We start from the raw sequence: 144,179 nt of genomic DNA on the forward strand, positions 1-144,179 counted from the left end.
AGATGTCGGCGTTGGACTGGGGTGGACACAGTAAGAAGTCTCACAACACCAGGTTAAAGTCCTGTTGGAGTGGTGTTGTGAGACTTCTTACTGCACTCGTTGGACAGCCTGCAGCACCTTCATGGCCTTCCACTGGCGTCTGCCAGAGGAGGGGTTGGGCTCAGATGGACCTCTGGTTGTTGAGGTGGTGGAGGAAGGGAGGAGGATGGACTTGGGAGAATCTCCACCACTCCCCCAGCCAGAGAGCGATCTGAGCGCCACCCCCCCCCAAACCAGAGATCCATCTGAGCCCAAAAGCAGATGCCAGCGGAAGGCCATGAAGGTGCTGCAGGCTCTCAAACGAGTGCAGTAAGAAGTGTCACAACACCAGGTTAAACTCCAACAGGACTTTAACCTGGTGTTGTGAGACTTCTTACTGTGTTTACTGCAGTCCAACGCTGACATCTCCACATTCAATGAGTGCAGGTCAGAAGGATGGTGGAGGGACAGCAGCAATCCAGGTAGGTTGGGGGTGTGCTTTGCTGGGGGGGTGGTGGTCAGACCACGCCGGGGGGGCTGCCAGGGGGTGGATCGTGGGTGTGGTGTGCTCTGCCGAGGCAGGTCTGCCTCTCAAGGGGTTCGGATCGCTTGGGGGGGACGGGGGGGGGGGGGTCTGCCGAGGTGGTTACCAGGAGGTCTGCAAAGGGTGTTCGAAGAGGATGCACATAGATGCATGAAGATTATTGGACGTTTGTGTTGGTGATTTTGAGCAGCAGCATCTGTGACTGAACAGTCCTATTCATCATGTTATTCGCAATACAACAATCAGAATGTACTAATATTTCTCAGGATATTCCTTTGCTGTGTATTGAATTATTTTTATGTTGCAGGGAGAATGCAACAGCAACATTTTACTTCTCGTGTGGGGCTTCATGTCTTCCAAAAATAACTTAGGAAACTAATATTATTATTCTACAGCTTTCAAAATGATAATAGAGTTTCTGGGTAACAGACACCATAATGTCTACAGTATTTTGTAAATGCATCTTTTGTTGCTAGATATTGTACTGAAATCTGGCAATGATGGAATGATTCATCGGATCTGAAAAAAAGCTTCAGGACAGCAAGTGTATTGTTCTTTGTGTCCTTTGTCATCAGTGCAGAAAAGCTATTAGAATTTATATATTATTTTTCATAAAATTATAAATAGTTTTATTGAGCTTGAGGGCAGAGACCTGGTGTTTCAGGATCATCATCATCATTCCACTCTACCCTTCAGCCACTGCTCTCAGTTGTTTTACGCTAATTACTCAAGTCTCTGAGGATAGTCAGAAACATTAACTAGAAAGTACTGCTCAATAAATTGATCTCATCATTGTTTTCCAACAAAATATTTGATGTAGAAAGAATGCATTTGGTGGACATGTCCTCTTGTGCAGGAGTACAGACAATGTAAGTCACCATCATTGTGCCTGGAATGTCTAATTTGCACTGTTTAATGACTGGCAAGCTGGAGGCAGGTAGTGCTGCTTTCAAATATTGTTCAATAGCATAGGGATATTTGCTAATGTACTGTGACACTGCAATAATAACCCTTAAGAATTCAGAAAATGAATAGTGTCAAAATCTGCACACTTTAAACAATGAAAAGTGCTAATACCCCTCAAAGTTGAAATGGTTCATTGTGCTAATACACATTTCAAACAATTCACAGTTTTAAGAGACACCAAGAGTTTGTATAGTGAAGAGTGCTAATATTGGTGATGGAGATTAACATACGGGGTGGTAACATTGTGCTAATGCTAATTCACAGGCGGCCACAGAAATACATAACTAATCATCTGATTGGAACAGAATCATAGAGTGGGTTACAGCACAGCAGGCCTATTGGCCCACCCTGTCCTTACTTACTCTTCCGCCTTGTCCCTGCAATTTCTTTTCTCTTCAGGTGTTTAGCCAATGCTTTTTTGAAGGGCATACTTTAATCTGCCTTCACCACACTCTCAGCCAGTGCATTCCATAACATTCCTTCTGCGTGAAGAAATGTTTTTCTTCATATCACCATTGCTCCTTTTGCCAGTCACCTCAAATTGGTGGTATCTGGTGCTAATCCTTCTGCCAATGGGAACAGTTTCTCCCTGTTAACTCTGTCCAGACCCCTCGTGATTTTGAACACCTCCAACAAATCTCCTGTCAACTTTCTCTTCAAGGAGAGCAATCCCAGCTTTTCCAGTCTATCCACATGACTGAAATTCTTCAGACCTGGAAGCATTTTTTGGCATGGTTTCTCTTCTTTATGAGGAGGAAGATGAGTGCGGTTATGCTGAAGTGTGCTTGATCTATTCTGTCACTGGTACTATGAATGCACACCTGTATTCAAAATATTTACAACAGATGTGACATTTGCTGAAAGGTTATCATATCGTGGATCTGCCATCTTGTGCAGTCCGGGCACGATTATTCAATTAGTGGGCCCTGTCAGTTCAAAGGGTTGATATGTAATTTAGACTAACTGCAAAAGCATGGGTTCATTTCCCCTTGTGGTTGAGGTAGACTTGTGACCTGCCTCCACATTGGCCCCATGCTTGATACGAGGTGCTGCCCCTCAAGCTATAAAACCAATTGTTTCTCTCTAATCAAGAGATGTCTACAATATCTCATGGGCTGTACCTAATTTCCTACCCATTCAATGAGTCTTAAAATGACAGGCATAGAATTAAAGGAACATTCAGACTTAAGAAATGATTCCAGGTGGCTGTAAACATGCTACACTTTATCTGGCCCTGTGTAAAAGAAGAGGTGCAGACCTACAAATAGCACTTAGTGAGATATAAATAAGTCACACCCTTCACTTTTCTGTTGGGCATCTTGATGGAAAGGCTAATACATTAGCTGAGTGAATACTAGCTTAAAAAACCAGGGAATATCTTTGCTCTACTTTTTGTCAGTATAGGATTTTGTATAGCTTATTATCACCCTAATAACAGATGCTTCATATGATAAGTTACTCTTAGAATTCATAGTAGCCATTGTAGCAGTGATTAAGATTAGGAAAAGTTTTTCTGATGCCCTGAAATACATTGTTCTCTGACTGTAAAAACCTTTTCATGCTTTCTATGCAGGGCTGCCATATAATGGTTCTATATGTTATCACATGCTGTAGTCTTAACACAAGGAAGCCAGCCTTGGTCAACCAATCAGACTTGCTCACTATGCCCCCATCCCCCAACAAACTGGATTCAAGCTCTCGCCCCAGAGATTTGAGCTCCATAACTTGGTATCAGTGCTGAGGGATACTGTCTGATACACTGTCAGAGATGCCATCTTTTGAATGATACAATTGAACCTGAGGCCTTCAACTGGTCTCTTTGGTGGATATGGAGGATTCATCGTTGGAAGGGGAGCAGGATGGAGCGTTGTCCTGAAGCTGGTGTCTGCTTCTTGGCCAACATCCAAAATGTCTGGTCTGGTCACTTGTCAAAACACTGAGCTTACTGTGTGAATATTGGCGATCGTGTTTTCTGTATTGCAGCAGTGACTACACTTTGAAAAAGTTGTGTCATTGACTGTGAGATGCTTTGGGATATCTTGTGCTCATGAGAGGCGCATTAGAAATGCAAGTTATTTTTTGTTAGGCGGTGTCACATTATATTGGTATACCAGTGAACTTGCACCTCCCGAATAATTGGGTGTTATTTAAATCAAGTGAACCAGTGTTTAATGCCCCCTATATCTCTTCTGGGGGAGTTTCTGATGAAGCTTTATGCCAGTCTCAATGAATACTATTTTACTTGTCATTTTACACCAAAGCTGGGGACTTAAATTTGGGAATGTTGGTTGCTATATCTGCTCGCCACTGCATTTAGTTTATAACCCTTCCATCCTTTTCCTGCTGGGGCAGATGCTTAAGGAATTTGCATTGATAAAGTGCCTTTTACGATCACAAAATGAGCTAAAATGCGGTAGACACAACAAAGCTTGCATTCTGCATTTTTTTTTTGCCCACTTGCCCCCATGCCAGATACATTTAGCATTGGTAAATGTTTGTAGAGTTGTGTGCTGTAAAAGCTTTGTAAATCTAAGTAATGAGGATGTAAATTGAATCATAGAATCCCTACAGTACAGAAGGAGGCCATTCAACACATCGAGTCCACATCGACCATAATCCCACCCAGACCCTCTCCCTGTAAACACAAGTATTTATCTACTAATCTTGTTGACACTAAGAGGCAATTTAGCATAGCCAATCCACCTAACCTCACATCTTTGCACTGTGGGAGGAAACCCACGCAGACATAGAGAGAACGAGCAAACTCCACACAGTCACCTGAGGCCAGAGTTGAACCCAGGTCCTTGGCGCTGTGACGCAGCAGTGCTAACATAAGAACATAAGAAATAGGAGCAGGAGTAGGCCAACTAGCCCTTCGAGCCTGCCCCGCCATTCAATAAGATCATGGCTGATCTGCCGTGGCTCAGTTCCACATTCCCACCCTCTCCCCATAACCCTTAATCCCCTCTCTCATCAAAAACCCATCAACCGGCGTCTTAAAAATATTTAGCGAGGCAGCCTCCACCACTTCAACGGGCAGAGAATTCCAGAGATTCATCACCCTTTGAGTGAAGAAGTTCCTCCTCAACTCTGTTCTAAACCACCCCCCCTTTATCTTGAGGCTATGCCCCCTAGTCCTACTATCCTTTCTGAGCGGGAAGAGTCTCTCCACCTCTATACTGTGCCATCGTGCTGCCCAAGAAGACAATAATCTCACAACTTTAAGAAAATTATGCATCATTTCCAAACACACATTAGAAATGATTAACAGCAAAATAACTGTATTTCTGATTGGTTTGTTTATTGTAAGAACCTTCTCTTTGAGATTAAGATATAGAAAGAAGAGCTTCGTCTGGCACATCCAAGCACATTGCTTTTGCCTTTGTTCGACTCTCTTAGTCTTCATTAGACCGAGATTTGCTTTGTAGTTGGAAGAGAACTTTCTAATTTCTTAAATCCTCTTCTGTAGTTAGTCTGTAACCTTAGTCTGTAAGTGACACTACTGAACTGTCTTTACACCAGTGAGGGGCAATGTATGCTAGCCGCATGAGCGGTCCTCCTTCGTCGCAGTGGGCCACATGATTGCAATCAGGCTTGTTGAATAAGATTGAAAACATTTAATACGTTTGATACATACATAATTCGTAATGACTTATATATGAATAGAACTGTCATTAACTGTCAAGAAACAAAAAAAGTTTAGACTTTGGATGCAGAGAGAATGCGTGGCGCTTACAATGTTGTGTACAAGCAGCATCCACCTCATTTCATGTGCTCTTTCTCCATGTGCATATCACTTCAGTCATACCAGTAGGGAAAAAACTGTGAATGGAAATCAGCAGAATAAGGCAATCTTGCATGTGGGTTAACAAAATGTCTTGTGGGTCTCACTCAGAACCTAAATATGCCGCATGTGGCCCCCGAGCTGCAGGTTGCTCACCACTGCTTTATACCCTCTATTACTTATTTGTTATGTACCTTTGTCCTATAATGCTTTGCTATTCAAACTGCTAGATGATGCTGACTGTGTCTATTTGCATCAATCAACTGTTCGTTGCTTACTGTTTAAGTTGTGATCTGGTAGTCTTAGTGCATGACTTCTTCAGTAAAACATCTTGTTATCTTTCCCCTCACTCTAGTGATAATTTTAATTACAGAATTATTAGGCTGCAGAGATAAAATTTAATATAAAATTGTCAATATTGCACATCGGCAGGAAAACTAGACATAACTCGTGATCCATTAATAGTATTGAAATAAAATGCATTAAATTGAAAAGGGCCTAGAAAGACTGTGCTCAATGTGTCCAACCAGGGCTAAGCAGCAATCAGCAAAGCCTAAAGATTTTATTTTCTTTATTCTTCCATGGGACGTGGGAGATCTGGGAATGTGCATTTGTTGTCCATCCCTAAATTCCTTTGAAATGAGTGGCTTGCTGAGGATAGTTAAGAGTTAGTCACATTGCCGTAAAAACCGGAGAATCCTGCCTGAGGTCAGTGGACCTTTGTGTGGTCCACCCCCACCCACTATGATTCCCATGGTGGGCAGAATAGGAGAATTCCCCCCAAGGAGAGGCAAGTATTTAGAGATTGTGCAAAATAGCTTTAGGATGACCCCCTAGATTGTACATGGTAATGAAAAGGTAAACCTTGAAAATTGCTTTAAATTAAAATGCAACAATAGAACAAGGGGCCTCAATTTCAAGCCAGTACAAGAGTGAGCAATATATAAACTCACAAGTAAAGTAGTGGTGTTTCAAACTTTGGAATAATCTAAACCAGTTTGGATTCTGCAAAGACCATTCATCATTCTGGATGAGCCGAAAGACCTTTCTCACCAGTAATTATCTTGTGAATGCTGTGTCTGTGTTCCTTTTTACCAGCTGGAGGGGACCTGATGCTATGTCAAGCAATTCTTCCTTTGCATTCTTGTGAAATATTAACAGAAACACGCTGGTCCACAAAGATAAAAGTACCAATATTGCTTTGGGGTGATTACACAGAAAACAATGTCACACATCTGTGTAAGGTCAAGCTCCTTACTGTTCTCGAGAAATCTTAGCTGCTAGCCTCACACAAACACTTAAATGAGAAAAACTGGAATGTAAATATGTTTATATAGGGTAAAGTATGAAGTACAGATTGTAACAGGCAAGTTGACGGATTTCATTTCAACAATTCAGCTTTTGAATTTTCTTTGCATAACCAGACCAAATGCTAGGCAAAGCTTGGTAAGTCTAGCTGTATTCTTGTTTAATTGTACCTTGTGTTTGTCCACCCAAATATTGAAACAGATTGAAATGATATTAAAGTAAAAACATGTCAACTTAATAATGATAACATATTAAGTAAGCTAAGTGAAATATTAATTGCCAGTCACAAACAACCATCCTGTATTTCAGAAATTTCTCTTGAATGTGTCTACAAGAATAGACTTTTATTGGAGGAAGCTGTTGAGCACTAGATCTAAATATTGAAGGGTCTAAATCAGAATGTGCCCAAAATCAGGGTAGGATGTAATGTACAATTAATCTGTGCCCTTGGAAGTGACGCTAGTAGCACATAAACTGCCTCTCCTTATTTCCATGCTTGTGCTGAATGTGCTGCTGAGTGGCTGCATGCCTCAACAGGGGCCCAAGTTCCTGGTGAGACTAGCACCACTTAAAGCAAGCCTGCACAGCTTAAAATTCGATTCACTTTCTTAAAGGCAAGATGCGTTCTAGCAAAGCAGGGACTGAAATTGTGTGGCTATGGTTTAAAGATCTGGAGGAAAGAGCTGAAATGGTGCAACAGGTTACAGGGTGTCCCCTCAGGTTTTCGGATGCTGTGCTGGAATCGTTGGCAATAGAGGTTAACTGGAGGAAAGTGGTTCTCTTCCCTTGCAGGTCAACAGGCCTTCCAGTCAAGTGTTTAGCAGGCACTGAGAGCAGGTTGTCTTGCAGTATGCCATCAGTGCTTAGGACATGGATGCAGTGCCACAAAAGGTTTAATGACTACACAAGTGGTCAAGGTATGTGAATGTGCCTTTACATGCCAAATTCTACCACTAGCTTCACCTAATTCTCCAATCACCACACCCTTTCCACTTGGTTACCGACAGTATTTCAATCACAAATCATATCTCACATTTATATCCTTACCCCCACATACAACCATGTTGGAAGCTGTACCACCACATCTCAGAGCATCCAGCAATTTAACTGATAGGAAATGATCCAAACGTATTGCACCACACCCATTGACACACAGGAAAAGGTTCTCCATAAAAGGTGGTGACAGCAGAAAACTAGCAGGGTCAATCATGGCTGCATGTGCTCATCCCCATTGAGGAGGAAGTGCTGTGAATAAGGAGTGGCATCACTAAAGCCATGACCAGTGGTGCCACAGAAACCATTGAGGCGAACAATATGTTTCTAACGTTTTGTCAAATTGCACTTCACTCTCATTCCATTATGTTATGAAGTACCAACTGTAGGTGGTGTTGCCATGTTTCCCAGGCATCCCAACCCCTCCACCTCAAACTTCTCCTTGTGCATTTACAATCCGAGCACAGGTGGAGACCATCTGGCCCATCGTGTCTGCTGGCTCTCTGAAGGAGCAATTCACCTAGTGCCATTCTTCCACCATTTCCCCGTGGCCCCACACATTCTTCCTTTTCAGATAATAATGCAATTTTCTTTTGAATGCTTCAATTGAACCTGCCTCCATCATACTCTCAGGTAGTGCATTCCAGATAGCACTGAAAGCTAAGTGTTTTCAGTTAATCTTTCTAGCCGCAGTGGCACTGCCAAAGGAGGGGACCTGGAGAGGGGGGGTCAGGACACCCTCATGCCTTTGTGGTGTGGAGGGACTGACCAGTTCTCTTTGTGGTGGAGAGGAGGTGCTAGTCAGCAGTGGGGGGGTGGGGGGTGGGGGGCGGGATGGTGGAAAGGGGACAGTCTCTGAAAAGCCAAGTTGGCCATCGTGTTTTCCACGATGCATAAATTTTCACTGATGAGGTGGGTGTTTTCCACCTAACAGGTGCTGCTAACGCCAGCAAGAAACATTCTTTTTTCCTAGTGGCGTGAAACTTAAGAGTGCAAACAGGATCACTATTAATTTTTTCCAAATTAACAATCCTAGACACATTGAGGTAGACAAATCCCCAGGGCCAGGTGGCATCTATCCCACATAACTGAGGGAGACGAGAGGAAATTGCTGGGTCTGTAACAAAAGTCTTTGTTTCCTTGTTGGCTGCAGATGAGATGCCGGCATTGAACTAGGTAAACAGAGTAAGATGTCTCACAACACGAGGTCAAAGTCCAACAGGTTTATTTGGTAGCAAAAGCTACTAGCTTCTGGAGCACTGCCCCTTCAGGTAAGTGGGAGTTCTGTTCACAAACAGGGCAGATAAAGACACAAATTCAATTTACAAAATAATGGTTGGAATGCGAGTCTTTACAGGTAATCAAGTCTTAAAGGTACAGACAATGTGAGTGGAGAGAGCGTTAAGCACAGGTTAAAGAGATGTGTATTGTCTCCAGATGGGACAGTTAGTGAGATTTTGCAAGCCCAGGCAAGTCATGGGGGTTACAGATAGTGTGACATGAACCCAAGATCATGGTTGAGGCTGTCCTCATGTGCGGAACTTGACTATCAGTCTCTGCTCAGTGACTCTGCATTGTTGTGTGTCGTGAAGACCGCCTTGGAGAATGCTTACCCGATGATTAGAGGCTGAATGCCCGTGACCGCTGTTCCCCAACAGGAAGAGAACACTGTTGCCTGTTTGTTGAGTGGTGTTCATTCATCCGTTGTCGTAGTGTCTGCATGGTCTCCCTAACGTACCATGCCTCGGGACATCCTTTCCTGCAGTGTATCAGGTAGACAATGTTGGCTGAGTTGCAAGACTATGTACCATTATTTTGCACCATTATGTGCCAACCATTATTTTGTAAATTGATATGTCATTATGTGCCCTGTCTGTGAATAGAACTCCCACTTACCTGACGAAGGGGCAGTGCTCCGAAAGCTAGTGGCTTTTGCTACCAAATAAACCTGTTGGACTTTAACCTGGTGTTGTGAGACTTCTCACAGGTGAGACCCCAGAAGATTGTAGGATAGCCAATACTGTCCCGTTATTTAAGAAGATAGCCAGGATAACCTAAGTAACTATAGGTCAGTGAGCTTGACATCAGTGATAACATAAGAACATAAGAAATAGGAGCAGGAGTAGGCCATCTAGCCCTTCGAGCCTGCCCCGCCTTCAATAAGATCATGGCTGATCTGTCGTGGCTCAGTTCCACTTTCCCGCCCTCTCCCCATAACCCTTAATCCCCTCTCTTATCAAGAACCCATCAACCAGCTTCTTAAAAATATTTAGCAAGGCAGCCTCCACCACTTCAACGGGCAGAGAATTCCAGAGATTCACCACCCTTTGAGTGAAGAAGTTCCTCCTCAACTCCGTTCTAAACTGCCTCCCCTTTATCTTGAGGCTGTGCCCCTTAGTCCTACTGTCCTTTTTGAGCGGGAAGAGTCTCTCCATCTCTATCCTATCCATCCCATTCATCATCTTATACATCTCAGAGATCTCCCCTCATTCTTCTAAACTCTAACGAGTACAAGCCTAGTTTATTCAGCCTCTCCTCATAGCTCAACTCCGGTATCAGCCTAGTAAACCTCCTCTGCACTCCCTCCAAGACCAAAATATCCTTGCGCAGGTGCGGCGCCCAAAACTGCACACAGTACTCCAGCTGCGGCCTCACCAATGCCCTATACAGCTGCAGCAAGACCTCCCTACTTCTATATTCAATCCCCCTCGCTATGAAGGCCAGCATCCCATTCGCCTTCCTGACCACCTGCTGCACCTGCAAGCTGGGTTTTTGCGACTCATGCACAAGGACCCCGAGGTCCCTCTGCACCGTCGCCTGCTGCAGTTTTTCACCACGTAAGTAATAGTCCTTCCTTCCATTCTTCCTACCAAAGTGGACCACCTCACACTTGCCAACATTAAATTCCATTTGCCAGTTCCTGGCCCATTCGCCCAGCCTATCTAGATCCTTCTGCAGACTCTCCACACCCTCCGCACAATTTGCCATTCCCCCAATCTTGGTGTCATCAGCAAATTTCGACACCCTACACTCGGTTCCCTCCTCCAGATCGTCTATATAAATGGTAAATAGCTGAGGCCCCAGCACCGACCCCTGGGGCACCCCACTAGTCACCAACCGCCAATCCGAATAGCACCCATTGACCCCCACTCTCTGTCTCCTATTTGACAACCAATCCTCTATCCACGCTAACACCCTACCCCCAACTCCATGTCCCCTGACCTTCTGCAATAACCTCTTGTGAGGTACCTTGTCAAACGCCTTCTGAAAATCCAGAAAGACCACATCCACCGGCTCTCCTCTATCCACTGCCCTAGACACATCCTCATAGAACTCCAGTAAATTTGTCAGACACGACTTCCCTTTAATGAAACCGTGTTGCGTCTGCCCTATCAAGCAATTCCCTTCAAGATGCCTCGCAATTTCCTCCTTAATGACGGATTCTAACATTTTACCTACCACAGATGTTAAACTAACCGGCCTATAATTCCCCGCCTTTTGCCTGGCATAGATAGTGAAATTGTTGGAGAAGATTCTGTGGGATAGGATCTATACATATTTGAAACTGAATGGTCTTAGCGACCGATAGCATAGTTTTGTATGAGGGAGATCATGTCTCACTAATTGAATTTTGTGAGGAGGTGACAGAAATGATTGAAGCAGGCAGGGCTGTGGATGTTGTCTACATAGACTTCAGTAAAGCATTTGACAAGGTCCCTCAAGGCAGGCTAGTGCAGAAGGTTAAATCACATGGGATCAAGGGTGAACTAGTTAGATGGATTCAGAACTGGTTTGGCCATATAAGTGGAGATGCTGGCTGCCCTCGACGTAGCCGGAGAGGTTCCCGCACAGGGCCCCATTGCCAAATGCGATGGGACAGCCGGGTGTGTTTGCCTTGTGTATCTTCGGGAGGCAGTGGAGACCTCCAACTAACTATCCTGTCTGGAGGCAATACACATCTCTTTAACACTCTCTGTTCTTACTTGGCCATAGAAGACAGAGGGTAGCGGTGAAAGCGTGTTTTTCTGAATGAAGGCCTGTAACTAGTGGTGTTCCGCAGGGATCAGTTCTGGGACCTTTATTGTTTATAATATATATAAATGACTTGAAAGAAAACATAACTGGTCTGATTAGCAAATTTGCGGATGATACGAAGCTTGCTGGAGTTGCAAATAGTGATGAAGATTGTCAGGGAATACAGCAGGATATAGATAAACTGAAAAATTGGACAGAGAATGGCAGATAGAATTTAATCCAGGCAAATGCGAGGCGATAACATTTTGGTAGATCCAATTCAAGTGGGAACTATAACATAAATGGCAGAACCATCAGAAGCATAGACACACAAAGAGATCTGGAAGTACAGATCCTTAAAAGTGGCTGCACAGATGGAAACGGTGGTGAAGAAAGCATATGGCATGCTTGTCTTCATTGGCCGGGGCATCGATATAAAAGTTGGCAAATTACGTTACAGTTATATGAAATGTTGGTTAGACCATATTTGGAATACTGTGTGTAATTTTGGTTGTCATAATGTGGAGATGCTGGCGTTGGACTGTGGTAAACACAGTAAGAAGTCTCACAACACCAGGTTAAAGTCCAACAGGTTTATTTGATAGTAATCACCACTAGCTTTCAGAACACTGTTCCTTCATCTGGTGAGTGGGGAGTTCTCACCACTCCCCACTCACCTGACAAAGGAACAGTGTTCCAAAAGCTAGTGGCGTTTACTACCAGATAAACCTGTTGGACTTTAACCTGATGTTGTGAGGCTTCTTACTATAATTTTGGTTACCACATTACCAGAAGGACATGGAGGCTTTGGAGAGAATACAGAAAAGGTTTATCAGGATGTTGCCTGGTATGGAGGGTGTTAGCTATGAGGAGAGATTGAATAAACTGGGATTGTTCTCTCTGGAAAGACGGAGGCTGAGGGGTGACCTGATAGATATTTATAAAATGATGAGGGGCATAGACAAGGTGAACAGTTGGAAGCTTTTTCCCAGAGTGGAAGTGACAATTACAAGAGGGCACACATTCAAGGTAAGGGGGAAAGGCTCAGGAGAAATATGCAGAAGAAATTTTTTACACAGAGGTTGGTGGGGGCATAGAATGAACTGCCAAGTGGAATGGTTGAGACAGACACGTTAATGACATTTTAGACTTATCTGGATAGACACATGAATGAACATGCAGGAAATAGAGGGATACAGGCGGGTTGGTCTAGATAGAACGACGTGATCAGTGCAGGCTTGGTGTGCTGAAGGGCCTGTTCCTGTGCTGTACTGTTTGTTCTTTGCTTCCTCACCACCTAAGTTAAACAGGCCTGCTGGGCTTATCTTTACACCCTTTTTTGAAGAAGGGTAGCACATTTGAAAATTTCCAGTCCTCTGTTAGACTTAGGGTGGTGCCAAAGATTGGCAAGTTATGATCAGTGCGGCCTCAATTTCCACTCTCACTTCCCTCAGCATCCTTCAATGTATTTCATCTGGTCCTGATGCCATATCGACTTTAAGTACAGACAACCTATCCAATACTTCCTCCTGATTAATTTTAAGCCATTCAGATGCTTTCAGATGCCGAAGAACTGCTGTCTTTTGGTGTAGAGGCTGAAGGCCAAGAGAGATAGCAGACTGAGGAGGCAGAAGCACCATCACTTGATCTGTTCTTGCACCTACCAGCTCAGGTACTGGCACTGTGCACGCTGGAGTATATATAGTTGTGGAATGTGCAAGTGGTGAGTCATCTGGCATGAATGTGCTTCAGACAGGCAAGAGGATAGTGTGTGTACTAGTTCACTGGAGGGCAAGTTTGCTTCAGAGCACTCACCTGGGAACATCAATTGGGCTGCGTACAGCAAAAGGCTGTTGGACACGTTCACTGAAATGCTTGGTGTATTGACAGAGTTGTCAGAGAGGCTCATATCACTATCAAAGAACATGGAGAGGCCTGTCTCCAACTTGTCAGACTTTGCAAAAGAGTTTGGATCCCATCCTCTCCAGTGTGGAAGTGGTGACCAACTCCATGACAACACTTGCAGAGTTGATCATGCAACATTGTCTGCTGGCTTATGTCTTAGCTTCCATTGTAGCATGAGTGAAAGCCATCCAACCTGTGGGTTGCTGCACTGGAAGCTCTGATGGAGGTGATTAAAATTGCAACTCTACCATGTAGGTTCAGACTTCCACCATCATGGTTTCAGATACCAGTGCTTAAAGGGCCATATAGGCTCTCACTGTAGTCCAGCAGTTTGTATTCCAGCAGATTATTAGTGTTGCTGAGGTACCACTTGGGGAGTGGCTGTGAGTCCATAGAACTTGAAGCTGGGGTCCTCTTTCAGCCAAACTGAGATGGTGCAGTCCAAAGCATGGTCTTCTGAGCTGCTTGAGGTCATCCTGCAAGGTTATCTGCAGTCTCCCCCACTGAAATTCTTTCACCAGCCATGCTGAAGCCACTAGGGTGACACTATATGGGAGCATGAGGACAAGCAAAGGCGTTGGCAAGACAGGTACTAAGAGAACTCACAAAGTGATTGGTTAAGTATTAAAAGGAACATTGGATGTGTTCATGGATTGAGTTGGTCTGGAATGCTTTTTTTGTTTTTTTTCAGGATTGTGATGAAGAGAATGTTGTAATGCTCTGTTTACCAACCAGGATCTGAAGTTCTATTTAGGGGAACTGGGATGTGATGATATGCCTCTGGTCATCCCGTACAGGTGTCCCAGCTGCATCCTCCCTTTTTCCTGATCCTCCTCTGAACCCAAGGTGGCAAGTACTAAAGCAGCATTATGGCTGAGCCCTGGAGGATACAACAGATCACCACGATTGGGACACCTTTACTGGAAAGCTCCTCCTGAATGATTTATTGATATTGTTGCTTCAGATTTCCAATGATGATTCCTCACTGCAGCATGGCTCTCTTTGCATGAGAGCTGGTCATCTGTACTGGGTCTGCAGAGGAGATTCATCAGTCAGGTGTACGGTAGATCACCCTGGCCACCACCCGGCCACCCATGAGTATTGTGTGGTAGCTCAAAGATTGTTGGCATTACAGACTGACACAGAATGGGTGTATCATGATTATTGCCTGGATAGTGGAAATTCACCAGTGTTGTCTGGGCAAGGTCACACACCAACAGCACATTCGGTGAATGGTACCCCTTGTGGTTTAATATATCTCCCCATTGAGATGTGGCACCTCCGAAGTAATGTTTGCAGTCTATAATTCCCTGCAGCATGGGGAAGCCTGCTTACCTGGCAAAGTCATTTCCTGCTCCTGTTCTTATTTAGAGCAGCCTCTGAAATTCCAGAATGAATGGTGAACTGCAAGATGTTTGCTACACCACCTATTTCAGCTTGGAAAGATCCACTTGCAAAATAATTCATGGATACATTATCTTGATGGCCACTGGCACACCGTCCTTACCCTTGTAGATAAGACAGTTCTGTGATCACCTCCTTAGGTAAATGCAGCCACCGCGCGTACTTTTCATTGTTTCAGGTAGGAAACGTTCTTCCTGAATACCCTAAGGGCATCCTGCTGAGAGTCTGTCACCTCTTCCCTCTGCAAACAGAATTTTACCTCTGAACTTGTCTCTGAATATGGTGCACTCAATATGGTAAAACATCCCAAGGCACTTTAGAAGAACATTGTCAAAAGTAAATCCAATACCAAGTCTCACAAGGAATTATTAGGCCATTTGACAAAAGCTTTGTCAAAGAGAAAGGCTTGAAGGAGTGTTGAACAGAAAGGTTGCAAAGCAGAGAGATTCAGGCAGGGAATTTTATATTAGGCAACAGAAAATGTGGCTGCACATGGTAGAGTGTTTACAATTGCAAGGCCAGAGTAGTAGGCACTATCTGAAGGCTGGGGGAAATTACAGAGGTAAGGAGAGTTGAGGTTGTCAAGGGATTTGTAAATAAGGATGAATTTTAAAATGTTTTTGTTTTAACCAGGAGCCAATGAGAACAAGGCTAATGAGTTAAAGAGACTTAATGTGAGTTAGGACTTGGGCAGCAGAGATGGCCTCAAGTGCCTTGGGATGTAAGATGGGAGGCAAGCCAGGAGTGTATTTGAATAGTCAAGTGTACAGATAACAAAGGCATGAAGCAGGGGTTACATTTTTGAGAAACTGACAGTCTAAGAGACGTGGATGTATGGTTCGAAACTCATCTCGGGGTCAAGTGGGATACGAAGGTTGCAAAAATTCTGGTTCAGTCTCGGACAGGAGAGGGTTGCAGTCAGTAGTTACGGAAGTCAATTTCTAATGGACACTGAAGAAAATGGCTTTGGTCCTTCCAAAATTCGGTCTTACCAACATTTCTACTCATCCAGACGTCTGACAAGGTTTGTGATATTTTAGAGTCAGTGTTTTGTTTTCATTTCCAATTTCCACAATATTTTGCTTTAGTAATTTGCTGACCTAGAGTTTGCAGTATTTTCAGGATTATGTGGGAATATTTTAATTTTTTTGCAAATAAATGTTTTAACAATTTAGGTATTTTGGCAAATGATTGCATTCATTATAATGGGGAATGGTTTGCCTTGCCCATAGTCATCATTTATTGGAAAATTTTAACTACAAGACTGAGTTTGGGCCAATTGGGAGTTAAAGCTTTCATCCTGCTCATTTCTGGTTTAATAGAGATGGGAAGGTGGGCAAGTGACCACCCATGATAATGAGCCTGAGGGTCTCACTGTTACTAAACTTTTCAGATTTAACTATTTATTTTAACTATTCCAGTTTTGGGAAACCTGGCAGCTAACTCAGGTGAGAGTTTCTGGATCCAGGAGATGAGTACCTATGCACCTGTTTGCTCAATTCCATGTGTCTGCCTGGCTAAACTCCACATCTGTCCCCTCAACCTCCCCTAACAAGGTCATTGACTTTCATCCACCTTCAGGCTTTGGACCCCTGCCCAGGCTTCTGATCAGCCCCTGGGATTCCCATTCCTCCCCACTGACACACCGACTTCCCTTACTCCTTGATCGGTAGAACCCCTACCCTTCTGCTGATTTTCCTATCCTCCGCTCCCCTCCACCCCACCCCCATTCAACCTTCCTTCCCCAGATCAAAATCCACTTGCCCAGGCTGGACCCTTCCATGTCACAACAAGCAGAACTACCTTGTCCTGCGGCCTCCATTATTCTCCATTTGACTGGAAGCCAAGCCTATCAATCAGACTTACTGGCTTCTGGGCAGGTAACCAAGGACTGACATCACGTGTACGTCATATAGTTAAAGCTCTACGGCATTTGGACCAAACCCAACTCTCCCTCCCACCCCTGAAACAAGATCTGTGCCTTTCATGTCAGCACCCAGTATTTCCAGGTCAGGTGCAACATGGTCAGGTGTAGAGAAATAATCCATTTACCCTGCCATAACAATAGTCTTTAATCTCAGGCCAGTACCCCTTATTGCATTGGTGTTATTTTTCCATTTTTCACACCAGCCATCCCTAAATCCTTTGAGTAAAGCTGCCCATTTCTGCTGAACTGGGGTAGTTGTGTGTTCTTGGTCTGTTCCCACTATAAACTGAAATCACACCAGTCAGACACATTTCACTTAATACACTGTACGCTGTAAGTAAGCCTGAGTAGTAGGTCTTGGTGTAACTTGACCATTTTTTAGATTAATTTCATGTTATATTCATTGTGATAGGCTAACAAGGTCAAAATGTCATTTTGTGCTAAAGAAACCATCTTACGATTTTATAATCACTCACATGTATTAAGGGTTATTATGTTATTGGGATCCAGCCAGAAATAAATGATTGACCAAACAGTGAAACTTATTTCTTCAATTGCAACTGAATTAGTAATTAGTAAAGTAGTTTTGCCAAGGCTGGATTTTAAAACTTGGAAATTCAAACAGTATTAAAAAGCTTCTTTAAGATTCTGCTTTGGATGAGATTCAAACAAAATTTTTTGTTCTAAATTCAGCATAAGCCTCACCCAAAACAGACAATAGGGAATTGTGCAAAGTCAGATAAGGGAAGGACATTGCAAAAGAAACATTGTCCTTTTGAAAAGACAATATACGTGGCAGTGAAACTCCAATTAAAACAAACCAATAGTTAAATTACCAATCAGAAAGTTACATGGATTTGTTCCAACATTATAATTTAGGGAAGATTTTAATGATATCTTTGCTAGCTAGCACCATTCTAGCTGCTGTCAAGGCAGAATTTGAAAGCATTGCTGTCAATGAAGGAACTGGGGGACAACCTTAATATTTAGCAACCCGATCACATGTTGAAGCTGTAATGTTTAGCTTTGTGTTAAATATACTTTCTTTCCTTCAAGCCTGCTCCACCATTCTATATAATCATGGCTGATCTCCATCTCATTCTAACTCCACTTCCATCTTTGCGTGGTTGTGCTGCGGCCTCACCAATGCCCTATATAGCCGCAGCAAGACCTCCCTACTTTTATATTCAATCCCCCTCGCTATGAAGGCCAGCATCCCATTCGCCTTCCTGACCACCTGCTGCACCTGCAAGCTGGGTTTTTGCGACTCATGCACAAGGACCCCGAGGTCCCTCTGCACTGTCGCCTGCTGCAGTTTTTCTCCATGTAAGTAATAATCCTTCCTACCATTCTTCCTACCAAAGTGGACCACCTCGCACTTGCCAACATTAAATTCCATTTGCCAGTTCCTGGCCCATTCGCCCAGCCTATCTAGCTCCTTCTGTAGACTCTCCACACCCTCCGCACAATTTGCCGTTCCACCAATCTTGGTGTCATCAGCAAATTTCGACACCATACACTCGGTTCCCTCCTCCAGATCATCTATATAAATGGTAAATAGCTGAGGCCCCAGCACCAACCCCTGGGGCACTCCATTAGTCACCAACCGCCAATCCGAATAGCACCCATTGACTCCCACTCTCTGCCTCCTATTTGACAACCAGTCCTCTATCCACGCTAACACCCTACCCCCAACTCCGTGTCCCCTGACCTTCTGCAATAACTTCTTGTGAGGTACCTTGTCAAACGCCTTCTGAGTAGGACTAGGGGGCACAGCCTCAAGATAAAGGGGGGGGCGGTTTAGAATGGAGTTGAGGAAGAATTTCTTCACTCAAAGGGTGGTGAATCTCTGGAATTCTCTGCCCGTTGAAGCGGTGGAGGCTACCTCGCTAAATATTTTTAAGACGCGGGTTGATGGGTTTTTGATAAGAGAGGGGATTAAGGGTTATGGGGAGAGGGCGGGAATGTGGAACTGAGCCACGACAGATCAGCCATGATCTTATTGAATGGCGGGGCAGGCTTGAAGGGCCAGATGGCCTACTCCTGCTCCTATTTCTTATGTTCTTATTATGTTTGAATCAAATACATTTATTGGATATTTTTGGGTTAATTAGAAGTTAGGTAACTGCATAATTAAGAATTGAGTTAAATTAAAATACTCTCGATATTTAAAAAAAACCTACAACAGTCAACTACGACAAGAGATTTCCATGGAATGAATCTGAACTAGATATGAACCTGAGTGAAGGAACAATGGGTGGGATTTTCCAGCTGCGCTCGCCCCTAGACTGGAAAATCCCGCCCGAGGTCAACAGACTTTTACATAGTCCGTGTCCCACCCACTATGATTCCCATTGGCAGGTGAGACAGTAAAATATTGCCCGATGTGTTAATCCTGTGGAATTCAATCTCCTTTCTATTACCAAGTATTCTTAATCTTGTATTCTATTGTAGCATTATTGCATAACCATTACTGTGTGTTTATTATGGGGTGGCATGGTAGCACAGTGGTTAGCACTGCTGCTTCAGTGCCGGGGATCCGGGTTCGATTTCTGGCTTGGGTCACTGTCTGTGTGGAATTTGTACATTCTCCCCATGTCTGCATGGGTTTCCTCTGGGTGCTCTGGTTTCCTTTGACATTCCAAAAGAAGTGCTGGTTCGATGTTTCGACCTGAACAGGCGCTGGACTGTGGTGACTAGGGTAATTTCACAGTAATTTCACTGTAGTGTCAATGTAAGCCTTACTTGTGACTAATAAATAAAACGTACTTTAAGATACAACATAGATTTCCTCTGTCTTGAAGATATTTTTGACATTTATCATATTACTTTAATGTGCAAAATCAAACATTATTAAGACTGTAATTTAACAAAAAACACATTTCTAAATTCTGATGTCTTTTATTGTTGTTTAGGTTGTTCCAGCCACCTTATCATTCAATATTTACACAACTTTTCTTAAATAGGGGTCTAAACTAATTAAAAATTGAAAACAGCAGGCATGTCACAATACTTAACTGCAACAAAGAAAACAAATCTGCTTATATATTAATTTAAACACAATAAAGTGAATATAGTTTGAAACAAGTAATAAATGCATTCATTATGATTAATGTTCAGCACAAGATCATATTCCAAAAAGAGAGTGTATCTACAGTACAAGTAGGCTTTCCACTGGTGAGCATTAACTGTGGCTGTGAGCTAAAGCACAGATATTTAGAAGCCAAACGTGTTTTCACCACTATAAGCCACATACAAAAATCCATCTTCATCTTTTTCCTTCTCATACAGTTGGCCCATGGTCAAACTATAAAGAGAAACAAACAATGAGCATCATAATAAAGCACTGTACTTTTAACAGTTCTGATGGTGATAGAGCTGCAGAACTATAATGTGGTCAATTAATTAAGCAGGCTAGTCCAACCTTTTCATGCAAAGGTCCACATTTCAAATGTCTTTCATTTCAGGGCCAATGAGTGTACTTTGTACTGTTTCTCACACGCACATCCTTTGTTTCTCTCGCACGCGCACACACACACACACACCAGCCCTCAGTTTCTCTCTCCCCCACACCCATCAGCAGTCAGTATTCTCTTCTTGCCTGATTGTCACTCCCTTCCCCTGCCCCCCCATGATTGACTGGCTAATTGAATCAAACAGCATATTCCTTCAGTTATTTGAAATAGACAAAAGATTTGCTATTGAGCAAGCAACAGGGAACAATAGGCTCCCAAGCTCCTGGGTAATTCAGAAAAGGCACAACGCTTGAACATATTTCTATTGTTTGTAGACCTCGTTCAAAATATCAGTAAATGAATTTGAACATTTTTCAAAGAATTGTTTCACCAATCAAGCCATTTCTCTTCCACATTTGCTGTTGTTAGGATCACAATCAGCAAATGTGGGAGAGAACCAGGCTCTGACTGGTTCTATTGATTCTGCAATTGAGGAACACTTGCTGAACAATCCTATTCGCTACACTAACAACACTGTTAAGAGAATCAGTCGATCTCATAACATGGCTCATTCATGTTTGCTAAGTGGCATACATTGATAAGCAGGGACTAACTTTCTGCAAACAAAAGGAATATGTTCAAGTGTTTGCATTTTCTAAATTACCCAGGAGCTTGTGGGCCTATAGTTCCCTGTTGCTTTCTCCATGGCAATGCCTCATCCAGAGTGGACTTGCCAACCAATCAGCACCTTTTCTTGCTGCAGTATAAAAATTGTTGTAATCACTTGAAATTTAACATTCCTGCAATTGAGTGCAAGACAAAGAGCTTTTGCAACATGTCTCTTTTTTTCAGTAATGAATACTGGGCTCTCAAACTAGTAGATCAGTCCATCAAGCCTACTCAGTACAGAAAATATACTATGCTCTTGCAGAGATTTTCTAAACAAATCCATTTTACATTTGCAATGAAAATACAGATTGTATACACATCATACAAAAAGATACACAACTCAGAAAGGACATCACCAAATGTAGAGGATAAATGATGGATAAAAGTAGAATGCTGATTATATTAAATGGCTTGAGTGACAAATCCCAAAGAAGTTATGAGAATAATTGGGACTTCCTATGGTTGTTAAGTAGCCTTTTTATTCCATTAATTGTACTCATTACAGTGTTTAAATGCCATAATAATATTACAGATAAAATCACATTCAAGAGTCAGGTACATAACATCTAGTTCCATGAATTAAAAGGTAAATAAAAATTGAAGACATCTGCTTTACACAAAGAATAATCCCATTTTAAATATTCAACTTTTTATTTCAATGAATAGAAAAGTTATTTTAATATTTATTTCATTGCATATGGAGATTTTCATTTATAGCATTAATGCCGTTTGTCTCAAAATAAGCCAATTGCAAGTCATGAAACACTGACCTGGATTGAGGGACTGTTTTATCTACAAAAAGGAAGATGGCTTTCTCAGATGGCAGCTGGATCCGTTTCCTAATAATCCACATGAACTGCGCCACTGTGATATCAGAGGGCACCAGATACTTTCTTTTGTCTATATCCACGATTTGTGAGCCAGATACCTTCTCCACTATCACCTTTTGGGAAAACAAAACAATCATAAGTAAATTTAAAATATTTTGACATTATGAATAGATTTTCAATAAAACTTACAAATATTTAGCAGATACTTCCTATTTATGAATGTATTAAATAGGCAACAAATATGTCACTAACATGGACTACGTTGTGTGGTAGGTACACTACAAGGGACTGCACTTACCTTACTGTTTCTGATCTTGCAAAATGCCGACACTATAGTTAAGAAAGCCCACCAACGCCTCTACTTTCTCAGAAGACTAAGGAAATTTGGCATTTCAGCTACGACTTCTACCAACTTTTGCAGATGTATAGAAAGCATTCTTTCTGGTTGTATCACAGCCTGGTATGGCTCCTGCTCTGCCCAAGACTGCAAGGAACTACAAAAGGTCGTGAAGGTAGTGTAGCCCAATCCATCACACTAACCAGCCTCCCATCCACTGACTCTGTCTATACTTGCCGATGCCTTGGCAAAGCAGCCAGCATAATTAAGGACCCCATGCACCCTGGACATTCTCACTTCCACCTCCTTCCTTCTGGAAAAACATACAAAAGTCCGAGGTCACTTACCAACCAACTCAAGGACAGCTTCTTTCTGCTGCTGTCAGACTTTTGACTGAACTTATCTTGCATTAAGTTGATCTTCCTGTACACCCTAGCCATGCCTGTGACATTACAGTCTACAATCCCTCATATTTTGTCTGTATAGCACGCAAGAAACAATACTTTTCACTGTATGTTAACACAATGACAATAATAAATCAAATTGGTGATTTCAGGCACTTGGAGAAAAGCTTCATAAACATTGCTGTAACTATCTCATTTAAAGAACTATAATGCAAACTGGGACAAAACAGGGTTTTTTTTAGCCCTACCTTCCTCTCTTCACAGATGTTGCCTAAGCTGTTCAGTGTTTCCAGCTTTTTCTATTTTTATTTGGGGCAAATGTTGGGCAGGTACCTAATGATCACAAATGTACTTCAGAAACGTCTTTACTGTTAAAATGATGTACGCTTATAGAAAGTATCATAAAATATTAAAAAGATAAACTTGTTTGCTTAATAAAACAAAGTAATGTAATCATTCTGCCGAAGTGTACGTACATTCAAGTTTTGTGTCAATAACAAAGGTCCTGATGGATGGTCAGTATATGTCTGCATATAAATGCTGTTTTTTTTAATGTTTATATAATTTATTGATTTATGAAACCCAATATACAGAAGTAATCAGTACAGCAGAAGCCATGAGGCTAGAAGCAAATTTGCCCATCTGTACGCAACTGCTTGTTAACACTTGGTCTGTTCACCTAGTCTTCCCTCCAGTTTTGAGGGGTGATTTTGCCAATAGGAGACAAGTTCCATGTGAGCCCAATCTGTGTTGCAACATAACCGCATACTGAAACGGTGAATGCTAATCCCCCCCACAAGGATCGCATTTCCATACTTGTCATGGAAGTCAGGGCCAGGTTTATGGTGAACTCGCTTTGTTGCAATTTGGCGAATGCTCCGACCAGACAAAGACAACAAGCTCCTGGTGAGAGGCACCATCTCCACTGCGTGCCCCTTTACCCTTCAGCAAAACAACATGGCAGCTGGCCACGAGTGAACATGTGACTAGTACAGGGACATTGGTGTTATTACCACCTCTCTCTAACAACCTGAGCTAACCAGCCCATTGTTTATTAGTTACTGCATAATGGTCGAGAGCTTCATGTTTTTAGATGTCCAGATCACCAACAACCTGTTTTGCAGCAACCCCCACCACCCCCACTCCCTATAACTCTCACCAACTTTACAGATGTACCTTTGAAAGCATTATTTCTGGTTATAGCACAGCTTGGTATGGCACCTGCTCTGCCCAAGACTGCAAGAAATTACAAAGGGGCAATCTAAAGAAATGCCAGTTTAAATATTTTTGCTTCAATTTAGTGACTTTGGTAAAATTCAATAATTTTACATAGATTTAATTGAAGTAGGCCAATGAATCCACCATAACTGTACCATTCTGCTGTTCTATGTAACTTTAAATGTGTTCTTTTCAAATATTTATCTGCTTTCCTTTTAGAAACTATTATTGATTCTTGTCACTGTTTTGAAGTTGTTTGGAGCTTTGACCATGATCTTATCAAGTAGACAAAACCCAGGAGGACCTGTATCTTTGAATGTTAAGTTTGAAAGAGTTATTGTAAGAAGTTGAAGTAATTCCTCTTTTTTGTCAAAGCACAATACAAAAATAATTCTTAAACCATTTTACTGAAACGATACTCACCGGTACTCTGTCTGGATATTTAGCTCTGATTTTGGCAGATTCAACACACCTGTGTTCTGTAAAGTAAAGGTCATTATGAATAGTAAGAAATTTCTCATACACATTTACCTAACAATGTACATTTTTTCTCACATCTTCTTACCCCTGGCTTAATATTGCTGATTCTTTTGCACAGGTTAAGGTTCCGCGTACCACAGTTGACCTCCAGTGCCTTGCTCATGGGACAATTATTCATGTGTGACCTTCAGCATGCTCTCTTTCCATCAGTCACATCCAGTCCATGCCCTGTCCTCACCTTACACCCATGTAACCATGTGCAGGTTAGGTGAATTTGCCATGTTAAATTGCCCTTTAGTGCCTCAAGGTGTGTAGGTCAGCAGGTAAACGTGTGGGGTTACGGAGATAGATAAGATGCTCTGTTGGAGAGTTGATGGAGACTTGATGGGCCAAATGGCTTCCTTCTGCACCGTGGGGATTCTATGTTACTTAATATTGATCAATAGTGGGAAGCCAGACCAATATTCATTTCGCCTAATCGAAGAATCTAGAGGATGTCTATATCATAATGTAGGGATAAAGGCTTAGGGGAGACGTAAAGGGTTAAATCTAATACTATAATAACTACTGAGCATGTGCATTAGGAAAAATGTCATAATGATGCCATTCAAAGATGAGTAATAAGAACCTAAGAGAGGTGCAGTCACACTGTGGTGATATTCTGTATCTTGTATATTGTTAGTTATGTAAATAAAAGTAGTTTTAAGGAAAGATTTTTGCCTGCAGCAAGATCTCTTGTTAGCGAAAGACCAATGCCTTCCAAGACAGCCCAGCAGTAACTGAAAGAGTGCCGTAATCATTCCTACTTCTTTCCTAACAACTGTCAAGTCAACAGTTAAAGTTGGAATTTTCCTGTTCATGTGGCATAAATATACTGATTACAGTCATCATTGAAGGTCTTGTGATTATTTGTTTACTGGCTGTCTTAAGTGCACAGGGCAGAGAGGTGGGGGATATTTGTTCAAACTGTATGTAGACACAAGAAAATGTTTACACGATTTCTCTCTTTCATGAGGTCTTAAGTGAACATCGGTGAATAATAATATATTTTAGATAAAAACAAGTAATAGTGATAATTTTCTTGTTCTCCATAAAAACTCCAAATCAACAGAAAGGGAATTAATAGCAAGAGAAAATTTCGACACCCTGCACTCGGTTCCCTCTTATATGGCAAGCCTGCTCTGCCATTCAACACGATCATGGCCGACCTTGAGCCTCAACACCACTTCCCTGCCTGTTCTGCATTTCATAAGAACATAAGAACATAAGAAATAGGAGCAGGAGTAGGCCATCTAGCCCTTCGAGCCTGCCCCGCCATTCAATAAGATCATGGCTGATCTGTTGTGGCTCAGTTCCACTTTCCCGCCCTCTCCCCATAACCCTTAATCCCCTCTCTTATCAAGAACCCATCAACCCGCTTCTTAAAAATATTTAGCGAGGCAGCCTCCACCACTTCAACGGGCAGAGAATTCCAGAGATTCACCACCCTTTGAGTGAAGAAGTTCCTCCTCAACTCCGTTCTAAACCGCCTCCCCTTTATCTTGAGGCTGTGCCCCCTAGTCCTACTGTCTTTTTTGAGCGGGAAGAGTCTCTCCACCTCTATCCTATCCATCCCATTCATCATCTTATACGTCTCAATGAGATCTCCCCTCATTCTTCTAAACTCTAACGAGTACAAGCCTAGTTTATTCAGCCTCTCCTCATAGCTCAATCCCCTCAACTCCGGTATCAGCCTAGTAAACCTCCTCTGCACTCCCTCCAGGGCCAAAATATCCTTGCGCAGGTGCGGCGCCCAAAACTGCACACAGTACTCCAGCTGCGGCCTCACCAATGCCCTATACAGCTGCAGCAAGACCTCCCTACCTTTATATTCAATCCCCCTCGCTATGAAGGCCAGCATCCCATTAGCCTTCCTGACCACGTGCTGCACCTGCAAGCTGGGTTTTTGCGACTCATGCACAAGGACCCCGAGGTCCCTCTGCACCGTCGCCTGCTGCAGTTTTTCGCCACGTAAGTAATAGTCCTTCCTACCATTCTTCCTACCAAAGTGGACCACCTCACACTTGCCAACATTAAATTCCATTTGCCATTTCCTGGCCCATTCGCCCAGCCTATCTAGATCCTTCTGCAGACTCTCCACACCCTCCGCACAATTTGCCTTTCCCCCAATCTTGGTGTCATCAGCAAATTTCGACACCCTGCACTCGGCTCCCTCCTCCAGATCATCTATATAAATGGTAAATAGCTGAGGCCCCAGCACCGACCCCTGGGGCACCCCACTAGTCACCAACCGCCAATCCGAATAGCACCCATTGACCCCCACTCTCTGCCTCCTATTTGACAACCAATCCTCTATCCACGCTAACACCCTACCCCCAACTCCATGTCCCCTGACCTTCTGCAATAACCTCTTGTGAGGTACCTTGTCAAATGCCTTCTGAAAATCCAGAAAGACCACATCCACCGGCTCTCCTCTATCCACCGCCCTAGACACATCCTCATAGAACTCCAGTAAATTTGTCAGACACGACTTCCCTTTAATGAAACCGTGTTGCGTCCGCCCTATCAAGCAATTCCCTTCAAGATGCCTCGCAATTTCCTCCTTAATGATGGATTCTAACATTGTACCTACCACAGACGTTAAACTAACCGGCCTATAATTCCCCGCCTTTTGCCTGGCACCCTTCTTAAACAACGGCGTAACATTAGCCGTTTTCCAATCTTCCGGCACTTCCCCGGAATCCAGCGACGTCTGGAAAATAACCACCAAGGCATCCACTATAACCTCCGCCATTTCTTTCAGAACCCTCGGATGCATTCCATCCGGTCCTGGGGACTTGTCCACAATCAGCCCCTCCAGTCTGTCGAGCACCACCTCTCTAGTAACAGTAATGTCATTAAGACCCTCCATTCCTACCACCTTTCCATCGCTAACACCCGGCAAATTATTCACATCCTCCTCCGTGAAGACAGAAACAAAATTTCCCTCAATTCAATGATATACCAAATATTTCTCTATCCCAGCCTCAAATGTATTCAGTGATGAAGCATTCACAACCTTCTGAGGCAGAGAATTCCAAAATTCGCAACCCTTTGCGTGTAGTAATTTTCCCTTCATCTCAATCTTAAATGATCGGCCCCTTATCCTGAGACAGTGTTCCCTGACCAGTAGAAGCATCCAACTTATTAAGCCCCTTCAGAATCTTGTATGTTTCAATGAGATCAACTCTTACTCTTTTAAACACCAGAGAAAATAAACCTAATTTGCTCAGTGATTTACCCGGGGACTAATACTTCAATTTTTCTGTAAAACCCAAAAAACTGGAAATAACAAATAAATTCACAATTATACTATTACTTTGAATGAAAGAATAAATGCTGACATCTTGGAGTCACTGATATAGCTGCAACAATGTGTGCAAGCTGTTCTGATAACACGATGACTTTAAATTCTTGATAACCAGCTCCAAGTTGAAAGTCACTCAGCCTTAATCACATGTGTACTTATGTTTTAAGTGTCTAAGCATCAGAATATATTTAATTCTTACAAGTGTCTACATTATGATTTACTGTCAAGTATTATGAATATTTTGTGCAGGTGCTAATTTGAAAGAAAACAAAAATGCAACCTAGAGAAGATGGCCCATTTGGTTCCAAAGCAAGAGTTTAACAAATGAGTTGAGTAAGTAATGATACAAGGTTATTAAGCTGTTGCTATAATGAACACATTTTGGAATATACCTTGTGTATGTTAAACTTAGAATCATAGAATCATAGAACCCCACAATGCAGAAAGAGGCCCTTCGGCCCATCGAGTCTGCACCGAACACAATCCCACCCAGACCCTACCCCCATATCCCTACATATTATACCCACTAATCCCTCTTATCTACGCATCCCTGGACACTAAAGGACAATTTCTTAGCATGGCCAATCAACCTAACCTGCACATCTTTGGACTTTGGGAGGAAACTGGAGTACCCAGAAGAAACCCATAGAGGTTTACAGTATGGAAATAGACCCTTTGGTCCTACTTGTCCATGCTGCCCTGTTTTATAACTAAGCTAGTCCCAATTATTGACATTTGGCCCATATTCCTCTATATTTATCTTACCCAAGTAACTGTCTGAATGCTTTTTAAAAGACAAAATTGTACCTGCCTCCACTACTGTCTCTGGCAGCTCATTCCAGACACTCAACACCCTTGTACTGACTATGCAACTGGTTAAAAACAGTAGCCAGCTCTTGCAGAATCTTTATATATTTTATATTGCGAGTACTTTTGTTCACTTCGGCTGTTAATAAATTGGATTTAGTTGCTGAAACAATTGCAGTCAACACAGAATGACCCTCAAGTTAAGGATAAAAAAAGTTGTTTGATTTCATATTGAAAAGAATGAGTTTGGAATGAATGATAACCTTTCTTGTCCTAATAAATTTCATTTGTGAGGGATGCAAAAACTAATTATAATAAAATGTTTAGGGAAGAAGCCATTTGAAAAATATATGCAGAACTGGGTAGGTATGGCCAGGGGAGTTCAATAGAAAGGTTACTGGATTTCCACTTGCCTGAATGTGTGCAGTTCCAACAACACAGTAGTCTGTTTGACGAACACCCCATCTACTACTACCACCTTAACTTACACCACATGGATTACAGCCGTTCAAGACAGCTCACTATCACCTTTTCAAGGGCAATTGGCGATGGGCAACTCCTTGTTTCTTCAGAAATGTAACTAATTGTTAATGCAGGCTTATGAGAAACCACCAGTCAACTACTATTAATAAATATAGTTCACTATGAAAGATTTGAGTTCGCAGCTCATTGAAAGGCAAAGTCTGAATTCAGATGTTCTCACATTAATATTGCTGCTTTGATCTGCATGTTAATTATGAAGTTGAATAATTATAGTATGACAAAGGATAAAAAGAAATATCGCATCAAACAGTACTCCCAGTTCTCAAACACTAAATCTCTAGTTGCAAGCTTCAATGGAATATTTCTTCATTGGATGACAAGTACAGTCTCTAAGAGCAGGAGACAGCAAATGACACAAGGTAAGGGCAGCAAGGCAGCCATCTTCTGATGAGGCCCATAAGGCTTTGTGGCAGGCAGTGGAATAGAGAGCTATTTTTATGTTTTACACTTTTATGTTGTCTAGCTGAAAATTACAGTGGCATTATTAGCAGATGAGCATTTAACACATTATCATGCTATTCCTCTCCCTGCTATATCAACAACAGCACTCTCTCTAAAATTAAATACCATAATACCATGTTAAAATAAACAGCTAGAAAATATTACAGTTAGTTTTCCTTATGCTGATACTGACACAAGTAATTGCAATCAACAATTGATAGCTTGCAACTTGATGATATGACAACTTGTGCTTATATTGTGGCTCAAACATAGCACTCAATCCATAGCTTTAACGGAAGGAAAATGGACATCAAATTCTAGATGAAGAGTTAGGAAATGCGATTGAAGGCATAATCAAAATATGTTTTGGAGAATTTTGAATGTGGGGAGAAAAGAAAGTAGACAGGTTTAGGGAATGTGTGGTAAAGTCCAGACTCAAGATTTTGAAAACTCTGCCACTGAAGATGGAATGAGGAAGTGGGGATGCAAGGGAAATTAGAGTTGCACATATAGGTTCATACCAGTGGAGGAGATTGTTGCAATGGGGAAGGGTAGTAGGAGCAGAAGTGGGCCACTTGGCCCCTTGAGCTTGTTACGGAATTCAATAGGATCATCACTGATCATCTGCCTCAACTCCACTTTACTGCCCACTCCCCATATCAGTAGGGATTCAAAAGGCTATCTATCTTGTGACATTAGTGTACCTTGAAGAGTTTTGTAAAAATCACGTTCTCTTATTATTACCGGGCTGTCTGTAGGAGTCGTTTTATTGCTCCATCAGTGGTTTAAATGGGGTTTGTTTATTCTTACTCAGAGTTAAATTATGGCCCTGCATCATTAGGAGGAAGGTCATGGATTCTGGGCAGTTTTTTTTCCATCCTAGGGAATTCAAGCTTTCATTTTCTGTTTTTGCCTGTTTAGTTTAGAAGAAAGTGGATGTCAAACTGAAAGCAGTCTCTGTCTCCCCCTCCCTGGGTGTGGAAGTTCTGCTGGTTAGCTGAAAGCAAGGTTTCTTGCCTTCCTGCAGTAGAAAATCTGCTGTTGGTGGCTTGACCAGATTATCTCCCTGATATTCTGGGAAACTATTCTGACTTCAAGCTGTTTGGAGTGTGTCAAAAGAATTGGAGCATCCATCAAAAGGACTCAGTCCCAGTATCATGTGAGCATTAATCCTTGCTACTTTAAATCTGTGGAAAGATTTGTTTATGGGATTGGTTTGATTGAAACATCTTATATATATTTGTTGAGGGTTATACATTATTGTGTTGTTTTGTTTGTAATTGATAACAGTTATTGCTCATATTCTTACTATACATGTTAACTATATTCTTAAATAAACTTTGTTTGATAAAAGCTGGGTCATTTGAATCAGAAGTGATATCTAGGAAGTATTATGAAGTGAAAAAAGCTACCTTAGGCGCATATGAACTAGTACCAGAAGCCTCCAGACAACGGTTTAGAAATCTAAGAAAAGAACCTGGTCAAATGTACATAGAATTTGAAAGGATCAAACAGAGTAATTTTGATAGGTGAATGAGGGCTTTGAAAATAGACTAGATGTATTAAGCTCTTAGAGGAATGATTATTTTGGAGGACTTTAAAAATTAATTTCCTGATGCAGAGTGAACTCATTTGGAAGAGCAGAGGGTTAAAACTGTGAAGTTAACAGCAGAAATGGTAGATGATTGTGAATTAGTTCAAGTATCAAAGTTTGGTTTCTGACATCAGTTTGAGCCTATGAGGGATAGAAACTGGGGAAAAGAGAAATCTTCAGGTGTAAAGGTAAAGGAGACCTTGTGGGAGATAATAAAGACAGTGTACCTCAGATTATACAGAAAATACAGGAAGATGAAAGAGAAATTAAATACCTCAGATGTTTTCACTATAATAAATTAGGCCATGCAAAGTCGCAGTGTTGGTGGTTAAAGAAAAGCCCTGGGGAGACTGACGTGGTAAAACAGGATAAGCCAGTGGGGTTTGTTAAAGTGGTAAAGGAAAGCCCAATTGAAGCAAAAGAGGTGCAAAAGAATGTACAGCCTGGCGAGGAGTTAATTGATAAGAAAGAAATTACTTGTGTGGGCAAAGTTTACTCATGTGTACCAAGAGGAGCAGATAAAGAAGTTAAAATTTTGAGAGACACAGGAGCAAGTCAATTTTTGATGGTAAGAGATGAGGAGGTATGTAGTTTGGAAGGGGTGTTGCCAGAAAAAGGAGTAATATGTGAAATTCAGCACAAGAAGAGTAAATTGCAGCATTTTGCGATCATGGTCAGGGTAACTAGCCTGTAGTTCCCTGTTTTCGTCACCCTTGCTTCATTAGTGGTGGTGTTACATTGGCTGCTAGAAAAATTGTAAACCAATGTCAGAAGTTTGAATTCAACGTGTTGGGAGATGGGGAGTCAGTGGAAAGCGAGGACGGGAGCATACAATTTAATGTGGAGATGACAACAGCAAAATACTATCAATGTTGGAATCTGAAATAAAAATACAAAATGCTTTAAATATTCAGTAGATCAGGCAGCATCTGTGGAGAGAAAAACAAAGTTAACATTCAAGTCAATGACTTCTTATGAGAACAAAATGTGCACATGGTTCATGAAGTGGAGTAGAGTTAGGAATCAGCAAGGGAATTATTAGAAAATCAAGTCTGGAGTTGAAATGGATGGGAATTTCATTGGCAGTGGAATAGAGACAAGGATAGAGAAAGATGGTATTGCAGAAGGGGAAATATGAATTATAGTCAACAACTTACTATGATAAAAAGGCTAATAACCTAGACTTGTCTATTCCAACGTTTGGCCAATCTCCCACATTCTACACTCCTAAACTTGAGTTCATCTAAAACTCTGCTGCCCATGTCTTAATTTGCACCATGTCCTGTTCCTCTATTACCCTATGCTCATTGACTTACATTGGCACCTCTCATACAATGTCTAGATTTTAAAATTTTCATCTTTGCTTTCAAATTCTTCCATTTCCTGGATCCTCCCTACCTCTGTAATCACTTTTACCCCTAACATCCTCTAAGATAACTGTGCTCATCTAATTCCAATTTCTCGTATATCCCCTTTCTCAATTGCTCCACCATTGATGGCTGTACTACAAGCTGTCTCAGCCCCAAGCTCTCAAATACCCTTTCTACACCTCTTCACTTTTCTTTCCTCTAAGACACTCCTTAAAACCTACCTCACCTGGTGGCTGGGGGGACATGGGGGGCACAGGGAAGGCGGTGGACCTCCTTGTGGACCTCCATTTATATAGATGATCTGGAGGAGGGAACCGAGTGTATGGTGTTGAAATTTGCTGATGACACCAAGATTGGTGGAACGGCAAATTGTGCAGAGGGTGTGGAGAGTCTGCAGAAGGATCTAGATAGGCTGGGCGAATGGGCCAGGAGCTGGCAAATGGAATTTAATGTTGGCAAGTGTGAGGTGGTCCACTTTGGTAGGAATAATGGTAGGAAGGACTATTACTTACGTGGCGAAAAACTGCAGCAGGCGACGGTGCAGAGGGACCTCGGGGTCCTTGTGCATGAGTCGCAAAAACCCAGCCTGCAGGTGCAGCAGGTGGTCAGGAAGGCTAATGGGATGCTGGCCTTCATAGCGAGGGGGATTGAATATAAAAGTAGGGAGGTCTTGCTGCAGCTGTATAGGGCACTGGTGAGGCCGCAGCTGGAGTACTGTGTGCAGTTTTGGTCGCCGCACTTACGCAAGGATATTTTGGCCTTGGAGGGAGTGCAGAGGAGGTTTATTAGGCTGATGCTGGAGTTGAGGGGGTTGAGCTATGAGGAGAGGCTGAATAAACTAGGCTTGTACTCGTTAAGAGTTTAGAAGAATGAGGGGAGATCTCATTGAGACATATAAGATGATAAATGGGATGGATAGGATAGAGGTGGAGAGACTCTTCCCGCTCAGAAAGGACAGTAGGACTAGGGGGCACAGCCTCAAGATAAAGGGGGGGGCGGTTTAGAACGGAGTTGAGGAGGAACTTCTTCACTCAAAGGGTGGTGAATCTCTGGAATTCTCTGCCCGTTGAAGTGGTGGAGGCTGCCTCGCTAAATATTTTTAAGACGCAGGTTGATGGGTTTTTGATAAGCGAGGGGATTAAGGGTTATGGGGAGAGGGCGGGAAAGTGGAGCTGAGCCATGACAGATCAGCCATGATCTTATTGAATGGCGGGGCAGGCTCGAAGGGCTAGATGCCTACTCCTGCTTCTATTTCTTATGTTCTTGTGAACCTTTTCTTGAGCCTGGCCATAAACAGCTCTAGGCTGCGGACAACCAACAAGGTCATCTGATCTGACTGTCTGCCCCTCTACTGCGGTTACATTCATGGCCGGGTGTCCCTAGAGAGAGGGCATGCAGAGTCCACATGCAACATCAAGGCCTTCTGTGCCCGTTGGGCTCTGCAGGGGCTAGGGTGTATTATTCACCCTTTTAATCACATTTTGGTTTATAGATCATAGAACCCTACAGTGCAGAAAGAGGCCCTTTGTTCGGTGCAGACTCAATGGGCCACAATCCTATCCAGGCTCTACCCCCATAACCCTACATATTATACCCACTAAACACTCTAACCTCCGCTACCCTGGACACTAAGGGGCAATTTCTTCGCATGGCCAATCAACCTAACCCACACACCTTTGGACTGTGGGAGAAAATTGGAGCACCCGGACGAAAACCACATAAACACAAGGAGAACGTGCAAACTCCATACAGACAGTGACGTGAGCCGGAGCTGTGAAGCAGCAGTGCTAACCACTGTGCTACCTGTGCCACCCTCATACAATATGTGAACATTTGGCATCCCTGGGTGGGATTTGATGTTTTAATTTTCTTTTCACTTTGGTTTATTTTGTTTCGGGCAGTTCCCCCCCCCCCCCTCTCTTTTTAAGGGGCTGACCCTTTCACTTTGTCCCTCAGCTGATTTAATTTAGTTTATTTGGTTTGCCAAAAAGATGCCTTAAAACCTACCTTTTCGACCAAGTTTTTGTTCATCTGCTCTGATATCTCTTCATGTATCTCAGTGTCATATTTAGTTTTATAATAGTTCTGGGAGATTTTATGTTAAAAACTCTGTATATACATTGTTGTTCTAATTTTGGCATGGACAGGATTTGGATTTTCAGATTTGGAATCTGAAACTCTCAGGGTCCTCAAGGACCCTAACTTTGAATTGAGCTTAAACAAGGATCCAAGGTGATCCCATTTGCGACAGCAAGAAAATTATCCTGTGTAGATGCCAATACTTACCAAAACCAATTAATTAAAACCACCGAAAGCCAACTAATTTGTCATTTATGCTTTGAGGGACCCAACTGCTGTTTGCAAATATGTTCTCTATATGACAACGATTATTAATTTCAACAATGCTTCATAAGCTGTCTGCAACATTCTTAGGTGATGAAAGTCACTATAAAAATGATTCTTTGAAGTTGACGTGATACGTGATATCTGACCTGCTTCTTGGAGCTGTATGCTACTGAGAAGTGCGAGGAAACCAATGAGAATGAGGGGTGTCGATATTAAAAGGGAATGGTTAGGAAAGCTGGCCTAGGGAATTAATATCTCTAAATTCTGTACTGTGTTGTGATACCCAAATATAGAAATTACAGGACAAAACAGGTTTTCATGTGGGACTGGTCTACTGGAGCAGAGATAGGTATTCGAACGCTGGATTAATCATTGCTCGAATTGTTAAATAAAACTCAAATAGACGCAACAATTTCCACACCCTGAAGAAAAACAAACAGGAGGCCAGAGAGACAAACTGCGCAGGTCAGGACTAGGCCCTTAGACATCTCCAGCAGAATAGCTTCATTGCCGCTGCTATCCGTAACCGAGACGCCAACAGTGCTCTCACCTAATGAATGGTCTTCTTTAAACATCCATTTCATGTTGCCCGCTCTATAAAAGTATCTATTCACTAAAAAGAAACAAAACGCTGCTACAACGTAACTGTCTCAGAGCACTGCACTGTATCAAGCGCAGGGAAATGTCCTGTCCGACTCAACTATTTGTTACTGAAAGATAGGGGGGTGTGGCGGTGAGGAACAACACAACCTCAGACGACAATACCAAGAGATTTCTGACAGCCGCAACACACCCTGTCGATTGAAGTATCTTACACCGCAGTCTCTGGTTTGCATGACTGAATAACCGTTCCAAGTGCTCCATTTTTGTCTCACACGAATAATTTTTGAACTTCGAAGTATCCCTCATATTGCTATGGTTTGGTCCGAAAGATTAGTTCGGCCATCAAATTGCATCACTTGTGACTTTAAAGAAGAAATGTTTTGACACGTCCCCTGTTTCCTTTCTTTTAGGTTCCAGATTGACTGAGTGTGCAAGTACCACAGTTGGAAGGGTAAACATATTAGCAACTGCCCCATAGCTATAGAATCACTACAGTGCAGAAGGAGGCCACTCAGCCCATCGAATGTGCACCAACCTCAATCCCACCCAGGCCCTATCCCCACAATCACTTGCATTTAGCCCAGCTAGTCCCCCTGACACTAAGGAGCAATTTAGCATAGTCAATCCACCTAACGTGCACATCTTTGGACCATGGGAGGAAACCCATGCATTCATGGGGAGAACATGCAAACTCCACACAGACAGTGACCCAAGCTGGGTTCCTGGCACTGTGAGGCAGCAGTGCTAACCACTGTTCCACCTTGCCACCCATTTATTAGCCATCCCCATTCAGTTGACCTGAGAAGGTGGTCAGTTGCCACTTCCTTGAACTGCTGCAGTCCACGCTCTTTGTAGCGGCGTGATATACCTGAATGGCCCACTAGACCATTCCTCAGTGTAATTAGGAATGAATCACTTTTGTATAGTACTGGAGACTAAAGGCCAAGTGATTGACAACAAACTTGGGGGAAACAGTGGCATTGTGGTATTGTCACTGAACAAGTAACCCAGAGATCAAGAGTAATGCTCTGATGACTTGTGTTTGAATCCCACCATGGCAAATGGTGACATTTGAATTAAAAGTCTAATGATGACCATGAAACTACTGTTTATTGTCATTAAAAAAAGCATAAGATCTCATCTGGTTCACCGATGTCTTTCACTGAGGGAAATCTGGTAATTTTACCTGGTCTGGCTTACACGTGACTGCAGATCCACAGCAAATTCATCCTGAAATAGCATAGCAAACCACTCAGTTCAAGGGCAATTAGGGATGCCTACATCCCATGAACGATTAAAAACAACCTGACATTTATTTGGTGCATTTAATCTCCCAATGTATTTCACAGAGCCATAAAAGGAGATATTAGGAAAGATGGTCGAAGGTTTTAAAGTAGCTATGAAGTAGGAAAGCAAGGGAGAGAAGCAGAGAGGATTAGGCAAGGAAATCAAGGTAAGTCCCAGATAGCTAAAAGCATACTCACCATTGGTGGAAACGATTTTAAAATTTAAAATAATGATGAGCATTTTAAAATTGAGGCATTGTTTAACCAGGAACCAGTGCAGTGAGCACAGGGGATGGTGATTGAACTGTGTGAGCTAGGGCAATGACAGCAGAGTTTTGGAGGGCAGCACAAGGAGACCAGCCAAGAGTCTGTTAGAATAGTCAAGTCTGGAAGTAACAAAGGCATAGATGAGGGTTTCAGAAGCAGAATATCCAAGACAGGGAAAGAGATATTACAGAGATGGAAATAGATGGTCTTAATGACACTTTGATGTCATTGAAAGCTCATCTCTAGATAAAGTATGATGCCAAAATTGCAACTAGCCTCAGCCTCATATAGATAACAAGGAGAAGAATGGAATCTATCTATATACAATGAAGTTTGTGGCAGGGGCCAAAAAACTGACTTTGATTTTCCCAACATATATAAATGGAAGAGGATTTTGATTGTCCAGTATGGATTTTAGTTAAACATTCTGATAATTTAGGGACAGTGATGTGATTTCAAGAGGTGATGTTGAAACAGAATGAGGTGTCATCAGTGTACTTGTGGAAATTGATGTACTTTGGGTAATGTTGCCAAGGGTAAGAATTTAGTTGACAAATAGGAGGAGAACAAAGATAGGGCCTTTCAAGCTGCCAGAGATGACTGTAAGAGAGTGGTAGAGAGCTATTGACAGTTTTAGCTATGGTTAAACAGGTAAGAATAGTAGCAGGTGAGTGAAGTTCCCCCCAGTTGTTCAACAGTAGAAAGGCTTGGAGGAGGATGGTGCAGTGCAGTCATATAAAAGGCTGGCGACAGGTCAAGCAGAAAGAGGATGGATAGCTTACCTTTGTCACAGTCATATTGGATTGCTTTGATGGCACTGAATGTAAATAAACCACATTAAGGCCAATTCCCTCGGGCACCATAAATATACTAAACAAACACAATTATAATAAAATTGTAATTTATTGTAAACATCCAGGAAATAATGTATACCTCGTAGAGCCCAGCGTTTGCAGGAGGTATTAAGTGTACCAGTTGAAACACCATGTTCCTTCTTCAGGGCCACCTAGGCACAGATCATGGAAGACAGGCAGATAGCAACTCCCCAAGGAGCCTTGAGCTTGCAACTGGAATCAACAATTTAGGCACATCTTCAATGTAATGTATTACTAGCTAATTTAATAAACTATAGAGCTGACCCCAATGCTTTACAGTGTGAGGTTTATAAGATTATTACGTTTTTAAAAAATTATTATAGTTTGGAATTATAGTTTTAAATAAAGGATATATGAAAGGGGTCATATGACGTGTGCTGAAATCTGCCTGACAGTATGCCCAGATGGGTTTATTGTCAGAGATCTGAGGAAGACTCAGATTGTTTTATTGTGAGGAAGGTGCAAGGTATTTATACTTGGGGACAATGTCAGTGGGTACTGAGTATACCATGAATAGAACCTAAGGGCAGGATTCTTCAATCTCTTGCTGTCAGCAAGTACCAAGAAATTGGCTGTCAGCCAAAAGTCCATTCACTGCAGTAGCATAGGAAATCCTAACTGTGGATGAGGTCGGCGATTTCTGGCATAATCTCCCAAAGAAATGTGTTATAGTTATTAAGTTGTAATGAGTTGTTCTGTTAACAATCATTACTTCTAAGATGAAAGAAAGTTAGGGTCAAAAATAACTGATGAGCATTTCTGTTTTGATATAAAGCTAATGTGTTCCTGTTGTCATGAGGAAGAGGGTAGAGGATACCATTTTTAGGTCAGGTTACAGGCTTCCCTATAAACCCAGGTATATCACAGATAGACCACATTGTAGTTTTGTCCCATATGCCCTGCAGCCAACTGAGATGTAGAGAGCAAGAAATAAAGTGAGCTAGACCTGCACCTTAAGCAGAAAAAGTACTGACTCTATCAGTCACTGCACAGAAATGAATCAGAGCATGTACACATGTTGGAGACTTAGTTCTTGAGGAGCTAAAGGAAGCTGAAAGATTCACCTAGCTTGGAAGTAAAGGAAGGGATTTACAACATAACTCTCAGAGTGGGATTAGGCATTGTCCCACTGGGAAAATAAAAAGGAAGCAGCCCCTTGGAAGCCAGGAGCAACTGTAAATTGTGGGCGCGATCTTACCGGCTTTCCACGCTGGTTGATCAGCATGGTGAGCTGCTAAGATCATGCATGAGGATAAGAAACTGATTCACACTGGGCATGAATCGGTTTGCTATACTTGTTTTGCCAGCAAGATTGGCTTCTGGGTGCAAAGCTGATCAGTGAGAGTTAAAAGGACTCACCTTATATAGAAACAAAGATAATAGAAGCTGGAGTAGGCCATTCAGCCTTTTGAGCCTGCTCCACTATTCATTTAGATCATGGTCGATCATCAAATTCAATATCCTGATTCCACCTTTCCACATATCCTTGATCCCTTTAACCTTAAAAGCTATATCTAATTTCTCCTTGAAATCAAATAACGTTTTGGCCTCAACTATGTTCTGTAGTAGTGAATTCCACACATTCACCACACCCTGAGTGAAGAAATTTCTCCTCATCTCAGTCCTAAAAGGTTTACACATTTTGACTCCATTGTTCTGGACTCCCCAATCATCAGCACATTCTTTCTGACTCTACCCTGTCTAATCCTGTTAGAATTTTACTAATTTTTATGTGATCTTCTCTCAATCTTCTAAACTCCACTGAACATAATCCTAACCAATTCCCGCAGGGCATTTTCCAGCTTCTTGGAATGATCCCTCTCACTGGCATGATGTCACGCTGGTGAGAATCACTGCTGATTTCCATTAGCAGAGACCAGGTGCCATGGCCACACTAGACAGTTCAGAGACCATTGAAGCCTTTGGGTGGTCAGGGGCATGGGGTGGGCAGTGCCCATCAGGCACATTGGCAGTGCCCAATTGGGCACCATAAGCATGCCATGGCAGTGTCAAAGGGGTGGGGCCTGGAGTGTGTGTCCTGAATGGAGGTGGGGCTATGACCTGGCTGGGGTATGCACAATGAGGATGGGGCTTATGCAGGAGTGTGCTCTGCAAGGAGGGGTCTATGTGAGGTGGGGACCTCTGCGGGGGGCGGGGGGTGGTTGGGCGGGGCATAGAGGGTCCGTTAGGAGACTCATTTGGAGGAGGGGGTTTTTCATGCCCTGATGCGGATGACCCATGTTGATGTGGGGGGGAGAATATGCCACCAATGGTGGGGGAGAGGGGTCCAATAAGGAAGAGGTGGCAGGAGGTCTCCCGGTTCAGTAGGACATTGGGGCACCCTGAGCAATGGCACCCAAGTGTCCTGCAACCAGCTTCCCCGGCGCACTTAGATCCACCACAACACCCCGCCCCCCCACCCCCCCCCACCAACTGCCCGCCCCCCCAACCCAGCCCTTGCTACCAGTGCAAATCTCCCAGTTGTCAGAAAAACTGACAGTGTGGGAAGATTGCAGTGCCAAACTTACTCAAAAATTAATGTGGAACTCTCCCATTTTCAAACTTTTATGACACTTATAGGGTGCGATCTTACTGGCTCGTTGCACCAGTTGATCGGTGCAGGGAGCTGGTAAAATTGCATGTGGAACGAAAAATTGGGTTTGTGCCTTGTTTCTCACTGCATGCAATGTAACCGGCACTGTACTTCCAGCGGAATCAGCAAATAATATGCAAAGCCAATGCTTAGCATGTCACTAATGCATTCGGCACAGCATTGTCCAGCCTCACTTACCTCCTTGCTGGTCGGACCACATGCCAGAGAGAATCCCAGTGGTTTCCACCAGTGGAGACCAGATCTGGTGGACTCACCAGGAGACCGAAGGCTATTGAAGCCCCCAGGTGATTGGATGAATGGCCAGGCAGTGCCTATGAGGCAGTGCCAGCCTGGCAGTGCCCACCAGACACCCTGGCAATGCCCACCAGGCACTATAACAGTGCCAAAGGGGTGGGGCCTGAGTGAGGAGCAGAACCTGGGGGTGGGGCCCTTTGAGAAGTTTTTTGTAAAATTGCACTCTTAGAAATTTTTTGGGAAGCATCTCCACGGGGAGAGGGATAAATGACAAATAACAATTTATTTTTATAGTTTAAAGTATAAGTTGCCTACCGGGAAAAATGTGTTTAGTCATTTGATGCAATAAAAGTTTTAAAGTTGTGAAATCTTGTCTCATTATTTCAGCTAAAAACTAGAAGTTTGGAGTTCTCTTTAAAAGCGATAGGTTTCCATAGAGATCATAACAAACTTCAAAGACCATATAAGTGGTTATTTATCTAAATCTAAGGAGATGGGTTTCTCTTCAGCTCAAAGGATCTATTGCAGTCACGTTATTACCTGCAAACATAGAAGAGGTTTTTTTCATTCTATTTCCCATATTCCTATGCTGAGTTTAGCCTGCCCTTCTGGACTGTGATTTCATACACACATGAGATTTGTTTTCTTGGCTCAGTATTCACTTGTGAAATCAGCTGACATGACAAGTCATGGTCTGCTTGGAACAGGAAATTGTTATGACTACATCGATACAAAAAAAAGATTTGCATTCAATATGAAAATTGTTTAAAAATAAGAATAAACAGGATAGGATGCGATAATGACTTGACATATTTTATTTACACTTCTGAAATTAGAACATTGCGCAAAAGTCTCTAAAAGTGTCCTAAATGCGCCTGATAAATCTCAATACCAAGGAGTCATGTAAACTGCTGAGCTCCTGCGGTATGAGAGGATACCCCAGAGATATGCTGGGGAACTCCTTTCAGAAGCTCCCAGGTAAGGTTTGCACGGCAATTGTCTGGAAGCGCAAACTTCCCAGGCCCCAGCCCCACTTACACCCACCCTGTTGGTACTGTCTCTGGCATATTTGTGGAACATAGAACATTATACCGCAGTACAGGCCCTTCGATCCTCGATGTTGCGCCGACCTGTGAAACCAATCCAAAGCCCATCGAACCTACACTATTCCAATATCATCCATGTTTATCCAATGACCATTTAAATGGCCTTCATGTTGGCGAGTCCGCTAGTGTTGCAGGCAGGACATTCCACGCCATTCTTTGAGTAAAGAACCTACCTCTGACATCTGTCCTATATCTATCACCCCTCAATTTAAAGCTATAATAAGGAAGAGGTGGCAGGAGGTCTCCCGGTAGCACCCCTCGTGCTAGCCATCTCCGTCCGAGGAGAAAGGCTGTCACTGGCCACCCTATCTAATCCTCTGATCATCTTATATGCCTCTATTAAGTCACCTCTTAACCTTCTCTCTAGTCGCTCAGCCTTTCCTCATAAAACCTTCCCACCATACCAGGCAACATCCTGGTAAATCTCCTCTTCACCCTTTTCAATGCTTCCACATCAGCCTAAATTTAATTGCTGCCAAATAAACCTGTTGGATTTTAACCTGGTGTTGTGAGACCTCTTACTGTGCTTACCCCAATCCAACGCCAGCATACTTATGGTGCCCAACTGGGCACTGCCCTGGTGCCAGATGGCACTGTCCGATGGGTACTGTCCAGCCATGCCCCTGACCACTTGGTGGTTTTAGTGATGTCCAATCCCCTGGCATGGCCATATTGCCTGGTCCCTGCTGCTGCAGAGCAGTGATGATTCTCATCGCGTGACATTGCAATGGTGAGGTAGGAAGCATCCAGGAGGGCAGTATCAGCTGCGTCAAACTTGGTAAGTACATTTAAATGTAATCAATAAGATCATCCCCAGCATATTCTTAGGTCCAATAAATTGTGGATCGATCAAATTTCTAAAGATATTGACCTGAATTCTCCAGCTGTTCACATCCTGTCATTGCTGCAAACAAGGATGGAGAATTTGGCACTCAGCCAAATCTCCGTTCACTGCAGTGGGACCAGAAAATCCCACCAGTGTGAATGGCCGGAGAATCCTGTTCATTGTTTACCAGGAATCCAGCCAACAGCATGGTTGTTAGCTCTCATCTTAGTTCAGTGTATGGGGGTGTTTTAAGTTAGACTAAACATGTTTCATTTTGTTTTCTGCATCTCAAAATATTCTGACAATGTATCCTGTTTAGTAAAATCAGAGTGGACATTATACAAAATACATAATCCAGCTTGGCAAAAAAAAAAAATCCTGTGATTTTCCTTGTGTATGTGTAATTCAGTTTCTATTGTATGCTTTAACAGAACACTAATTCCTCAAATTTCATGTTTATTTATATTTTGTGTACCTGCTGGAAGTATGATTAGTACCACAAGACATGCATGGTGCAGAAATTTTGTACAAAAACAAAGGGGATTGCAGTGACTACAATCATTTTTCCCCACAGGATGTGTGTGTCACTGCCAAGGCCAGTGTTTATTTCCCATTCCTAAATGTCCTTGAGAAGATGGTGATGAGTCACCTTCTTGAACTGCTACAATTCGAGTGGTGTGGGAACAGCCACAATGCTATGAGGAAAGGAGTTCCAGGATTCTGGCTCAGCGACAATGAAGGAAATGGCAATATAGTTCCAACTTATTATAGTGTGTGGCTTGTTGGTGGTGGTGGTGATCCCATGCATCTGCTGCCTTGGTCCTTCTTGGTGGTAGAGGTGTGGGTTTGAAAGGTATTGTCAAAGAAACTTCGGTGAATTGTTGCAGTACATTTTGTAGGTGGTACAAATTGTTGTTACTTTTTGCATTTGTGCTGGAGGGAGTAAATGGTGGAAGAAAGTGGTGGATGGGACTGAATGTTGAAGGTGGATAAGGTGCCAGTCAAGTGAACTGCTTTGTCCTGGATGGTGTCCAACTTCTTGAGTGTTGTTGGACTGCACTCATCCTGGAAAATAGAGAATATTCCTCACGCTCCTGACTTGTGACTTAAAGGTGATGGACAGGCTATAGGAAGTTAGGAGATGAGTAATTCATTGCACAATTCCCAGCTCTGACCTGGTCTTGTAGCTACAGTATATGTATTGCTGTTTCAGTTCAATTTCTGGTCATTGGTAACCTCCAAATTGTTGATGGCAAAGGATTCAGCGATGGTAATGCCATTGAATGTCATGGAGATATGGAGTCTGTCTTGTTGGAGAATGTCATGGTCTGGCATTTGTGCAGTATGATTGCTGCTTAATTTGATTTGATTTGATTTATTACTGTCACATATGTTAGCATATAGTGAAAAATTTTGTTTCTTGCACACTATACAGATAAAGCATACTGTACATAGAGAAGGAAAGTAGAGGGTGCAGAAAGTAGTGTTACAATCATAGCTAGGGTATAAAGAAAGTTCAACTTAATATGAGGTTGGTTCATTTAAAAGTTTGATAGCAGCATGGAAGAAGCTGCCCTTGAGTTAGTTGGTGCTCGATTTCAGACTTTTGTATCTTTTTCCCAACAGAAGAAGGTGGAACAGAGTATACCTGGGGTGCATGGGTCCTTGATTCTGCTGGCTGCTTTTCCAAGGCAGCGGGAAATGTAGACAGTCAATGGATGGGAGGCTAGTTTGAGTGATGGCCTAGGCTTTGGTCATGACCCTTTGTAAGTTTCTTGCGGTCTTAGACAGAACAGGAGCCATACCAAGCTTTGATACAACCAGAAAGGATGCTTTCTATGATACAACTGTAACTTATCAGCCTGAATATTATCTGGGTGTTGTTGCAATTGGACATGGATCCCTCCAATATCAGAGAAGTTGTGAATGGTGCAGTCATCACCAAACATCCTAACTTCTGACTTCTGATGGAGGGAAGGTAATTGATGAAGCAGGTGAAGATGATTTGACCTATGAACTCTGGCAGTGACGTCCTGGGACTGAGATGATTTACTGTCAATAACCCAGCCATATTTGTGCTAGTTATGACTCTATAATGTACTACAAATTTCTTTCTGTGGCTTTCTGCATCTATGTATTTACCTTACTCATAAGTTTTAGCCTGAATTAATGAGTTGACAGTGATATTCATTAGGAAGACAGGACAGAAAATCATGATCGTGTCCATTAGTCTTTGGTGCAGCATACTTAATGATGGTAAACAGTAATTGTCAGATCTATGGCATGCTACCCCATTCATGTCATGTACAAAAAGCACAGGTTCCTCCTCATAGAAGGAAACTGCTTTTACTATGAAATTTAAAAGCAAAACTCTAAATGTTTATATGCAAATGTAAAGTGTTGTCAATCACATTTTCATGAAACAATTGTCTGTAATTTATTTGTTCTCGGGATGGAGTGGACACTGGCAAGACCCCATTTGTTTTCCACACTAGTTGCTGTAAAAAACTGGTTTGGAGTCTTCTTGAACAAATTCATTACCATTTTATTTTCTCATTGTAAGCAATTGTGTGGCATGATGGCTTTGCTGAAAACTTGACACCCACAAAGTGATAAATTGTCTAATAATAATTTTTCCTGTCTGTATTTCCCAATATTTCCCTTGTCTAAGCTCCCTTTATCATAAAATCAACACCTTGATCTATTTCTCTATTCCTCTAACATCTTCTTTGAACACCTGATTTGATTTACCTCACTCTCTTCCTCAACTCCCTTTTCTCTACCAGGACCTCACCCTTGATTTCTTGGCAGGATATCCTTCCTCAGCTTCTCCACTGACCTGCTTCTCATCCTGGGTGATTTTAGTTTCCATCTCAACTTGCTCTCTCATCTCTAATTTCACTGGCCTCCCTTAAGTGATGGAGCATGCTAACAATAGTGCCTTTTCAATATGTCCTTCTTTCCTGCTGCAGAACACTTAGTCCCATAGCAAAACCACAGACAAATTGAACTTTCTTAAGCTCTATCTATCTCAATGATGACATAGCCTTCCGGACCTCACTGAGTTTAACTACCAAAACAAAACAATTCTCTCGGCTGTATTTCTTTGCAAGCAGTGATGACACCTCATCTCCAATTCTTCAGCTAAGTAAGCTCACCTGCTGTTTAATGATCTTACCTTTCTTGCTGTTAACCCTTTAGGTCAACATAGTCCCAACCTTGTAGGTGTTGTAGTCTTCAAGCTGCTTTTGTTGTATTTATCCAATCTTCTACAGTTAAACTGTAATCTTCCTGGAACTAAAGTGACCTCTAACACATTCATATGAACCATGAACTTTATATTTATAAATTATAACAAGGAATTTTAATTATCAGAATATAGAGAGAGATGGTAGTATTGTAAAGAAGAGGACAAGAGTTATGAGAATGTGTTCAGGAGACCTTTTTACAGTTGGGTGACTGTGTCGAGTTTGCACGTTCTCCCTGTTTCTGCATGGGTTTCCCCACAGTGCTCCAGTGTACACCCATACTCCAAAGATATGCAGGTTAGGTTGATTGGCTATGCTAAATTGCCTATTAGTGTCAGGGGGATTAGCAGGGTAACTATGTGGGGCTATGGCGATAGGACCTGGGTGGGGTTGTTGTTGGTGCAGGCTTGATGGGACGAATGGCCTCTTTCTGCACTGGAGTAATTCTATGCTACACTTCTCGCTGCCTCGGCAAAGCAGCCAGCATAATTAAGGATCCCATGCACCCCGGACATTCTCTCTTCCACCTTCTTCTGTCGGGAAAAAGGTACAACAGTCTGAAGTCAAATTCCAACTGATTCAAGAACAGCTTCTTCCCTGCTGCTGTCAGACTTTTGAATGGACATCTTGCATTAAGTTGATCTTTCTCTATACCCTAGCTATTACTGTAACGCTACATTCTGCACTCTCTCGTTTCCTTCTCTATGAATGGTATGCTTTGTCTGTATAGTGTGCAAGAAACAATACTTTTCACTGTATGTTAATACATGTGACAATAATAAATCAAATCAAAATCTATGATTCTCTTCTATAATATTCGAAAAGTAAAAATATGAAGGGCTACAGGGAGAGGGCGGAGGAATGGCTCCAGGTAAATTGCTCTTTCAGAGAGCCAGCACAGATAAGACGAGCTGAATGGCCCTCCCGGTTGGGGTGGAACCACTCTGAAGTTGAAAGAAGATGCTCAACTCTGCAGGCTGGGGAGAAGGGCTAGTCCCGCCTCCCTTTCATTCTGATTGGATGGGACGAAGAGACGCGAGGGCAATTACGTCCTGTGGTTGGCCGATATTCCTGTCAGTCACAGCAGCTCCTCCCTTCCCAGCGTGCCTGCAGCCTAGCGTCGGTTGCTTGGGGGGAGCTATGGTAACCTGGCGCTCACCTTAAAGAAAGGCTTCGTTAAAGATGGCCATCTACGAAATTTATTCGCACCCGTCGCTAGTCCGCTACAAAACAAGCGTTTTCACCAAAGCCACGCTGTTCTTGCTGATAGTTTTGGCCCTCACTTACATCCCGCCGCTTTTGGTTGCTTACAGGAGTCATGGTGAGAGATTTATTTTAATCCAGGGATGGACCATTAGGCCTAGTTAGCTGGTAACTTTGGAGCACTTAAAATGACTCTATAAGTGAAAATAATTTCTCAGGAATGCTGGAATTCAGAATCAGGTCGATTTAATGTGTATTATTGCTGCTGCAATGGATGGGGAGAGGAAGGGGAAGGTTCATTAGGATTTATCGACATTGATAGATTGTGGATGGGCAGAATGGTCTTATCATCACTGAAGTTGAGGATGGAAAGCATGATTACAAACGCGGTTCTGGGTTAAAATCAACCAACACTGGTGTTATCTGTATTCTGGTCCACTTAGTAATTTCTTCATTTATTTATTTTCAGAAGTGTTCATGAAGCTATTGCAAGTTGTGATCATGTTATGTTTGTGAAGAAAATGCTTACTGCAATTGTATAGGACCACAGTGAGACCACATCTGGAGGACTCTATATTTTCGCATCCCTACTTAAGAAATGTTATAATTACCTGGACAGCAGAGGTTCAATCGACTGATTCCTGGGTTGAGGGGATTATGGCATGAGGAATGATTGATAGACTGGGCCAGTATTCTTTGGAATTTTAAAGAAGGAGAAGGGACCTCATTGAAATTCTTAAGAGATGTGGAAGGGTAGAAACTGGAAGGATGATTCCCTTGGCTGGTAAGTCTAGAACTATGGGGTCATAAACTCAGAGTAATGGGTTGACTATGTGGTTTTGTGTTGAGGAGAAATTATATTTCGCACAAAGGGTTTTGGACCTTTCGAATTCTCTACTCCAGAGAGCTGTGAATGCTCACAGTTGTTGACTATATTAGAAAAAAAAGGCTTTCATTTATATAGTGCTTTTTTTGGAAGTCTCAAAATGCTTTACAACTAATGAAGTACTTTTCTAATGTAGTCACTATTGTAGGAAATAAGATAGAGATGCTTAGATATTTGGATATTAAGGCATATGTGCAGCATGGTGGCACAATGGGCCCCTGGAGTGCCAGTGCCAGGAACCAGGGCTCGATGCCAGCTTTGGGTAATTGTGTGGTGTTGTTCTTTTCGTGTCTGTGTAGGTTTCCTCTGGTTGCTGTGGTTTTCTCCCAGAGTCCAAAGATGTGCAGTTTAGATGGATTGACCATGATAAATGTGCAGGGTTATGGGGATAGGGCAGGCGAAGGGGCCTGTAAGATGCTCTTTTGGGGAGTTGGTGCTGACTTGATGGGCTGAATGCCCCCTTTTTGCACCGTAGGTATTCTATATAGGGTGGTGTAGGAAGATAAAATTGAAAGGGAATATCAACCATGATCTCTTGCATGGCAGAGCAGGCTCAAAGAACAATGAGTAACTCCTGCTCCTAATTCTGATGTTGTGTTCTGCTGCTTCATATTTTCCAGGTCTGGGCGCAGAGTTGAGAGCAATTGTTTGAATTTGAATGCATTTCACAGCTGCATGTTGTGAGAGAGAATTTTACAGCTAGTGATAAAAACCGTCAGCACGCAATCAGTGAGTCAACCCAAATATGGGAGGAATGTTCCTCTGAAATTGGAAGGTCGTAATAGTTTTTAAAATTGACATTCAAAATGGCTAGATCTGGGGGTATAACTAGGCTGTATGTCAAGAATTTGAGATAGATATAGATAGGGACATTGTTTCACCTTTTCTCTCATGTCATGTCAGCAGCCTTTGATATGGTTGACCACAGCATCTTCCTCCAAGGACGCTCCACCGTCATACAGTTAGGTGGTTACATTGCATGGTTACATTTTTAACTATCTAATTGTAGCTAGAAAATTACTTGAAATGATTTCTCATCCTGCTGCCATACCTTCCTATTTTTCATCTACATACTGCCATTTGGTGACAGTATTTGTAAATTTGGTACCTGTTTCTGCAATTATGCTGACGAAGTGCGGTTGTACCTCAGGACCATCCTTTGATTCTTTCTAAATTGCCAGACTGCTTGTCTGACATTTAGTACTTGATGGGAAGAAATTTTGGAAAGACTGAAGCCATTGTTTTCAGTTCTCACTGGAAACTCTGTTCCCTAGCTACCAATTCCATACGCCTCTCTAGCAACTATCTGAGACTGAACCAAACTGTTCACATCCTTGGTCTCATATCTGATACCAAGATGTGCTTCTGATACATAACTGCACTATTACTAAGTTTGCCTATTTCTAGCTCCGAACATTGCTCGTCTCCACATCTGGCTCATCTTACCTGCTCTCCTTGCTCTTGTTACGTGTAGCTGTAACTATTGCAACACACAAATGACTAGCCTCAGAAAAGTCTGCTGTCTTTATCCCAACTGCACCATCACCCCTGTGCTCGCAGAATTACTTCGGCTTTTCCTAAGCAACGCTTCAATCTTAAATTCTCAACCCTGTGCTCAAGTCCCTCTATGGCCTTGCCCTTCCTATTGAACCTCCTCCAGCATCACGATCCTCCAAGGTATTTGCATTTCCTCAAATTCTGGCCTTTTCAGCATCCTTGATTTTAATTGGTCCACCATGTCTTTAGCTTAGCATTAACATCAAGGCGCTTGTCAAGTAAAAAGGAAATCTGATCATTTATGACTTGCTACTCAGTCTCTCCTCATAAGCCAACGTTCTCAACTCCGGAATCAACCTAGTGAATCTCCTCTGCACCCCCTCTCCAGTGCCAGTATATCTTTCTCCAGTAAGGAGACCAAAACTGTACACAGTACTCCAGCTGTGGCTTCACCAGCATCTTATACAGCTGCAACATAACCTCGCTGTTTTAAAACTCTAGCAATGAAGGACAAAATTCTATTTGCCTTCTTAATTACCTACTGCACCTGCAAACTAACATATTGCGATTCATGTACAAGGCCACCCAGGTCTCTCTGCCCACAGCAGCATGCTGCAATTTTTTACCATTTAAATAAAAGTCCATTTTGTTGTTATTCCTACTAAGATGGATTACTTCACATTTACTAACATTGTACTCCATCTGCAAGATCCTAGCCCACTCACTTAAACTATCTATATTCTGCTGCAGACTTTGTGTCCTCTGCTCACTTTGCTCCACCACTCATCTTAGTGTCATCTACAAACTTTGACACACTACACTTGGTCCCCAACTCCAAATCACCTATTTAAATTGTAAACAATTGTAATCTCAGCACTGATCCCTAAGGCACACCACTAATCACTGATCACCAACCAGAAAAATACTCATTTATCCCCACTCTTTGCTTTCTGTTAGTTAAACAATCCTTCATCCATGCTAATATCTTACCTGTAATGCCGTGCACCTTTATCTTATGCAGCAGCCTTTTGTGTGGCACTTTGCTGAATGTCTTCTGGAAATCCAGATACACCACATCCATTGGTTCTCCGTTATCCACTACGTTCCTAATGTCCTCAAAGAATTACAGTAAATTAGTCAAACATGACCTAGGACACACAGCTCTGACACAGACACTCTGAGCCACTTACCTTTGTCCGCAAGCTATCCATCACCACTGAAAAATGGACGAAGTATGAATGACGTTAATTTTTATGGACACTTCGCCAATTTCGGCAAAATAAATAAAGACTTGGGCTCGAAACGACCCTATACTGACAAAACTAAGTCACGTGATATTAAATGGAGGCATGCAGGAATATCTGACACAAGACTTGAAGCCATATTCAACAAAATACTCAGAATTAAACTTAGAAGATGGCATTATCCTGTGGGGAGCCTGGGTAGTTATCCCGCATCCCACTGAAAGGCCTATCCTTCAAGAACTGTATAATGGCCATCCAGATGTATCAAAAATGAAGATGTTAGCTTGGAACTGACAGGGATGTAGAGAAAATGGTAAAAACATGAAGAATGTGCCAGGAAAACCAGAAAGCACCACGAGTAGCCTTCCTACATCCTTGGGAATGGCCAGAAAAGCCATGGCTTAGGATACATGTAGATGTTGCAGGACCACTCATGGGCTCCATGTTTTTGGTGTTAATTGATACCCATTCTAAGTGGATGGAAGTGCACTGGATGACGATCACCACATCGCAAAACACAATCGAAAAACTATGATAATCTTTTAGTATCACTGGAGTCCCAGAAGTTTTAATGACAGACAATGGAACCCCATTTACCTGCAGGGAACTTGAGACGTTTACGGAAACAAATGGAATATGACATATCCGCACAGCCCCTTACCACCCACCATCGAACGGACTAATGGAATAAACTATCCAAATTTTTAAAAGAGGTATGGAAAAAACAGACCGGGGATCATTTTTTCTTCAGTTATAGAACAATGTTACATGTAACGACAGGTGTAGCCCCAGCCAACTTACTAATTGGCAGGTGCCTATGGACTAGGCTAAGCTTTGCATACTCGAACCTTAGTAGAAGAGTGGAAAAGAAGCAAGAAGCCCAAAAAAGGGACCGTGATAAAATAAAAGCAGATAGAACATTTTCAGAGAAAAACATGGTCTTAGTGTGAAATTTCGAAGGCAGCACACAATGGGCACCAAGAATAATTCTCTTCAAAGCAGGGCCAGTGTCCTACAAGGTAAAAGTTGGAGACACAGTACGAAGAAAACACGTGGACCACTTAAAAAATCGGGAGCTGTCAACAGAAGCAGCCAACTCAACGAGTATGTCATCAGACACCCCAAGTACATGGAGGGAGGACAAAACAGATCTACCAATGGGAGGCCCCAAAAAGCTTTATGAGATCTCCGACTCTGAAATGGAGACTGAAACAACAAAAGCTCAGCCAGAAGCTGTCGGTGAAGAAGAACCAATTCCAATAATATTTTGTCAGTCATCAAGAAAAAGGCACTTGCCAATACCCCAGACACTACACCACAGGTGGAAGGCGATATAGGGAAAAGGCCACGGGCCAAAAGGTGAAGATGCCCCAGGATTGAGGGAGAGCCCTTGGACTCGGAGGGGAAGGGGTGTGATAATCCCATGATCTGCATGGAGCATCACTGATTGACCTCCCAGTTGGGTTCATTGAATACGAGCTCCCTGGTAACTGGTAATTAGTCAACCAGGTGGAGCACGTATACCGAGCCCATATAAAGCAAGACCCTAAGAGGGCCCATTAACCTTTTAGTCCCAGTTGGGACCTATTGTGTTCACCACAAGCTTGTGGCTATTGTTTATTTTTATTCATAGAGTCATCGAACAATACAGCACGGAAACAGGCCCTTCGGCCCAACCAATCCATCCCATCCATAGCCTTCCCAACTAGTCCCAATTGCCTGCGTTTGGCATATATCTCTCTAACTCTTTCCCATCCATGTACTTATCCAAATGCTTTTTAAATGTTGCTATTGAATGTGCTTCAGTCACTTTCTCTGGCAGCTCATTCCATGGATGCGACACCCTCTTTGTCACAAAGTTTCCCCTTCAGTCCCATTTAAACCTTTCCCATCTTAACTTAAACCTATGTCCTCTAGTTTTCAATTCCCCTGCCCTGAGAAAAAGGCTGTGTTCACCCTAGTTATATCCCTCATGATTTTATACACCTCAATAAAATCACCCCCTCATTCTCCTGTGTTCTAAGGAATAAAGCCCTGGCCTGGCCAACTGTTCCCTGTAACTCAGGCCCACTAGTCTGGCAACATCCTGATAGATTTTCTTTGCACTCTTTCCAGTTTATCAATGTCTTTCCTACAGCACTGACTAACACTGTACACAATACTCCAAGTGCGGCCTCACCAATGAGTTATACAACAGTGATATAATGTCCTAGCTCCTATACTCAATGCCTGACTAATGAAGGCCAATGTGCTAAACGCCTTCTTCACCACCCTGTCTATTTGTGACGCTTTCAATGAATTATGTACTTGTACACCTCGGTCCCTCTGTTCCTTAACACTCCCCAGGGTCCTACCATTCACTGTACAAGTCCTAGCCTGGTTAACCTTTCCAAAATGAAACACCTCATACTTATCTATGTTGACATCTATTTGCTAATCCTTGGCCTACTTCCCTAACTGATCATGATCCCCATGATCAGGCGGCATGGTGGCATAATTGTTAGCATTGCTGTCTCAGTGCCAGAAATCCGGGTATACTTCAGTGCCCTGTGTGAAGTTTGCATGTTCCCTCCATGACTGCATGGATTTCCTGTGGGTGCTCTGTTCCAAAGATGTGCTGATTAGGTAGATTGGCCATGCTAACTTGTACCTTAGTATCCAAAGATCTGTAGGTTAGGTGCATTAGCCATGGTAAATATGTGGAGGTAGGGTGGGGATAAGGTACTCTGTCAGACAGAGTCAGTGCAGACTCAATGGGCCGAATGGTGGCCCTTTGCATTGGAGGGATTATATGATGATCCACAGTCAGGCGCCTTTCACAAATTCACACACACTTTCACACGAACTTCAAGTTCAGCGTCTCCGTAATTTTCTTTTTCTCAACATAGAATCTCTTTTAGCATTTACTATAAACCTTAGTGACTGCTTCAACTTTAGTTTCTTAAAGGATAGTAGGAGGAGAGGTAATAAGCCGTGGATAACAAAGGAGGTGAAGGAAAGTGTTAAACTAAAAGCGGAGGAATTTAGAGTAGCTAAGAGTAGTGGGCGAGAAGAGGATTGGGAGAGGTTTAAATGTCAACAAAGATTGACAAAGAAGTTGATAAGGAAGGGTAGGAGAAACTATGAAGCTGGGCTAGCGCTTAATATAAAAAAGGATAGCAAGAGTTTTTATAAATATATAAAAAGGAAGAGGCTGGCTAGGGTGAATGTTGGCCCTTTAGAGGATGAGAAAGGGGACCTAGTGGTAGGGGATGGGGATATGGCTAAGGTATTGAATAACTTTTTTGTTTCTGTCTTCACGGAGGAGGACGTGAATAATTTGCCGGGTGTTAGCGATAGAAAGGTGGTAGGACTGGAGGGTCTTAATGACATTACTGTTACTAGAAAGGCGGTGCTCGACAGACTGGAGGGGCTGATTGTGGACAAGTCGCCAGGACCGGATGGAATGCATCCGAGGGTTCTGAAAGAAATGGCGGAGGTGATAGTGGATGCCTTGGTGGTTATTTTCCAAACGTCGCTGGATTCCGGGGAAGTGCCGGATGATTGGAAAACGGCTAATGTTACGCCGTTGTTTAAGAAGGGTGCCAGGCAAAAGGCGGGGAATTATAGGCCGGTTAGTTTAACGTCTGTGGTAGGTAAAATGTTAGAATCCGTCATTAAGGAGGAAATTGCAAGGCATCTTGAAGGGAATTGCTTGATAGAGCAGACGCAGCACGGTTTCATGAAAGGGAAGTCGTGTCTGACAAATTTACTGGAGTTCTATGAGGATGTGTCTAGGGCGGTGGATAGAGGAGAGCCGGTGGATGTGGTCTTTCTAGATTTTCAGAAGGCGTTTGACAAAGTGCCTCACAAGAGGTTATTGCAGAAGGTCGAGGGACATGGAGTTGGGGGTAGGGTGTTAGCGTGGATAGAGGATTGGTTGTCAAATAGGAGACAGAGAGTGGGGGTCAACGGGTGCTATTCGGATTGGCGGATGGTGACTAGTGGAGTGCCCCAGGGGTTGGTGCTGGGGCCTCAGCTTTTTACCATTTATATAGATGATCTGGAGGAGGGAACCGAGTGTAGAGTGTCGAAATTTGCTGATGACACCAAGATTGGGGGAACGGCAAATTGTGCGGAGGGTGTAGAGAGTCTGCAGAAGGATCTAGATAGGCTGGGCGAATGGGCCAGGAGCTGGCAAATGGAATTTAATGTTGGCAAGTGTGAGGTGGTCCACTTTGGTAGGAAAAATGGTAGGAAGGACTATTACTTACGGGGCGAAAAACTGCAGCAGGCGACGGTGCAGAGGGACCTCGGGGTCCTTGTGCATGAGTCGCAAAAACCCAGCTTGCAGGTGCAGCAGGTGGTCAGGAAGGCGAATGGGATGCTGGCCTTCATAGTGAGGGGGATTGAATATAAAAGTAGGGAGGTCTTGCTGCAGCTGTATAGGGCATTGGTGAGGCCGAAACTGGAGTACTGTGTGCATTTTTGGGCGCCACACCTGCGCAAAGATATTTTGGCCTTGGAGGGAGTGCAGAGGAGGTTTACTAGGCTGATACCGGAGTTGAGGGGGTTGAGCTATGAGGAGAGGCTGAATAAACTGGGCTTGTACTCGTTAGAGTTTAGAAGAATGAGAGGAGATCTCATTGAGACGTATAAGATGATGAATGGGATGGATAGGATAGAGGTGGAAAGACTCTTCCCGCTCAAAAAAGACAATAGGACTAGGGGGCACAGCCTCAAGATAAAAGGGGGGCAGTTTAGAACGGAGTTGAGGAGGAACTTCTTCACTCAAAGGGTGGTGAATCTCTGGAATTCTCTGCCCGTTGAAGTGGTGGAGGCTGCCTCGCTAAATATTTTTAAGACGCGGGTTGATGGGTTTTTGGTAGGAGAGGGGATTAAGGGTTATGGGGAGAGGGCGGGAAAGTGGAACTGAGCAGCGACAGATCAGCCATGATCTTATTGAATGGCGGGGCAGGCTCGAAGGGCTAGATGGCCTACTCCTGCTCCTATTTCTTATGTTCTTATGTTCTTTTCTTTTGCCTTTGAACTGTTGTCTTAGCAGCTTGTTTTGATTCTCAACTCCCTGTTCTTTTCCTTCACTTGCTGAGCTTGTGTCGCTGTTACTGTAATTTGTGCTTGAAGTTGGGTTAGCATATACTTTATGTCACCAGTGCTGGTTTCTGCCTGTTGCTGTTCTTTTCCCCAATCAGCTTTTAGCCTCAGTATACATTTTTCTCTCCCCTCAATTCATTTTTTTCTTTAAAGTCATTCATTTTCTCTGCCTTAAAAGGACCTTCACTCTGAAGTTTCTTCACACAGTTCTCAGGAACAGAAACTCAAGAAATAGGAACAGGAGTAGATCAAATGACCCGTTGAGCCTGTTCCGCTACTCAGCATGATCTTGGCAGATCTGAGGTTCCAACTCCATTTTCCTGCTTGCCCCCAGTACCCCTTAATTACTTGAGAAACCAAAAGCCTGTGTATCCCGCCCTTAAATGTATTCAACAATGGACGCTCCGTAATCCTCTGGGCAGAGAATTCCAAAGGTTCACAACCCTTTGAGTGAAGAAATTTCTCATCATCTCAGTCCTAGATGATTGACCTCCTATCATGAGACTGTGTTTTAGATTCCCCAGCCAGTGCAAACGATCTCTCCGCATCCAGCCTATCCAACCCGTTCAGAATTTTGGAGGTTCTAATGAGATGCGCTCTTCCTTCTAAATTCCAGAGAAAATAAGCCCAATTTACTTCGCCTGTTATCATGGGATAACCCCTTCATCCCAGGGATTGATTTAGTGAACCTTTGCTGTACCGCCTCCAATGCAAGTAAGATCTTCTCCTAAATCTGGAGATCAAAACTGTAGACACTATTCCAGAACCCTGTACAATTGAAGCAACACTTCTATTTTTTTCATTGCCAATCTCCTTTGTGCAGTTTTCTTTCCTAATTATTCATTGCATCTGCATGCTAACTTTCTGTATTTCATGTGCAAGCACAAATCTCTATGGACATCAACACTTGCAAGATTCACACCTTTTAAAAAATATTCTGCTTTTCTATTTTTACAACCAAAGTGAATAACTGCACAGTTCCCTACATTATAATTGATCTGCATCTTGTTGTCTACCCACTAAACCTATATGTGTCTCTGCAGCCTTCCTGAGTCCTCTTTCCCACCTAACTTGGTGTCATCAGTAAACTGATATGTTATTCTGTCTTTTCATCTCCATCATTAACATAAATTTTAAATAGCTGAGGACCCAGCGCTGATCCTTGTGGCACTCCGCTATTCACTGCCTGCCAACTTGTAAAAGCTTAATTTATGTCCACTCTCTGCTTTTGAGCCACTAACCAATTCTTTATCCATGCTAAAACATTACCCCTAACTCCCTAAATCCTTATCTTGTCTATTAACCTTTTGTGTGACGCCTTATCAAACACCGTTTGGAAATCCAGATAGACTACACTACTTGTTCCTTTTTATCCATCCAATTTGTTACCTGCTGTCTAATAAATTTGTCAGACAGGATTTTCTCACAATAAACCTATGTTGACTTGTTCTTATGTTTTTCTAAGTGGATTGTTAAGACTTTCTTAACAATAGATTCCAGCATTTTCCCAACAACTGATGTTAGGCTCACTGGCCTATTCCTGCTTTCTCTCTTCCTCCTTACTTGAAAAGGGTGTAACGTTTTTCTAATGGGACTGCCTCTGCTACTCATTGTTTCTTCCTACACTATATATAAAAGAAAGAACTAACTTCCCAATGTTGGCTGAAATGTTGGGTGGTGAGGGATTGGAATGCCCTGCTGCAGTTGTAAATGCGTCTAGTTTGGGGGCGTTTAAGAGATCTCTGGATAGGTTTATGGACGAAAAGGGATTGGTATAGGCTAGTGGGTCATTGTTTTTGTAACTGGTCGGCGCAACATCGTGGGCCGAAGGGCCTGTTCTGCGCTGTAATGTTCTATGTTCTATGTTCTATGTTCTATGAAACAGTTGCCTTCATATTTGAATCAGCAACAAATCATAGGGAAAGTGTTGAACATTGTTATTTCAGTGGACCAATGATTACAGCAGAAAAATCAATGAGTTTTGAAACTTCCTTTACAGACTGTGAACAATACTAAATTTGCCATTCAAATCTTAGCTGTTGTGATAAATTTCGAAGAGTTGGCATTACTGTACACCCTCCAGGATGGAACGTCATTATCCTTGCCATTCACCACTGATTATTTCTTATTTTTTGTATCTTTTCTTAAAATGATCTCCTTCCTCCTCACCCTGAATAATACCAAAAGAAGTCTTTGACTTTAAAACAATTTTGCTGAATCATTGCGCTATGCAACTCTTCCTAATTTCAAGGTCTCTGTCATTCCTCAAGTAGCACCGGTAGAAGCCGAAGACCAAATGTCTGATATAAAAGCAAGATATTATGGAAGCTGGAATCTGAAATAAAAACAGAAAATGCTGGAAAATCTCAGCAGGGCTGACAGCATCTGTGGAAAGGGAATAGAGCCAACGTTTTGAGTCTGGATGACCCTTCGTCAGCAACCAAACAACTGATGTAGCGGATCCATTACTTATCCTAACACCATATAACTTCAGTGTACCCTTCAACTGAAATAGGAACTGCTTATGTTCCCATTTTGGTTCTTGAGTCTGGACAGGATGGTTGTCAAATTAGAATTGGGCTTAACACCTGTCCAGAGCTCCTATGCACTCATGTTTCTTGAAGGTACAGGATTCACGTTTGTCTAATATTGACCATCCTGGTTCACAAATGAAATACAGGATCAGACCATAACCACTCACCTTAAATTATCTTCTTGGTTGCTGGGTAAATGTACTGAGATGGGTGCATGTGCAATTATTTTATTTTCAGGCTAAAGTTTTTAATTCTTGATTGCAGAGCCTACATAGGTATACATAGAGGCTAAACAACTGCAGAATCATTCACACATTCACTCTTTTAGTCCTTTTTAAATCCTTATTGTGGAACAAAAAACAAATATTGGCTTGTAACCAAAATCTCATTATCTAATTATAATTCAACCGTAACCCTAACTCTGTACACTTAGTCTCAAATTGCTTATGTTCCAATCCTACGAATGATTTCTCCATCCCCTTGTGTCATGTATATTTGAATGTTCTGCCCACTTATCGGGACAGTTATGGCTGCAGACTGAAATATGTCTCTGTATCAAGGAAAAATACCATTCCTAACCTTTGAGAAGTGTCAAATAATCTGTTTCCCAGTAGATAACAACTCCTCTTTATGTGTTTACCACATTCCAATCAGAGGGCCAGACCTTGGAACTGTGCCTCAGCCTTTGTGTTCAGTACCTATCCTTACTGCCTGAGTTTTGTTAAATATCTAAGGCTACCTAACTATTTTGTATTGTAGTTTGTCCACCTCCCGTGTTCCAACATTTAGGAACTGTAGTGAGTTTGCTAGAATCTTAGGTCTTCTAAGTAAGAAGATACATTTATGTGAATCCAACATAAATTATTTCAAGATTTATTGTATGATCATATAACATAAAAGGGCTGTTCAACTCATTGGGTGGGATTTTCTGGCCGCGCTCTCCCCAAAGCCGGAAAATTGTGCCCGAGGCTAAAAACCTTTGCATGGTCTGTGTCCCACCCGCTACAATTCCCGAGGCGAGTGGGACAGGAAAATGTGGCTCATTGTGTCTGTGCTTGCTATTTGAAAGGGCAATAGATTAGTCTTATTCCTTGTTTTTCCAGTTGGTTAGTTGGTGGTGGGGTTGAAATAATTTGATTTGATTTGTTATTGTCATGTGTATTAGTATACAGTGAAAAGTATTGTTTCTTATGCATTATACAGACAAAGCATACCCTACATAGAGAAGGAAAGGAGAGAGTGCAGAATGTAGCCAGTTACAGTCATAGCTAGGGTGTAGAGAAAGATTAACATAATGCGAGGTAGGTCCATTCAAAAGTCTGATGGCAGAAGCTGTTTTTTAGTCAGTTGGTACAAAAGTCTGAGATTATGTATCTTTTTCCTGGTGGAAGAAGGTGAAAGAGAGTATGTCTGGGGTGTGTGGGGTCCTTGATTATGCTGGTTGCTTTTCCAAGGATGGGATTGTGCAATGGACTGGGCTTTGTTGTTTTGTAGTTTCTTGCAGTCTTGGACAGAGCAGTAGCCATACCAAGCTGTGATACAACCAGAAAGAATGCTTTCTATGATGCATCTGTAAAAGTTAGTGAGAGTTGTAGTGGACATGCCAAATTTCCTTAGCCTCCTAAGAAAGTAGAAGCATTGATGGACTTTCTTAACTATAGCATTGGCTTGGAGGGACCAGGACAGGTTGTTGTCATCAGAACACCTAAAAATTTGAAGTTCCCATGTAGGCAGAGGCATGTCCTCCACTACGCTTCCTGAAGTCGACTATCACCTTCATTTTGTAGACATTGAGGGAGTGATTTTTGTTGTTGCACCAGTTCACCAGATAGTGGGGATGTGGAGGTTGGGTGGTCAATGTGGCAATGCGGGTTGAATTGCCAATCGTAGGTTTTGACAGGTGGTGCAGTCTGGGACATTGCATGGGTGGGAGTGGTTCAATCGAGGGAAATGTGCAGTCAGGAGGGGATGCAATTGGGTGTGTGAAATGAGGGGGATTGGTTGCCATGGGGTTGTGTGCATAGTTTGTGGGAGGGGTGCAGTTGAGGTCTTTGCAGTCGGGTGGGGTTCAACTGGAGATTTATAATGGAGAAGAAAAGGTGTGTAGTTGGAAGGGATACAGTTGGGATGGGGAGGGCGTGTGTGTATGTGCGTGTGTGTGTGTGCGTGTGTGTGTGTGTAGTTGGTGGCAGTGTTGTTAGGGAGGTGCAGTCAGGGGATACTTGAGCGTATTGAGGAGGGGTAATCCCATGTGTGAGTCAGAGGGGGTAGTAATAGTTGGTTGGGGTAGAAGATGGATCATGTGCAGGGATCAAGGTGTAAGTGGGATCCTGTGGGGGATTTGTGGGGGAGGAACGGTTGTTGTAATGGGGGATGGAAAGTAGTTGAGGATTCTGTGGACAGTTGGGGAAGGTTGATGCAAGGTTGATTACTTAGAAATTGAAATGGTTTTAATTCTTCTAACTTTGCGTGACTACTACTGTAACACATTGGAAACATCTGAAGTTTGCAATTTAAATCACATTTTTGGCTGGTTCCTGGTTCAGGGTAATTACCCATCACGTGTGAAGTTTTCAGCAATTGTTGTAGAGTCCTTCCTTACCTGAGAACTTCAGTGGTGGTGTGTATGTGTGGGGAGGGGCAGGGGGGAGATGGTGGGAGGGTGGTGAGGGATGGAGGGGCATGGGGGGGAGGGGGAAGATGAGGGGGTTGGGTGGTGAGGGGGGAGGGAGAAGATGAAGGATGGTGAGGGGTGACGGTGGGGGGTCAGAGGGAAGCTCAACTTTGGGATACCCCACAGATATGCTGTCCTGGAGCTTGGAAGTTATAGCTCTATGATTTTATTTATTTAGAATCCCGTATGCCATGTTAACTGCTTTCTGAAACTGTTGAATTTCTTTTAATGACTTACACACATATATTCCAGATTTCTCAGTTGGTTCATCCTCTTTACAATGTAATCTTTATTTTATATTGCCTCCCTTTGTTCTTCCCACAAAAACGAATCACTGCACTTTTCTGCATCAAAGTTCATCTGCCAGTTATCTGCCAATTCCACCAGTCTGCCTGTGTCCTCTTAAACGTTATCCTCCTCCCTAATCATAATACTACCAAGTTTTGTGAAGTTGTGTCCAGTGCGCTCATATCATGTCATAACATGTATGAAGAAAAGCTGATATTCTAACATTGATCCCTGTGGAACCTCACTACATTGCCTTCCTTCTGTCCAAAAAAAAATATTTTTATCTTTAGTATTATAGACTTGTGGATTAGTAGAAAAAAATGGAAGTGCTAAATACATTTTCAAAAATTACTATGGGCATTTCCATTTGCTTCCCTTATTCTAACAAAATAGTTCACAGAAAACTGTTTGCTGATACCTTATTGACTGGAATTGTAACTAGTTACGACTGCTTCTTTGTAGACTGTCTAGTTGTTATAGTTTCATTTAATTGACAACAGTTTGCTCCTTTATTAATACAATGTTTGAGCTAATGCAGCAATTGTAATAAAGAAGATGACACAGATTAATATATGATACTTTGCAGTTTGAGGGAGATGTGTTGGATGCATGTGGTGTTTAGGAAAGGCCTTCAAGCAAAGATATTTCCAGAGATCACCAATGTGCTTGCTGCTATCCCACTTTGCATCAGCTCTTGTTCATCGCGTCTGTGTTACTACATGTTTTACTTATGCATAAAATAATACATGTTCTTTAGGTAACCTGACTTTCTTTTCCATAGGTTTTTGGTTAAAAACAAACACGTATGAAGAACAGCCAAATGTTAGATTCCAGTACCAAGTTTTGATGATTGTTGGAACCAACACAAATGGAGACTTTTTGGCTTGGAGCACATTTGAGAACTTTAATAATCTGCAAGGAAATAACCTTCGATTCCCATTAGTGACAGTAAGTCATTCAAATTGATAATGTGGAGGTACCGACGTTGGACTGGGTAGGCACAGTAAGAAGTTTCACAACACCAGGTTAAAGTCCAATAGGTTTATTTGATATTGTGAGCTTTCGGAGCACTGCTTCTTCATCAGGTGAGTCACTCACCTGAGGAAGGAAAGTAAAAGTTTTTAAAGTAAAGTTTATTTATTAGTCACAATGGGCTTACATTAATACTGCAGTGAAGTTACTTTGAAAATCTCCTAGTCGCCACACTCTGGTGCCTGTTCGGATATACTGAGGGAGAATTTAGCATGGCCAACGCACCTAACCTTTCAGACTGTGGGAGGAATCTGGAGGAAACCCACACAGACACAGGGAGAATGTGCAAACTCCACACAGCCAGTGACCCAAGCCGGGAATCGAACCTGGGTCCCTGGTGCTGTGAGGCAGCAGTGCTCCAAAAGTTCATGATAACAAATATTGGACTTTAACCTGGTGTTGTGAGACTTTGTACTATTCAAATTGATATAATATTTCAACATAACTGGCATCTGAATGTTAAATTTTAATATATTTTTTATACTACTGGATTAATTCATAAGTACCAATAAATTTAACTGGTCAGGTCGTACCGTAGATACAGTCACCCTGTAGTGATTTTCCCTGAATTAGCTAACTGGGTCAGAAATAGGCTTGTTGTCCAATTAAGGACAGTGAACAGGCTCTCAAAGCTGGAGGCCCCCTTGGAAGGAACTGCAGTCTGCCTTTTCAGGTGAAGAAGGGTGCCTCCATTTTGAGGCCCCATCCAGCAATTTAAAAACACTTCGGTTGAAAAATGGCTGGAGTGGCTGGACAATTATTATAAAGGGAAGCACCCTCCCCAGGGTGGTCGGTGGTCACAGCTGTGACCTTGCCTCCAAGCTGAGGACTCTTGGCCCAGCCAGCCTGCCATCAATGGGCTCCCTGCCCCCCAGACAACTGACCTATTTCCTACACTGTGTGGGGCCTAGGCTGACTGGAAACTTCTGGTTGGTCTCTTAACAATAGGCCATTATCTTTCCTTAAATGGTTGTCCATCGCTTGTGGGATGGTGCTAGTAAGCCGGCAGGCTGGCTGATGACTCAGATTTGAAGCTGTAAATTGAGCTGATTAATTACAACCCGGAAGGTCGAACATAGCTTGATCACAAACAGCCCCTTTAAGATACCCCATGAAAAGATTTAAAGATTTTGTGTATTGAAATCAACAAGTCACTTACCTGAGGAAGGAAAGTAAAAGTTTTTAAAGTAAAGTTTATTTATTAGTCACAATGGGCTTACATTAACACTGCAGTGAAGTTACTGTGAAAATCTTCTAGTTGCCACACTCTGGTGCCTGTTCGGGTACACTAAGGGAGAATTTAGCATGTCCAACGCACCTAACCTTTCAGAGTGTGAATTTGGAAGGAATTTTGATGGTACTGACTATTCTTTGAAAACAGCCTTCATATCAGGTATTTAAGGCTATAAGATATAGAAGCAGAAATAGGCCATTCAGCCCATTGAGTCTGCTTCACCATTCAATCATGGCTGATATGATTCTTATCCCCATTCTCCTGCCTTCTCCCCATATCCCTTGATCTCCTTATTGGTCAAGAACCTATTTATCTCTGTCTTAAAGACACTGAATGACTTGGCCTCCACAGCACGGTGTGGCAATGATGTATGGCAGCTATTGCAGAACGTTCTCATTGACTTTAGTTTTGTTGGGGCTCTGTCCCCATCTGAGGGCAAGTACAGAGGCAGGTGGGCACCACAAGTAGTGGGAAGCCAATTAACGGGAAATTTGATTAGGACACTACTCGCTCAGGCTGTCTTGACATCAGGGCTGATGATTCTCTTCCCTGCACTGGCATTGAGTTCATGCATTTTTGTCTGGACCAAAGCTGCGGTGAGTGCTGGAACCAAGGGATTCCCTTGGAACCCAAGCTGAAAATTAAAGTACAGGTTATTAGTGAATGGATATCACTTGGTGACACTACTAGTGACTCTCCATCATTACACTGATGGGTATGGAACTACCTAGCTCAGTTCATAGCATGTTGCTTTTGGTGTGTAGCATGCAGCTAGCCCTGGGTTTGTTGCTTGTTCTGCTGTATGCCACATCTTGCTTCCGACTCGCCCTTCTACACTCTCCATTAGAGTAGATTGGTCATCTGGCTTGATTGAGGAGTGAGGGATATACTCGACCACAAAGTTACAGATAGTGGTGGTATACCGTCCAAGTCCTGCTGATGGCTCACTGACCTGAACAATGTTATATTTTGGGCCACTAGGTTAGTTTGGTCAATGTAGCGCAGGAGTAGTGTGGAACTTCAGAACCTGGAAAGGGTTTAGATGAAGGTCACAAGATTAATGCCTAATTTAAAATGTCTCACCCTGATAGACAAAAGGAGATACTTCTGGAAAATATGAATAGAAGGTGAAGTTTGTTTTAAAAAAAGGACTTTATTAATGTGCTGGCAAGCTCATTTTTTATTGTTTTTGAGCCCAAAAGCCAGATTGACATTTGGTGGGGCTTAGTTGACTTTTCATGTGGCTTTTCTTTTATGGGATTATTTCATTTTTATTTAACTGCTAATATCCAACGTTAGCCTACTTTGTCAACAGAAAATTTGGCATGTCAGCTACAACTCCCATCAACTTTTACAGATGCACCATAGGACGCATTCTTTCTGATTGCATCACAGCTAGCTCTGTTCAAGACTGCAAGAAACTACAAAAGGTCGTGAATGTAGCCCAATCCATCATGCAAACCGGCCTCCCATCAACTGACACTGTTTACACTTCCCGCTGCCTCGGCAAAGCAGCCAGCATAGTTAAGGACCCCATGCTCCCGGATGCTCTCTCTTCTATCTTTTTCTGTAGGGAAAAAGATACAAAAGTCTGAGGTCACGCTCCAATCAACTCAAAAACAGCTTCTTCCCTGTTGCCATCAGAACTTTGAATGGATCTACCTTGCATTTAGTTGATCTTTCTCTACATCCTAGCTATGACTGTAATGTTACATTCTGCAGCTTTCGTTTCTTTCTCTACGTTTGGTATACTTTTATATAGTGCGCAAGAAGCAATACTTTTCACTGTATGCTAATACGTGTGACAATAAATCAAATCAAAACCTGTATTACAGTGGTACTTTGTGGTTAAAAAAATCTGTTGTAACATCTGCCATTTGATGTGCGTATGCCAATTATAAAAAGACAATGCTGATCTATCATTCATGTGTTAATTGAAAAATAGTTCGGACATTTGGTTTATGCTTGCTGTGGCTTTGCAGCTAGAAATCATTTAGCTATAGTGATTTAAGCACTAGAATTTATGCAATTTCAAAAGTATACATTTTAGACATTGTTCTACTATATAAAATAAGAGAGTGGCTAAAGTAAACATTGGCCCTTTAGAGGATGAGAAGGGAGATTTAATAAGGTGAAATGAGAAAATGGCCGAGGCATTGAACAGGTATTTTGTGTGAGTCTTCACACTGGAAGATACAAATCACATGCCAAAAATTGATGACAAGAAGGTTATGACAGGAAATGATCATTGTCACTAAAATAGTGATGTTGGGCAAGCTAATGGGGCTAAAGATAGACAAGTCTCCAGGTTCTGATGAAAGGCATCTCAGGGTACTAAAGGAGATGGTGGGGGAAATAGCAAACACACTCATGGTAATTTACCAAAATTCACTGGACTCTGGGGCTGTTCTGACAGATTGGTGTCACATTTGGTGTTTTCCAATGTTTAAGAAAGGAGGTAGACAAAAGGCAGGTAACTATAGGCTGGTTAGTTTAACATCTATAGTGGGGAAAATGCTTGAATCTATCATCAAGGAAGAAATAGCGAGACATCTGGATAGAAATTGTCCCACTGGGAAGACACAGCATGGGTGCATGAAAGGCAGGTCATGTCTAACTAATTTGTTGGAATTCTTTGAGGATGGTGGGTAATGGGGAACCGGTGGATGTGGTGTATCTGGATTTCTAGAAGGCATTCGACACAGTGCCGCACAAAAGACTGCTGCATAAGATAAAGGAGCACAGCGCTACAGCTAATGTGTTAGCATGGATAGAGGATTGGGTAACTAATACAAAGCAAAGAGTGGGGTAAATGGATGTTTTTCTGGTTGGCGATCAGTGACTAGTGGTGTGCCTCAGGGATCAGTGTTGAACTGCAATTGTTTGCAATTTACAGCGATGATTTGGAGTTGGGGACCAAGTGTAGTGTGTCAAAATTTGCAGATAACACTAATGTCCCTGCCAATGATGTAATGGTAGAGCAAAGTGCGCAGAGGACACTGAACACCTGCAAAAGGATATAGATAGCTTAAGAGAGTAGGCAAGGATCTGGCAGATGGAGTACAATGTTGGTAAATGTGAAGTCATCCATTTGGTAGGAATAACAGCAAATGGACTATTAGTTAAATGGTAAAAAGTTGCAGCATGCTGCTGTGTGCAGAGAGACCTGGGTGGCCTTGTACATGAATCACAATATGTTCGTTTGCAGGTGCAGTAGGTAATTAAGAGGGCAAATGGAATTTTGTCCTTCATTGCTAGAGGGATGGAGTTTAAAAACAGCAAGGTAATTAAGAAGGCAAATGGAATTTTGTCCTTCATTGCTAGAGGGGTGGAGTTTAAAAACAGCAAGGTTATGTTGCAGCTGTATAAGATGCTAGTGAGGCCACACCTGGATTACTGTATACAGTTTTGGACTCCTTATTTGAGAAAGGATGTACTGGCACTGGAGGGGGTGTAGAGGAGATTCACTAGGTTGATTCCGGAGTTGAGAAGGTTGGCTTATGAGGAGAGACTGAGTAGCATGTCATTAATGATCAGATTTCCTTTTTACTTGACAGGCACCTTGCTGTTAATGCTTGATCATGTACACCTTAAAATGATCAAAAGCAAAGCATGATTAGTGTCACAACTAGGCTAACATTAACAATGCAGTGAAGTTACTGTAGGAAGAAACCTTGATGTGGGTATGCCGGCGTTGGACTGGCGTAAACACAGTAAAAAGTCTGACAACACCAGGTTTTAGTCCAACCTATTTATTTGATAATATACTCACTAGCTTTCGGGGTTACCCCCTTCGTCAGGTGAATGGAGAGTTCTGGCCTCAGACAGAGCATATAAAGCACAGACAGTTTAGAGATTACTGATTAAAATGCGAATCCTTACACCTAACCTGCTGTTCAAGACCTGAAGTGGCTGATAATGTGAGTGGAAGGAGCACTGATCACAGTTTAAAGAGATGTGTATTGTCTCCAGACAGTACAGTAAGTGAGGTTTTGCAAACCCAGGCAAGTCATGGGGGTTACAGATAGTGCGACATGAACCCAAGATCCCTGTTGAGACCGTCCTCATGTGTGCGGAACTTGGCTATCAGTCTCTGCTCAGCGACTCTGCGCTGTCGTGTGTCGTGAAGGCCGCCTTGGAGAATGCTTACCCGAAGGTCAGAGGCTGAATGCCCGTGACCACTGAAGTGTTCGCCAACAGGAAGGGAACAGTCTTGCCTGGTGACTGTCGAGCGATGTTCATTCATCCGTTGTCGTAGCGTCTGCATGGTCTCCCCAATGTACCATGCTTCGGGACATCCTTTCTTGCAACGTATCAGGTAGACAATGTTGGCCGAGTTGCAAGAGTATTTACCATGTACCTGGTGGATGGTGTTCTCACGTGTGATGATGGTATCCATGTCGATGATCCGGCACGTCTTGCAGAGGTTGCTGTGACAGGGTTGTGTGGTATTGTGGTCACTGTTCTCCTGAAGGCTGGGTAGTTTGCTGCGAACAATGGTCTGTTTGAGGTTGTGTGGTTGTCTGAAAGCAAGAAGTGGGGGTGTGGGGATAGCCCTGGCGAGATGTTCGTCCTCATCAATGATATGTTGAAGACTCCGGAGAAGATGTCGTAGCTTCTCCGCTCCGGGGAAGTACTGGACGACGAAGGGTACTCTGTCCACTGTGTCCTGTGTTTGCCTTCTGAGGAGATCGGTGCGGTTTTTCGCTGTGGCGCATCGGAATTGCCGATCAATGAGTCGTTTCCAGTTTCCAGATGCAATTTTACAACTCATCCGCTTTATCCTGGACCACAATGTCTTCACCTTCAACAACCAGTTTTTCATCCAGACACATGGAACAGCCATGGGGACCAAATTTGCACCTCAATATGCCAACATCTTCATGCACAGGTTCGAACAAGACTTCTTCACTGCACAGAATCTTCAACCGATGCTATACACTAGATACATCGATGACATTTTCTTCCTTTGGCCTCATGGTGAACAATCACTGAAACAACTATATGATGATATCAACAAATTCCACCCCACCATCTGACTCACCATGGACTATTCCCCAGAATCAGTTGCATTCTTGGACACACGCATCTCCATTAAGGACAGTCACCTCAGCACCTCACTGTACCGCAAGCCCACAGACAATCTCACAATGCTCCACTTCTCCAGTTTCCACCCTAAACATGTTAAAGAAGCCATTCCCTATGGACAAGCCCTCCGTATACACAGGATTTGCTCAGATGAGGAGGATCGTGACAGACACCTCCAGACCCTGAAAGATGCCCTCATAAGAACAGGATATGGTGCTCGACTCATAGATCGGCAGTTCCGATGCGCCACAGCGAAAAACCGCACCGATCTCCTCAGAAGGCAAACACAGGACACAGTGGACAGAGTACCCTTCGTCGTCCAGTACTTCCCCGGAGCGGAGAAGCTACGACATCTTCTCCGGAGTCTTCAACATATCATTGATGAGGACGAACATCTCGCCAGGGCTATCCCCACACCCCCACTTCTTGCTTTCAGACAACCACACAACCTCAAACAGACCATTGTTCGCAGCAAACTACCCAGCCTTCAGGAGAACAGTGACCACAATACCACACAACCCTGTCACAGCAACCTCTGCAAGACATGCCGGATCATCGACATGGATACCATCATCACACGTGAGAATACCATCCACCAGGTACATGGTAAATACTCTTGCAACTCAGCCAACATTGTCTACCTGATACGTTGCAAGAAAGGATGTCCCGAAGCATGGTACATTGGGGAGACCATGCAGACGCTACGACAACGGATGAATGAACATCGCTCGACAGTCACCAGGCAAGACTGTTCCCTTCCTGTTGGCGAGCACTTCAGTGGTCACGGGCATTCAGCCTCTGACCTTCGGGTAAGCATTCTCCAAGGCGGCCTTCACGACACACGACAGCGCAGAGTCGCTGAGCAGAGACTGATAGCCAAGTTCCGCACACATGAGGACGGTCTCAACAGGGATCTTGGGTTCATGTCGCACTATCTGTAACCCCCATGACTTGCCTGGGTTTGCAAAACCTCACTTACTGTACTGTCTGGAGACAATACACATCTCTTTAAACTGTGATCAGTGCTCCTTCCACTCACATTATCAGCCACTTCAGGTCTTGAACAGCAGGTTAGGTGTAAGGATTCGCATTTTAATCAGTAATCTCTAAACTGTCTGTGCTTTATATGCTCTGTCTGAGGCCAGAACTCTCCATTCACCTGACGAAGGGGGTAACCCCGAAAGCTAGTGAGTATATTATCAAATAAATAGGTTGGACTAAAACCTGGTGTTGTCAGACTTTTTACGGAAGAAACCTATGCAGACACAAGGAGAATGTGCAAACTCCACACAGACAGTGACCCAAGTCAGAAACTGTACCTGGGTTCCTGGCACTGTGAAGCAGCAGTGCTAACCATTGTGCGACTGTGCTGCCCATGTATGCTCTCGATTTGATGGCAGAGATGGAAAGTTGGAGATTGGTGGATCTGTACAGAATCAAGATAGAGTGTTGCAATAATTTTAAACTTGTTGCCTGCAGCTCATTATCTACTTCCTCAGATGGTAGAGAATGTTTATCAGCGAGGTTGATTATTTTTGACTTGGACTTTTTTCAAAATATTTTTCAAAGAAAAGATGAAGAAAAAAGTCCAAGTCAAAAATAATGTGTTCAGTTGTAAGATTACAAGATGACTCGTTTTATTTACCTTGGGAGTTAATTTTTTTTCTGAAAATAAAATTGTTTAATGTGACACTTTCTTTTCCTAGGCTATGGAAGAAGACCAGAATCTGGATGGAAAGATGGATCGTCTGAATTTCCACCTGGAGCTTCCACTCCAACCATCAGAGCAAGTGTACAGTGTGCAATTTATTCTGACATTTTCATACGAGCTTTTTGTGAGTATTCAAAATGGCTGCTTTTACCTTCTTCCCAAATGGACTGCAGATGAAAAGGATGCTTCTAATTTATTGCATTTACAGCTGATGAATAGGGTTTATTTTGAACTCAGAAAAGATTACTTGTTTCTATATATGTCTGAATAGTATAGATCACAAGGCAAATTTAGATAGAAAATGATTTTCACTTATTTGATCTCATTCTTTCAGTATACCAAAGCTGTTGTCTTCACACTTACAGCTTCTGGTGCCTGGGGTTGGAGTGGGGTGGGGGGGAGGGAGAGATTTCTACTCATGCTTTTAGTGGCAGTCTCCAAACAGCTTTTATGGTGATGAGATTTTCCGTTCAAATGTCCCTGCCAACGATGCAATAGGGTATCTGCTGTGAAAGGTTGGGAACTCCTTTACCATATATTTAAATACCATGGTGGATTGTATTATTCCTCCCATATAAGGTGTGATGTCGCGTTGGTGGGGTTACAATAGGTTATGACCAACAGAGCTGACAAACAGTTGCCGCTGGAGTGCATAGGTATGTATAAGGAGAAGGTCGTGTCCAAGCAGTATCCTGACACTGCATCAAAAGTGCCAGGCGGGGCAGCTCTTTTGAGGAGGTTTGGGGTGGGGAGATGGATTTGTCTTTTGGGGAGGGTGGAGTTCTATTGGTGGTAGTTTGGGGGAGGGTGGATTATGTTCCTGCGGTGGGGAGAGGAGATCCTTTTAATTATTTTTAGGGCACCTTTCAGTGGCTAAAGTTGCTGGTGGGGCAACCTTGCCAGCATGATGTTTTAGGTCCTGCCCTTTCCATTTTTTGAGAATTTGAAAATTTGGCTGGAAAGGGCAGCTGGTGGGTTGCCCTCTGCTTTTCCTGCCCAAGACAACACTTTAAATGAAATCATAAAATTCTGTCCCTGCTCTCAGTTGTCCTTCTTGATAATCTGTTCTAACTATTAATCATACTATGGAAAGAAATATTTGCTGACGATTATTTTAACTTTGTCCTTGATGGCCTTAAATCAATGCATTTATGTTCTGCTGCTATGCCCTAACTTTTCTATAATTCTCTAATATCCAAAAGCAGTGTTCTTGTCTTACTTTGAAAGCTTTATAAAACAGTATTGACAATTAACTTTTTTCTGAGGTATCTCTTTCTGAAACTGAAGAACCTCGATTTGTCAAGCCTTGTAACATAGCTAATTCCACTAATACCGGAGACCATCCTTGTAGCTCACCTGTGGGCTGCCTGTAGGGCCTGCATGATGTCCATATGCCACATGAAATTATTTACTCATCTTTTTCAGGAGTGGGGTGATAATGAAACATTTTGAAAGTCAGCAGAGATTTATTTTTCTTTGTGTGGTTTGTTGTTGGGGGAGGTGCTTGATTTGGTGGTTTCTGATCTGTGTGACCTAGAAGCTGATATGTTGTCATGTCACTGCATGCCAGCTTTCAACTCAGTGCAGCTTTCAGCATACCAGCTTTCAACCCATACAAACTGAGTTGGAGTGTGTGAGTCAACTGAGCAAATTCTGTCCATTTATATTTGTTAATATATTTATTAATCTGTTTCTTTACTGGCTCAGAAACAGTTTCTTTCATCCAACCACTCTCTATTCCCTCAGGAAATCTGCTATGGTTTATCTTTAACTTTCGTGATAGCAGACCCAAGATTTGATGTCTAAGGCACCAAAATCCCCAGTATTCATTCTTAACTACTGAAAACATAGTCATTTTGCTTCTAGGCCCTATATCCTGACTGGCCAAACATAACCCTGAGCACCTCAAATCTCACATCCCTAAACTGCCCTTTATCCAAGAGCTGCTCTCTCCTCCATGCTGTTTGCCCAGATATCTTTATTTCAATGGCAGGGGACCTAATATTATCCATCCTTCAGTGTATGATGGGGAAGGAAAACATTTTATTTATTTTCCAAGAATCAGAAAGAAGTTTGCTTTTCTGCCCATCTTGTGCAAACTTATTTCCAAAATCTTACTTTGAAAATGTTCTGTACTTCCCCTGCCTCCCTGCCATCCCCTCAATCAGCAGTACTTCCAAAAGCATTACTTCCAATTTCCAAATAGTGGAAAATCTTTCATTAGCTTAACTATTGTTGTTGTTGTTTGCAGAGAATGTCTACATTCATAATGCAGAGTATGGCATTTGCCTACTTTTCATCCTCCATTCCTGGGTCTCAGTTTACTGTGAATGGTGACTTAAAGCTACATCAACGAGAGCCACTTCGACACAAAGGTCTTGACGCACGCTATAATGTAAGTTTATTCCCTTTTTAAAAAAGTTTATATTTTATTAGAATAAGGAATTTCTGCCTTGAAGCTTTTTGTGAACAGTAAAATCTTACCATGATAATTTAAATATTTTCCAAACTTACAACTAAACCTCAAAATTATCGGTTCTAATTAAAAGTGGTGACATCTGAAGCTGTTGACTTACTACGTTTGTTTGTCTCAAAAACAGTGCCATCGCAGCAGTTTAAAAAAGATTTTATTAAGTTGGTATTTATTTCACCACTAATTTCCATATCAAGAAGATTACATTAAGATTTGTACACATGTTACTTTGAACATTCAGTGAACATGATTTTAACCTAATGCATACAATGGGATACTGATGGATGAAGTTTGTCTGATGTTGTCACTGTTGTGAGGTCCAAGTGACTTTTGGCCTAGCCTTGATTTATATGTTACCAGCAGGCATCAGACTGATACTTTGACTTAGGTTGCCAATTGGGGAGAACCAAAATTGGCATAATTTTATGCAGAACCAGCTGATAGTTAGAACTGAGGTTTAAAGAGGAATTTGTGGGGGCTGGGAAAGGTGGGGTTAGTCTTAAAAGAGCAAGACTATGAAAAAAGAGTGGGGGATTGACACTAATGGATAGCTCTTTTAAATAGACAGCAAAGGCAAGGTGGACCAAATGGTCTTTCACAGATTGTTGATCAAGCCATTTAACACTGTTAAAATAGACAGAGCATTCATTGCACACGCTTCACTCATTAATATCACAGAACTGCATTTGGGGCCCTGCATTTCTAATAGCACACAGATTTATATATTACAAGTAGCCTCCCAGTACCCCTTAGGTGCCCATCTCTGGATCCTACTTAGGATGGTAGTTGAAGCATTGTAAATAAGGCAACAGAAGATCCAACCAGCATTTCTGACTGCTGATGCCCTTTTAACACCAGTTAAATTCTTTAAAAATATGCAGAAGCCTAAAAAAAATTGTTTTTCTAGAGGAAATTAGCTACTGGTGATTGGAGAGAATTATAGGATGTTGTTGACAGATTCAGATGGGCCAAGTGGCTTATTTTTCTGTAGCTTTTTGAGGTGGTGTGGAAAAGCACTACAAATCTGAACTCTAGTCTCCAAGGATACTGTAATGAAGAACATCTTAATAAAGAGGGAATTTCAGTCTTTGTAAAGAGTTATTGAGAAGGACTTCATACACACATATATATAGAAAAACCAGTTACAGAAAAAATAAATCTGAGTTACTTCAAACAATATGTTGTGTTCTGGGTTTTATTTAGTTGTGAAGTAATTCAGCTAAAGCCAGTTTCCCCTCACCAGAAACCTAAAAGTTCTTCCTTTTTGAACCAAAAAGGAAGAACTGCACCTGTAGCTCACAGCTAGTAGGTTTGTACGCCAGGTCCTACAACAGTGGGTCTGGGTTGAAGCAACAGGCTTTTAAGGTCTGGTGCGTGCTTCTCATTGAGCGAGCCTTCACTCATTCAATAAGAGAGTTTAAATTCCACTAAGCCCACAGGGAGATCTATCAACATTCCTACGTGTTCTTCGTGGCCATCATAATGGTGACTTAATTATGAGATCTTGCGATTTGTATGTCTAAACTTGAACTGAATAGTCTTCAACTATGTACAGATCCCAGATTATTATCAAGCATGGTGCTGCTCACCATGCAGGTATTTGCTTCCAATTGTCAATAATGGCTATCAGCAGTTTTTCTAATGTTTTCTCTTTTTTAATATCTGACTTTATACATCATACCATGGGCAAGCACCTTTACAACACAATGACTGCAGAATCCACCCCTTTTTTCTCAAAAGAAATGTTCCTTTCTTCCAACAGAGTATAACCATTTTTAATTCAATTTTTACTTGTTGCCTCTTCTCCCGTAGCTGATGTAAATGTATTAGAGGTAGTTCTGAGGAAGTTGATACCAGGAATGAATGGACTGTCTGATGAGAAGAGGTTAGACAGACTTGACTTGTCTCTATTGGAATTTGGAAGAGTGAGCAGTGACTTGATTCAATTATATAAAATCTTGAAACATCTTGACAAGGTGGATGGTGGAAAGGATGTTTCCTCTTGTGGGTCAGTCGAAAACAAGGGGGCATTGTTTTTAAATTAGGGTTGCCTTTATCGGACAGTAATGAGAAGAATTATTTTTTCTTGGCGGTTGTCCAATTTTGGGACTCCTTAACTCAAGAATCATTAAATATTTTTTAAGGTGGAGGTAGATAGATTTTTGTTAGGCAAAGGAGTCAAAGGTTATCATGGGTAAATGGGAACATGCAATATAAAACACAAACAGATCACCCATGATCTTAATGAATGGTGGAGCAGGTTAGAGCAGCTGAATAACTTACTCCTGCACCTGTCTCATACGTTTATATAATACCAGAATGGTAGGACATGGGCATATGATAAAATTATGAAAACTGTTATGAGGAAGTTCTTCTCAATAAAAGAGCAGGAAATTTGGAATGAACTTTGAAGATTGTCGAGTCAAAATCCCCTATCTAGTTGTCAGGAATGGTATTTTTGTAGGCTCCTTGTAGAAATAAAATGGGCCAAAGTACCTTCTTCATTAATATTTACCATGTGAGCTCACCCTGTGCGTAAGTAACTCAGTCTGGGGATGTGATTGGAGGGGTGGGGCGGGAGTTGTGTTGGATGGTTAAGGCAGCAATATTAGCGAACAATTAGAATGCGCAGCCTGCTGATCAAAGGAGGTTATAAAGTGTACACAGCTGGGGAAGTGGAAGACATAGAGTATGAAATAAAAATAACTGAACATACTCACTGCCAGAGTTTCAACCTTTTAGTTACATATTTATCAACACTTAAGACTGCATTTTACTGGGTAGAATGAAGGGGAGGTGGTGCTTGTCAGGTGATTAGATTTTGGGCCATAAAATCTGGTTCTTAGAGTATCATATAATCCCTACAGTGCAGAAAGAGGCCTTTCAGCCCATTGAGCCTGCACTGACGACAATCTCACCCAGGCCTATCTCTGTAACCCCATGTATTTATGTTGCTAATCATCTGGCACTAAGGGGTAATTTTAGCATGACTGATCCATCTAACCTGCACATCTTTGGACAGTGGGAGAAAACCAGAGCACCTGGAGGAAACCCATCCATTCACGGACAGAATGTGCAAATTCCACACAGACAGCCACCCAAGGCTGGAAGCAAACTCGACCCCTGATGCTGGGAGGCAGCAGTGCTAACTACTGTGCACTCATATTAAGTAACAGTATTGGACTGCTCGAAAACTAATAAACATTCAACAGGTTCAACAACCTTAAAAAAATTAAGAGAATTAAGTATATAATTGTCAGCTTTGTAGCCTGTAATGTTCTGGAATGAGGAAACAGGAAAGATTTGAGTTAATAATTGACCAGTGCACTATGGACCATTTGCATACTGCTATTTATTAATGATGGATTAATGCGATACCAATCAGATGAGTATTTGAAAGAGTTTTGTATATCATTTTTATTTTCCAGGTTTCAGTATTTAAGGAAGACAGTCCATTTGCAAGTGCCTTTGATGTGGCTGATGTTATTGCATCATACCAGGAAAGAAATGGTGAGATTTTAAGTGTTGTAATATTGTAACTTGGTGTAACAATATAAAAGAACAACTTTTTTCCCTTTTAATCTAATTTGGATATTATCTTTTTGGGTTTTAGTAACGACAATTTTTAGCAATCAGTATCCTGTGTGGACAGTAGGAAGAGCTGCTGGCGCCCCATTTGTGATTAATGCAATCATCAGATATCCTGTGGAAATTATCACATATCCTTTTTAAAATTCAAGATAATGTTAAAAGTTGCGACCTGTCATTCGGGATTCTGCCTCAGGCTGTGCCTTTTCCCATGTGCATATACCTAACTTTAATATTTTCCATGTAAAAAGAAAATTATTGATTTTAGTTTACTGCTTTTTGTTTCCTTGTTGGTGAGCTGTGAATGGCCTTTAATGTGATTAGCTGCTTAGATAGCCAATTCTATCATTGTTGTTCCAGGCTGTGAATACCTAGTAAAGAATGTTGCAGTCAATTTCAGTAACACTGCACGGTGAAGAGTTGAAAATCTCACCACTGAGATTTTTTTACTGGATTTTACTCATTGGGAGATGGCGAAATGGCCGAGGCCTTAAATAAGTTTTTTGCCTCAGTCTTCACGGAGGAGGACATGAATAGTTTGCCAGATATTAAAGATAGAAGGATGGTAGGAGTTGAGGGCCTGAATGTGATTACTGTCACTAGTGAGGTAGTGCTTGGTAGACTAATGGGACTGAAGGTGGACAAGTTCCCAGGACTGGATGAAATGCATCCCAGTGTTCTGAAGGAAATGGCAGAAGTGATAGCTGGATGCCTTAGTAATTATTTACTAATTTGCTGGATTCCGGGGAAGTGCCGGAAGATTGGAAAACGGCTAATGTTACGCCGCTGTTTAAAAAAGGTAGCAGACAAAAGGCAGGGAATTATAGGCCGGTTGGTTTAATGCCTGTAGTTGGAAAAATGCTTGAATCCGTCATCAAAGAAGAAATAGCGAGGCACCTAGACAGGAATGGTTTGATAGAGCAGACGCAGCACGGATTCGTTAAGGGGAAATCTTGTTTGACGAATTTATTGGATTTCTATGAGAATGTGACTAGTGCGGTAGACAGGGGAACCGGTGGATGTGGTGTTTTTAGATTTTCTAAAGGCATTTGATAAGGTGCCTCATAAAAGGTTGCTACAGAAGGTTAGGGTGCACGGAGTTGGGGGTAAGCGTGGATAGAGAATTGGTTGCCTAATAGGAAGCAGAGAGTTGGTATCAATGGGTGCTATTCCGATTGGCGACTAGTGGAGTGCCGCAGGGATCGGTGCTGGGGCCTCAGCTATTTACCATTTATATAGATGATCTGGAGTAGGGTGACGAAATTTGCTGATGACACGAAGATGAGTGGAAAAGCAAATTATGTGGAAAGTCTGCAGAGGGATCCGGATAGGGTGAGCGAGTGGGCAAGGACCTGGCAGATGGAGTATAATGTTAGCAAGTGTGAGGTTATCCACTTTGGCAGAAATAATAGTAGGAAGGATTACTATTTAAAGGGTGAAAAGCTGCAGCATGCTACGGTGCAGAGGGACCTGGGGGTCCTTGTGCATGAGTCGCAAAAACCCAGTCTGCAGGTGATCAAGAAGGTGAATGGGATGCTGGCCTTTATAGCGAGGGGGATAGAATATAAAAGCAGGAAGGTCTTGCTGCAACTGTACAGGGTACTGGTGAGGCCGCAGCTGGAGTACTGTGTGCAGTTTTGGTCGCTGCACTTGCGCAAGGATATATTGGCCTTGGAGGGAGTGCAGAGAGGTTCACTAGGCTGATACCAGAGATGAGGGGGTTGGACTATGAAGAGAGACTAAATAGACTGGGTCTGTACTCGTTGGAGTTTAGAAGGATGAGGGGGGATCTTATAGAGACGTATAAGCTAATGAAAGGGATGGTTGGGTAGAGGTAGGGAGATTTTTCCTGCTCAGAAAGGACAACAGGACTAGAGGGCACAGCCTCAAGATAAGGGGGGGGGGGCAGTTTAGATCAGAGTTGAGGAGGAACTTCTTCACTTAAAGGGTGGTGAATCTCTGGAATTCTCTGCCCGTTGAAGTGGTGGAGGTTACCTTGCTAGATATATTTAGGTTGCGGGTAGATAGGTTTTTGATAGACAAGGGAATTAAGGGTTATGGGGAGAAAGTGGGAAAGTGGAACTGATCCACTTCAGATCAGCCATGATCTTATTGAATGGTGGAGCAGGCTCGAAGGGCTAGATGGCCTACTCCTGCTCCTATTTCTTACATTCTTATGTTCTTTTACCTGTTTCGTAAGCAAACAAAGAGATTAGAAACATACAAAAACAATAGGCAGGAAAAGACCACCTGATCAATCAAGCCTGCCTCACCAGTGTGACTAGACCCACTCTGACTTTTCCACAAGCATGAAATCTCCTGAGGGAGCTAAAGAAATTTGTCATGTTATTTGTTGTAACACCCAACTGCAGTTCCTAGAGGTGATGACAGGTGGGCTGTTGTATGAAATCTTCGTCAGACCCCATTTGGAGTATTGCATTCAGACTTTTTGAGGAACATAGTAACGTTGGAGGAGGTGCAGTCCAGATTCGTCAAAATTACCTTGGGTTCAAGGGTTAAATTACGAAGGAACAATTGTAGATCATTGACTAAAACATAACAATGAGAAGAAATCTTTTCTTGGGTTTAGTCAGCAATGCTTCATTATAATGAATTAGGATGTTTTTAACATTCATGTAACCATGACAGTGATCATTCATGGATTTAGAATTTTTTTTGTCAGCTAGGCTGTGTGCTCATTGGAGTTACTGAGTCATTATTCAAAGTTATGGTCCATTTGGAACATCATTCTGAAGTCTAATGCCTTCTGGCTGCACCTCAGTAGTTCTGTGGGGGATTGTGATTCAGAATTCAGTATCTCCCTATCTATTGAAAGTGTTCTCACAGTTTTAATGTCATATTCCCTAATGCCCTATTGGTTAGGAAATGTAATTCACCCCTCAAACTTAAGTTGATAGCAAGATGTTATGTGCTCTGTGATTTGGTCAGCGTTTCTGCAGTCACAACCAGACAAGATTTTGAGGTGCCACTTGAATATCATCTGCCATGTTCAGTCTTTATTCTATTGAGGGCTTGAAAACTAATTTGAGAGGTTGTTTTCTGATTAAGCTTTCCTCCAGCTTTCATCAATATTTTGGAGTGGGAGATGTTCAGTTAATGTCCCGAAGGACTTTCGTATAGTCATAAGGTGAGTTGGGAGATCCTGAATTCCCTATGGATGGGATGGTCCAAGTTATTTCTCTGTATGTTGTTCCATCCCTCAAATTGAGGGAGGGGTGATAATTGAGAGAACTGGTAACCATTGTACTCAAATTGAACTTCGGAGTTCCAGAGATTATCCTCATTACTGAGTGAAGCTGTATGCCAGTGAGTTTGGTGCGATGGTTAGAGGCCCATACAGATGCACAATGCTCAGCTTTTGAGAAGGCCAGAGTTATGGCGGAAAAAAGAAGGGTGGCAGTCTTTGCACCAAGCTTGTGTCGATGAACATATGGATGACACTTTATAAGTATTTCTTTTTCCTTGTGTTTATATTTATTACTATTATAATCTACGTTACTTTCAAGACTACTGGGTGTTCTTGACTATGAGTTTCTAACAAAAGACCATTGATTCTGCTCAGTACTGGTGAATGACAAGTACAGGATGTGGATGCTGGAAGAATAAAAATGTGCTAGAGATAACAGTCAGGCAGGAATTGTTGGAGCACAAGTTTATTGCGATATTCATACATAGTTGTACACATGTATTTCACATTTACATTTTTTGCTTGTTTTCCTTAATTGTGGCTTTACCTATCGTCCTGGTTTCTGGGAAATTATAAAGGTCGCTTGGATTCAGTATGTCAGCATTCTTCTTATATTTTTGTGGGTCTTTGAGAAAATCAAACTCTTTGTCTTCCAAAATCACGTATTAACTGCTATAATGGTGCCACCATATAAGCAGCACCAGTTGTAACTAATACTAAAGAATAGTTTGTAAAATGTTACTGATCTCAAATTCACAGCAACTATCTGATACGTAACAAGTCAGGTTGTCATATCAGTATTTGATCCTAAGTGCAATTTATTTCTGTATACTGCAGGATGCTTTAAGGGCAAATTCTGATTTGTATTGCTTGCATACCTGTGTGAACTAAGGATTAAGTACAGTTATAGGAAAGATGCTAATCACAATCTTTTCCCCAGCAAAAATACATTATGCCTAAAACACCTTTCATAGAATTACAAGGAATTTTACAACAAACAGGTGATTCAGCCTGTCAGATCAAGGCAGGTGTTTAATCTCTGTACAAGTCTCTCTTAATTTTCATAATCACATACAGTCCGAGACTTTTCTCCCTCATGTACTTATCAGTCTTCTTAAAAGTATTTATGATCAGAAGTTGCACATGTCTTGCATAGAATAATGATGATGAACAGCATCAATTCATAATTGATTTACACTTTATGGTTCCACTTTGTTTCACTACTAAAGCACCATAATTATGAGGAATTCACTAGATAATACCTATATGATGTTGGTGGACCTCCAATAAGAAGTTAAGAAAAATTATAAAGTTTTTAATTATTCAATGTAAGAGCATCAAACTTCTATTAGAACCACTCAATACTTGCCATATAGCACTGCAGAAGCATAAACGTAAGATCCAGTAGTAGATTGGAATATTTAATTGGAAGTCTTTGAGAAATCCTTGCATTTAAATGGTCTCCATGCAAAATGTTTACAACTTTCATTGTGTAACTACCTGAATTAGAGTTTACAATGTTTGTGTATGTTACTGCTGGCACAGTTTCAGAAACATGCATATGTTATTTCTACGTGTATATATGTATACAAGGTTAGGGATGTAATATTTTATAAGCAGTAATGTACAATACCACTGATATACAAATTAAATTGTGCTTTTATTACACGATAATCTGACAGTGTTGTCAGTATGTAAGGGTTTGAATTGGATTAGATCCATATTTTGAAGAATTGTACATCGTTGGCCTTTATTAATAATAAATTGCAGTAATCAGTATGAAACTTAGCTATCTTATTGCTCATAGTCATTCTGTTGTTATGATCTTGGTCACATGTTCAATTCTTTTTAATCCAAAATTTAGTTGTTTACTGAAAAAATGAAACCATAAGGGTTTCTTAGTTTAAAACAAAAAAAGCTACACAAAAATCAAAGAACGAGAATAGTAATAACCTTAAATAGTTATGTTAAAGATATTATAAGTGCAATGAACACTGTAACTTATATAAAGGCAGAATATTGCAGATGCTGGAATCTGAAACAAACACAGAAAATACTGGAGAAACTCAGCATCTGTGGAGAGAGAATAGAGCCAATGTTTCAAGTCTGGATGACTTGTACTCTAAACTAAGCTTCTTAACTTCTATACCCATTTGGGGTGGGGAAGGAAAGAAAGTTAAAGAGCAGAATGGAAGAGTGAATGCCACGTATACATGATGCCTGGATGTTGGAGCCTATGAGGTAATGATGGGGCAGGTCACTGCTCACCCCAACTTAAGATTAAATGGTTTAATTTTCCCCCAAAATTTCTAAGTATCACAAAAGTCTGAAAACTGGAATGTTTCACTTGGTCTTTTTCAGGGAGCTACCCCACACAATTTTTTTCAGGGAGTACCCCACAAAATTTTCCCACACTCTGTTGTTCTATTTGCAGTAGAAAGTTTCATGCCGGTTGTGGGGGGGACAGATCCTAAGCTTGCCATGGAAGCTGGCTGCAGACTTTTAGGCATGTGCCCTGATCTAGTGTACATAGTATATGAGATATCTAGCAACTCCGGTCACACACAATGCACACCCCGCCCCCCCCCCATGCAGTTCCCCTTCTACCGATCTACACCCCTTTGAGTGGCTGTGAGCTGGCTAGCCGTACCCTTTGAGGCCTCACCATTTTGGCACAGCCAGGGTGCCTGATGGGCACTGCCAGGGTCCCAGGCTGCCCAATGGACATTGAACCCCGACCACCCGGAGAGTCTCAATGTCCTCTGGTCCCACCAGTAAGGCCAGCACGTCAGGTTCCCCATTTCTGGGGACCACTTGCGATTCTTGTTGGTAAGGATCTCCACTGGTGTGGATGGAGAGCTAAGTGAGCCCGGACAATTGCATCCTAGGGTCACTAGTAATATTTAAACGAGGTCATAAAAACATAGAAACTAGAAACAGGAATAGCCGATTTGGCCCTTCAAGCCTGCTCCTCCATTCTTTTTGATCACGGCTGATCATCAAATTCAATATTCTGATTTCCCCCCTTGTCACCCATATTCCTTTGATCCCTTTAGCCCAGAGAGCTAAATGTAATTTCTTCTTGAGATCAGGAAATGTTTTGGCTTCAAGTACATTCTGTGGTAGTGAATTCCATACATTCACCATCTTCTGGGTGAAGAAATTTCACCTCACCTCAGTTCTAAAAGACTTACTTCTGGATGCCCTCTCTCCCCGGGCTGGGTGCCCTCAAACTAAGACCCTGAGTTCTGGACTCCCCTACCACTGGAAACATTGATGTGAAGATCAGCGTTGGACTGGGGTGTGGACAGTAAGAAGTCCCACAGCACCAGGTTAAAGTCCAACAGGTCTATTTGGAATCATGAGTTTTTGTAGTGCTGCTCCTTCATCAGGTGAGTGGAGTGTGACTCCTGCCCAGTTAACCTCTGTTGTCCCCCATAAATCAATTCTTGGCCCCCCTATCCAATCTCCCTTCATAAGTAAAACTCTCCAGCCCAGGCAACAAGTGTTTTGACAAGTTCAAATTGGATTTCTGCCAAGCTTCAAGACTTCAATCTTATCTCCATATTTTGAGAACAAATTTTTGAGCCTTTTCATAGTATTAAGAAAACACTCCCATCTATGGCGAGAGATTGTCCTGGGAGGAATAGAAGAGTGCAATGGAAATTACAGATGTATTTTTGATTAGCTTTCTAAAGAACTTCAGATGGAAAATATCAAATTGAAAACAGCATATCTGCAGAGAGGTTTCATTACTGTTACCATCACAAGGTAGAGTACACGTCCTCCCTGTGTCTACGTGAGTTTCTTCCAGATGCTGCTTTTTCCTCCCACAGTCCAAAGATGAGCGAGTTAGGTGGATTGGCTATGTAAAATTGCCCCTTGGTGTCAGGGAGACTAGAAGGGTAAATACGTGGGGTTAAGGCCTGGATGGAAATGTTGTCAGTGCAGGATTGATGGGCCGAACGGCCTGCTGGTGCACTGTAGGCATTTGAAGTACATTGTAATTCAGACTTTACTAATTGAAAGTATGTCTTTAATTATTTTTTTCTCAACCTAGGAGCTCACAGCATTTTTCATTAAATGTTAGTTGTTTTAAAACTTCTTCCTCAAACTGATTATATTTGAATTTCTGATGTTACAAAGAATGCCCTATTTGAACAACTATTTGCTGGTGTTTCGAATGTATGGAATACTCTCAGCTGGGTAAGAGTCTTGCTTCATCGGCTTGGGTTAAGGATCATGAATGATGGTGGTGGAGGAGTCAGAGTTGACTTTACATTAATTGCTGATGCTCTCTATTATCAACAGTGCAGTCTACTGGTCTCGCACTTTCACTGTATTTGCATGACTTCTAATGCTGCTTCAGGTCTATTTAACCTTGATAGGTTAATAGGAACTCATCTGCACTGGAGGAGGAAGAAAGCAAGACTCAATGTTACTGCCAGCCTCCATAATATGCCGACTGTGGGAGGCATGGGAATCGAGGGCTTGGAGATTGCAATTAGAACAGCGCACTGTGGTGCTGCTTCTAGACACCAAATTCCTGGGTGGTCTAGATTTCTGCCTAGACCCTTGATGGCGACTACCTTAGCTTTCGTGGATGTTTGGGAGAGATTACTGCAGTTGTTTTCGGTATCCTGGACCAACTTGCTGCAGGCCACTTAATGTCCTGTGTACTACAGATTAATAACTGGAGCCCTTTCAAAAAGAGGCTGAGTTCAGGGAAGCAAAATGGTGATCTTTACTCTCCCTTGTGCTGGTAACAGTAATGGAGTCTCTGCAAATATGCTGTTTTAAATTTGATACTTACCTCCTGAAGCTCTTTATTAAGCTGATCAAAGATATATTTGTAACTTCCATCACACTCTTCTACAGTTCCCAGGATAAGTCTCATCATAGACAGGCCTGTTTTCTTAGTTAGGCTCTCTATCAATTGTTCTCTTGTGCGTATCAATGCCATAATGACACCTGGCTTCACTTAATAACTACTCTACACGTCTTGAACTATAAATTAAGACTATTGCTTCTCAAATGTCTAGTCAATGATATCTGGACCACTGTGAATCCACTTCTAACACCAATCCATAATTTTGAATTCAGGAGTCACAGACCCTAAGATATACAGTCATGTATTCATAAGTAATCTTTAGATAATTTATGAAGGAGGAACAGTTTAGAAATAATGCATTAGTTATATAGGCAGGAAAAGTATCTGACCCATAACTGTTGAGAACAGTTCAGTGATCCCAGAGGACAAATGGGCAGTTGGCACAGAGTGCGTTGATCATATTAGCTTGTGACAGCGACATTCTGCAATTTAACTGGACTGTTAGGGACTCTTCCTTTGTCTTCTTCTTCCTTGACCTTTCCTGGTCAGCCTCCCATCTAAAGAGGGAGGCTGTCAGAAGAGGGCTGCCATCTCGTGGCCTGTACCCTAACTCCTAGCACCCATTAATATGCGTTATTTCTTGAGGCCAGTTATTTATTTTGTGTCAATCATTTGCTTGAACCCATCTGACTAATGAATGCAGGACAGATGCCAAAGATGTGAGAATGAGAATGGGGATGTGAAAAATATCAGCCATGATTGAATGGCAGAGCAGACTCAATGGGCTGAATGGCCTGATTCTGCTCCTGTGTCTTATGGTCTAATACAGTAAGAAGTCTCACAACACCAGGTTAGAGTCTAACCAGTTTATTTGATAGTAATCTTACAAGCTTTTGGAAACGCTGTTCCTTCGTCAGGTGTGTGGAAGGTTCTGATCAGAGAAGGGCATATAAAGACACACACAGTTTACAGAATACTGATTAGAATGCAAGTCTTTACAGCTAACCTGCTATTCAAGTGTTGAAGATGCAGACAATGTGAGTGGAGATAGCATTAGCATAGGTTAAAGAGATGTGAATTGTCTCCAGATAGGACAGTAAGTGAGATTTTACAAGCCCAGGCAATGTCAGGATGATCACCTCCTCCACTGTCCATCACTTTGGCTTGAAGCCACTTTTTAATTTATCTCATGCTGAGGGTCATTTTGTGTCATATCAGACATTTGTATAAATAAAAGGATACACAAGGTGCAAAGACTCCCTGCCTTCAGTTCTTTGTATGGCCAGGATTCTCTGGCTCCATCCTAGCGGTTATGGCAAGTCAGCCAAAAGTCCATTGATTTTGATGGAACTAGAAAACCCTGCAGGTGAGTGGGATTGGAAAACCATGACCTACATTTATGTTCTGCTTCAGTCCCTGGCTGCTTAGAATGTTTTTTTTCTGAAGAATGACAGAAACAGAAAGCATATAACCTTTGCTTAGGATTTACAACATGATGCCTGATAATTCTATAATCTTAAAGAAACTATTTCTTACATTATCAATAACCTGGCTCAACAATTTTCCTGCCTTACGGTCCAGGCTTGTTTCTGACTTGTAAGAGCACTGATTTAAGATGTTACTTGCAAATGTCTTTCATTTAGCACAAAAAGAAAGATTGTTACATTTATTTTGGAAATTCTTGAATACTCTTGCTAGAGACACACTTTCAAAGTAACAATTTATACATTTTTGTTTGATGCTTTCTATAAATTGTTCATAATTTTTAATAAACTTTTGTTCACAAATACTCATAGTGTTCATATTCCTTTTAAAATTATCCATAATGAAAGCTTTTTCTATTTTATAAAATATTTCACTCGGATATGGTCTAAAAGGTTAATCCAATGTGACTGGCCCTCACCTCGGAAGGAAAGCCACTCAGTAGCTGACTCAGCTGAAAGAAACCAACCCCCATCGCCATAACACACAGTTGTCGGGGGTGGGGGGGTGGTGAACAAATGAGCAGAGAGTGGGACTTCCACCTGATTGGTCAACAGCTCTAGTGGTCCGAGCATGGCCAGAGCGTGGCAGTGGGTGCAGCTGGGACTGCAAACAAGTCCACAAAGAGGAGAAAGTGGATCCACGAGCTAGTTAAGTCAGGCCCTTTTGGGTGGGGAGGGAGCTGGCAACTTAGGTTGGGTGGGGCGGTGGGGGGGTTGGTTTGTAAGGGTAGATGGGATGGAACAAAGTGGGAATAACACTGGGAGATGTGCACCAGGCCCCCTCCCCGCCCTCCTCCCTGCCACTTTTTAACTTGGGCTAAAAAAAAACTGACAGCCCACTTCCCATTTGTCTATCCATGTCAACCATATTATTCTGTGAGCAGTGTAATATTCTGGCTAATAGGCTTGGTAACAAGCTCAATTGAATGTTAATTATTTATTTTAAAACGGTGGCTGCTAACCTGCTGTATTATGGAAATTCTGGGGTGGGTGGGAAAGTGGTGGGCTGGGCACCTCTTATATTTTGTGTGCCCCCTGCTGAAAACGTGCCCAGGACGAGGCCCTTAAAATCCAGCCTCCTGCATGTGACACATAAATTATTGTAATCAGATTAGCTATTGTGGTTTTAAGCTATGCAAGTCAGGATGTTCCCACCTCGGATCAATTCCAGAAAAGAAAGAAACATTCTATTTGTTGAGAAGTGAAACGACCTGATCTAGTCTTCTGACCCCATATTCTGTCCATCACAAAGGCCATCTATTGCTTGTCCCACTCCTACCTCAGTCCATCTGCTCCTGGGATTCATGTATATCTTTGTCGTCTTCAAACTCTATTATTCTAATACTTTCCTGACCGACCTCCCGTCTTCCAACCTTCCTAAACTGTAGTCCGTCCCAAACCCTGCTCCAAACAAATGAAAGCAAGATACTGTGCGGATGCTAGAACCCTGAAATAAAAACAGAAAATGCTAGATAAAATCAGCAGCACTGGCAGCACCTGTGGAGCCCAACACAGTTGGTGTTTCAAGTCCATATCAATCTCCATCTGCTTCTATTCCTGCTGCAAACAAAGTAGTTTATCTCAGCGGTAAGGGGCAAAAAATTGGCATAGGTGCATTATTAAGATGTAAGGATGATATATGATATTAGTGTATTTTTGATGAGCCAAACATCCTGGCATAATTTGTCACATGGTTAAGTTGTGGCACATAGAATCATTGTACCTAGGAGGATGAACCTACTTACCGACTGTAATATTTGAGCTATTGCAGAAACAACATCCCCAGGGAATCTGTATTCCATGGGCCCAGCCAATCTTAAAAGTTGACAGCTTACACATTGTAATACTCGAGGGAGTGCCTATGTTTTTATTATCATCTAACTTAAAAGTTAGAACACATATATTTGAAAAATGAAATATGGAAAAATATGTGATTGTGTTTTTCCCTTTCTCTTTGTTTCATATTGTCTCTGTGAGTTTTATCATTTATTTCATATTCTGTTCTATGAAATAATTATCAAGTTTCTTCTGCTTCCAATCAACACACAAACACATTTTGACCTTTTTAAAATTTTCATCAATTAAATGTTAAAATTTACTTATTAGTTACAAGTGGGCTTACATTCACACACTAATGAAGTTACTGTGAAAATCCCCTAGTTGCCACACTCCAGCACCTGTTTGGGTACATCGAGAGAGAATTTAGCATGGCCAATTCACCTCACCTGCACATCTTTGGACTATGGGGGGACCCTGAACACCCAGAGAAAACCCACACAAGACAGAAAAAGTACATGCAAACTCCATACAGTGGCCCAAGCCAGGAATCAAACCTAGGTCCTTGGCATTGTGAGGCAGCAGTGTTAACCAGTGTGCCATCATGCTGCCCATATGGCACAAAGTCGAAATATTCAGATTATGGCACAAAGTCGAAATATTCAGCCACCCTTAAAAATTGAGTGGATTCTGGCATTAGAGTGAATTTTTCAATTTTTTTAGTTGACTAAGATAACTTGATTTACCAGATTTCAATTAATTTGGGCTGTAATGCTGATAAATCATATGCATGAAATGTGCATCATGTGTGCACGAAAAATAAATCAAATAAACACACTGGGAAAATAACTTGTTGATATTCTGATTCAGTTGAAGAGAAGATATCAGGTAGCATATCTCCTTAGGTCCACTAGCGTTGGCTGGTCAAAGGTCAGTATTTGCAGATAAAGATAAATTGCATTGTTTATACTAATCAGAATGAAGGAATTTTAACTCTGAAGAATTGTTGGGTTCGGATAGGCATACAGCTAAAATAAGTTAATTTTAGATCACTACCACAGTCCAGATCCACTGCACCCCCTTCTGGCTTTAACAGAGAAACATTTGAATACCCATGAACAAACTACTCACCAGTGGAGCTTTGGATGATGAATTGTAACACCTTAATTGTAACACCTTTGCTGCTATTGCTTCTACATGATGCATCCAGTGTACCTTCAGCAGAGGTACAGGCAGCTTGCTCAGATCCCTACTCTGACTCGCCTATCTATACAGTAAGAAGTCTCCAACACCAGGTTAAAGTCCAACAGGTGTATTTGGTAGCAAACACCACTAGTTTTTGGAGTACTGCTCCTTCATCAGGTGAGTGGGACTTCTGTTCACAAACAGGGCATATAAAGACATAAACTCGATTTACAGAATAATGATTGCAATGAGAGTCTTTACAGCTGATCAAGTCTTAAAGGTACAGACAATGTGAGTGGAGAGAACATTAAGCATAGGTTAAAGAGATGTGTATTGTCTCCAGACAGGACAGTTAGTGAGATTTTGCAAGTCCAGGCAAGTCATTACAGATAGTGTGACATGAACTCAAGATCCTGGTTGAGGCCGTCTTCATGTGTGGAACTTGGTTATCAGTCTCAGCTTAGCGACGCTGCGCTATTGTGTGTCATGAAGACCGCCTTGGAGAACACTTACCCAGAGATCAGAGGCCAAATACCCATGACAGCAGAAGTGTTCCCCAATAGGAAGAGAACAGTCTTGCCTGGTGATTGTCGACTGGTTTCATTCATCCGTTATTGTAGCGTCTACATGGTCTCCCCAATGTACCATGCCTCAGGACATCCTTTCCAGCAGCGTATCAGGTAGACAACGTTGGCCGAGTTGCAAGAATATGTGCCGTGTACCTGGTGGATGGTGTTCTCACGTGAGATGATGGCCTGTCTATGCCAGAGCCCTTTGGCATTCTGCCAAAATTTGCTTCACTGCATCCGTGCAGGCACAGTTTTTGAGAGACGAGATAGCATGTTGGGTTTGAAGGGAACAGGGGATGAGAAGTGAGAGTGCTTTGAGTGGAATTCCCACTTGCATGCCCCCTTTTGTCATCATGATGGGTCAGTGCTACATCCCTCCTGTGATTCTGCTGCAGGCCAGCTCAGTGGAAATCAGTGACGCATTGGAAGAGCACAGTTAAGATATCTGTCGTTCTGGTTAAGGCAGCAGCATAATGGCATCCAAAGCTTGCATAACCATGATCATGGATTTAATGGACAGTCCTTCTTGAAGCTGCATGACATGTATCATGATGTAGAAATGCCAGTGTGGGCACAGTGAGAAGTCTTACAACACCAGATTAAAGTCCAACAGGGCTCTGAAAGCTTGTGATTCCAAATAAATCTTTTGGACTTTAACGTGGCGTTGGGAGACTTCCTCCTGTGACCTATGTCAGACATTTTTGCAATTTCTTCCTCCTTCGACAACTACATGGAGTTCCTCCATCCTGTTCACTATTAGAGCATGTGACACATTTGTCAATAACTACCCATGTTGGTGATGCATTTGCAGCATTCCACTTCTTAAGAGCGGTCCCCAGAGTTCAACATCAGCACGCGGCTGAGTAGATCCTGGAGAGAAGTGCTGAAGTGCATACAAAATGAAGGTTTTGTGCTGCTTCTGTTCAGGTGGTGAGAGGAGTGTGCAATGAAGTACGCTTGGTAAGACAGACTGAAAAGCAGGGGTGTGGTGCTTAAACCACAGGATCCAGGTGGATCAGTAATGTGGTGGACCAGTTTTCCTGGCCTTGCCAGCTCACTAGATCTTCATCCAGTAGTGAGGCATGTTGCTGCAACCTCCTCAATTACCTACAATCACATCTCTTCGGTCAGAGCTGGAGATTTCCTCCCGTTTCTAGGGAAAGGTCTGAAAACAGAAGCTAACCCCGTTATGGTGGGCAGTGGAAAGCTGGGATGACATTATGCTGGCAGCAACCAATTAACAGACCGTCACTGGGACAACAGGGCTGAGTGATGTGGTTTCTCCCACTTTCAATGCCGGTTGCAGGGTTTATTTGGGCTGAAATCTGTTAGGCCTGATGTCTTTTTACTTCAGTTTATCAAGGACGGTTACACTCCGCTCACAATAATGCCTGTGAATCTAAAAGGTCTATTGGGCAGCAATGTTTGCAAAAAGTATTTTTTCACATGAGCCACCCTGACAAAAAAAAAGGAAAATGCTGCGTGGGTAAGTGTGAAATGCATTTACATCACATGATCTCAGCTAATCAAAGGAATGATGTATAGATGGGAATCAGAGAATTCAGCATATGGGAAAACATCCAGCCTGAAATCCTGCAGCTTGGCCATATTAGCAGCACCATTAAGAGTGGTGACTGGTGCTAAACTTGCAGTGGTAGGGAGGATGGAGGTTCCAAAGCTTGGGAACACTACCAGCTGGAGGTTTCCCTCCAAACCACTCACCATCCTGACTTGGAAATATATCGCTGTCATTCCTTCACAATCACTGGTTTAAAATCCTCCCTAACAGCACTGAGGGTGTACTTATGCCGTAGAGACTGTAGTAGTTCAAGAAAGCATCTTATCACTACCTTCCCAAGAACAATTAGGGATGGGCAATAAATGCCAGCCTAGCCAGTGGAGCCCACACCCTTTGAATGAATTTTAAAAAGTCATCAGGTCTTAAGAGGAGGATGCCCAGTCAGAAGGGGGCTTCTGATGGAGGACTCTTCCCCACCTTTCCCACATTTCCCACCTGAGAGCTAACTTTGATTATTCCCAGTTTTCTCCCACAGATGTTCAGTTTTCCTGCCAACCTAAAAATTGAGGCTTGGTGGGAAACGGCCCTTATGTGGTCATTAATTGACCACTTAAAGGCCTCAGCTGGGGCAAGGTAGGGCTTCCCATCTGAGGACTTCCCTGCATGAGCCTAAAAGAGCTGTGTGGCTGAGGCGGGCAGGAACCTGGAGGGAATCCTGCTCCCACAATTTCAACCTCTCTTAAAAACCTACTAATGGGGGACCTTAACAATCAGGCCCCTTTTGTGGCGACTATTGTAAAATCTGGTTCTGCATGCAATTTGCAGGCGTGTATGTGAAATATCCTGCTGACTCAACGAGATGTTACGTAGCTAAAAAGCATACAGTCATAAAGAGAATTATAAGGAGTCATTCTGAGTTATATTTACAGTATATTTTATAATGTATCCAGCCTCATTGTTCCGTGGGAGCACTGAAGAGAGGCTGTGATTTGCGAGTGGAGAGCTTGTGGGTGAGTACAGCGACTTTTTCCTTTTTTTAAAACTAACTTTGTATTAGTTTTGTTTTGCTTTCTTTAAGTTTTGCACCGGAAGCAGTTGCTAGGGCACTCGGGTGGAGTTTTTTTTTCCTTACTATAAATTAGACCGGAGAGGATTCCCGATACTCTACATAGGTAGAGTATCCCAGCCCTCCCCCCTCCTCTAACCTAAAAAAAAGAGAGAGAGAGAGACAGAGAGGGGCTCTGACTGAGAGCAGGTAAGTCTGTTTTTGTTTTTGAGTGTGCTGTAAGGGCTTTGGCTCACAGGGCCAAAGAGATAGGGTGAGGCAAGGTAAGTTATAAGTTTTTTTTTACTTTTTCCTCTGGGTTACTAAAAAGGGGCAAGTATGGGTGTGAGGCCAGTATGTTGTTGCCAGTGCAACATGTGGGAGGTCTTGGAAGCTCCTGGTCTACCAGACATCCACACCTGTGCTCGGTGTGTGGAGCTGCAGACCCTACGGAACCAGGTTAAGGAGCTGCAAATGCAGCTTGAGGACCTTCAGCTCATTCGAGAGAGTGAGGAGGTAATTGATAGGAGCTATCAGCAAGCAGTCACACCAGGGCAATGGGAAGAAGGCACATGGGTAACAATTAGGAAGGGGAAACCTCAGGTGATGGAGAGCACGCCTGTGGATGTCCCCCTTCAAAATAAGTACTCTTGCTTGAGTACTACTAGGGGGGACAGCTCATCTGAGGGAGGAAGCGGTGGCCAGGTCTCTGGTCAAAAAATTAAAAAAGAGAGCAGAAAGGTAGTACTAATAGGGGACTCCACAGTGAGGGGGGCAGACAGGCGTTTTTGTGGACGTAGACGTGAGTCGCGGATGGTGGTTTGTCTCCCTGGGGCTGGGATCCGGGATGTCTCTGGGCGTGTCCCAGACATCCTGAAGGGGGAGGGTGAGGAACCAGAGGTTGTAGTGCATATAGGTACTACTGACGTAGGCAAGAAGAGGGAGGCAGTCGTGAAAAGGGACTATAGGGAACTGGGTAGGCAGCTGAGGAAGAGAAAAGCGAAGGTAGTAATCTCAGGATTGCTGCCTGTGCCACGGGAGAATGAGGGCAGGAATGGAATGAGGTGGAGGCTGAATGCGTGGCTGAGGGACTGGAGCAGGGGGCAGGGATTCCGGTTCCTAGATCATTGGGACCTCTTTAGGGGTAGGTGTGACCTGTACAGTAAAGACGGGTGGCACTTAAATCCCAGGGGGACTAATATCTTGGCAGGAAGACTGGCTAAGGCTACTGGGGGGACTTTAAACTAGAAAGGATGGGGGGAGGGAATTGTGATGGGAAGACTGGGACGGAGGAGGTTAGCTCCCAGGTAGGGAAGGACTGCAGGCAGTATGAGATGGAGGTTAGGCAGGGGGTGGAGAAAGGAAATGCCCAGACTGAGGGGCTGAGGTGTGTCTATTTTAACGCCAGGAGTGTAGTGAATAAGGTAGATGAGCTTAGGGCGTGGATTGCTGCTTGGGAATGTGATGTGGTGGCCATTACGGAGACTTGGATGTCTCAGGGACAGGACTGGGTACTTCAGGTGCCAGGATTCAGATGCTTCAGGAAGGACAGGGAGGGAGGCAATAGAGGTGGTGGAGTGGCACTGTTGATCAGGGACAGTGTCATGGCTGCAGAGAAGGAGGATGCCGTGGAGAGACTATCTACAGAGTCTCTGTGGGTGGAAGTTAGGAACAGCAAAGGGTTGAAAACTTTGCTGGGTGTTTTCTATAGGCCGCCCAATAGTGACAGGGAAGTTGACAGGTGCAGATAGGGAAACAGATTCCAGAGAGATGTAGTAATAACAGAATTGTCGTGATGGGAGACTTCAATTTCCCAAACATCGATTGGAATATCCCAAGGGTAAGGGGTTTGGATGGGGAAGAGTTTGTTAGGTGTGTTCAGGAAGGTTTCCTGACACAGTATGTGGATAAGCCTACGAGGGGAGAGGCTGTACTTGACCTGGTACTGGCGAATGAACCAGGACAGGTGATGGATCTCTCGGTAGGAGAGCATCTTGGGAATGGTGATCATAATTCTATTTCCTTCACAATTGCATTGGAACGAGATAGGATCAGGCAGGATAGGAAGGTGTTTGTCTGGAGTAAGGGGAAATACGAAGACGTCAGGAAGTTACTTGGACAAATAAACTGGAAGGAGGCGTTCTTAGGGAAAAGTACCGAAGGAAGGTGGCGGATATTCAAGGAATGTTTGTCTGGAGCTCTGCATGACAACGTTCTGATGAGACAAGGGGGTTTTGGTAGGTCGTGGGAACTGTGGTGAACCTAGTCAGGAGGAAAAGGAAGATGTACAAAAGGTTCAGGGAGCTAGGAGATGTTAAGGATCTTGAGGAGTATAAGGATTGTAGAAAGGAGCTTAAAAGGGAAATTAGGAGAGCCTGAAGGGGTCATGAGAAGGCCTTGGTGGGTAAGATTAAGGAGAATCCCAAGGCCTTCTATAAATATGTGAAAAGTAAAAGGATGAGAAGAGAAGGGATGAGACCTATAAAAGGTGAAGGGGGAAAGGTCTGTGTGGAACCAGAAGAAATGGCAGAGGTGCTTAATGAATACTTTGCCTCAGTATTCGCAGTGGAAACTGATCTGGGAGATTTTGCTACGGATTTGCAGCAGATGGAAAAGATTGAGTTTGTGGATATTAAGGAGGAGGATGTGTTAGAACTTTTGAATTCTATCAAGATAGATAAGTCGCCGGGACCAGATGGGATGTACCCCAGGATACTGTGGGGGGTGAGGGAAGTGATTGCAGAGCCCCTGGCGATGATCCTTGCGTCGTCAATGGAGACGGGAGAGGTTCCGGAAGATTGGAGGATTGCGGATGTAGTCCCTATTTTCAAGAAAGGGAACAGAGATAGCCCGGGAAATTACCGACTGGTGAGTCTGACCTCAGTGGTTGGTAAGCTGATGGAGAGGCTTCTGAGGGACAAGATTTACGAGCATTTGGAGAGGTTTGACATGATCAGAAATAGTCAGCATTGTTTTGTCAAGGGCAGGTCGTGCCTTACGAGCCTAGTCGAGTTCTTCGAAAATGTGACTGAACACATTGACGAAGGAAGTGCAGTGGACGTGGTGTACATCGACTTCAGCAAGGCGTTTGATAAGGTCCCCCATGAAAGACTTCTTGAGAAGGTGAGAGGGCATGGGATCCAAGGGGCTTTAGCCTTGTGGATCCAGAACTGGCTTGCCTGCAGAAGGCAGAGAGTGGTTGTGGGCGGGTCTTTTTCTGCATGGAGGTCAGTCACCAGTGGAGTGCCCCAGGGATCTGTTCTAGGACCCTTGATGTTTGTCATTTTCATAAATGACCTAGATGAGGAAGTGGAGGGATGGGTTAGTAAGTTCGCCGATGACATGGAGGTCAGTGGTGTTGTGGATGGTCTGGAAGGATGTCAGAAGTTGCAGCAGGACATAAATAGGATGCAGGACTGGGCGGAGAAGTGGCAGATGGACTTCAACGCGAATAAATGTGTAGTTGTCCATTTTGGCAGGACCAATGGGATGAACGAGTACACTATCAAGGGCAGGAGTCTTAGTAGTGTTGAAGAGCAGAAGGATCTTGGGGTCCGGGTCCACAGGACTCTTAAATCGGCCTCGCAGGTGGAGGATGTGGTCAAGAAGGTGTATGGTGTACTGGCCTTCATTAATCGAGGGATTGAGTTTAGGAATCGGGAGGTAATGCTGCAACTTTATAAGACCCTTGTCAGGCCTCACTTGGAGTACTGTGCGCAGTTCTGGTCGCCTCACTATAGGAAGGACACAGAAGCTATTGAAAGGGTACAGAGGAGATTTACAAGGATGTTGCCTGGACTGGGAGGCATGCCTTCTGAAGTTAGGTTGAGTGAGCTGGGACTCTTCTCCCTGGAGAGATGAAGGTTGAGAGGCGACCTGATAGAAGTTTATAAAATGTTGAGAGGAATAGATAGGGTGGATTCTCAGAGGCTATTTCCCCGGGTTGAAATGGTCGCTATGAGAGGACACAGATTTAAGGTGCGGGGAGGAAAGTACAGAAGTGATGTTAGGGGTAAGTTTTTCACTCAGAGGGTGGTGAGTGAATGGAATCGGCTGCCATCGGTGGTGGTGGAGGCGAACTCGCTGGGGTCTTTTAAAAGACTTCTGGATGAGTATATGGGATTTAATGGGATTGGGGGTTATAGATAGGTCTATGGATTGGTACGTGTTGATGTGATCGGCGCAACTCGTGGGCTGAAGGGCCTGTTTGTGCTGTAGTGTTCTATGCTCTATGTTCTATGTATCAAAGTTCAGTTTTTGCAAGTATTTAGCAAGTAATTGTGCAAGCGGTTTGCCTGAAACCTCCCGCCATCTCACCTCAGTAGCTCACATACTCCCCAGATTTTCACTCTGGGATCCCACTAAAACTGAGGCAGTAAATTGGAGTTGCAGGAAAAGATTTGGGCAGCATTGGTTTATGGAACCATGCTATGGAACCATTGGCTGTTTCTTGCTATTTTGGAATATGCAGGAGTTGGTAGGTGGCTGCTTGGGAAATTATGAAATTGAATGTCAAAGGGGCACATAAGCAGGGCTGAACTTCACATGATGCAATCAGTGATTAAGGTATACAGAACAGATGAAAAGCACAGATGATTTGAACATTCTCGAAAAGAGGCTGAACTGTTCAATCATTACGGCAAGGCAATGTTCACCTCAAAACCTTGTAGATATTAATCAGGCTATCTTTCATAGCCTTACACACTATGTTATGTCCAATTGCTTTACTTTAACTTCATAATTTCTTGTGTTATGGCTTATTTTGTAACTGCAATACTCACACATATTGTGGAACAAGGTAGTCAAGTCTCTAGTCTCCGTGTGTCAAAGACTGAATCTAATATAGATTGAAATCATAGCTCAGTTATTTGCATTCTCACACCTAGGTTAGAAAATGACTGGACAGAGTTTTCCCAGCACATTGTTGGTCTGCTGCCAGAACCAAATGTGGGCCCTGAGAACACACTGGAGCATGGAGGGAATTTTACAGTGGCAGCGAATTAATACTTTCCCATTAGTATTGGTGGTCAGCTTCATGGAGCTGGTCCAATCAGACAGCTTGGCAGCCTTGGCAGTGCTACAATAGAGGCAGCTGTTGCTGAGATTGCAAGGGGAGGGAGAGGGCAGTGCCATGTTGAGGTGACACTGAAGGGCTGGTGAAAAATTTCCTTAATATGTCTGGGCCTGGTGCCAGGTCCCGCTGATTGGATGGGTGAACCTTCCAGTAGCATGGTTGGAGCAGTGGGCTCCAGCTATTGGTACTGTTTAAGTTTAAGTTTTAATTTATTCTTGTCGCAAGTAGGCTTGCATTAACACTCCAGTGAAGTTACTGTGAAAATCCGGTGCCTGTTCGGGTACATTGAGGGAGAATTTAGCATGGTCAATGCACCTAACCAGCACGTCTTTCGGACTGTGGGAGGAAACCCATGCAGACACAGGGAGAACATACCAACTCTGCAAGGGAGGACACAACTCTGGGCCATTCAGCATTCGGAGGCTGATTTCTCTTGCAGTGGGGACCTGTACCAACATCAATAAAATGCTGGTAGGACATAAAATGACAGCTAGGTAATTACCTTAATTGGCGACCCACATCCAGTCAGCCGAGCAGCCGCTGTTCCTGCCCTTTGAAATACCCTATGGTGATTGGGCACCTCTCTCCACACCTTCCACCTCCATTTTACCAACCTTCTCACTTCCTAGCCCCTATCCAGCAGGCTGGTAAAATTCCAGCTTTGGTACCAAGCTCTGTATCAGGCTTTAAGCTCACATTCACCATATAGCCTGACACTCCAGTGCAGGAGGATGTACTTTACAATGTGCTATCATTTGGGGGAAAAATAGTTAAACTGACACTCCTTCTATCTGTCCTTGTAATTCAGGTGGAGATTAAACATTTCATGGTATTATTCAAAAGAAGGGCCAAGAGCTGCTGATGACCCAGCCAACATTTCTCTCAGACCCAACGTCTGAAAAAACTAATTATTCATCTCATTGTTGACTTTTGTACAATTTGAAAAATTTTGTGGCTGTGTTTATTTTTGCCACTCCTAATAATTAACTCATTGAGATGGTTATATATTCAGAAATCACATGTTCAACTCCTCAAAAGATTTTTTTCAGTAGGGCCTGTTCCTACCCTAGAGACTGGCAGCATAGCACTGAGTGGACCACTGCACATACACCCATCTGTCAGTGCTGACATCAGCACATGTCTGCTAGCCTCTCGATCACTGATGTGGTGATGCTGGTGGTGGACTGGGGTAAACACAGTAAGAAGTCTCACAACACCAGGTTAAAGCCCAATAGGTTTATTTGGTAGCAAACGCCACCAGCTTTTGGAGCAGTGCTCCTTCGTCAGGTGAGTGGGAGTACGGTTCACAAACAGGGCATATAAAAACACAAACTCAATTTACAGAATAATGATTGGAATGTGAGTCTTTACAGCTAAAGGTACAGAAAATGTGAGTCTGTACAATTTGTACAATGTGAGACGATGTGAGTTCACATTGTCTGTACCTCTAAGCCTTGTTTAGCTGTAAAGACTTGCATTCCAATCCTGTAAATTGAGTTTGTGTTTTTATATGCCCTGTTTGTGAATAGTACTCCTATTCACCTGATGAAGGAGCAGCGCTCCGAAAGCTAGTGGCGTTTGCTACCAAATAAACCTGTTGAACTTTAGCCTGGTATTGTGCGACATCTTACTATGTTCTGCTGATTACTGGCCAGTGCCCCCCCGTTACTTGTGACAATAATAAATTAAAACTTAAACTTAAACAGTATCAGTAGCTGGAGCCCACTGCTCCAACCATGCTACTGGAAGGTTCACCCCTCTAATCAGCGGGGGCCAGACATCTTAAAGAAATTTTTCACCAGCCCTTCAGTGTCACATGGCGCTGCCCTCTCTACCTCAAAACTAGCAAAAATACACAGGGAGGAGGGCAATTTTCCCATCCCAATGTGATCCTTTGTACTGCAGCAGGCTGGGAGACTAAAGGGGAGGCTGTTTCGCGGGCTCCCCGCTCTGTGCCTTGGTCTCTGTATGTCCCCCAACGCCGGATTTTCAGAAATCAGTTAGGTGCTGCCTAATGTATTCAAAATATAATTTCAGTCTAATTTAAATGTCATTACTGGACCCGGAATTGAAATCTCTGGGCCATTTAGCCTCTACCCACCCCTCCAGGAGTTTTTCATTTCAGCGGAGTTTTATATAGCTCCCCATTTACAGGGAGCTGACAGCCAGAGTCTGCTGGAGTGAAGGCGGTGGGAGGGGTCAGTCGAGCTGCCAGCCCTCCCAAGAGGGTCAGTTGCCGGGGCGATGTCTCCTGGGCATTGCCACCTTGGCAGTGCCAGCCTAGGCTCCCTGGCACTGCCCAATGGGTAAAGTGCCAATGTCCAAGGGGTACCTTGGCACTGGCCACCGAGCATAGGGAAGTGCCAAGAGGATGGGGGGTGGGCCCGGCTACCACTCTGTACTTTGGGCTGAGTGAAAGGGAGGGAGGCCAGCGATCGGGGCTGACCATGAGGACGGGGGTGTGGTGGGGGGGACGCTGGTTAGCCTGCTGGGAGCAGGGGGTGATTGGAGCTTCAGGGGGTGTCGGATCTGTGGGGCAGCAGGGCTGCTGAGGGAGTGAGCGGGGATGGGGTTGGATCAGGAGATTGGGGGCGGTGTGGGTGTTGAGGCTGGTGTGGGCATGTTTGGGGGAGCAGCTATCAGGCTGTGGGGGGGTCGCCAGGCTGGCCAGTGATCAGAAGGTCAGTAGACAGGGGCTGCTGCACATGAGCTGATCTCAGCACTGACAGATGGGTGTATGTGCAGTAGCCCACTCAGTGCCATACTGCCAGCCTCTAGGATAGGAATAGGCTCTACTGAAAAAAACAGCGGGATTTAATCCAACTTTTACACAAAATCGTCACTTAGAATTTTTTTGGGGAGAATCGCCCCCCCCCCCCGCCCCCCACACCTTTAACTGCAACTACAAACTGTTAAAATAGCATATTATTCTATTTGTAATTAAGGTGAAATACTGATGGAATAAGATATCTTGGTACCTCCCTGGGAACTCAAAGAAAGAAGTACTTGTCATTGGATTCTTGACAAACACACATAATTCATGTTGACATGCTGAAGAACTGCTTGCCACCTGTTGGTTTGTGTAATTTGCCACGCCTCACATTCACATTGTGATGTGAATCGCAAAACATAAGATACATCATTGACCTCAACAAATAAATCCACCTGACACTCCCAAATGCTGCTTACTTAACACTGTCATGCCTTTTTTTTATATGACTTGCAAGGCTTTCATCTTTATATCCAAATCCAAACTTAAATCCAAAGCAACAGAAAATGCTGGAATTGCTGAGCAAGTCGGACAGCATCTGTGAATAGGGAAGCGGAGTTAATGGGCAGTATTTGATGGAGGTGATGGGACCTTGCCCACCAGCTGAAGAGCTCCATGCTGCCTCCTCTTGGAAAGGCCTGTGACAATATCCGAACAATGGTAAACCTTCTCCCCCATCAAGGACCCCAGAGATGGAAGTCGCTGCCCGCTCAGAGGGCAGCAGCACTACTCAACAGTAGTGCCACTAGGGAGACAATGGTTGTTACTGGTATTGCACCTGCACATGAGGCCTGGTGTTGCTGGATCCCACACCACAGGCGAGTGATGGAGTGCCAGGGTGGGACGGGGACAGGCATGTGGGAAGGAGGGGGTGTGGGATGCTCACAGCAGGCTCTCTTTCCTGATGCTGGGTCCCTCAATCAGGCACTGAGTGCTTCACTGAATGCCTTATGAATGAGGGACTCCTTTCTAGGAGCATGCAAGCAACCCCACATCAATTTGCTTGTTGTGCTGCCCACATGGCAAGTCCCCTGCTTGCCACTGTGTTAATATGATAGTGGGATGAGGCCCTTAAGTGGGACATAATCAGAGTGGAGGTGGGAAGGCAGCCTGGTCTGCTCACCATTCTCCCATCTGATTAAATGCCCCCCGTATTATCAAACTTGTCATGGTGGATGTCATTAAATTTCACCCCAAGTCATTAATTGTTTGCTAGAACTGGATAATGTTAGAGATGTGACAGCTCTTAAACAGGTACAGAGCAGGGGAAGAGCAGTCCAACACGGAGAGCTTCTCTTTTGTTCTTTACCCCCTCTCCACTTCCTCTGTTCTTTGGTGTACGCAACTGTTCAAACTTGCCAAGCCTTCTAAGGGTAGTAAACTCATCCAAGACAGCACAAAGACAAGGAAGTGGTTAGGATCAGTGGTAGAGGGATAGAAATGTGTTAATATGCATATAGAGGCTGACTCCATTTTTCTGGTTCGTTTCGTTATGTACCTTTTTTTATTCTTTCATGAGATGTGGATCGCATTGGCAAGGTCAATGTTTGTTGTCCATCCTTGTTATTCTTGAACTGAATGACTTGCTAGGCCCTTTCAGAGGGCAGTTAACCACTTTGCATTTGGGACTGGAGTCACATGTAGGCCAGACCAGGTGGGAATGGGCAGATCTCCTTCCCTAAAGTACACTGGTTAACCTGTATGGGTTTTTACAGATATCAAAGGTAATTTCATGGTTACCATTCCCTCCAGCTATCATGGTGGTATTTGTGTCCCTGTCCCCAGAACATTGCCTGGGCCTCTGGATTATTAGACAGGTGATATTACCACAATGGCATGATCTTCTCTCAAAAGCTGAGGAAGAGAGAAGGAGCAAAAATGGATTATTGAGTAGGTAGCAGTTGAGGCCACAAAGCGACAAAGAAATGAGGGGAATTTTCTATCTGAATCATTGGGAGATCAGATGAGTCAATGGGGAAGGGGTAAGTATGGGATAGGATACAAGGAACAGAGTGGTAATGAGCTGCAGTTTATGGAAGCGGGAAGTAAGGGCTTGTCCTAAAGAGTATCACAGTAATGATGTCTGGAAGTGATTGGGGTAGGGAGGGGAAGCCATTGCCAATGATGCTTTGGCTATGATTATATAGGTAAGAGTGGAACCAGGTGAGAACAATCACACTGAGTTGGACAACAGGATAATGGTACTGTCTCTAAAAAGGAAAGGCAGTGTCAAGAATCAAAAATAGTGAAGCCAGAATAGGGATCTCGATAGGGAAGTTAGGTGATTAAAGCAAATTACTGTGGATGCTGGAGTCCGAAACCAAAAGGAAAAATGCTGGAAAATCTCAGCAGATCTGGCAACACCTGTAAGGAGAGAAAAGAGCTGACATTTCGATTCCAGGTGACCCTTTATCAAAACTAAAAGGCATAGAAGTTGGGAAATATTTATACTGCAGGGTAAGGGATGAATCACAGCCACAGAGACCAGGAAAACCACTTAATAGCTGTTCACAGAGAGAATAAAGGGTGTGAATGGCCAAACAGCAGAGAAACTAGAATGGAGATGTTTGGAGGAAGGGGGATTGTGGGGGTGGAGGTACAGAGGTAAAATTTAGAAAAGGAGAGGCAAAGGGGGAGAAAAGGTAAGGGAAGGTATGTAGGGGGAAAGAATGGGGAGAAAAATGAAGAAAGACAATAAATAAAAAGTAGAGAACAGTAAAAAATTAAACAAAATAGAATGAAAACAAAGTGGTTGAGGTGGGGTCGAGAAAATCATTGAAGTTGTTGAATTCAGTGTTAAGACTGGAAGGCTATAAAATGCCTAGCTGGAAGATGAGATGCTGTTCCTTCAGTTTGCATTGAGCTTCACTGGGATATTGCAGCCAAGGACAGAAATGTGGGCAGGGGAGCAGGGTTGCGTGTTAAAATGGCAAGCAACTGGAAAGTCAGGGTCCTGATTGCGCACAGAGCGAAGGTGCTCAGCAAAGCGATCACTCAGTCTACGCTTGGTTTCTCCGATATAGAGGAGACCACATTGAGAACAGTGAATGCAATACACCAAGTTGAAACAGGTGCAAGTGAAACGCTGCTTAACCTGGAATGAATGTTTTTGACCTTGGATGGTGAACATAGAAGAGGTACAGGTGTTACACCTTCTGCAATTGCATGGGAAGGTGCCATGAGTGATGGGAGAGGTGTTGGCTATAGTGGAGGAGTGGACTAGGTTACCCCGGAGGAATGGTCCCTGTGGAATGTTGACAGAGGGAGTAAAAGGAAGGTGTGTTTGGTGGTGGTATCAGTGTGGAGTTGGTGAAAATGGTGGAGGATTATGCTTTGCATGCAGAAGTTGGTGGGGTGAAATGTGAGAACAAGAGGGACTCTATCCTTGTTCTGGGAAGGAGGGGAAGGGGTGAGGGTTGTGGTGTGGTGATGGTCTGCACACTGTTGAGGGCCCTGTTGACAACTGTACATAGGAATCCACAGTTGAGGAAAAAGGAGCATATATGTTAGAAGTTAGGTGATTAGCTGTTTAGTAGGGGCATGCCTTAATAGCATATGGGCTGCACAGACGAGAAGATTTTGGAGACATTAGAGAAGATGAGAATTCATCTTCTCTAATGACAATTCAGGATTGGGGTAGAGGTGAGGGTAGAGGAATGAATTGCTTTTTTGGACAAGGAGAAGTGAGGCGAGCAGAGGCAGCTGAATAGTTGGGAGAAGAATCTAATGGCAGAGTGTCTGTTCTGGTGAGAAAACTGCCCAGATCTTTTCCCTTTAACTATCACACAAAGATGGGTGAGGTTTGCACTGTCTAGAGAGTTTCCCTCTCCTCTGGCTCCACTGAGATTGGGGCACTATTTGTAAAGGGCAACCCAATCACAAACAAAAAGTAACCCCTCCCCCCCACACCATGGAGGTATCTGCAGCCTTCCCTACTGCCAGTGCCAAGCTGTGGCCATGTTCCTCTCCCTTTGAAGTTATACTTTCCACTGCATCCTCAAGGGGTGAATCTGGGTAAACCTACTGTAAACCCTGCCAATGTGATGTCAGTTGGCCCCCACCAACAGTCTCACAGATGGAGAGTGCAGGCTTAGGATCCTACCCATGGCCTCTGTCTTGGTGACGAAGAAGCCCATAAGCTCTTTGCACTCATTAGATATGAGGGAACAGGGACAGGACAGAAGAGCTTAAGGAGTCATAGATTCTTAGAGGTTTACAACATGGAAACAGGTCCTTTGACCCAACTTGTCAATGCCGTCCTTTTTTTAAACCCCCAAGCTAGTCCCAATTGCCCACATTTGGCCCATTTCTCTCTATACCCACCTTAGCCATGTAGCTGTCTAAACGCTTTTAAAAAGACAAAATTGTATCTGCCTCTACCACTACCTATGGCAGCATGTTCCAGACACTCACCACCCTCTGTGTGAAAAAATTGATCCTCTGGACCCTTTTGTATCTCTGTCCTTTCACCGTAAGGAGATGGTAGAAGATGGGGAAAAGAAGGACAGGTTCATTTTTACTCACCAGAATGATGCTAGAGCAGCAGAAGGCACTGACATTTTGGGGACGGCGTGGTGGCACAGTGCTGAGCACTGCTGCCTCACAACGCCAGGGACCTGAGTTCAATTTCAACCTTGGGTCACTGTCTGTGTGGAGTTTGCACTTTCTTCCCGTCTCTGTGTGGATTTCCTCCAGGTGCTCCGGTTTCCTCCCACAGTCCAAAGATGTGTGGGTTAGGTTAATTGGCTATGCTGAATTGACCCTAGTGTTAGGAGGAGTAGCAGGTTAAATATGTGGGGTTATGGGAATAGGACCTGGGTGGGATTGCAGTCAGTGCAGGCTCCATTAGCCAAATGACCTTCTTCTGCACTGCAGGGATTCTATGGTCTATGATAAGACAGAGGGGAGTGAAACCGAATCTCCAATTGTTGGAAATCTGAAATAAAAACAATGAATACTGGAAACACACAGCAGGAATGTCACTGTCCTGACTAACACATAGATGAACAAGATACTGATGCCAATGGAATCACTGGACTCAACAACAATTCTGTGCTCAACAGCCCATGATCTTCCATCCATTAAAATGGATAGGGGAAAATGACAGGCATCCCAATGCTTTCAGTAGAGCATGAGTGGAGGGGAGGACATAAGAAATAGAAGCAGGAGTAGTTGTCCTCTCAAGATTGTTCTGCCATTCTGAAAGATCATAGCTAATCTGTGACCTCAGCAACACATCCCTTCACTGTTTCAATGTTGCTAGTTCCTTTAGAATGCAGAAATCTGTCCATCTCTGACTTCAATATATTCAATGAGTAAGCATCCACAACTCTCTGTGGAAGAGAATTCCAAAGGGTGAAAGCAATTTTCCTCATCTTATCGCTGACCCCTTATAACTGAGTCTGTGATATCGAGTTATGGACCAGAAGCATCGGCTGGAATTTTACCGCCCCACCTGCCATTGACCTCGGGCAGGGCTTTACGGTTTCAGGATGAGCGAGGCTGTAAAATCCCACCTATCCTCCCAGCAACTACCCTGTCAAGCCTCTTAAGAACTTAACAAAAATGAAACAAATAAGGTAGACTAAAGATGCAAAAGGAATATTGTTTGATATTAAAAGAGCAGTTGAGAAACTATAAAGATTTCCACTGCTCCATTTTAATGCCTCCACCAGCTGACAGGTGACATTCTCCAAGTGAGTCTTTGGAGTGAATGTTACTGTCGTAGCCCTGGTCAATCTGGGCACCTTGGCTAACTACATGGCAATGTTTGCATGAGCCCAAGAGATTGTTTTTTTCCATTACATTCCACTTTTATTGTGTAAGCAGATGGATACCACCCCTTACTGCAGAATTCCGTACTTCATCATTTACCTTTAAAGCTGCATCTCAGTTGCTTATGATTTGGTGAAAATTAGACATGGTGATTGTCCAAAAAAAAATCCACCCATTCACAAGCAGGTGGAGGAAAAACTCTCAGGTTCAACTAAGTAATAAACAGCACACTGCAGAGTTGCATTGTATAACTGAAATATTTTTTCTGACTGGAAAAGCATAAATGCATAAATCAACTGGATACAAAGGCTATAAATAAATGTACAGATTGGAGTTTAGAACTCCTTTGGCAATGATTCACATTATCAAGAAACTTATGGGGTGCAATTTTATAGTCCCTTCAGCCGACAGAACGTTCCTGTCCTGCCAAAATCAATGGTCTTTTAAACAGCGAGCTGCATTTTGCAGGCCTACTACTGTTGCTATAGGCTGTAGAATTCTGCAAATGACCTCCTCCTCATCGTAATGCTTCATGGCAATTTGAATGTCTCTAGTTTTTGATCTTCTACTACTTGAGCAGAGGACTAGCCAAGATCAACATTTATGTAATATAATTAGTACTTTCAGACTCCGGTTAGCATATTTCATCAGATTGTAGATTCTTTGGAAGTCATTGTTAATGGATCTTTGATAATCCAATGCAAAAGAACACCTTTGATAATCCAAAGATCACTCATTTTTATTACTTGTCAAGCCAATTTTTTTCTCTATTATTCTCTCAATGATAAGATTGTTCTCTGTATCATTTCCAGGGCTTGAATATCTGACTAATGCCTTTATGATCAGAACCAAATGTAGCATTCTGTTGAACTGGCAATATAACTCGACATTGTGTTTGTTCAATTGGTTGCTACTTTGCAAAAACTGGTTAATATTATTGTGGAAACTTTGCTTTTAACTTGGATTTGAATAGGCAGCACTCCCTTCTGCACTTCTTGGTATGAAAACCAGGCAGTTTTAACTCTTGGGCCTCATTAATATTAATCACGTTCACACATTCACTAATAAGCGGGAGCTGAAATTGTATTTGAAGCCAGCGTGTTGCTGCGATCCAAAAGAATAGATTACTGGGCAGTGATGGATGTGTGTGCATTGAGCTATCTGTTGTGAGAGAGTGAGGGAGATTTTGTCCCAAAAGTTGATTTAGGTATTTTTTGCAAAGTGAAACCATTGTTAATCCCCCACATAAATTTACTGGTGAGTGGTGGATGTGTATACTCTGAGTTGTGGGAGGGCAAGGGAGATCGTTCCAAAATTGATCTATGCATTTTTTTTTGCAAAATAAGACCATTGTTAGTGGAAATATAGGTCACTAGTGGCAAGCTTGGAACAGCAATTTGGAAGCAGTATTCAAAGGGCTAAAATTGCAATCTTTATAGTTTGTCATGATGTTGAAACATTTGACAATCCAATGGAGTTAATGACAGGTACTCACTTGATGGGATGCAATATATTTAGAGTCATACAGGTTTACAGCGTGGAAACAGGCCCTTTGGCCCAACTTGTCCATGCTGCCCCCTTTTTTGAAACCTCAAAGCTAATCCCAATTGCCTGCGTTTGGCCCATATCCCTCTACACCTATCTTACCCATGTAACTGTCTAAATGCTTTTTCAAAGACAAAATTGTACTTGTGTCTACTACCTCTGGCAGCTTGTTCCAGATACTAACCACCCTCTATGTGAAAAACATTGTCCCTCTGGACACTTTCGTATCTTTTCCCTCTCACCTTAAACCTATGCCCTCTAACTTTAGACTCACCCTACCTTTGGGAAAAGATATTGACTATCTAGCTGATCTATGCCCCTCATTATTTTATAGACCTCGATAAGATTACCCCTCAGCCTTCTATGCTCCAGAGAAAAAAGTCCCAATCTATTCAACCTCTCCTTATAACTTAAACCATCAAGTCCCATTAGCATCCTAGTAGATCTTTTCTGCACTCTTTCTAGTTTAATAATATCCTTTCTATAATAGGGTGACCAGAACTGTACACAGTATTCCAAGTGTGACCTTACCAATGTCTTGTACAACTTCAACAAGACATCCCAACTCCTGTATTCAATATTCTGATCGATGAAACCAAGCATGCTGAATGCCTTCTTCACCACTCTGTGCAGCTGTGACTCCACTTTCAAGGAGCTATGAACCTGTACCCCGAGATCTCTTTGCTCTGTAGCTCTTCCCAATGCCTTACCAAAAACTGAGCAAGTCCTGCCCTGGTTCAATCTACCAAAATGCATCACCTCACATTTATCTAAATTAAACTCCATCTACAATTCTTCGGCCCACTGGCCCAATTGATCAATTTGCTTTTACTGAGAGATGCATGAGTGGCAAATCTATATTTTGCTCAAAATATTGACATGGGCTGATAGTTACTGGACTCTTATTCACTTCTGAATCAGGAAGAATACTGACGGCAGTTAACATTTTCATTGAGCATCAGCTATCCCCATCCCACAATTCTTGTGAAATGATATGTGGCAAAATGATTATGTATGTTTTTTTTAATTCATTTGTGGGACATGGGGGTCGCTGGCTGGCCAGCATTTATTGCCCATCCCTAGTTGTCCTTGGACGGCAGTTGAGAGTCAACCACATTGCAGAGACTCTGGAGTCATATGCAGGCCAGACCAGATAAGGACGGCAGATTTCCTTCCCTAAAGGGCCTTAGTGAACCAGATGGATTTTTCTGACAACAATTTCATGGTCATTAGTAGATTCTTAATTCCAGATTTCTTTTTTAATTAATGAATTCAAATTCCACCATCTGCGGTGGTGGGATTTGAACCTGGATCCCCAGAACATGAGCTGAGTTTCTGGATTAATAGCCCAGCGATAATACCACTGAGCCGTCACCTCCCCTAATGCAAGGTGATTATGCTGTAGGGCTAGCAATGACGGAAATATCCCCTGTAAGACATCAAGACTAACTGTTGTCAAATAACTAGTTTTATTTCTGCAACCTTAGGAAAATCTGCAAGTGCTGCTTAGAATCTTGCAAGATTGTTTTTCTGTAAAATTTGTAAAATAATCTTATTCCTTTTACTGCAGCCAAATTAGTAACTGACTGTTGATTCTGGTCCAATCTGTATGCAACTCCTACGTTGATATAGTACAGACACAATTGCTAAAAACCTCCAACCTCATCCACTGCTGGGATTCTCCACCGCTGCTGCAGTGAGCGCCAAATTCTTCATTCTCACTGGCAGTGCGGCTGGTATGGCCAAGATGACCAATTGCCCTCTTTCTGGGTGTGTTATTCTGTGCCTCTATTTCTTTGGTGGATCCACTGACAAGCTGCTGCCTACTGTGAAGTAGCCTGCACCTGTCAATCAGAAGGTTAGTGGAAGATACTGGAGCATGAAATTGAATGTAAACAAAACATTTCAAAGCATTTAGGACTCTCAGGATGGCCAGAGACTTTAAAGGAAACTGCAGTGCTAAAAAATGGGGCCAAACTGAACAGATGCGATGAAAAGATAGATACCTCAGGGTTATTAGGCATGAAATGATTACATCAGCATTGCAAGCTTTGACCTCTCCTGTCAGCCAAAACGCTTTTAGTAGCTAAATGCATTTTCTACCCTGAATATAAACAAACTCAGCTAATCCCCTCTTTGATGTGGAATGGAGCAGATGAAATTGACAGCCTCCTGTCAATCAAAGCAGTTCAAAAGGACCAAACAGAAGCTGCAATTCATTTAGGCTGGAAAGGGCCCCCTACAGAAACTGACATCTCCTGTCAATCAGAGTACTTCAAAGGGGTCTGGGCACACCTGGGACTTCTGAAAGAAAGCAAAGGGAATCCCTTTTGTAGAATGGAAGGCTGCTGTAATTTTGAAGGCTTCCAGGTGTTCATGGGGCATGGATATTAATGTGGCCAGGCCACTTCAAAGGTTTTACAGAACATAGACGAGAGTAAAGATTTTTAACAGGAAGCTGCCTGAAATCAGCATGCTAAGAGTGAGCTCCACATTTCCCAGGAAAATAAAGGGCAGTCCAGCCACAAGACCCACATTCCAGGGGAGAGACCCCTATGTCTACCTTATTTACTACATTCCTGGCATTAAAATAGACACATCTCAGCCCCTTGGTCTGGACATTTCATTTTGGGTTCAGACAGGCGTTTTTGCGGATGCAGACGGGAGTCGCGGATGGTGGTTTGTCTCCCTGGAGCTGGGATCCGGGATATCTCTGGACGTGTCCCAGACATCCTGAAAGGGGAGGGTGAGGAACCGCAGGTTGTGGTTCATAAAGGTACTGCTGACATAGGCAGGAAGAGGGAAGCAGTCATGAAAAGGGTTTATAGGGAACTGGGTAGGCAGCTGAGAAAGAGGAATGCAAAGATAGTAATCTCAGGATTGCTGCCTGTGCCGCGGGAGAATGAGAGCAGGAATGGAATGAGGTGGAGGGTGAGTGCGTGGCTGAGGGACTGGAGCAGGGGGCAGGGATTCCGGTTCCTGGATCATTGGGACCTCTTTAGGGGCAGGTGTGACCTGTACAGTAAAGACGGGTGGCACTTGAATCCCAGGGGGACCAATATCTTGGCGGGAAGACTGGCTAAGGCTGCTGGGGGGACTTTAAACTAGAAAGGTTGGGGGGGAGGGAACAGAGATGAGGAGACTGAGACCGAGGAGGTTAGCTCCCGGGTAGGGAAGGACTGTAGACAGTATGAGAGGGAGGTTAAACAGGTGGTGGAGAAGAGAAATGTCCAGACTGAGGGGCTGAGGTGTGTCTATTTTAATGCCAGGAGTGTAGTAAATAAGGTAGATGAGCTTAGGGTGTGGATTGCTGCTTGGGAATGTGATGTGGTGGCCATTACACAGACTTGGATGTCTCAGGGACAGGACTGGGTACTTCAGGGTGCCAGGATTCAGATGCTTCAGGAAGGACAGGGTTGGGGGCAAAAGAGGTGGCGGAGTGGCACTGTTGATCAGGGACAGTGTCATGGCTGCAGAGAAGGAGGATGCCGTGGAGGGACTGCCTACAGAGTCATTGTGGGTGGAAGTTAGGAACAGTAAAGGGTCGATAACTTTGCTGGGTGTTTTCTATAGGCCGCCCAATATGACAGGGAAGTTGAGGTGCAGATAGGGAAACAGATCCCAGAGAGATGTAGTAATAACAGAGTTGTCGTGATGGGAGATTTTAATTTCCCAAACATCGACTGGAATATCCCAAGGGTAAGGGGTTTGGATGGGGAGGAGTTTGTTAGGTGTGTTCAGGAGGGGTTCCTGACATGGTACGTAGATAAGCCTACGAGAGGAGAGGCTGTACTTGACCTGGTGCTGGCTAATGAACCAGCACAGGTGTCGTCGGATCTCTCGGTAGGAGAGCATCTTGGAGATGGAGATCATAATTCTATCTCCTTCACGATAGCATTGGAAAGAGATAGGATCAGGCAGGCTAGGAAGGTGTTTGTCTAGAATAAGGGGAAGTATGAAGACATCAGGCAGATAATTGGATGAATAAACTGAAAGGAAGCGTTCTTGGGGAAAAGTACAGAAGGAAGGTGGCGGATATTCAAGGAATGTTTGACTGGAGCTCTGCACGATAACGTTCCGATGAGACAAGGAGGTTTTGGTAGGGCGCGGGAACCGTGGTGCGCGAAGGTTGTGGCGAACCTAGTCAGGAAGAAAGGAAAGGTGTATAAAAGGTTCAGAGAGCTAGGAGATGTTAAGGATCTAGAGGAGTATAAGGCTTGTAGAAAGGAACTTAAAAAGGAAATTAGGAGAGCCAGAAGGGGTCATGAGAAGGCCTTGGCAGGTAAGATTAAGGAGAATCCCAAGGCCTTCTACAAATATGTGAGAAGTAAAAGGATGAGGAGTGAAGGGATTGGACCTATAAAAGGTGAAGGGGGAAAAGTCTGTGTGGAACCGGAAGAAATGGCAGAGGTGCTTAATGAGTACTTTGCCTTGGTATTCACGGTGGAAAGTGATCTGGGAGGCTGTACTACAGGTTTGCGGCAGTCTGAAAAGATTGAGTGCGTGGATGTTAAGGAAGAAGATGTGTTAGAACTTTTAAACTCTATCAAGATAGACAAGTTGCCGGGACCGGCTGGGATGTATCCCAGGTTACTGTGGGAGGTGAGGGAAGTGATTGCAGAACCCCTGGCGATGATCTTTGCGTCATCGATGGAGAAGGGAGAGGTTCCGGAGGATTGGAGGATTGCGGATGTGGCTCCTATTTTCAAGAAAGGGAACAGGGATAGCCCGGGAAATTACCAACCGGTGAGTCTGACCTCAGTGGTTGGTAAGTTGATTGAGAGGCTTCTGAGGGACAAGATTTATGAGCATTTGGAGAAGTTTAGAATGATCAGAAATAGTCAACATGGTTTTGTCAAGGGCAGATCATGCCTTACGAGCCTAGTTGAGTTCTTTGAGAATGTGACTGAGCACATTGACAAAGGAAGAGTGGTAGACGTGGTTTACATGGACTTCAGCAAGGCGTTTGATAAGGTCCCCCATGCAAGACTTCTTGAGAAGGTGAGAGGGCATGGGATCCAGGGGTCTTTGGCCTTGTGGATCCAGAACTGGCTTGCCTGCAGAAGGCAGAGAGTGGTTGTGGTTGGGTCTTTTTCTGCATGGAGGTCGGTCACCAGTGGAGTGCCCCAGGGTTCTGTTCTAGGACCCTTGCTGTTTGTTATTTTCATAAATGACCTGGATGAGGAAGTGGAGGGATGGGTTAGTAAATTCGCAGACGATACGAAGGTTGGTGGTGTTGTGGATGGTCTGGAGGGATGTCAGAAGTTGCAGCGGGACATAGATAGGATGCAAGACTGGGTGGAGAAGTGGCAGATGGACTTCAACACAGATAAATGTGTAGTGGTCCATTTTGGCAGGACCAATGGGATGAAGGAATACAATATCAAGGGTAGGAGTCTTAGCTGTGTTGAAGAGCAGAGGGATCTTGGGGTCCGGATCTATAGGACGCTTAAATTGGCCTCGCAGGTGGAGGGTGTGGTCTAGAAGGCATATGGTGTACTGGCCTTCATTAATCAAGGGATTGAGTTTAGGAGTCGGGAGGTAATGGTGCAACTTTATAAGACCCTTGTCAGACCCCACTTGGAGTATTGTGCGCAGTTCTGGTTGCCTCACTATAGGAAGGACGTGGAAGCTATTGAAAGGGTGCAGAGGAGATTTACAAGGATGTTGCCTGGATTGGGAGGCATGCCTTATGAAGATAGGTTGAGGGAGCTGGGACTCTTCTCCCTGGAGAGACGAAGGTTGAGAGGCGACCTGATAGAGGTTTATAAGATGTTGAGAGGAATAGATAGGGTGGATTCTCAGAGGCTATTTCCCAGGGCTGAAATGGTCGCTACGAGAGGACACAGATTTAAGGTGCAGGGAAGCAAGTATAGAGGAGATGTTAGGGGTAAGTTTTTCACTCAGAGGGTGGTGAGTGAATGGAATCGGCTGCCGTCGGTGGTGGTAGGGGCGAACTCGCTGGGGTCTTTTAAAAGACTTCTGGCTGAGTATATGGGATCTAATGGGATTGGGGGTTATAGATAGGTCTATGGCTTATAGAAGTGATCAGCGCAACTAGTGGGCTGAAGGGCCTGTTTGTGCTGTAGTGTTCTATGTTCTATGTCCCTTGTGTGACCTTCCTTCTGCAGTCTGGCAGCGGCAGAGGGGCACATGGGCACAATACTTACCTCCTTGCCCTCTTTAGACACCAAGGCACCTGGTCTATGCTTGTCAGGATCTGTACTGTTTGGCACTCGCTGGACTTCCAGTGGGTGGAGGGGGAGCATATCAGGACTCTGGAGCAGCCAGCCTCAAACCCGGTAATTACATTGAAATGAAAACTCATCAGGTTCCTGCCCGCTCTGGGTGAGATCCTGATGGGGGCCTGTGCAGTGGGCTGGAGATTCACAACAGGTTTGGTGCTTGGCGAGAATCCTGTTGCAGCCCTTACGCTTGATCCAATGCGCCATTGGGAATCCCGTCAGTAGCTGGCGGGATTCCGCCCATTTATCTGAACTTTCAATACATTTGTGTCTTCTGGTCAAAGCTGTGTGTTTGAGTGTTTTCTAACTGCCTAGCACCCAGGTGCAGAATCCCAAAATAACCTGATTGTGAATATGTTTGAGAAATATTTCTGAGGTGGATGAACTCCTCCTAAAATGTTCGCAGAAGAAGAAATGTCAATAAGTAATAATCTTGCTGTGGCCTTTATCTACAATGTGAATAAGGTTTAGCTCCGGCAGTTACAGGCTACAAGTAAAGACTTGGAGCCCTTCAACTGCTGGCTGAGTGGAGCCAGCTGGTTTTAAACCTCCTCCCTCCTCCCCCTCCACTGCCCCTTCCCTATTGGGTAAAACTCCACTGGCTTAAGTAGTACTCTGCTCGTACTCTGTGAGATCCCTGGGGAGACCTACTGATAATCCCTCGCGGCCATCATAACACAACACAATACATACATCAGAACTTTGATCCAGCATTTCATAGAATAATATAATTCATTTTATGCTGCAGCCTGGCACTTTGTCCCCTTTAATGCACAATTAAATCAATTTCTTACAGGCAAATCTTCACTTCCCTTAAATTGAAATGTGACCTTGTGCATGAGGTGGTCTGGGATTTCAAGCTTCAGAGTGAACAATGAATCCTTTTCTATTATAAAGGTGTGCGCTAGAAATGATATGAGATATTCTCATCCAGTTTTGATCTCTCCAAACAATGGACAAATAACTTTCTGACAGACAACATATCTGGCTCAAACTATTAATTCATGTTTAACACACAAGCAAGAACACCACACTGATTACAGCAAGAGTAATTTATTTCTCATTGGTACCGTGGCAGAGGTGGACAAGACACCAAATCAACGGACAGATTCTTACAGAAAAAGGCATGGGGCCCGATTTTACCACCACCCGTTTTAGGGCGCAAAGACTTGGTAAAGTCGGGCATGAGGCGAGTAGCACGATCCACGCCCGCCTCCATGCCGGTTCCCCCTTTACTAAAGCCCCCGAAAATGACCGCAATTGGGACCGCGCTGAAATGGGTGCGACGGCCATTTAAATGCACTTAAATTGACTTAATGGGCTGCATGCCCAATCTTACCAGCACTTACCCATTTTCCACCACGTGCACGCATCCAGAATCAGCATAAAACAGACATGCTCCACAAAAGTCCAATTCGGATGCTCCAGTTAGTGAGGAGATGAATGCTGAGCATTTAACGGTTCTCTGCTTGAGATGTTCCGGGGGGTTAGGGGTTGGGAAGGTACGTCCAATGGTTCTCTGCTTGAGATGTTCCGGGGGGTTAGGGGTTGGGAAGGTACGTCCAATGGTTCTCTGCTTGAGATGTTCCGGGGGGTTAGGGGTTGGGAAGGTACGTCCAATGGTTCTCTGCTTGAGATGCTCCGGGAGGTTAGGGGTTGGGAAGGTATGTCCAATGGTTCTCTGCTTGAGATGTTCCGGGGGGTTAGGGGTTGGGAAGGTATGTCCAATGGTTCTCTGCTTGAGATGTTCCGGGAGGTTAGGGGTTGGGAAGGTACGTCCAATGGTTCTCTGCTTGAGATGCTCCGGGAGGTTAGGGGTTGGGAAGGTACGTCCAATGGTTCTCTGCTTGAGATCTTGGGAGGGGTTGGTGGTGGTTAAAATGTGTCCAACAGTTCTCTGCTTGAGATTGCTGGGGGTGAAGGGATCTGTTGCCACTCTATCTGAGATCAGTGGGGAGGAAGGTGAAGTCCACTGCCTCTCTGCCTGAGGTTGGTGGGGGGAGGGGGGAAAGGGCCCATGATCGGTCTGGGTGATGGAGGGGATGAGGGGATAAGGGGATCAGTAATGTTGGGGAGGGGTGGGGCAATGTCTGTGGGGCCAGGAAGAGGCATTATCCAGCCCAGAAGCAATGTGGCAGGGGAGTTGCATTCTATCTTTTTTTTGCACATGCACAATTGGAGGTATTTATTGGAGCTGCAGGATTCCGTGTGCATTAAGCCCCACCCACAGACTTGTGCAGCGCGATTCAGAATTGCTGATATTTTTGCGGGCAGAGTGCGTATAAGGGCGCCTGAGAATGGGTCTAAAAGTCAGATCTGAAACACTCTTAGTTTCAAGTCTGCCCAGCACTTAGAATCAAGATGGTAAAATAGGGCCCATAACAATGTCAGGTTTACAGCAGTGTGTTTCACTCCAGATATATAACTAAGTTTTCTGATCAGATCTGCTGACACTCAAAAAATCGTAGGGATGGGGGGGGTGTGGTTCGCACCATCACACTGGCAGGACAGGGCATAATAGAGCTGGCAACACCAGCTCGACAGAGATCATAGAACATAGAACATAGAACATTACAGCGCAGAACAGGCCCTTCGGCCCACGATGTTGCGCCGACCAGTTAAAAAACAATGACCCTCTAACCTAAACCAATCCCTTTTCATCCATAAACCTATCCACGGATCTCTTAAACGCCCCCAAACTAGGCACATTTACAACTGCAGCAGGCAGGGCATTCCAATCCCTCACCACCCTCTGGGTAAAGAACCTACCCCTGACATCCGTCCTATAACTACCCCCCCTTAATTTAAAGCCATGCCCCCTCGTGCTAGCTTTCTCCATCTGAGGAAAAAGGCTATCACTATCCACCCTATCTAAACCTCTAATCATCTTATATGTTTCAATAAGATCCCCTCTTAGCCACCTTCTTTCTAGCGAAAACAACCCCAAATCCCTCAGTCTCTCCTCATAGGACCTCCCCTCCATACCAGGCAACATCCTGGTAAACCTCCTCTGCACCCTCTCCAAAGCCTCCACATCCTTCCTATAATGTGGGGACCAGAACTGCACACAGTACTCCAAGTGCGGCCGCACCAGAGTTCTGTACAGTTGCAACATGACGCTGCGACTCCTAAATTCAGTCCCCCTACCAATAAACGCCAAGACACCGTATGCCTTCTTAACAACCTTATCTACTTGATTCCCAACTTTCAGGGATCTATGTACACATACACCTAGATCCCTCTGTTCATCCACACTATTCAGAGTCCTCCCGTTCGCCCTATACTCGACACATCTGTTATTCCTGCCAAAGTGAATTACCTCACACTTCTCCGCATTAAACTCCATCCGCCACCTCTCGGCCCAGCTCTGCAACCTGTCTAAGTCTCCCTGCAAACTATGACACCCTTCCTCACAATCTACCACACCGCCGACTTTGGTGTCATCAGCAAATTTACTAATCCACCCAACTATACCCTCATCCAGATCATTAATAAAAATTACAAACAGCAGTGGCCCCAAAACAGATCCCTGAGGCACACCACTCGTAACCGGACTCCATGACGAATATTTACCATCAACCACCACCCTCTGTCTCCTATCTGCTAGCCAATTCCTGATCCAATTTCCTAGATTACCCTCAATCCCATACATCTGCATTTTCTGCAGAAGCCTACCATGGTGAACCTTATCAAACGCCTTACTAAAATCCATATATACCACGTCAACTGCCTTACCCCCATCCATTTCTTTGGTCACTTTCTCAAAAAACTCAATAAGGTTAGTAAGGCACGACCTACCCGCTACAAAACCATGCTGACTATCTCCAATCAATCCATTACTCTCCAAATAACTATAAATCCTATCCCTAATAATTTTTTCTAAAACCTTGCCCACAACAGAAGTAAGACTCACCAGTCTATAATTCCCGGGGAAGTCTCTGTTCCCCTTCTTAAACAATGGGACAACATTCGCTATCCTCCAATCTTCCGGTACTATACCTGAGACCAACGACGACCTGAAGATCAGAGCCAGAGGCTCCGCAATCACCTCTCTTGCCTCCCAGAGAATCCTAGGGTAAATCCCATCCAGACCAGGGGACTTATCTATTTTCAAACCCTCGAGAATATCCAGCACATCCCCCTCATCAATTGCAATACTGTCTAGTTTACACCCTTGCAACCCAGTGTTCTCCTCAGCTACATTTATGTCCCCCTGCGTGAACACCGAAGAGAAATATTGGTTCAATGCCTCTCCAATCTCTTCCGGTTCCACACACAACTTCCCTCTGCTGTCTGTAACTGGCCCTAATCTTGCCCTAACCAACCTTCTGTTCTTAACATACCTATAATGACCTGGATGAGGAAGTGGAGGGATGGGTAAGTAAGTTCGCTGATGACACGAAGGTCGGTGGTGTTGTGGATGATCTGGAAGGATGGCAAAAGTTGCAGCAGGACATAGATAGGATGCAGGACTGGGCGGAGAAGTGGCAGATGGACTTCAACGCGGATAAATGTGTTGTCGTCCATTTTGGCAGAACCAACGGGATGAACGAGTACACTATTAAGGGCAGAAGTCTGAGTAGTGTTGAGGAGCAGAAGGATCTTGGGGTCCGGGTCCACAGGACTCTTAAATCGGCCTCGCAGGTGGAGGAGGTGGTCAAGAAGGCGTATGGTGTACTGGCCTTCATTAATCGAGGGATTGAGTTTAGGAGTCGGGAGGTAATGCTGGAACTTTATAAGACCCTTGTCAGGCCTCATTTGGAGTATTGTGCGCAGTTCTGGTCGCCTCACTATAGGAAAGATGTAGAAGCTATTGAAAGGGTGCAGAGGAGATTTACAAGGATGTTGCCTGGACTGGGAGGCATGCCTTATGAAGTTAGGTTGAGGGAGCTGGGACTCTTTTCCCTGGAGAGACGAAGGTTGAGAGGCGACCTGATAGAAGTTTACAAAATGTTGAGAGGGATAGATAGGGTGGACTCTCAGAGGCTATTTCCCCGGTTTGAAATGGTCGCTACGAGAGGACACAGATTTAAGGTGCGGGGAGGGAGGTTCAGAAGTGATGTTAGGGGTAAGTTTTTCACTCAGAGGGTGGTGAGTGAATGGAATCGGCTGCCGTCAGTGGTGGTGGAGGCGAACTCGCTGGGGTCTTTTAAAAGACTTCTGGATGAGTATATGGGGTTTAATGAGATTGAGGGTTATAGATAGGTCTGTAGGTTGGTAGGTGATGTGGTCGGCGCAACTTGTGGGCCGAAGGGCCTGTTTGTGCTGTAGTGTTCTATGTTCTATGTTCTATGTTCTATAGAACGCCTTAGGATTCTCCTTGATCCTATCAGCCAAAGTCTTCTCATGTCCTCTTTTAGCTCTTCTTAACTCACTCTTCAACTCCCTCCTAGCCAATCTAAAGCTTTCTAGTGCACTACCTGAGCCCGCAAGTCTCATCCGAACATAAGCCTCCTTTTTCTTTTTAACCAACGAATCAACTTTTTTAGTGCAACTTTTTTAGATCAGGCTGTCATTATTGAAGGACACCCTGATCTATGAATGAAATGCACTCCATCCCATCTGCCCCACAATCATGCAGGATTATCCCCCCCCCCCCACAAGCTTTGGGGTGACTCCCCTCACCACAGAAGAATTTGGGGTCACTCTTACCCCCTCAACCCATCCCTCCTGTGCTGACTTTGGTGTGCACCCCGCTTCCTCTTCTGCCCCACTACACATAAGGGAAACCACCCCCCGCCCCCATGGAGGAGTATAACCCCCGGCAGTGCCTAAATCAGCGCCACCTCAGTGCCTCAAGCATTGGCTCTCAAACCCCGGGGCTTCCAGTCACATCCACATTCCCGGCGTGATCCTCAGCAAAAATATATTCCGGTGATAAAGGAGGACTGCAAGAAAAGGGATAACCAGCCATGGTTAACGAAGGAAATAAAGGAGAGTATTAAATTAAAAACCGATGCGTACAGAGTGGCTAAAAATAGTGGGGAATTAGAAGATTAGGAAAGATTTAAAAAACAACAAAGAATGACTAAGAAAGCAATAAAGAAAGGAAAGACAGAGTATGAAACTAAACTAGCTCTAAATATAAAAAATGATAGTGAAAGTTTTTACAAATATATAAAGAGGAAGAGAGTGGCTAGAGTGAATGTTGGACTCTTGGAGGATGAGAGGGGGGATTTAACGGTGGGAAACGAGGAAATGGCTGAGACTTTAAATAAGTTTTTTGTGTTGGTCTTCGCGGTGCAGGACACAAATAGCGTACTGAATATTAAAGATAGAGGGTTGGTAGGAGATGAGGTCCTTAATACAATTACTGTTACTAAAGAAGTAGTGCTTGATAGACTAATGGGACTGAAGGTAGACAAGTCCCCGGGACTGGATGGAATGCATCCCAAGGTACTGAAAGAAATGGCAGAAGTAATAGTAGATGCGTTAGTAGTTATTTATCAAAATTCGCTGCACTCTGGGGAAGTGCCGGTGGATTGGAAAACAGCTACTGTTACGCTGCTGTTTAAAAAAGTTAGTAGACAAAAGGCGGGTAACTACAGGCTGGTTTGCTTAACTTCTGTAGCTGGGAAAATGCTAGAATCCATCATTAAGGAAGAAATAGCAGGACACCTGGAAAAGAACGGTTTGATCAAGCAGCCGCAGCATGGATTCATGAAGGGAAAGTTGTGTTTGACGAATTTACTGGACTTTTATGAAGATGTGACTAGTGTGGTAGACAGAGGGGAACCAGTGGATGTGGTGTTTTTAGATTTCCAGAAGGCATTCGATAAGGTGCCTCACAAAAAGTTGCTACAGAAGGTTAGGGTACATGGAGTTGGGGGTAAAGTGTTAGCGTGGATTGAAGATTGGCTATCTAACAGGAAGCAGAGATTTGGAATAAATGGGTGCTTTTCTGGTTGGCAGTTGGTGACTAGTGGAGTGCTGCAGGGATTGATGCTGGGGCCTCAACTGTTTAACATATACATAGGTGATCTGGAGGAGGGGGCTGAGTGTAGGGTAACAAAGTTTGCTGATGACACGAAGATGAGTGGAAAAGCGAATTGCATGGAGGATGGGGAAAGTCTGCAGAGAGATTTGGATAGGCTGAGTGAGTAGGCAAGGACCAGGCAGATGGAGTATAACGTTGGCAAATGTGAGGTTATCCACTTTGGAAGAAATAATAGTAGGATGGAATTATTATTTATATGGTGAAAAGTTGCAGCATGCTACTGTGCAGAGGGACCTGGGGGTCCTTGTGCATGAATCGCAAAAACTCAGTCTGCAGGTGCAGCAGGTGATCAAGAAGGCGAATGGAATGTTGGCCTTTATAGCGAGGGGGACAGAATATAAAAGCAGGGAGGTCTTGCTGCAACTGTACAGGGCACTGGTGAGGCTGCAACTGGAGTACTGTGTGCAGTTTTGGTCCCCTTATTTGTGAAAGGATATATTGGCCTTGGAGCGAGTACAGAGAAAGTTCACCAGGTTGATACTGGAGATGAGGGGGTTAGCTTATGAGGAGAGATTGAGTAGATTGGGCTTGTACTCGTTGGAGTTTAGAAGGCTGAGGGGGCATCTTATAGAGACATATAAGATAATGAAGGGGCTAGATAGGGGAAAGTTAGAGAGATTCTTTCCACTTAGAAAGGAAAGCAGAACTAGCAGGCACAGCCTCAAAATAAGAGGGGGGGGGGCAGTTTAGGAGGAACTTCTTCTCTTAGAGGGTAGTGAATCTCTGGAATTCTCTGCCCATTGAAGTGGTGGAGACTACCTCATTGAATATATTTAAGTCACGGGTGGATAGATTTCTGATAGACAAGGGAATTAAGGGTTATGGGGAGCAGGCGGGTAAGTGGAACTGATCCACTTCAGATCAGCCATGATCTTACTGAATAGCGGGGCAGGCTTGAGGGGCTAGATGGCCTACTCCTGCTCCTATTTCTTGTGTTCTTGACTGGCTTTCATTATCAAAAATCAGGAAATAATTGTGCTGGCATGACATCACGCAGCTGGGGAAGCATTCGATGGAGCCAGACGATATGGCATAAAGTCATTTGAATATACTTAAATAGATTTAAATTCATGTAAATCAGGATCACACTCAGATCTTGCTAGTGTAAATCCTGTTATGACTGTCTTGTGACAATAACAGAATTTGTGGCACCGCAAATGGAGCTGGTAAATCTTGCACAATATCTCTTTTATTGATATGCAAATCAAATGCAAAATATATCAAAATGTTAGACAGCATGACAATACAGAGATCAAAACAACATTAGGATCCCACATCGATATTAGACGTGTGGCACAGACAAGAAGGGCCAAAAGGTCTGTTTCTGAGCTGTAATTTTCCATGGTTCTGTTGATAGACTATGGTCCCACCAGTGGAAACAGCCTCCCTACTTTTGGCTAAGATCAAGTGTAGTATTGACATGCTGCACTTGGTTGGAGTCATTAGGTTACAACTTAGCTTCATTTGAAGCAATTTTTTAAAGTGGCACCTAGGCCTTTTGGTTAAGATGCAAATTAGATCAAGCCTTGGAGGAGGAGCTACACCAACTCCAATCAGCTTGGATCATGTAGATCAAGCCCAATACAGGCGGTGAGAGCCCTGTCTTGTTAGCTTGGATCGGGAATGTCCCAACTTGTTGGGACTCTGAATTGGCTTTAATTTGATTTGATTGGATTGGAATAAAGTTTTAAAAAAAAGTAATTTTCTATAGTTCTGTTAAATCAATAGGCAAAATCTTACCAAAAACTGGCAATGGCTCTTGTGCGAAAAACTAGTGATTCCCGTCGAGGGCACCGGCATGTTTTCCGGCCAAATATTATGCCTCATTAACAATAATTTTCACATCCACAAGAATCACAGCCACTGATTCACCCAAGCCTCAACGGCTTAACTGCTGCAAGCACTGAGGACCTCCATATATGATGTGGGTATGCCGGCGTTGGACTGGTGTAAACACAGTAAAAAGTCTGACAACACCAGGTTTTAGTCCAACCTATTTATTTGATAATATACTCGCAAGCTAACCCGAAAGCTTGCGAGTATATTATCAAATAAATAGGTTGGACTAAAACCTGGTGTTGTCAGACTTTTTACTGGACCTCCATATAAACAGCTCTCCAGCATTCCCCAGATCCACAACGACTGCAGGAGAAGCTTTTTGGAGGGGACCTACACATGGGCGCTGGATGGAGTGGAACAGGTGCAGGACCCTTTTGTGAGGATACATAGATCCCTCTGAATCTCTGAGCTCTGCCAATTCTCACCATTTAGATAAAGGGTAGAAGTTTTCCGTCCGGCCCGCCACAAGAATCATAGTGGGGGGACACAGACCATGCAAAGGTCCATTGATCTTGTGCAGGATTTTCCAGTTGTGGGGCAAATGTGGCTGGAAAATCTGGCCCAAAATGTTTTGTTAAAATCTTCCTGCCAAATGGACAATTTCACATTTGTCCACAATTTACACCCTTCGCCACATCTACAACATTATCATTATCATTGCCATTATTCATAATCATGATTGTAAAATGTAAAGCAAATAATAACGACCTAAAACTAATACAACATGCAAAAGCAAATAGCCTGTTGCTTATACCAGCTGACTGGCTTGTTTGATTTCTCATCCCATGAACAATATCCATGAGCTGTCCAAATAGCTCTCATATTTTTGAGGTTAACGCTTTGTGAGACTAAATCTTATTTTAGCAACAAATTAAACATGAATTAAAGCAAAAATTTCTCCAAGCCAGATAGCTAAAAATCCCAGAATGCTACAGAGTAATCTTTAACAGAACACTTGAAGGCACAATGCCCCAAACATGTCCTCAAATGCAATTAGTAGCCAGGTTGAATTATTGGATACTGGGGCTAAATATGTGGATACTTATTAGCAACAGGCGTTCCCACAAAAACTTCAAGAAAATCCTAATAGAATGCAAGCAACTAATTCAATAGAATGCTCAGTCTAAGTTCCCGAGAGGTGATTTGTTATGTCTCAATGCTGTCATAGTTAAGATAAAAGTGTGAGGTGATTCACTTTGGAAAGAGTAACAGGATTACAGAATATAGGGCTAATGGAAGGACTCTTGGTGGTGTTGACGAGCAGAGAGATCTCGGTGTACATGTGCATAGATCCCTGATAGTTGGCACCCAGGTTGATAAGGTTGTTTGGAAGGCGTACGGTGTGTTAGCTTTTATTGGTAGAGGGATTGAATTTCGGAGCCTTGAGATTATGTTGCAACTGTACAAAACGCTGTAATGTTCTATGTTCTAAAATAAAATCAATATTCTGTAGTGATTGAGCACTGTATTTATCCCATTTCACAATGTTTTATTTCAACCAATATGTTGATAGTAACAAGAGGACAACTTAATATGCTCTTGGCAGATGTTGAGGTTAAAAAAAGCTGTTCGGCGAGGAGGACAATGGATAAGTCAATAATCTACAGTAGAGAATATTCCACAGTGGAACTGAGTTACAGGCACTGTTGAAAGTGGCTATATCAGCACCAGGGAAAGAACTATTACTGGAACATCAGCGGTGGCAGAGAAGCTAAGAAAAATTTTTAATTTCAGAACATCTGACAATGACATTCCCCTGGCAGAGACGTAAACCACCAGGAATCAGCTGTATGAACTGTGGGGAGGAGGCCTCTGGGGCAAATGTGTAAGCTGCTATGTGAGGTCAGCATGTTATAAAGCTGTTTCAATAAATCTGAACAATAACAGAGTCACAGTTCAAAAAACATTGTTTAGGAACATGACATCATCCATCCATCCGCCTTTGCCTCTGATCACTTAATCAAAAAAAATTTCACAATCCCAGATTTCAAATTAAAACCTAAGGAAGAGACTTCAACCACCCCTCTCTATGGTTAGAAAGTAACTATCTCATCAACAGTCAATTTCAAGTTAGTTTTACAGTTGGGACTGTCGGCAGCACGGTGGTTCAATTCCGGCCTCGGGCCACTGTCTGTTTGTACATTCTCCCCGTGTCTGTGTGGGTTTCCTCCCACAGTCCAATGATGTGCAGGTTAGGTTGACTGGCCATGCTAAATTGACTCTAGCGTCAGGGGGATTAGCTAGGGTAAATATGTGGGGTTATGGGAATAGAGTCTGGGTGGGATTGTGGTCGGTGCAGACTCAATGGACTGAATGGCCTCCTTCTGCACTGTAGGGATTCTATGATTCTGTGATTCTATATTCATGACACAAGTGAAGCTTGGGTTGGGGACAATTTGCCCAGTTGGGCTATAACGATGGAATAGGCCATTTTGCACTCCACTTGATTTTTATTTTCGCTACAGTCCACCTGGCAATGCTGCTACGTTGAACCTCAAATGCCCAGCTCCCTGTGAGGAATGCAAACTGAAACAAACTATCATGTGAAGTCAACTTGGTGAGTCTGCAGAATATTGAAGACATCAGGGTGAATAGGGGAAAATGCAGGCATGGCTGGATCAGTGATTCCTTGTATTCGAATCTAGCATTCGCACAAACTGAAGTAATTCTGTCTGTCGCTAGGTGATGTCAGAACTTGGAGAGTATGTTGTTTCCTCCCTGCTAGAAATCTGTTCCAAGTTGGAAACTGCTCAGAACATCTGTGTTAAAACTTTTCCATCTACTCACTGAAGTACTCTTACCGAACAAATACTTACTTTAGATTTAGAACATAGTTGTCCGGCTGACAACTTGTTAGCCACATACAGTTCCTCTGTGGTTGAAATATCTTTGAACAGTTTAACCTATAAATTGCATTGTGCAATATCCGTTTCATCATTCCGTTTCAAAAATGCACCGGTTTGTCCTTCTTAGGATCAAAGTGGACAACCTTATATTTGTCCGCAATGAACTCCATCTGCCATAATATTGCTCACTTATTCTATCTATGTCCCTTTGTAACTTCGTGCTCCCATTTACAATATTTACTGTCCCTTCTAATTTGGTTAACAAAGTTAAAGTACATGACATAGGAGGTAATATATTAGTAAGGATTAAGGTTTGATTAACAGTCAGAAAACAGGGAAGGAATAAATAGATTGGCAGGAGATGTTAGAAGTTATCTTACATTGGCGGACAGTGACTAGTGGAGTACTTGCTGCAAGGATCAACATTTGGGCCGCAGCTATTCCCAATGCATTATTACACCCTGTCCCTGGGCAATGTCCCCAGATTTGTTGCCCTCTTCTCCCTCTGTGGGAATATCTCAGCACATGCCCCACTTAGTTAAATCCTGAATGGGATGCCTCCGAATGGTTATACCCCAGGTGACAAGGGATAAACTGGCTCCCTTTCTTCATTCAACTCCCTCAGTTGGTTGCAACTTAGATAACTTCAAAACCGATCCATTTCCTTGTGGATACATCTACCCAGTCCCAATATATTTATATTTTAAAAGGAACCAATATAACCAGGCTTTCTTGAGTTAAAGAAAGAGTGTGTTTATTACCTATTTAATGTAATAAAGCACATGCATATACTTTCACATAGATTTATAAATTGAGAATTCAGTGAAGAAATAAGTTTAAAATAAATATACAAATCAGTCTTTGACTTGTCCATGGGGAGTAGATGGTGAAATGTGCCGTAGATGTGGTCGCTTGAGATTTGTGATTCCAATAGTGCAGACTTCAGCAGTTGAGTAGCTGGTTTCAGGATTCTAGCATCCTGTGGTAGCTGAGAAGCTTTCCTGCTTCATTTGCAGCTGTGGCTTTGCTGACTTGGCTTGCTTCAGCAATCAGAGAGAGTGTTACCTGCAAACATCTGCAGGGGTGATTGCTGAAGTCTTTCCTTGCTTCTATGTCACGCTCTGACACACCCAACACTAGCTCATACATCAAGTTTTGCAGTTGGCTTTTTATCTCAGTGTCCTGTGTATTCTTGGAAGGTGAAAATCAACAAACCAGCCTGGGACATCAATTACAGGTTATGATCCCTGCTGAGAGGATAATCAGTTTCCATTATCTCCACAGGAGATGGCCGTTCATGTTTGCATAGCCTTTTCCTTTTACTGTCTGTCTGAGACAAAGGGTGTGATATTTCATTGTCTCTCTCTTAATATCACCCACACTGGAACAATTCAGACAGTGACTGAATTTACATTTTCTGAATTTACATCTTCAATCATCTTTGGCTTATATGCCCATTTTAAAAATGCGTGGTAGTTAAAATTTCAGCATGTTCATAGGTAATTTGGGGTTTCTGACATCATCATGACAATATATCAATGATTTGGATGTGGGAAGCAAATGTAATATTTCCATTGATGGCACAAAACTAAATGGGAATGTGTGTTGTGAGGAAGGTGCAAAGTGTCTTCAAGGGGATTTGGATAGACTTGGTAAGTGTACGAGAACATGGCAGATGGAATATAATGTGAAGAAATGTGAGGTTATCAAATTTAGTAGCAGGAACAAATGTGCAGAATATTTGTTTAAGGGTAAGAGGTTATAAAGTGTAAATCTACAACTGGAACTGGTTTCAATGAGGTGATCACATTAAAACCTTCAAAATACAAGTATTTATAGGGATAGACAGAATAGCTGAAGGTAAGATGTTTCCCTTGGCTAGGGAATCTTGAACCAAGGGGCACAATTGCAACATAAGCCACTTAGGAACAGGATTATAAGAATTTCTTAGTCAGAGGGTTGTTAGTGTTTGGAATTCTCTGCCCCAGAGAGGACTGTGGAAATTTAATCATTGAGTGTGTTCAAAGCAGCGATTGACAGATTTCTAAACATAATATAAAGGGATATGGGCGTAGTGTGCAGCAAGAGCCATTGATGTGGATATTCAGCTATGGTCACATTGAATGGTGGAGCAGTCTCGATGGGCTGAATGGCCTACTCATGTTCCTATGTTCCTTGGCTGCATTCCACATATAACAACAGTGGCTACACTTCAGAAGTACTTAATTGACTTTAAAGTGCTTTGAGATACCCATGAATCCTGAATGGTGCTATGTCAATGCAAGTCTTTCTTCTAATGTAGTTTTAAAATCAAACTATTCCCCATTTCAGACATGCTCCCCCCACACATGATTCCCTTACTTGCGGAAATGCCTGTGGTGAATGGAGTGGACGAAGATCTTTTGTAATGGAGCTCAGACCATATTTCCAATTGGGTTCATCTGTTAATAAATATACATTAAGTGGACCTAACTAAAAATCCGGAACTTCCGTCTGCACAACAATGTGGTGTTTAATTTTACAAAGTCCAGAAGAACTTTTGTGACTTATGGTTCAGGAAGTGGGGCAATCAGTGGGTAAAACAAACTTATTGATGCGTTTAATTAGTGTGACGCAGTATTTTATCGACGTTATCCGACCAGCCCTGTTCTTTCCTTTCCATTGTTAGAAACATCTATCCTACAGTAGTAAGTTATTCCCAAGCTAAAGTAAGCGATGTTCTGTTTTCCAGTAGCATTTTCTTAAGTGATTAAACATGTCAGTAATGGATTTTTCTGTCTATAACCTGATTCATTTTCTGCAGTTGTTGACTAGAGTTTTCCTCTTTAGTATTCTGATCCCCCATCATCTTCTTGCCTAGCTCAAGCTTAGAAGGATCTGCACATGAAAAGATTTTGCATAATAAACAATGTGGCTCAATAAAAGGCACTGATGAAGTTCTTGCTGCCTGTGGTCTCTCATGTACAGAATACTGGGAAACACTGCAATTTCACATGCGTAGCTGCCAGGAAAACCTCATATCTGTGTAGGGGTGAAGGCTGTAAGGAATTTGGCTTTAATTAATAAGTCAAGACCAAGACTGTCAAATTATGGCACAGTGGAAAGATTTATTAAGCTGGTGTAAACTAGTGTAATGATGTACGCTCACCAAGTTTGTCAGGAACACAAAAGGTATTTATTATCAGGGAAAACTGTACTGAGGCCAGCAACCACCCCCACTCCTCATCAGCTTCTCCAGAGCAGCCCACTGGCTGCCCCAGTCCCTACATGTCTTCTACATGTCTTCCAGACTATTTTCTGTCCACAGTGAAACCCCACCTCCTGGGGTGATTTTCCAATCTCAGGCCCAATTTGTCCCTCAAGCCAGGTGACCCACTTCTGCTGCGTTGCCTTTAAAAGGACAATCACCAGAGCCAAGTAGTGATTGACACAGCTTTAACAGATTATACTTCCCATTCCAGCTAGAGATAGCAGAGCGCACAAAAACTCAGACTGGATTTGTCTTGTAGACTTCTCAAACTCTGACATTATATTAAACTCTTATAATCTCTTAGACTTCTATAACCTATTAGGACTTCATAGAATCAAAGAATCCTACAGTGCAGAAGGAGGCCATTCAGTCCATCGAGTCCACATCCAGTACAACTCCACCCAGGCCCTATCCCCGTAACCCCATGCATTTACCCTAGCTTATCCCCCTGACACTATGGAGCTATCCACCAAATCAAGCACCTGGAGGAAACCCTCGCAGACACGAGGAGAATGTGCAAATTCTGCAGACAGTGACCCAAGCTGGGAATCGAACCACGTCCCTGGTGCAGTGAGGCAGCAGTGCTAACCATTGTACCACCATGTCGCCCCTTCTCAGAGGATCTTAAATAGAAGAAGCCCCTCGTTTTCGGATCCATTTTCTCCCTGCTGCAATTACAATGGTTTCGACCTCCTTTTCTAATACCCTAAACAGTTCATATACTCAAATTAGAATCCTCCTTTATAAAGCATTTGAGCTAATTGACCAGTTACTGGGACTTGTAATTGATTTTTAATGGGTCTTTGACATCTGGCCTCAGTTTCTAACTTACAATATTCCTTAAAAGAGGGAACAGCCAACCTCTAGGCACCATCAGTTTATACTAGTTCCAACCAGTGTCATGTAGTTAGAAGCAAATGTGCAAATCAAGGTTACAAATATTCACTTAGGTCTGGATTTTCACTGGAATGGGTAAGTCGAGCTGGGAAAAAGTGGCTGAAATGGTGGGATCTTCATTTGGGAGTGAGGGGAGATGGGTGTGAGATTGATTTGGGCTTGCCGGTCCAAGACGCAGATTAGAGGCAGCCACAGAGGCTGCTGAAATCTGACACCAGCTGTTGAAAAGACCACGTCAATTAGTTGGGAATTCATCCTGGTTATTTTCTGAAATGTTAGGTTCTCTAGTGCTCAGCTCTTACCACCTTTGCCCTGCCCATAGCCCCGTATAACTCCTATGAATGACAACTTAGTCCCGTCTCATGGCCCCCCCCCATCCCATCCAGCACCTTTGCCCTCAAACCCTCCATGTCAACTCAGCCCTATCCACAATGGACAAATCCCAGGAGCCATGCAGAGATGAAATAAAATGAAGTCCTGAATATCTGTTACAAAATTCATTTATAAAAAAAAGTACTCATTAATGAAATCCCAGTTAAAGTTTCCCAAGTACGTAATCCCTTATTAAAAACAAACATTTGTATTCATAACCCACATCAAAAACAGTTAATTTTTAACAGATCCTTTTAAAGTTGCCAATGGAACTGTGAACTTACAGCCCTCCACTCAATAATGATAGGTTGTGGAAAGCACTCAAGCATTAATAATACTATAATGATAGCACTTAGGATTACGTCAATGAACAACTATAGAAATTGCTTTAACAACTTTTTACAGATCACAGACACAAAAAAAAAGTTGTTTTCAAATGTTAAAGGGCAGAGGATTAAAATGTGACAGTTTGATAATACTTTATCTGTACTTCACAGAATTTCTTTCTAGTTAGGATAATGCCTTTGCTCCAACAAAAACAGGGTCTGTTTAAACTCAGCACTGTCTTATACCTTAAAATGTCCTTTTTAAACAGTTCAATATATGTTTGGTCAGCGAGTGAAATTGCAGAGCGATATCATTCATGCACAAGTAACATCACTTTGACACATTTGAGCCCTCAACAAACAAAACTCAGTCAAAACTGACCCAATAGCCATGCCCTCTTGTGAGAGTAAATTCTTCTGTGAAAATGCTTCCTGATTTCATTCCGAAGTGACTTAACTCAAATTTCAATATTATGGCCAGGATTCTCCCCCAAAAAACCTAAGTGCCCAACTGGCGGGAGGATGGGAGATTTTCTTGTCCGTTTTTTGGGCGTACTTACCTGATTGAATCTCTGGCGCTCTGTGCCTCGGAGAGATTCACACTGGAAAGTTCATTTCGCAGAAGAGGCTGGTAGCATAGTGCTCAGCAGGCCACTAGGCATGCCCCGGTCTGTCAGTGGGGAGATTGGCACATGTTCACTGCCTGCACCTCATCCCCCCATCACTGGTGTCCAGATCACTGGCTTACTGATGTTATCCCTGAAACCCTCCCACAGCTGGCCTTCCTGACACGCGACCCCCCCCCCCGATCACTGGCCTTCTTGACCTCCTCCCTCATGCCAGCCCCAATCGCCAGTCCCCCATGCCCAGCCCAATCACCCACCACCCCCGCCATGGTCAGCCCCAATTACTCTTCTCCCTCCCTCCCCCATTGCAGAATGGTAGCAGGTCCCCTCCCCGCAGCAATCGGTCCCCCAGTAGGCCCCACCCTATCTGGCCCTGTATCCTTGGCCATTAGGTTACTGCTGTATTAAGAACCTCTTCTCTCAGAGAGTGTCTTTACTGCTTAACAGGTGATTGCCAACTCCCTGAATGTCCTCAGGATACCATGGGAAATCCTTCTAACTTGCCACTGAGAGGGCCAATGAGTCTATGTACAGGCTGAAAGGAAGTAGAGGTCCAATTCTGAGCAAATGAAGGGCCTGGAATTAGTTGCCATTTTTGTTTAGCTAGAACAGTAATTGTTCCCATGGAGTTTGATTTATTGTTTTTGAAGTGATAGCCAGGTGTCAACAAAATGTTTTAAAAAACCATCCTCTGCTCTTTAGTAACTCAGATCTTTTGGTGCAGCTCCAACGCTCTCCTCCTTTATGGGTTGGGAGCCTCTGTTGCACTGGTGCAGATGCAGAATCCCCTGGAGTTTTCAAACTACAGTGCCTCTGTGATGATGGATGAGGTTTCCAGCAGGGAGTAACAGTAAATGGCAAAGTCACCCTCTGCTGCATTTCCAGTCCCTTTGGCAGAATTTGTAAAATCCTTATGGTCTTGGGCACATGGAATGAAGAAGAGCTTAGGCAGACAGACAGTCACTGAACCTCCTCGGGCAGCTCACTGAACTGCAGTTGAGTAAGATAGCTTTCTCACAAGCATGCTGTTAACAAAGTGTACAGCTTACACTTTCAACTCAGAGTTGTTACTTGTGAAAAATCAAAATTGAGTATGGATTGCTTGAGTCCAGTTACAGGATAGCTATTTTCTTTTGTGGCTTTGAATTAACAAGAGCAGATTTTATCAAATGTTTTCAGAGAAGTGCAGTTTCTTCATTCATCAGACCAAATAATGTGCACCAAACTTTTCCCCAAAAAGCCTTGGACTTAGTGAAGGTTGAAAGGAAGGTTTCCAGGCTGCATGCATCCTGTGTGGAATTACATCCGGCAGTTTTGACCTAGTTCCTTGATTTCACAATATAATATTATCCTTAACTTGGCACAGATCGCCAAAAAAGAGTAAATTCAGAAGTCCAGCATCGAGTTCAGTTGCGGGTCAGCAAATGGGAGCTGCACTATGAAGTTCTACCTCAGAACCATCTTTCCTTCGAGCGCTGCTTCCTATTGGGAGCACATGATTGGGAATTTCACTCCAATTGGCGGGAAGAATGCTTGGCATTGGACGTGGAAACGAAAAGGACACAGGCACAGTGTGGGAGGAGGCTGTTATAATTATGATGTCAAGGTATGTTTCTGGAGAAAAATATACAGAGCCCTCTTTTGTACCTGGTTCTTGGTATGCTTCAACTGGAAGGCTTTTGTTGCTGGCACTGGCTCTCAGAAGTGAAAGAAAAATTCTTCCCTTTTCCTAAGCACTGTCATTCTTTAAATGAAGAGCTCAATGTTTGTTTTTAAAAATCTCTCATTTATCTGCAACTCCCCCTTCTTATTTACTTCTTGACTGCGAGGATTTTAAAAGATGAAGCTAGGAAGAAAATTTAGGCTATTGATATCATTTTTTGATATTTGGATTGCATGGAATTTAAAAATGTAACTATCTGTTTAGTCAAAGCCAGTACAGGCTGTGCCTTCCACAAACACCAAAACAATGTTTTGCAGTGTTTTCCTCTCATTTGGTAATTGAAAACCTTTCAGACTCAATGTCCGTCCCCCAACTTCCCTGACTCATGAGTAGTGCAGCCACGTCTGAAAGCTATTCATTGTTTCAATTATAAACTCTGCTGGACTCTCAAGGAAACAGATTTACTCAGTCTGCAAACTGTTACAGTTGAGATCAGAAAGATTTTGCAGGTATGATTTTTAAATTTTTTAAATTAGATATGAATTTAAAATGTTTCGCCTTTTGGTAATTCAGACCCTCCGAAATTTCTATTTGCTTGTTTTTTTTTATGTTGACACAAAGCTGCAAAGCAACCATTCTACTGAGCTCTGCCTCGCGCACAAAGCTGAATAATATTTAATAAACTAATACAAGACTTTGATTTACACACAGCCACTGTAAGAAATATTCAAACATCTTCCATGTTTGTCTGCAGATGGAAGCACCCATTTATCTAAATAAATTGCTCTCTGCGAACTTGTCATCTTGTCAAAGTTTACTTCTATCCTCTTGTTGCTGCACTGAGAGAGACATAGCTGCCTATCATTAACATTTCTCTACTGTCAATACATTCCACTCGTATATAATCTAATGGATTGGTATGAATTCCCAAAGCAATGTTCATTTAAGTCATGATTCCAAAGTTCTTTTTCATTGGTTACAGATTCTAGATTGTAATTAAAAAATTCCTCTGGCTTGCTTGTAAAATCCAGATTAATACTGTTGGCAGATGAGCCTGACACCATTAGACATGGGACATCAAGCTGGCAAGCTTGTCACAAAATATTCTGTAAATGTCTGGCACCAGGTGAAAGGCCCAATACCAGTGAGCTTGAGACATTAGCTGTTGAAGAATGGCATCAGTATGTGAACAAGCACACATAAATCCAATGGATCTGGCTGCATCTGTGGAGAGAGGTACAGAGTGAATATTTCGAGCCTGTATGACTCTGTTTTGCTCTCTCCGTTAATGCTGCCAGACCTACTGAGCTTTTCTAGCAATTTTCTGTTTTCATTTCAGATTTCCAGCATCCTCAGTACTCATTTACCCACTGTTGTACTCATTTACCCACTGTTTTGGTAGTCAATTTGCCTGGATTGCAGTGGAACAAGCAATTATTAATCTGGAAGTGGGCTATGGTGTGTGCCTGTACCATGAACAAAATAAATGTGATGCCGAACTCACACATTTCATGGTGCCATCTATAATGCCACTTAGAAGGAGTTTTGATACCAGTGAAACCTGCATTCTGTACTTCTTAGTTGTATGATAACTCCTGAATGACTATTTTCCTTTGTCAGTCCAGATTGGAGAGCGAGGTGAGCAGGAGAAAAAGGGGGCCTTTTGATGTTAAATTGGATGCAGAAATAACCCTCAGCTTTAGAGCACTCGAACTGAGCTAGTTATTCGATACCATCAGGCAGGTCCACAGAATTTCAGGCTGTTGATAATATTTGATAATTGATAAGATTTGGAAAAACCAAGATGAACAGACCTATCACTAGGGATGGCATTATTCTCACTTCGCTCCAACGTTTCAAGGGCAACTAGGGATGGACAATCAATGCTGGACTTGCCAGTCATGTTCAAATGTCAAGTATAAATTTCTTAAAGGTAATAGGAAGCTTCCAGGGTCTCATGCTGGTTCACTAGTTTTACTAGTTAGTCATGTCCTCTCATAGCCTTGGCTCTCTTATAAGACTATAAGAAATAGGAACAGGAGTAGGCCGTTAAGCCCCTTGAATCTGCTCCAACATTCATGGCTAATCTGATATTCCTAATGTCCACTTTCTTGTCCTTTGCTGCCTTTACTGATCAACAACTCAGCCTTAAATACACACAAGGACTCTGCCCCCAAAGATCTCTGTGGCAAGGAGTTCCTAAGATTCACAAACCTTTGAGAGAAGAAATTCTTCCCCTTCTCAGTCTTAAATTGGCCCTTCTGTTTATGTTTCAATGAGATCACCTCTCATTCTTCTAAATTCCAATGAGTAGAATCCCAACCTGTTTAACCTTTCCCCATAAGACAATCCCTCCATACTCAGAATCATCCTAGTGAACCTTCCCTGAACTGCCTCCAATGAAATAATATACTTCCTTAAGTGAGGGACCAAAACAGCTCATAGTACTCCAGATGTGGTCTGACTAATACCTTGTACATTTGCAGAAAGACTTCTCTATTTTATACTCCAACCTCCTTGAATTAAGGGACAACATTCCTTTAGCTTTCCTGATTACTTACAGCATCTCTGTGCTAGCTTTCTTTATTTTGTGCATAAGTACCCCCAAGTCCTTTGTATGATTCAACCTTTAATGATGTATCTTTTCAAAAGCTTTCTGGAAGTCCAAATACAATACATCTATTAGTTCCCCTCTACCAACTCTGGTTGAGATTTCCTCAAAAAACTCTAATAAATTAGTCGGACATAATTTCCCTTTCATGAAGCCATACTGACTCTGCATGATTCGATTATCATTTTCCAAGTGCGTTGCTATTACTTTCTGAATAATTGATTCCAACATTTTTCCAACAAAGGTGTTTGGCTAGTTTGGCCAAAAGTTACCAGCTTTTCCTCCCTTTCTTTCTGAATAGGGGCGTCACATTGGCAGTTTTTCAATCCTCTGGTAGTTCTCCAGGATCCAAAGATCTTTGGAAAATTGCAACTAATGCATCCACTATCTCTGTAGCTACTTCTTTTAGGATCCTAGAACGCAAGCCATCAGGGCTAGGAGACTTATCTGCCTTTAGCCCCATTAGTTTGTCCAATACTACTTCTCTGGTGATAGTGATGTACTTAATTGCTCCCCTGTATTATTTAGTATTATTGGGATGATTGAAGTATCTTCCACTGTAAAGACTGATGCAAAATATCTGTTTAACTTCTGTGCTGTTTCCTTGTTCTCCATAACAATCTCTCCAGATTCATTTTCTAAGGAGCCTATGTTCACTTTGACCTCTCTTTTCCTTTTTATCTATTGGAAGAAGCGAGGCTGTAAATTCCTGTTCTACATGTCTTTTGCTGGTGCTCTGATAAACACTCCCGAAATCCTTTTGAAGATGGGCCAAGTAAACTTTGGTCAGTTGACTCGGTATTTAAATTGCTATAATGCTTTATTTCGCAGCAAGTGGACATCAAAGCAAATTTTCATAGAATTGTCTTCAAGGCTATTGGTGTGAATATTTGAGGGTAATTTGCTTGTCATATTACCAAGTAGTTTGACAAGCAACCCAGAAGTTGTGGATTCATATTCCACCTTCATAAGCTGTGAAACTAAATTCAGTAATGATTTGTGCTGTAGCATGAGAAAGTGACCAAGAGAGCATTTTTATAAAAGCCCAACTGGTTCACTAATATCCTTCAGGGAAAGGAATCTGCAATCCTGATCTGGTTTGGTGTTTACATGACTCTAACCACATTGTGTGGTTAACTATCATTATTCGATGAAAACTTAGATTCAGCAACAGATATCGCTTTGCTAATACCCCCAATTTCCAAGAGAACAATTAAGAAAAATTTAGACATGCTAACAAAATGCCTTATTGTGCATGTGCATGCTGTACAACAAGGCTGGAATGACAGAATGGTTTGGAATTCGCTGCAATAGTGATAACAGTCATAAATTCCCTAAGATCATATTTCTCTCTGATCCTCCAGTGGGGAATAATTAGAACACATTTCAGAGTTAATCAGGAATGAGATGGCAAAGGTTTGTTATATGACCATGATGTAGATGCCCAAAGAGAAATGTACTGATGTACTTTAGGGAAGGTAATCCGTCATCTTTACCTGGCTTAATTATCAGAAATTTCAGTTAGGTGATAATTATTAGATACCTAGTTGTCAAAATACTTGTATTATTTAACTGAGCTTTAAGATTTCAGCGAGATTCCTTGAGCAAGTTATGAAAATTGCTGCTTGAACGCTTTACTGACTCTGACCCCTATAGCATCAACCTTTAATAGTCTAACTCACCATTAATTCAGCAAACTCTATTTTACCATGGATTTCAATGTGGGGGAGGAGAGGTAATGGTTGAAGAGCCATGACAACCGGCAGGGATAACAAATGATCCACCTAATGCAATAGTCACACATACCATAATATGCTGGAACTGCGGCAGTACAATAGCATCACTGTAGCGGCATCATTGCTACGGCATAAGCTTCTCATCAGGGACACAGATTGTGAAGGGTCAAGAATAGGCTGCCAGAAGCAACGTAGATTGCAGTAGGGGGATTGCAGATGGAGGCTATTTGGCCCCTCATGTATATACAAGTTCTTTGGTAAAGCTATTGAAAAATTGTAATTTCCCTGCTCTTTTCTATAGCTCAGTGATTATTTTTCTCTTCAGGTGTTTACTGGACTGACTGTTGGTATTGAATCTGTTTCCCTCCGGATCATCAGTAACATGCTATGTAAAGTTTGTTAATCATTTTAAGTCTGTTCCCTCTAGTTACTGATCCTTCTAACACTGATAACAGTTCTGAGTTTTGAATCATCTACAATTTTTAAAATGATGCCGTGTACTTAAATCCAGCTGATTAATATATCAAAAAAAACCCATATGTCAAGGTGCCAAGCTGGCACTGCCCAACAGACATCACCCCTAACCTTGGTGGGGTGTGGAGGGGGGCGGTGTGTTGGGGGGGGGTGTTGGGGGGCTGTCAATGGCCTCTGCCCCCACCAGCGAGGCCATCACACCTGGTCATTATTGGTGGGGGCCAGCTTTAATACCTGCTGATGGGAACCTTCCCCAGCAGCGTGCGAAATCTTAATGAGTCCGGAAGATACTGCCCTGGGCTTGCTAATGAGATGCTAATCAGCATTTCAATATTGTAATCAGCCTGGCACTGGTGAATGGCCGATTACACCATTAAAAAATAGCCCAGGAAAGTCACAACCAGTGTCCAGCTCGGGGCAATTCCCATTTCAGCATTCCCATTAGCATTTCCTGGCCCACTGGACTACTCAAGCAACCATGATGTGGAGATGCTGGCGTTGGATTGGGATAGACACAGTAAGAAGTCTCACAACACCAGGTTAAAGTCCAACAGGCTTATTTGGTAGCAAAAGCCACTAGCTTTTGGAGCACTGCTCCTTCATCAGGTGAGTGAGAGTTCTGTTGACAAACAGGGCATATAAAGACACAAACTCAATTTACAAAATAATGGTTGGAATGCGAGTCTTTACAGGTAATCAAGTCTTAAGGGTACAGACAATGTGAATGGAGAATGGGTTAAGCACAGAGATCTGTTTAACCTGTGCTTAACCCTCTCTCCATTCACATTGTCTATACTTTTAAGACTTGATTACCTGTAAAGACTCACATTTCAACCATTATTTTGTAAATTGAGTTTGTGTCTTTATATGCCCTGTTTGTGAACAGAACTCCCACTTACCTGATGAAGGAGCAGCGCTCCGAAAGCTAGTGGCTTTTGCTACCAAATAAACCTGTTGGACTTTAACCTGGTGTCGTGAGACTTCTTACTGTATATACTTGAGCAGCGCAGCAGGTTAGGAAATTTGGGCCCAATTTTCTTTTGTCTGCATTTAATTCTTCTGACAATACATCCCTGAATTCTCTTTTCCTTTGTAATGTCCTCGTCATCGAATTCATGGTTGCTAAATTTGCTGATGACTCAAAGACAGGAAGGAGAGTAAATTGCGAAGGGGACATAAGCAAGAGAATTTTCGGCTCCTGTTTTCAGTGGGGAGGATCAGTGGCAGGAATAGAAAGTCCCACCAAGAGGTTCAAAACGCAATGCTGGTGGGATTTTCTGTAGTGATTGTGCCTGTCCCCGTCAATGATGTAATCAGAATCCCAGTGCTCGTCAGGATGCTATTAGAATACGTTTAAATGTGCTCGGGGGCAATGTTGTGAGGGAGTGCAGGGTGTGGTGTACCGTAGAAGGGGGTGATGTTCCATGGGAGGGAGTGTGTGTTCTGTGATGGGAGGTGTCTATGAAAGGAGATTGGTGTTCTGTGGGGTTGCGGGGGGGGGGAGCTGGTGTTCCATGGAGGGGCGATGTTTTAATATCTTTTATTGGGACGCCCCGATGTTTTTAAAAACTGAGGTTACTGGTTGAGCCCACCCCACCAGCAGGATGTCGTGGATCCCGCCCTCTCATTTTTCTAATGCCAAGGGCTGAACGATATGGCAGAGAATATCACTGTTTGGGCCTACAGCTTCCACGTGGTTTTCTCTGCCCCATTGTGTCACTCTGCCTAAAATTCGAAACATTCCACCCAAGGAATCTTCGAAGGGTATATATAGATTGGTTAAGTGAGTGGACACAAATTTAGCAGATGGAGTACAATGTGAGAAAATGTGAACTTGTCCACTTTGGCAGGAAGAGTAGTAAAGCAGTACATTACTTAACTTCGATTGGTGTGGTGGGCTGGTAAGATAGGGCAAGAGGCAAAAAATTGGGTTCATGTTTTGCATGTTTTCAACAAGCCTGGAATGCAATAGTTCAGGCTCATTTACCATAGCCCCCTCGCCGGTCGGATACCTCACCGGTGAGGACCACAGATGGTTTCCACCAACGGGACCAGATGTGGTGTCCTTGCCAGAGGGCCCGGAGGCCATTGAAGCCCCCAGGTGATTGAGGCCGGACTGGGCAATGCCCATGAGGCACTGCCCACGGCACAGGGCAGCGTCAAGAGGATAGGGCCTGATGGTGCCGGGCCCAATGGGGGTGGGGCCTGGGGACAGGGCTTAATGGGAACACGGCCATGATAGGGGAAAGTAGATGGGAGGCGGGGTGCTAGCTCCGTAGTGTGGTGGGAAGGGAGAGGCTGTTGACCGACCGAGATCGGGGTGCCTGTGCAATGGCATCCCTAATGCTCAGCAGCAGGCCCCACGGGCATGTTGAGATGTCACGCACCCTACTGGCGAGATTCACATTATGGCCTCTGTATTGTCCAGGGTGCCATAAATTACCACCACCAACCTCGCTGAAAAAACAGGTGAGAAATCTTCATTTTCTCGTTTATTTTAAGTTTAGAATTATTTTGAGAAAATTCAACCCATAAGATACTGAGGAGACTTGACAAGGTGGATTTAAGAGGATGAGAGATATTGGACATAAGTGACACAGTTTAAAAGTTATGGGCCTGCCATTTAAGATAGTGGTGAGAAGAACTTTGTTTTCTATCAGTTGTTTATCTAATCTGCATTTAAATGCATCTAAATCACACACTTCAGTCACTCCCTGTGATAATTTTCATCACTCTGGCTGAAGAAATTGCTTCCGAATTTCCTTGATTTCTTGGTGATTATCTTCTCTTAATGACCTCCAATTATGCTTCCCTTAAATTTCCTCAGAAGAGGAAACATTATCTCTGAAACATTGTTTCCTCATAACCAATCTCCACATAAACCACCATCATGAATAAGATTTATGAGTTTAAACAAAACTCAAATCGAAACTTGACAGCAAATACCACAGGATCTTATCAAGGAGTCTATAATGTCACAATTTGTTGAAGGATTTTTGAAATTTCAGGTATATGATGTCAATCAGGCTGTGCAAATTCACCAATCTAATAACTTTCGTAAAAAGATTAAACACAATTGATGAGTCATGGCCTTATCTTCATGTTGAAAGTTTCTTTAGAGACTCTGGGCAGGATTTTATCAATAAATGGTGAAGTGCTGGGTACAGCTGGAAATACCGATGGTGCTGGCGTGTTTTCAGGCTGAATCTTATGGTTCATTAGTATTGATTCCTATTCCCATGAGTTTCACGTTGCACCAGCAGCACATTCCCTCTGATTTGCTGGTTGTGTAATGACTTAGCTGCTGTAGGCACTGGGGAACTCCATAAAAAGTTCCCCAGCACTCCCCTTGTTCCACAACAACTGCAGGGGATGGTGGCCAAGAAGCAGGGTACCCACACAGAGGAGATGGCCATCCAGCAGGGTGAACCCTCCTACCACCAAACCACACCCCCCCCGCCCCGCCCCGTGGGATGCAGTGGTAACCCTGCTGAGTGTGGGTGCACTGCAGAAGAGAACTGATCAGCTAGAAAATGGTGAATGATGTCCTTCACTCAGCCAGGGTAAGTGAACCACCCCCAATCTCCCACAGGAACCCCTCGCACTCCCAGCCTTTTCTCTCAGCCACCTTGGTCTGTGCCAACACCAGGAACCATGCCCCCTCTCTCCCATAACCACCATGTTCCTCCAGTAGTTGCTATGCTCCGTGCACTCCAGCTACCACCCAAGCCCCATGCTTACCATACCTCATCATCATCTTTAATGTCCAAACTCCAGCCTACACTTTCTGTGTCATTGCCCCATTCAGCCCCACCTTTTGGCACTGCCCAGGATCAGTTATGGTGCTTGGTAGGCAGTGCCAGAGTGCTTGGTGAGCAATGCCCCATGGGCACTGCTCAGCCATGCCCCAGACGACCCTAGTTCTTCAATGGCCTTTGATCCCCTGGCGAGGTTATCACGTTTGGTCTTCACTGTTGGAGACCAGTTGTGATTCTAGCTGGCAGAAGAAGGGACTGGCATGGAGGTAAGCACAAGTGTGCACATATGATTGTGTCCCGGACTCACTAATGACAAGAAAAGTCTGTCATTAATATTTAACTTAAAGCATGTCTGGTTGGAGGAGATTGCAGATATAGGAAGGAGTAAAACAATTGAGGAATTTGAAAGTTTGGATGAAAATTTCAAAGTCAAGACATTAATTGATGGGGAGTAAATGTAGGTCAGTGAGCACAAGGATAACAGGGGAATGAAAGTGTTAACATATTATGATCATTTTTTTCCCAAAAACTACAAAATTAATAATTAACTGTCTCATTACATATAAACTAGATCTACAATAGCCTGTTTCTTCATTGATTTCTTGATGCACTAATCTATGAAACTACCTTGACTGCATTTCATAAACTCATTCCCCAAAATATTGCCACAAATTTAGTTTGCATTGTCTATAAGAAGATTAAAGTCCATGACTACAGTATTACTGCTGTTACATACACCTTGAATTTCATGACTTATGTTCTGACACTACAGTTACTGGTAGCAGACATATAAACTATCAAAGAACAAAGAACAATACAGCACAGGAAACAGGCCCTTCGGCCCTCCAAGCCTGCGCCACTCATGCTTCCAATTAGACTATTTGTTTGTATCCCTCCATTCTGTCCATATCCCTAGCAATGTTTTCTGCCTGTTGTTGTGCCTTCGCTTCACAGAACAGATTTTGCATTTTGGATTTCTGAGCTAAGCTTTTTATTCCCTACAATCTTTATCTCATCTTGTATTATGGAAGCAATTTCGCCTTCTTTTCCATTTTGCCTCTCTTCCAAAGGTCAAATATCCTGGAAAATTAAATTTTTGACCTTGGTCACTTCACAACTATATGCCATGATGGCTACTAGTTCAAAGCCTTTCATTTACATCGGTACGATTGGGTTAATTTAGTTTATTGCAAATGCTTTCCACTTTCAAATAGGGTGCATTCAGTTTTCACTTTTTTTCCTTTTTTCCCTGATGTCACCCTCACTATCAATGTCTTATTAACTTTGTTAAACTCCCTATTCATTCCCGACTCACTGATAATGTTTACGTTAATGACTACTCTGCTTTATGCCCTTGACATTTCTCTTATTGCTTTTGAATATTCTTTCCTGAATCCTTCCACCAACAAACCCCTCTCCTTGTTCATTACTTTAAAGGCCTATCTACTACCCATTGTTGGAATTCAATGTTTGACTTCTATTAGATAGGTAAGAGTGGATCTAAACTACGGCAAATTAAATGAGATGGATATTTGGAAGATGTTAATGTAATTGCCAAGTCAAAGGGCACAATGGTCCATCTCACTCCTGTAAGTGGTTTTTGGAAAAAATATTACTGATTAAGAAATTACTTAAATATTCAATGGCAGCCTTAGCATTGTGACTGGAGTCAGCTTTGATATTTTGGTTAGTCTGATATGTTTCAGCAAATTTCTCCATAATAGTTGATCCAGACGGAGCATGAAGATTTCAGCTTTGATCCCTAATTTATCCAGGGCAATCTTATTGTAACTATGGATGGTATATCCAAGATATTCAAGCCTGAATCATGGTAAGAATGTGCCAGAAGTTGCAAAAACCCAGTCTGCAGGTACAGCAGGTGATCAAGAAGGTGAATGGAATGTTGGCCTTTATAGCGAGGAGGATAGAATATAAAAGCAGGGAGGTCTTGCTGCAACTGTACAGGGTACTGGTGAGGCCGCAGCTGGAGTACTGTGTGCAGTTTTGGTCACCGCACTTGCACAAGGATATTTTGGCCTTGGAGGGAGTGCAGAGGAGGTTCACTAGGCTGATACCAGAGATGAGGGGGTTGGACTATGAAGAGAGACTAAATAGACTGGGTCTGTACTCGTTGGAGTTTAGAAGGATGGGGGGGGGATCTTATAGAGACGTATGAGATAATGAAGTGGATGGATAGGGTAGAGGTAGAGACATTCTTCCCGCTTAGAAAGGACAGCAGGACTAGAGGGCACAGCCTCAAGATAAGGGGGGGAGCAGTTTAGATCAGAGTTGAGGAGGAACTTCTTCACTCAAAGGGTGGTGAATCTCTGGAATTCTCTGCCTGTTGAAGTGGTGGAGGCTACCTTGCTAAATATATTTTAAGTCATGGGTAGATAGGTTTTTGATAGACAAGGGAATTAAGGGTTATGGGGAGAAAGCGGGAAAGTGGAACTGATCCACTTCAGATCAGCCATGATCTTATTGAATGGCGGGGCAGGCTCGAAGGGCTAGATGGCCGACTCCTGCTCCTATTTCTTATGTTCTTATGGAAGGTCAGCAGGAATTCGTGGTCAACATTTACAATATAATAGATTGATAAAGTGATATAATTCTGAGATTTAATATTCCCAACCTGGGACATTGCAGGTGCATTCATCTAGACCATTGTGAGTAAGCAGGATCAGACTGTTGGCAAACAGACAGTAGGAAAGCCTTTCCTTGGCACCTTTTGTTTCAGTAAAAAGTACGTATCTGCTGAGGGAAGTAAGAGAAAGAAGAATATCCCTTCCAATCAAGTAAACACCTTAATACAGAAAGAGATTTTTGACAAAGGAGAAAAGAATGAACAAATAAAGTACTTTTAAGATAAGCAAATAGTACAAATCTGCAATGAGAAGTGCTTTTTGAACAATGTAAGTATGTTAAGGTAACAAGGAAAATTGTTACTTGCAGTTCAAGTAAATTGCAAAGGTGACATCAAGGCAAATATATAACACTACGGCTATATTGATGCATTACAGATCTTGGGGTTGATATTGGTCTTTAACAGTTTCCCCAAAAGGGAGAATACAAATGGATGCCTATTTTATCCATCATTGGAATTTCACAAACTGTTGGATGGGAAAATATGCAGCCAATTTACTATCGCCCATTTTGTGTTGCTTCTCAAGACTATTTTGCACTCATTATATCTGTGAGGCCTGTATCTATCGGCATTGGTAAGTATACAATCCTTACTGAGAGTCGGTCACATTACATATTGAATCAGTATATTTGCTAAGCATGCACGGTACTATGTTGAACAACAAAGAATGCCTCAAGGCCAAAGGAGACTTAATTTAATTCTGGACATGAAATTATGCTGGGAGAAATTAACTATAAGGAGAGAGGAGGTTTGGATGAATGAATGAGTGCTCACAAGTTTGTATCCTGCAGCATAACTTTAGG

The 144,179-nt window shown here is 43.0% G+C and overlaps 2 protein-coding genes and 1 pseudogene across 2 annotated transcripts; 1 reads left to right on the forward strand and 2 right to left on the reverse strand.

Annotated features, from left to right (window-relative positions):
* Positions 1–19,744: 19,744 nt before the first annotated feature.
* gabarapl2 (GABA(A) receptor-associated protein like 2) lies at positions 19,745–35,413 on the reverse strand. Its single transcript, XM_080186814.1, has 4 exons — positions 35,257–35,413; positions 24,200–24,255; positions 21,758–21,930; positions 19,745–20,170 (listed from the first exon to the last, which is right to left on the reverse strand). The coding sequence occupies exons 1-4, from the start codon at positions 35,288–35,290 to the stop codon at positions 20,080–20,082; spliced, it is 354 nt and encodes a 117-aa protein (XP_080042940.1). The 5' UTR covers positions 35,291–35,413; the 3' UTR covers positions 19,745–20,079.
* Positions 23,102–24,183, reverse strand: LOC145341836 (cytochrome c oxidase subunit 7B, mitochondrial pseudogene; annotated as a pseudogene).
* Positions 35,414–46,885: 11,472 nt separating the features above from the next.
* On the forward strand, positions 46,886–81,307 carry tmem231 (transmembrane protein 231). Its single transcript, XM_080186816.1, has 7 exons — positions 46,886–47,086; positions 61,967–62,133; positions 70,246–70,374; positions 72,502–72,645; positions 76,152–76,233; positions 76,337–76,440; positions 80,065–81,307. Exons 1-7 carry the CDS (start codon positions 46,948–46,950, stop codon positions 80,227–80,229), a joined length of 930 nt encoding a protein of 309 aa, XP_080042942.1. The 5' UTR covers positions 46,886–46,947; the 3' UTR covers positions 80,230–81,307.
* Positions 81,308–144,179: the final 62,872 nt, after the last annotated feature.

The sequence above is a fragment of the Carcharhinus amblyrhynchos genome, chromosome 4 (assembly GCF_965287045.1).
Source record: "Carcharhinus amblyrhynchos chromosome 4, sCarAmb.v2.hapA, whole genome shotgun sequence".
NCBI classification, from domain to species: domain Eukaryota; kingdom Metazoa; phylum Chordata; class Chondrichthyes; order Carcharhiniformes; family Carcharhinidae; genus Carcharhinus; species Carcharhinus amblyrhynchos.

Excerpts from the sequence above, each read along its gene's own strand:
- gabarapl2 (XM_080186814.1), bottom strand. The coding sequence starts at position 35,290 with ATGAAATGGATGTTTAAAGAAGACCATTCATTAG. Across the intron at positions 21,931-24,199 it reads AATATCCAGACAGAGTACCG|GTGATAGTGGAGAAGGTATC; the intron begins GTGAGTATCGTT and ends TTTTCCCAAAAG. Across the intron at positions 20,171-21,757 it reads AAAACAGTCCCTCAATCCAG|TTTGACCATGGGCCAACTGT; the intron begins GTCAGTGTTTCA and ends TTCTCTTTATAG.
- tmem231 (XM_080186816.1), top strand. The coding sequence starts at position 46,948 with ATGGCCATCTACGAAATTTATTCGCACCCGTCGCTAGTCCGCTACAAA. Across the intron at positions 62,134-70,245 it reads TTCGATTCCCATTAGTGACA|GCTATGGAAGAAGACCAGAA; the intron begins GTAAGTCATTCA and ends TTCTTTTCCTAG. Across the intron at positions 76,441-80,064 it reads GATATCCTGTGGAAATTATC|ACCTATCGTCCTGGTTTCTG; the intron begins ACATATCCTTTT and ends AATTGTGGCTTT.